We start from the raw sequence: 121,896 nt of genomic DNA on the forward strand, positions 1-121,896 counted from the left end.
AATAATTTTTTTAATTTTTAAAAAATTAAACAAAAGAAAGAGAATGACTGTTACACTGTCAATGAATCTCCTGAGGGGACAAGCTGTGAGATATGTTGAATGACCTCATTTAAAAAAAAAAAAAAAGCAGACTTGGCCAATGGATAGGGCGTCCGCCTACCACATGGGAGGTCCAAGGTTCAAACCCCGGGCCTCCTTGACCCATGTGGAGCTGGCCCATACGCAGTGCTGATGCACGCAAGGAGTGCCCTGCCACATAGGGGTGTCCCCCGCATAGGGGAGCCCCACGCGCAAGGAGTGCACCCCGTAAGGAGAGCCACCCAGCGCAAAAGAAAGTACAGCCTGCCCAGGAATGGTGCCACACACATGGAGAGCTGACACAGCAAGATGACGCAACAAAGAGAAATACAGATTCCCATGCTGCTGATAAGGATAGAAGCAGTCACAGAAGAACACACAGCGAATGGACACAGAGAGCTGAAACTGGGGCGGGAATAAATAAAAGATAAATCCTTAAAAAAAAAAAAAGTTCTGCCCTTATTGTGAGGATCCTGAAACAGACCTGCATGTCAACCCAAAGAAGCAAACAATAGACAATTCTTGTGAAGCCTGTGGCTATGGAGGCATACTTGACAAAACCATAAACTCTGTACATTTGTTCTCAAAAACCCACCTGAGACTTGTATCCATGGTATAAAAAAGAAAGAAAAAGAGATGACAAATGAAAAATAGGAAGGGCACAGACAAGGAAAATAGCCCCAAATCCAGCAGGGAGTCATGCACCTGCCCCAGGCAACCAGCCCTCCTCCCCTGCTGTAGACCCGGAGGAGGGTCCTGGGGAAGATGCAGCCAAGAAAACCCGAAGGCTCAGGAACATGCAAAAGTTTTGACACTCAGTGATTATTTGGAAAGGACTGGGGAAGGGCAGTCAACACCCTGTTTGATTTTGATAAGATAAAGAAAAAAGAGGGTATTATTGATTGTTTGTCAAGAAATGGTTGCTAAAGCAAAAAGACAGGATGTAAAAGCCATGGGCCCTCTTGTTTAGATTGCATTTCTTTTTAACGAGACTATAAGGGAGCAAATTAAGAAATACAGGTACCGTTTCCTACCATTTGTCATAGCAACAAAAAGGCTCAGGGGTACTGTCTTCGTGGTTTAGAGAGTGTAGTAGCCATGCACCAAGCTCAGCTCAAGACTCCACGTACCTTAAAGGAGAGGTATGACGCAGACTTTCTGGAAGAAGAGGTCGTCATCAGACTCTAAGAAATATGGTTCAGAAGAATTTGCCAAAGAGATTCATGTCAAAGAAGAACCACATTTATGTAAAATGGGTGAAGGAAGTGGAGGAGGAATCTTTGGTGGTAAAGAGGAAGAGGAAGATGAGAGCAGTGAGGTGGTGTCTTCGAAGACTGCCAGTGTACCTGAAGTTGAAACTGTGAAGTCTGACAAGGATGATGACACTGATACTGATCCCATTTAAAGTGATGGAACTTGACCTAGCTTTACAGTATAATACTGTAAATTTTTCTGCATCATCAGCCAGAAGTACAACATGTATGTGCAAAAGCTAAAACAATTTAGCACCATGTTACACTTTATACTAAAAATGTTTTACCATGAGTGGTTTGTAATTAAGCCCAATGAGATATATCAGGAGTCTATACACATCAGTGGGCAAATGTGGTTTGCTTATTCATACCATGTTTCTTTTTGAGAAACTAGCCGTGGACACATATAGATCACATTTAAACAGTTATGAAAAATAAAACTTGTTTTCGGTCATTCTTCAGATTTGGGGCTCTGAATGACTTAGGCTGAAATAATTGGCTCCTTTCTCATCTGTTGAACCATCACTGAGCCGGACAGGACTCTTGGAGCCCATTAGACAGGGTATTGTGAGATGCTGCCTGAGATTGTAGAAAGGGCTTCAGCAGAATGTAGACCTAAACTTATTTGTAATTACCTTTTTCAGCATTCAGAAACACAGTTCGTTTAAGTTTTCTCTCTAGTCCCTCCAAATGGCATAGGTAAAGTACATTCTCCCTACGCCAGGGTGGACTGTGCAAATGATCAAATGGAAGTGCAGTGCCTTTACCTTACCAAGAAGTAAAAGCGACCCGAGTGTCCTATTAAGAATAGCAAGAGCAGGTTTGGAAACTTGAAAATTTTTGCTTTGGTTTTGTTTTTCAGTGTGTATACTCTTGCTCCATTTTGCAGTCTTGGAAGTCATGTGATCACACCTTGGAAGATCCAGGAAGTTGTTATGCCAACAAATAAGCATTTTATATGTATGCAGCAATTGCTTTGTACCCAGAGAAAACTCTCAATTTTGAGAGTATGATTAAATAGCAAGCTCTATGATTTTGTTTGGGGGAAGCAGGAAGAGGGATTATCTAGCAAAAACCAAGCATAATTTTTCACTTTTTGCCTTTATGATTTTGATGACAATTTCAAGATGTTTCCACCAACTGCATCTTTTGTTCACTGTGTTTTTTCTCTTGGTATTACGGTTTGTCCTTTACTGCCTTTGACATTTGGACATACAATTTATGCCTTTTAGATTTTGGTTGCTATCTTGCCAAAATAAGTGTTACTATGTCTCAAACTTGATTTTTTGTTTTTTGAAAATGTCTTATTAAAAAAAAATAATGCTAAAAGCGTACTTCTAAGGCAGAGTCTATGTTTTGGTGTAAGACTTGGAATATTTTTTACTTTACGCTGAATATAGCCAGATACCAAAGAAATCTGTGATGATGGCCACTGGGTACAGGTGACCAGGCCTGACCCAGCCTCTCCAGGGCTTCTTATTTGGACATGTGTAAGTTGATAACTTCTTGTGAATTTCTTGCCCAATCAGCTAAACTCACTTGATATGGGTTCTCACTATATCTTAGTAATCATCATGATTATTGCCATTTATCCCTTTCCATAAAAAGTGCATTGTGGGCGGCGGACTTGGCCCAGGGGTTAGGGCGTCTGTCTACCACATGGGAGGTCCGCGGTTCAAACCCCGGGCCTCCGTGACCCATGTGGAGCTGGCCCACGCGCAGTGCTGATGCGTGCAAGGAATGTCCTGCCACGAAGGGGTGCCCCCCGCATAGGGGAGCCCCAAGCGCAAGGAGTGTGCCCTGTAAGGAGAGCTGCCTAGTGCGAAAGAAATTGCAGCCTGCCCAGGAATGGTGCCGCATACACGGAGAGCTGACACAACAAGATGACACAACAAGATAACGCAACAAAAAGAAACACAGATTCCCGTTCTGCTCACAACAACAGAAGCAGACAAAGATGAAGACGCAGCAAATAGACACAGAGAACAGACAACTGGGGTGGAGGGGGGGGAAGGGAAGATAAATAAATAAATAAATAAATTTTTAAAAATATATATCTTTTAAAAAAGTGCATTGTGGGGGAAGCAGATGTGGCTTAAGCAGTTGGACACCTGCCTACCACATGGGAGGTCCCAGATTTGGTTTCCAGTGCCTGCTAAAGAAGATAAGCAAGACAGAAAGCTGACATGATGGGCTGGTGTGGTGAGCTGATGCAACAAGATGACATAACGAGGAGACACAATGACAGACACAACAAGCCGGGAGCGGAGGTGGATCAAGTGATTGGGCGCCTCCCTCCCACATGGGAGGTCCCTGGTTAGGTTCCTGGTACCTCCTAAAAAGAGAACTAGCAGACACAGAGAGCCCACAATGAACAGACGCGGAGAGCAAAGCAGTGAGCGAAACAATGATGGAGGAGGAGAGAAATAAATGAATAAAATAAATCTTTTTTAAAAAAGTGCATTGTGGGGGACGTGGACTTGGCCCAGTGGTTAGGGCGTCCGTCTACCACATGGAGGTCTTCGGTTCAAACCCTGGGCCTCCTTGACCCGTGTGGAGCTGGCCCATGCGCAGTGCTGATGCGCTCAAGGAGTGCCCTGCCACGCAGGGGTGTCCCCCGCATAGGGGAGCCCCATGCGCAAGAAGTGTGCCCCATAAGGAGAGCCACCCAGCACGAAAAAAAGTGCAGCCTGCCCAGGAATGGCACCACACACATGGAGAGCTGATGTAGCAAGATGATGCAACAAAAAGAAACACAGATTCCCAGTGTCGCTGACAACAACAGAAGTGGACAAAAAGAAGAACACACAGCAAATGGACACAGAGAACAGACAACTGGGGTGGGGGTGGGGGGGAAAGGGAGAAAAATAAATAAAAATAAATCTTAAAAAAAATAAAAAATAAAAAGTGCTTTGTGGAAATCAAAAATCCATAAGGCTAATCCTATTGTCTGGAGCACTAGTTTCTATCATTCACCTCTCTTCACTCTTAATCCTTTGTGACCCATCTCACAGATTTTAATGAGACCCTATGGCAGTTTTAAGATTATTTTTATGAATCCAAAAGGAGAAAGATGATGTTTGTAAGCTAATATATTCCTCTGGATGTGATACCCTTTAATTACATTAATTTCATTTGAGGGTCCTTTGATTAGATTACTCAATAAGATTGCTTTAGGACTTTTGATTGGGCTACATCAGTGACACATGATTCAAGTTGAGTCTCTGTCCCCTTTCTGGGACTTATATAAATGGACACACAGAGAGAGACAGACAGACACAGGAAAATGGAGCCACCACGTCAGAGAGGTTTCTGAGCTGCGAGGAGGGAAGCCCCCGAGAGGCTCAAGGAGCTGAGGCCCGGAAAGGACCGTCGCCGGCCAGGTTTGCCAACCGCTGCAGGAGGCGGAGACCTCGGCAGGGATCAGCAGCCCCCAGCTCTGGCCCAGGCCGCACCACAGAATCAACAGCAGCTGACTGGTGAGAAAGCATCTCTGACGGTGCCTGCGTTTGGACTTTTCATGGCCTTGAAACTGTAAGCTTTTACCCTGAGTAAATCCTCTTTATAACAGCCAACCCATTTCTGATACTTTGCATCGGCAGCCCTTTGGCAAACTAAAATAGACCCTAATAACATGTATGTAAAAAGTTTTCACACTGAAGTTATACAAATATTTGGTAGAACAATACCTTGTTAGTTTGCTATTGTAAGGAATTGAAACCTAGCAATCTTACTGGAGAAGTTAAGAATGGGTCTCCCGGAGGCAGATGTGGCTCAGGCGATTGGGCTCCCATCTACGATATGGGGGGCCCTAGGTTCAATTCCCAGGGCCTCCTGGTGAAGGCGGGCTGGCCGACGCCGACACGGAGAGCTGACGGCACAAACAAGGTGGGGGGGAGGGGGAGAACAAATAAAATAAATCTTTTTTAAAAAGTTTTGTTAAAAATATATATATAGGGAAGCAGCTGTGGCTCACTCAGTTGGGCTCCTGTCTACCATATGGGAGGCCCTGGGTTCGCAGCCCGGGGCCTCCTTGTGAAGGCGGGCTCGCCCACACGCTGAGGAGAGCTGCAGGCCCCGGGCGCCGTGCTCATGGCCCGCAAGCGCCACAGAGAGCCGACTCAGCAAGGTGACGCAACAAAGAAAGCAAGACAGGCAAAAACACAGAAGAGCACTCAGCAAATGGACACAGAGAGCAGACAGCAAGCAAGCCGCCAGTGGGGGGGAATAAATAAAAATATATACAGACACAGAAGAATGCACAGCGAATGGACTCAGCAGACAGCATGCAAAAAGCTGCAAGGGGGGGGGGTAAAAAAATACATATATATTAAAAAAAAAAAGAGTGGGTCTCCAGCTACCTTTTGAGAAAATCTGTGAGGCTGGAGTAGGGGCTGAATCCCAGAGAAAATGTGAGTTGTCACACCAGAGATAAGTTTTTGCAAATTCGCATCTAACCTAGGTTTCAAATTCTTTGCTGCAATGCTAGTTTCTTTCACTACCTAAAATTCTGTAGGAGATACTGGTGGCCTAAACTAAGTTGCATTCAAGATACCCAGGGTCAAGCTAATGAGGTTCTGTTAAAGAACTTTTTCTTTAGCCTCAAGAAAAAATGTCCAGGGCTTCTAAACGTTGAAGAGAAAACATTAGCTTAGACCAGTGTTCCTTTAGTCTGGTGTCAAACATCCAGTGAAATTCAATTCTTACAACCTGAATTTTATCCACAGAGAATATCCTAGTAGAATAATCCTTTGCTTTGCTCTATTCAACTTTCTTTAAAATATACTGTTTTCTCGAACAGCTACATTATTTGATTAGAGCAATGTTAGAATTATATTTTGTCTCTGCTTTGATAGTAAAACTTAAAATTTTAAATTAAAAAAAGAAACACAATGAGATACCACTTCTCACCCACAGGGATGGCTATTTTTTTTAATGGAAAATAACTGGTGGCAAGGATACAGAGAAATTGGAACTCTAGTGTATTGTTGGTTGGAATGTGAAATAGTGCAGCCACTGTGGAAAATAACATGATAGATCCTCAAAATTTTAAGTATAGCATTACCATATGAGCCAGCAATTCCACATCTAGGTATATATCCGTAGAGAGTGAAAAGAAGGCCTCAGACAGATACTTGTACGTCTGTTTAGAGCAGCATTATTCACAACAGCCAAAGGCTGGACACACCCAAGTGTCAATCAACAAATGAATGGATAAACAAAATGTGGTATATACACACACATGGCTAAAGTACTGCTACATACTACAACATGGATGAACCTTAAAAACATTATGTTTAGTGAAAGAAGTCAGGCACAAAGTATCACAGACTGTGTGATTCTCTGTATATGAAATACCCAGAATAGGCAAATCCATAGAGAGAGAAAGGAGATGAGTGTCTGCCAGGAGTGGGAGGATGGGAGAATGGGAAGTGGCCACCAGTGGATCCTGAGTTTCTTTTTGGTTAGATGAAAATGGTATAAAATTGAGGGTGGAATAACTTAATAACCAGTGAACTGTACCATTTGAATTGATAAGTTGAGTGGAATGTGAATTATATCTCAGTAAAACTGTTTTTTTTTAAGTATAAGGCAGTCCAGTTAGCAGCACAATTATGAGTTCCTTCTCTCTGTGGGTGCCTGTGAAAAATGAATAGTTAGATTTAACCAGGATTGGAGTTGCCCAAGATGCCATGGAGAGAGAAAGGAGCAGAGCCATGGGTGTTTTCGGGGGAATGGCTATAAAAATGGACCACGGAAGGAAAATGGCACATGGAGGGGACGAGGGGCAGTAAAATAGCTGTAGGGTCACGGGGTTGGGGTCCCCGTGAGCTTGAAGAATTGCTAGAGTGGGAGTATCGTGCATGGTAAGTGAGCCAAAACAGTGGGAGGAGGGGAGGCCGAAGAACAGAGGCTTAAAAAGAGGGGCAAATGGTGGTGCAGTCGCTAGTAATTCTCAAGTCCAGGATACAGCAATGTGAATGGATGGCTGGGGTAGCGTAGAAGCTGAGAATTCAAGGAACTGAGGGACTGGATCATCTGCATGGATTTTGAAGTCGCCAAGAATGATGACAGAGGAGGTGGAGGAAAGCAGAGTTGGATGCTGAAGGTGTCAATGAATGCACGCAGGGAAATGATTGGAACATTGCTAGATGACAACAACAAGAAAAACTGACCGGGGCATAGTAGGTGATCGGTAAATGCTGAATGAATGAATGAATGAATGAATGAATGAATGAATGAATGAATGAATGAATATCTTTCCTAGCTGTTTTTTTGGGTATCTCTTGCTGAATAACCACTCCAAAACATCTGGCTTAAAACAACTACATCCTTATTCCTCATGATTCTGCAGTTCCCTAGAGCTCAGAGTAACCGCTGGCTGCCCGGCGGGTCTCCCTCGGGTTTTCTCGCGCAGCTGCAGTCAGAGGCATCAGGGCCCGACACATCCCAGATGGCTTTATTCGCGTGCCTGGGCCTTGGCAGGGACAACTGAAAGGCTGGGCCCAGCTAGGGTTCGCTCTCTCTGGTAGCCTCAGGGCTGCTCACTCTCCGCGTGGCCTCCCCGCATGGTCTCTCCAGCAGGGTGGCTGGACTTCTTACGTGGCAACTCAAGGATCCCCGAAATGCCAACGGCTTTCTGAAGGCATGGGCTCAGAGTTGGCCCAGCACCCCTTGGGCCCCATTTTGTTGACTAACGTGAGTTGCAGGATCAAGTTGGGAGGGGACGTGACAAAGCCATGAACACCACGTGGTGGGTCGTTGGACCCCTCATGAGACAAGCTACCAGCTGGTTTTCAATGCCGGTGCCCCAGGTCCTGGCTCGGACCACACCCCATCCCAAGCTCATCAGTCTCCTTCTTTTGCTACTTCTATCATGAGCTTAAGCAAAAACAAACATATTCCCATAGCTGAGGACACATCACCCACAAAAAAAAAACTGCAGGAACCTCACGCTTGTCATGATAGACGCAAAGCCAGGAACCGTGAACCTGGGTTCTGACTGTGGTTCTGCAGCTGGGCCACCGAGTCGTCCTTTGAACCGTAGTTTCCCCATTGGTAGGAGAAAGAAAAGAGGAATAGAGTGTTTGCCTACCTCGTAGTGGTGTTATAAGAGTTTCAGTAAAACGACATGTGTGGAGGGACTTTTGAAAAGCTCAGAGCACTGCAAAGGTACATAATATTTTAAAAGTAAACGTATAAATATTTTAGCTCTGCATCTTCCGTTGTGCAAGCCCATTTCTTTGGAGCGTCTGGGCTTCTAGGACAATGCTGATTTACACTATCATGTTACTGTAAATATGTGACACTACAAGCTCAATGAGGTTATTCTGGGCTGAGAGCTGTTTCTTTTTCTCAGCTCTCTTTGCCTCCATCATATCCCCCATTCTTGGGGTTGGTTATCATAATTTAATAGGAACCATGGGTAGACTTTGTCTCCAAAGGGAGATTTTTTTCACAGCCCTCCAGTGGTTACTGAGATAATAACTTAAGGAGCATCCTATTTACAAGGTAATCAGAACTGTACTTCCGGCCACACTCTGAGGCAAAAAAAAGAAATGCTTACTTTTTCAGGACACTGTCATTACAGGGCTTAACAGGTCAACATTGCAGGTTACACACAATAGGCTTTTTAAAAAAATTTTTAAACTTTTTTTTGTACATTTAATAATTGAAAATATAAACAAAACTTTAAAAAGAAAAAGAGGGAAACGGACTTGGCCCAGTGGTTAGGGCGTCCGTCTACCACATGGGAGGTTGCGGTTCAAACCCTGGGCCTCCTTGACCCGTGTGGAGCTGGCCCATGTGCAGTGCTGATGCACGCAAGGAGTGCCCTGCCACGCAGGGGTGTCCTCCACGTAGGGGAGCCCCACGTGCAAGGAGTGCACCTGTAAGGAGAGCCGCCCAGCACGAAAGAAAGTGCAGCCTGCCCAGGAATGGCGCCGCCCACACTTCCCGTGCCGCTGACAACAGAAGCGGACAAAGAAACAAGATGCAGCAAATAGACACAGAGAACAGACAACCGGGGGGTGGGGATTAAATAAATAAATAAATCTTTAAGAAAAAAAATAAAAAGAAAACTGAGTTGAATAAAAACATACATTTCTCAATTAAATGTTCTGGATACATATAAATTTTTAAAATTCATACATGCTACACAACATATTTGGATCATAGTAACACGATCATACAGTATTTGTCCTTTTGTGTCTGGCTTGCTTTGCTCAACATAATGTCCTCCAGGTTCATCCAGGTTGTCGTATGCTTTACGACTTCATGTCTGGTTACAGCTGCATAATATTCCATCGTGTGCCTATACCACAGTTTGTTTATCCATTCATCTGTTGATGGACACCTGGGTTGTTTCCAACTTTTGGCAATCATGAATAATGCCGCTGTGAACATGGTGAGCAGATGTCTATTTATGTCACTGCTCTCAGTTCTTCTGGGTATATTCCCAATAGTGGTATTGTAGGGTCTTGTGGCAAGTCGATTTAGTTTCTTTAGGGACTGCCAAACAGTCCTCCACAGTGGCTTTAGCATTCTACATTCCCACCAATAGTGAATAAGTGTTCCTGTCTCTCCATGTCCTTCCCAACACTTGTAGTTCTCTGCATTTTTAATAGTGGCCATTCTGACAGGTGTGAAATGATATCTCATTGTAGTTTTGATTTGCATTCCCCTAATTGTTAGTGATGTTGAGCATTTTTTCATGTTTTGTTTTGTTTTGTTTTGCCACTTGTGTTTCTTCTTTGGATAAGTATCTATTCAAGTCTATTGCCCATTTTTTAATTGAGTCATTTGTCTTTTTATTGTTGAGCTGTAAACTCTCTTTATATATCCCGGATATTAAATTCTTATCAAATATGTGATTTCCAAGTATTTTCTCCCATTGAGTTGGCTTCCTTTTCATCCTATTGACAAAGTCCTGTGAGGTGCAAAGGCCTTAAATTTTGAGGTCTCGTTTAACTATGTTTTCTTTTGTTCACATGCTTTGGGTGTAAGGTCCAAGAAACCACCACCTACTACAAGGTCTTGACGATGTTTCCCTACATTTTCTTCTAGCAGTTTTATGGTCCTGGCTTTTACATGTAGGTCTTTGATCCAATTTGAGTTGATTCTTGTATAGGGAGGGGAGTGAGATAGGGGTCCTCTTTCATTATTTTGGTTATAGATATCCAGTTCTCCCAGCACCATTTGTTCAAGAGAAGGTTTTGTCCTGTTAACATGGACTTGCTAGGTTTGTCAAAAACCAGTTGACTATATAAGTGAGGGTTTATTTCTGGATTCTCAAGTCTATTCCACTGATTGAGGTGTCTATCTTTATGCCAGTACCATGCTGTTCTGACCACTGTAGCTTTGTAATATGTTTCAAGGTCAGGCAGTGAAATTCCTCCCATGTCGCTCTTCTTTTTTAGAATGCTTTTGGCTATTCAGGTGCACTTTCCCTCCCAGATGAATTTGGTAATTGCCTTTTCTAATTTTGTAAAGTAGGCTGTTGGAATTTTGATTGGTATTGCATGGAATCTATAAATCAGTTTGGGTAAGGTTGACATCTTCATGATATTTATTCTTCCAATCTATGAACATGAAATGTCTTTTCATTTGTTTAGGTCTTTTTTTATTTCATTTAGCATTGTTTTGTAGTTTTCTGCATATAGGTCTTGTACTTCTTTGGTTAAATTAATTCCTAGGTATTTGAGTCTTCTTTGCTATTATAAATGGAATTTTCCTGCTGATTTCCTTCTCAGATTGTTCAGTACTAGTGTACAAAAACATTACTGATTTTTGCTTGTCAATCTTATATCCTGCCACTTTGCTGAACTCATTTTTAACTCAAGTAGCTTTGTCATGAATACTTCAGAATTTTCCGTATACAGGATCATGTCATCCATAAACAGTGAGAGTTTTACTTCCTCTTTTCCTATTTGGATGTCTTTAATTTTTTTTCTTGTCTAATTGCCCTAGCTAGAAATTCTAGTACAATATTGAATAACAATAGTGACAGTGGGCATCCTTGTCTTGTTCTGGATCTTAGAGGGAAAGCTTTCAAACTTTCCCCATTGAATATAATGTTGGCTGTAGGTTTTTCATATAAGCCTTTTATCAGATTGAGGAATTTTCCTTCTAATCCTATGTTTTTAAGTGTTTTTATCAAAAAAGGATACTGGATTTTGTTGAGTGCCTTTTCCGCATCAGTCGAGATGATCATATGGTTTTTTCCTTTCAATTTGTTAATGTGGTATATTACATTGATTGATTTTCTTATGTTGAACCACCCTCACATACCAGGAATAAATCCCACTTGGTCTTTTGATATGCTGTTGGATTCAATTTGCAAGTGTTTTGTTGGGGATTTTTGCATCTATGTTCATTAGAGAGATTGGTCTATAAATTTCTTCTCATGTAGTACCTTTATCTGACTTTGGCACTAGGGTGGTTTTGGCTTCATAAAATGTGTTGGGTAATTGTCCCTTCTCTTCAATTTTTTGGAAGAGCTTAAATGGGATTGGTGATAATTCTTCTCAAAATGCTTGGTAGAATTCACCTGTGAAGCCATCTGGTCCTGGAATTTTCTTTGCTGGGAGATTTTCGATGACAGATTCCATCTCTTTAAATGTGATTGGTTTGTTAAATTCTTGAATTTCTTGTAGCGCCAGTGTAGGTTGTTTGTGTATTTCTAGGAATTTGTCCATTTCATCTAGTTTGTCTAGTTTGTTGGCATGTAGTTTCTCATAATATCCTCTCATGATGCTTTTTATTTCTGTGGGGTCAGTCATAATGTTCCCCCTTTCATTTCCGATTGTATTTAATTGCATCTTCTCTCTTTTTCTTTTTCATTCTAGCTAGGGGTTTGTCAATTTTATTGATCTTCTCAAAGAACCAGCTTTCAGTTTTGTTGATTTTCTCCGTTGTTTTTACATTGTTGTTGTTGTTCTCAATTTCATTGATTTCTGCTCTGATTTTTATTATTTCTTTCCTTCTGCTTGCTTTGGGATTGGTTTGCTGTTTCTTTTCTAATTTCTCTAGTTGTTCAGTTAAATCTTAGAGTTCACTCTCTTTCTTCTTTTTTGATATAAGCGTTTAGGGTTATAAATTTCCCTCTCAAGTCTGCCTTCACTATATCCTATAAGTTTTTTTTCTCTCCCCTTCCCCCCCGCCCCACCCCAGTTATTTATTCTCTGTGTCCATTTGTTGTGTATTCTTCTTTGTCCACTTCTGTTGCTGTCAGCAGCACAGGAATCTGTGTTTCTTTTTGTTGCATCTCTTGCTGCGTCAGCTCTCCGTGTGCGGCGCCATTCCTGGGCAGGCTGCACTTCCTTTTGCGCTGGGCGGCTCTCCTTACAGGGCTCACTGCTTGTGCAAGGGGTTCCCCTACGCGGCGACACCCCTGCATGGCACGGCACTCCTTGCGCGCATCAGCACTATGCATGGACCAGCTCCACACAGGTCAAGGAGGCCTGGGGTTTGAACCGCAGACTTCCCATGTGGTAGACAGACTCCCTATTCACTGGGCCAAGTCCGCTTCCCTCCTATAAGTTTTGATAACGTGTGTTCTCATTTTCATTTGTCTCAATATATTTACTGATTTCACTTACAATTTCTTCTTTAACCCACTGATTATTTAGGAGTGTGTTGTTCAGTTGTGAATTTACTTTTTTCCTAATATTGATTTCCAGTTTCATTCCATTATGATCTGAGAAGGTGCTTTGTATAATTTTAGTATTTTTATATTTATTGAGAGCTGCATTGTGACGTAACATGTGGTCTATCTTGGAGAAAGATACACGGGCACTTGAGAAGAATGTATAACCCCCTGTGTTTTGATGCAATGTTCCGTATATGTCTGTTAGGTCTAACTAGTTTATCATATTGTTCAAGTTCTCTGTTTCCTCGTTAGTCTTCTGCCTAGTTATTCTATCTAATGATGTGAGCAGGGTATTAAAGTCTCCAATGATTATTGTAGAGATGTCTATTTCTCCCCTCAGTTTTGCCAGTTATTCTCATGTATTTTGTGGTACCTGGTTTGGTGCATAGATATTTATGACTGTTATGTCTTCCTGGTAGATTGTCCCTTTTATTAACATATAATGTATCTCTTACAACTTCTTTGCTCTTTTGTCCAGTATTAATATAGCTACCCCTGCTCTTTTTTAGTTACTATTTATATAGAGTATCTTTTTCCAACCTTTCACTTTCAGCCAGTGTGTATCCCTGGGTCTAAGGTGAGTTTCTTATAAGCAGCATATGGATGGCTCATGCTTTTTTATCCATTCTGTCAGCCTGTATCTTTTGATTGGGGAGTTTAATTCATTCACATTCAATGATATTACTGCAAATGTATTATTTACTTCCACCATTTTATTCTTTGGTTTTCATATGTCATATCTTATTTTTGTCTGTCCTTTTACTCTTTTGGTTATCCTTTCCCTATTCTTTCTCCTATATGCTCCTCCAGGCCTCTCTCTCCTGTCTTTTTATTTCAGGTTCTAAGGCTTCCTTTAATATTTCCTGTAAAGGTGGATTCTTTTTTAACAAACTCTCTTAGTTTCTGTTTATTTGTCAATATTTTATATGCACTGTAGTTGTTCAGTATTATTTATGAATTCCAAAATAGATATTGGATTATGTTTGTAAACTGGTCTGTTCCTCTGGGCATATTATATTATATAGGATTCAGAGATCTCACTTGATTAAATTATGACTAAGGCTTTGATTGGGCCATCAGTAGGACATTGAGTGGTGGGCAGGAACTCACAGGAAAAATGACAAGGCAGGGGAGTTAGTTTGAGTTTTAATACTGGAGTTCCAGGAAGCAAACTTGGCCCAGGGGTTAAGGCATCTGTCTACCACATGGGAGGTCCGCAGTTCAAACCCCGGGCCTCCTTCACCCGTGTGGAGCTGGCCCATTCGCAGTGCTGATGCGCACAAGGAGTGCCCTGCCACGCAGGGGTGTCCCCGCATAGGGGAGCCCCATGTGTAAGGAGTGCGCCCCGTAAGGAGGGCCGCCCAGCACGAAAGAAAGTTCAGCCTGCCTAAGAATGGCGCCGCACACAAGGAGAGCTGACACAAGATGATGCAACAAAAAGAAACACAGATTCCCGTGCTACTGACAACAACAGAAGCGAACAAAGAAGAACATGCAGCAAATAGACACAGAGAACAGACAACCGGGGGGCGGGGGGCAGGGAAGGGGAGAGAAGGAAAGAAATCTTTAAAAAAAAAAGTATTTTGGAAACTGTTAAATCACAGAAATTTTAGGGGAATCCTCAAATACTTTCTGACAAAGTGGGATACAAAGTAACTCAAGCAAAATTTTTAAAACACATTTCCCCTCATTTTTTCTGAGCAAGGAAATAGAAAGAAATGAGTTGTTTTTTTAAAAGCACACAGTATGACAGAATGTTCTAGACCTATAATTTGTTAACGATACGTGCTCTCACAGTAAACCTTAGAGGTAGACAGCAGGGACCCACTTAACAGATGGAAAAATAATAATAAAGGTCCCTGGAAGATTAAGCAACCTCACAGCTAAGTAATAAAGTTGGAATTGAGTTCAGCTCTGTCTGATTTTTCCAAGTACATTGGACTTTTCCCACTCTTGGGAAAATTCCTGAGCTCCAGATTCCAGGTAGACTGTGGTTAATGAATGTCATGTCACAGAAAGGCCAACCCAAGTCACCATTAGGAAAGCAAGGATTTTTGTTACATCAATCTTACCTTCTCAGCCCCAGGCTTCAAAAAGCAGAAGGTTTGATATGAGCTCTCTTATTCATCTAGAGCTGTTCTATGTGAATGCCAGAAAAGGAAGGATGGTCCTTCATCTATCTGGTATAACACAATCTTCAATTTTCTCTGCCCCATCCTACTTAACCTCTTCCTTGAGGGAGAAAAAAGACCAAATAATTTTGGTCTGGCATGACTTTGGTGGTCAAAAGTATAGAAGGAAGGGGAGGATGTCACTCAAGTGGCCGAGTGCCTGTTTCCCTTGTATGAAGTCCTGGGTTCAATCCCCAGTACCTCCACACACACAAAAAAAAGTGTAGGAGGAACTACTTAGATTAGGCTCTTAATGAGCTAACTCACAACAATAACTCTATTAGGGTAAAGTTCGAGCTGCTGAAACAGAAAGACTCCAATATACAGTGCTTAAAGAAAAGCCTATCCTTTATCATGTATCAGTCCAAGGTCCAGGACAGCAAGATGGCTCGTGAAGTCCTTCGTGGGCCCTGACCCTTTCTATCTGTTGGCTCTGGGGTCCCCTAAGGCACCGTCTTTGGCATGGTCAAAGCTGGGGGGTGGGCATATTCCAGCATGTGGAAAGGAAAGAGGTCCATTCAAGGAAAGAGGCCCATTCAGGACCTGAGCTAGGCTGATCCAGGACAGGACTAGCAGTGGCTCCCGCTGTTTCTGCACACACCTGAAGCTCTGCGCTTGGGCACAAGGCCACTTGAGCACTAAAGAGACGGAAAACATTGCCTCTTACTGATCAACCGTGACCCCAGGGACATCTGCTTTTCACTTTTAAGGTTAACCAAGTGCTTTCATAGCCAACTGTTCATTTAATCTTACAACACACCTTTGAGTAGGTACCGTTTCTCTCATGTGATGCCTGAGAAAATGGGCTGAAGAGATTAAGGAAATGTGTGGTGAGTTTTAAATGCATGGACTCCCTATGGTGATAAAATATTGGTAGAACCAAAAAGAAAAGTCCCTTCAATTTGTTCCAACCAAACATTTATTAAGCAGTTACTAAGAACCTAGGAATTGAGAAAACAGGAACAATAATTATGCAGGGTCCTTGTCCTCAAAGACTTCACAGTGGTTGGGTAAAGCAAAATGATTTTTGTAGATAGGTGTGATGCTAAGGGCTACAAGAGATGACCAAGAAATGAGCACGACAATGGCAATGAACAGAGAAGGATTCTTAGAGTTAGAGAAGACTGATGATTATTTTAAATGGAAACAATGTTTCCCACCAGGAGTGGAAAAAACAGTAACTCTAAAATTCCTCAGTAGAAAATGGAAAAGTAGAGTATTTACTGGAGGAAAAAATAAGGTAATTAGAAGCAATCAGGGGAAGTGGATTTGGCTCAATGGATAGAGCGTCTGCCTACCACATGGGAGGTCCATGGTTCAAACCCAGGGCCTCCTGACCCATGTGATGACCTGGCCCATGCGCAGTGCTGATGTGCGCAAGGAGTGCAGTGCCACGCAGGGATGCCCTCCATGTAGGGGAGCCCCTCGCGCAAGGAGTGCACCCTGTAAAGAGAGCTGCCCAGTGTGAAAAAAGTGCAGCCTGCCCAGGAGTGGTGCCGCACACACTGAGAGCTGACGCAGCAAGATGACGCAACAAAAAGAGACACAGATTCCCAGTGCCACTGACAAGAATATAAGTGGACACAGAAGAACACACAGCAAATGGACACAGAGAGCAGACAACTGGGGGGGGGGGAGGTGGGTAAGGGGAGAGAAATAAATAAATAATAAATCTTTAAAATAATAATAATAATAATTTTTTTTAAAAAGAAGGAATCAGGCATCTCTTGTGCACCATCTGATGTCCTCTTACCCTACCCTGAAATTTGTGGTAACCATTTCCTGCAAGTTGCACTGGTCCAGGGTTTCTGACAGGTATAGGCCACCTGTAGAAACTGCAAACTGGAACTGAAAACGTTAACATCCCTTAGGACAAGCCTGGTGGGAGATGGCATCTGCCCTTGGATGGGCTCCTCCTGTCCCTGGGGTGGCCCATTCCGAGGCGGAGTCTATATTCCCCTCAGGGGCAGCATCGGGATAGCACCTCGGTTGTCTCCACGGTGACCCACCTGAGAGTGAACCCTCGTACTGGCTTTCTTCCCTCCCTGCTACACTTTCCCAGCCCCTGAAGCACTCACTTCCCAAAGGAAACTCACCGCCTGCAAAGACTTGCTTTCCAGGGGATCTCCAGCCAGGATGGAATGTGTGTGACTGTAACACTGAGGGCTGTGTACAGGTAAACGCATGGCTCAAGGCATTTTCTATTTCTATTTCTGAGCAGTATTGAAAGCAGGCTAGCAAGATAGGGAATTAATAGACGTATCTGGAACCTGGTAGAGAGTCCACGTGGACATCAGTAACCCCCAAGATGGCTGCTGGAAGACCCCCACCCCCAAGATTCTGCTCTCCATAACAAAGACAAAGCAAGGAAAAGCCCCGGATATTCCCCAAGGACTTTATCATTGGGTCCTCACTGGGGGATTGATGGGTGGGGTGATCAATCAGAACAGCAAATATCAGGAACCCCCCTGCCATTAGCAAAGGGGTGGAAAAATTAATAGTTTATAAAGCAGACCACAAGGCCTGAGCGCATACATGCCCCACTCTCTTGCCTCTGGACCCATTCCTGCCCTCTGCATGCCACTCTCACCATTTTTCCTCTGCCATGTGGCCACGCAAGTAAACCTGGGGATTTATAACCTATAATGGGGAATTGTAGTCTATAAATCAACCCTCTTTATCCCTTTCCACCCCCTTCCTCTCTACCTGGGACCCCAGCTCTGTTATTTTCTCCCAATTCTCTTCCCTCCCTACCTGAATAAATTACTGGCCTAACTCACCCAGCGTGCTCTTGAAATTCATTTCTGTAGCATAGCCAAGAACCTAAATAAAATCCAGTAACATATTTGGTGAGCCAGCCAGGAGTTTATTAGTGAGTGAAACTATGGCCTACAGCTTGTTTAATGCCTTCCTTTGGTTCTCTATTTTAAATGGTTTCACCAATGAGCCCCCAAAGGTCATAATCCTGGGAGGGAAGGGGCTGCAGCTTGGAAATTCTCCATGTCTGTGCCACACACCCAGTCTTAAGAAATCTGACCCCAGTCAGGATGGCTGGGTCATAGGGCAGTGGCTTAAATTATGGCCCTGCCAAGACAGAGGTTCCACAGGAGAGCACCGGGCCCTGAGAAGCTTCTTCAAGCCATTTTAACAGCTGGAGTCTTTGTCCTTGGGCTTGCCTGCCATTGCCTTCTCTTGCCTTCTCCCTTAGGGGGTGCATGGCAAAGATGGAGAGCCAAGGGCTTACCCCTCCCACTGGGTCCACGCCTTTGCAAGCAGCTTTCCTATCTGACCACACCCAGCTACCTGGGGGAATGAAGGAAGAAGGTAGCTGGCAGAGTCAGATGGATGCCATGGGAGTTCCTTTCTCCAGGAGTGTCACAGGTCAGGATACACTCGCAATTTCTAACCTTTACCCATGTTTTACCTTTCTACTTCTTGCTACAGAATTTCTCTTTGCAGGTTTGTGTTAGAATGCTTTGGATTGTTTTAAAAACTGTGAAACTGGGAAAGTGCCTTTGTCTAGCAAGGAAGCTATTGCCTCAGAACCCCAAAACCTGTTAGCTAGAACAATTAACCTCTAATCACTTAATGGCCTTTTGATGGCTGGTTTAGCTGGGAAACTCCTAGGCAGTAAAGTCATAGAACTAAGACTGTGTCTAAGAATTCTGGAAGGATAGGAGGAAGGAGCACTATTTGGCTTGGCAGTTTCAGGTTGAAATCTGTTCAGGTTGTCTCCCAAGTCCAGGACTGCCCCAGAAATGCCCAGCAGTGGGGGCTCTATGATTCCCTGGGGTGGCTCTTTGATACTCAAAGAGTAGCCAAATGTTTCCTGAAATTTATCTCAGGAACTTCTGTTTGGGTCATTCGGTCTCAGATCCTGGAAAGTAGGGGTGCCAAAAACCAGAGTGGGAAACTGAATGGCCCCCATTCCTTGTGCCCATCCACTCAGAAAACAGCCAAATATTCCCTGGAAAAAATATTTCAGGTGCTTTGATTTAGGGCCACTGCTCAGGCCTCCCACAAAGTCAGCTTGGGCTCATTGATCTGATATCTGAAAGCAAATACCCCCAAGACCGAGGCACCCACAAAAAATGTTTTTGGGCCAGTTAAGCTCTGAATTGAAATTCTCAGAACTGTGAGACATGGCTTCAGCTCCAAATTATGAGGAGCGGTGAACTTTAGTCAAACTAGGACTCTGGAATGCCAGAACGATCGACTAAAGAGTGCTTCTTCATTCTTCCTAAAATAATGGGTGCAGTCTCTAGTCTACCAGCAAACTCTCCATCCATAGGAGTCTCTTAGGAATCAAGAAATTCTGCCTACTGCTGATCCACATGGTCACAGTATAGCCAAGAGCGGCCTCTGTATAGGACCCTGAATTCCAGTTAAACCAGTGTAAGAAAAGAAAACAGAACAATCTGTGGCCCAGAAACCTCATGTCATGTCTCCTTAAAGAAATAAGGAAATAAACCTCAAAATTCTCAGTTTAAACTCAATTGTACCTATAAAAGGTGTGAATAGTGAGCAAGATAAAGAAACCTCATGTGCCATCAATTAAGGTCAAAGAGTTCCTTGAAAAGCTAAAGGTATAAAATTCTCTCTTCTGTTTTAATTTGTGCATAACATTGTGTTCAACTTTAAAATCTGTTTAACTTTGTCAGTTTGCTTGTGCTTAGAAAATCAGATTTGGGGTTCACTTGTTACAAATTAGATAATGGTGAAAGGTAATCTGAAAATAAGTCTTTAAAGGTCAATATTGTCTTGCTAGTTAATTTAATGTATAAATCACAAGTGAAATTTATTTAACTGCTAGAAAAGGTGGAAAAATTCACAAAGTTGCTCAAGAGATAGACTTCAGCATTGTCAAACTCTCTTATGCATTCAAACCATGCTTTCAATACATTGTAGATTGCCTCTCCATTTGTGTTATTGGCTAGGCTGGTCACTGACTCCTAAAACAATAAAGGTATCTACTACATCCCTGATTGTGCTCCTGAAGTCAATGGAAACTGCATTGCAGTTTCAAACCCCTGCAGCAACCAATGATGGCTCAATACAGCCAAATGTACAATGGATATCACCTCCAGATTGGCACTATTTCATAGTGCCAAAGAGCACCATGCACCAGGCTGGTGGAATACTGGAAACTACTTTCCTGGCCTCTCTCTAGGGTCAACAGTACTGCGACTTGCTGATGGTGTGAAGGACATACCAAGTGGAGTAATGATCACCGAGTACTGTGAGTAGAACTTGAATGCAATTGGCACTATGGCCTGCTCCCATGGAGAGATAACATGTAAAGTATTACAAACCTGAAACTTAAATCTATTAATTGCAGCCCAAAAAGAAACTTATGCATTGAGTAGTATATTAATTAGTAATAGGCACTGTACCTATATCCTATTCTAGATATATGTCTGATGATTATAGTGATATTTCTATTATATCATATATAAAAGGACATTGAACATGTTAACAGTCCTAGCAAACTTCATTTTCTGAGCAGTTAATGAACATGTCTATAAGATAAAGAAATGACCATCTTGCCTGAGAGCAGTGGGGCCAACAGTGCTTTTAATCTAACTTGTAGGCAACCTCTCATAGTCTTTACCCATACCAGGGGCCACCGTAGCTTACAGGTAGCTGGGTAATTAATACCAGGCTCAATTACTTGAAACCCCCGAGGTGCAAATAAGGGTGTGTCAAATTCTCAACCCAACCACCTTACTACTGGTAGAGGGCCCAAAGTCAGGTCCTGAGGGACCGCTTCTCCACTCCTGCCTTGAAACTCTTAACCAAAACTACTTAAGCAGGTCCAATTTTAAAAATGAGCTTCTTGTGAACCCAAACATTAAATGGTGCACAAATGGAACCAGTTTTATTAAAGAAGGAATTAAAAGGGCAGGCTATGCAGTGATTTCTCAGTTTGAAACCATAGAGGCCAAAGCTCCTTCCCCTGAAACTTCAGCCCAGAAGGCAGAGCTGATTGCCCATACCCAAAATTTAAAGCTAGAAGCTGAAAAACTAGCTAATATTTACACAGACTCTAAGTATGCTTTCCTTGTTCTTCACACTCACTCTGCTGTGTGGCAAAAACGAGGTTTCTTACTAAAAGTAGGTCACCTAATAAGCACAGGCAAGAAATCCTAAATTTACTGAAAGCTGTACCGTTATCTCAAGAGACAGCAGTTATGCATCATCCAATGACATCAGAAGACAAACACTGCTATAGCAAAGAGAAATGCTCAAGCTAACACAGCTGCTAAAGTGACAGCACAAACCAAGGTTTCCCTCCTACACTTTATTCCAGCAACTGTACCAGTACTTGAAATTCTACAGTATACCCAGAATGAACCAACCTGGGCAGCTAGCCTGGGATTCACCCTGGAGGCTGATGAGTAGCTTGTCAAGGAAACTCAAGTCTACCTGCCAGGAGCAATGCAGTGGAAAGTCCTTCGTGAATTTCACCAAGCCACTCATCTGGGAAAGGATGCCCTAACCAACTTAGCCAAATGGGTTTTTAAAAAACAAAACCTGGTGAAAAACAGTAAAAAATTTACCAAAATTTGCTCAATTAGAGTCAAAATGTAAGAAACTTTACTCTGTAGTTCTGATCACTCCCACAGCTTTTAAAGTTAAAGGAATTTCCAGCGTGGTGCACTACGCTGAGTGAAGCCAGCTGCCCAAGCTGCTCACCAGAAGCAACTGATGGAATGTAAGAATACCAGTCATTGAATGGCCTGAAAATCCCCTGCAAGAAAAAAAGCTAAGTAGCGTCTGTGTCAAAGTCAGCTGTTCCCTCTAACTCCAACCCAAATGCCTATTTCTAGGGAGAGGGCAAACCAAATATCCCTTTAAGAAACCTTGACTATTTTCATCTCCTGAAGCTTAACTAAAAAGGGCAATGCTTCTTCACATTCTACTGAAGAAAGAATATTCTTTCCCATCAACTTTGGAAAAATGTAGCTTTTATAGACACCTGGCCGTTTCTACTCCTGTGGTTCAGTGTCCTCTTAGTGGGACCATATATTCTCAAAATTCTAATTAAGTTTATTTCTTCCAGTATCAACATCTTGTTAGCCATATGGGGACTTCATCCAGCTTCATATAGGATGCCAGATCCATGTTCTTCCAATCAAGATCGAATAGCAAGAGAGTTCTACACCTTCTTAGGTAGGGCCTACAGCCCCTAACCAGCGGGAAGTAGCTACAAAATCTCCCTTCATCACCCCTTTAAGATTAAAGGTGTAAAGTCTCTGACGTGGGAATGAAGCAGGCTAGTAAGATAGGGAATTAATAGACGTATCTGGAAACTGGCAGAGTCCACGTGGACATCAGTAACCCCCAAGATGGCTGCTGGAAGACCCCCACCCCCAAGATTCTGCTCTCCGCAACAAAGACAAAGCAAGGAAAAGCCCCAGATATTCCCCAAGGACTTTATCATTGGGTCCTCACTGGGGGATTGATGGGTGGGGTAACCAATCAAAACAGCAAACAGCTGGAACCCCTCCCCTGCCATTAGCAAAGGGGTGGAATAATTAATAGCTTATAAAGTAAACCACAAGGCCTGAGCGCATACACGCCCTGCTCTCTTGCCTCTGGCCCCATTCCTGCCCTCTGCATGCCGCTCTCACCATTTTTCCTCTGCCATGTGGCCATGCGAGTAAACCTGGGGATTTATAACCTGTAATGGGGAACTGTCATCTGTAAATCAGCCTTCTTTATCCCTTTTCACCCCCTTCCTTTCTACCTGGAACCCCAACTCTGTTATTTTCTCCCAATTCTCTTCTCTCCCTACCTGAATAAATTACTGGCTTAACTCACCTGGCGTGCTCTTGAAATTCATCTCTGTAGTATAGCCAAGAACCTAAATAAAATCTGGTAACAGTGTCAGAGCTACAGCACTAGCCAGGATGCTAGAGAGTACTAGAATAAATACTTGTTGGGATACCTCCCACTTCCTAAAAGCGATGTCAGCTTTCTCAAAGAGCAAAATATCCTTTTGTATGTCCTCTGCTGCTTAGCATACAGGAAGTATGCAAAAATGCTTGCTGCTTGCTCAACTGAATTAAATATCATATTTTTAAAATTTGCCTATGTGTTATCATAAGGTAAATATTCTGCAGACTTTGTAATTGTTCAAATTGCTCTCCATTATTTGGTGAATCCAAATACAAAGAATTTGGTTAAGAACTTCAGTTCTGGTATAAGACGGGTCTGGGTCTGAACCACAGCTCCTCCGCTAGCTGGCTGTGGCACAAAGCAATCATTCTAAAAATGGCTGATAATTAGATTTATCAATGGCAACAAGAGAAACCAAAAAAAAAAAAAAAGGGAATAATATCAGCAAAGTGATAAGAGAAAAGTAAATGTCCACTTATAATTCTTTTCCCTGATGGATGTCAATACAAGAATGAGAGAGAGAAGAGGTTTTCTTTCTTAAAAGTTTCTCACTAAAAGAAATACTACAGGATTTATTTCAAAAAGAAAACATTAAAACCCAAAGGAAAAAAAAATAGATAAAAGAAACAATGGTGAACCAAGAATTGGTAACTACGTGGACAAATCTAAATATAAACAATAATAATAAAAACAATAGTGACATATAAGATGGGAGGGGTGTTTTGATATTCAAGATTAGAGGAAAGATACTGATTAATTTCAGATAAACCATAAGTGTGACTGTTAAATATGGAAATAGAATGAAACTTCAAACTTGTGAGGTCAGGTGGAAGTGGAGGAATGAGTGTAACGAAAACTCACTCAATCCCATAGAAGACTGGAAGAGTTTTAAAAATCAGGCAAACACAAACTCAGATGGTAGAAATCAGTGTATCTGTATCTGTAGTCACAATGATTGCCAGCAGATTAAAGTTACCATTGGAAGGCAGAGAATCACAGACTGGATACAGATGGGGAAAATTTGTCTTTATATTTACATGAAACACACCTCAAACTGAAGTACTAGAAAGACTGGGATTAAAGAGAGAAAATTGAAAGTTTGCCAGACAACTATTAACTAAAAAGAAAGTTGAAATAGCTATTTTAAATGAGAAAGAAACTAAAAGGTAGAAAGTAATATTAAGGATAAGAGGCATCTTTGTTTGCCAAAGGGCTGCCCATGCAAAGTACTAGGAATGGGTCGGCTTTTACAACGGGAATTTTACTTGGCGTAAAAGCTTACAGTTCCGAGGCTGTGAAATGTCCAGGTCAAGGCACCATCAGAGATGCTTTCTCACAAGGTCGGCTGCTGGCGTCCTGGTGTCCTGCCACGCGGGACAGGCGGACAGCAGGGCTGGGCCCAGCCCCTCAGGGCCTCTGAGCTCAACTGGTTCCAGACTCTGGGACCTCTCTCCGCCCTGGGGCTTCTCTGCCTTCCTGCAGCTACAGGCGAGCCTGGGTCCTGTCTCTCACATGGCCAGGCCAAAATAGCAGGGCTCCCTTTCCCTGTGTGTCTCTCTTTCTGGGTCTCCATTTATGTAAGACCCAGCAAGAGGGTGGAGACTCAACCTGAGTCATGCCTCACTCACCTGGTGCATATGCCAGTCTGTTCCTATGCCAGGTGAGCCCTGAATCTCAGCAGAGTTGCAGCCAGCACCTACTCTCCAGATTAGCAGAATGACCCAGGACAACTAACGAAATGATGATGGCCAACCCCCATCCCCAAAAGCAGAGAGTGTCTACAACTGTAAGCAAAATAGTTCCTTCCATCTGCCCCTTAAGACCTAAGCCCCTCTCAGTCTGAGGCAGAGCAGGCATCACCATCCCCAGATCCTCAAGGTTGAGGAATTAACCAACATAAGGAGGAATGCAGCCATGGAGAAAGTAGACTTACTAAAATTATGGTAAGGGAAGAACATGTAGCATTGTTATCAAGATCGTGGTTGCCAGAGGTTCTGAGGGACGGGGAAGGAATAATAGGTGGAGCATAGGGCACTGGACTTAAGTGTAAACCACAGTGTAAACTCTAGACCTTGGGTAGTCGCAATGCTTCAATATGTATTCATCAAGTATAACAAATGCACCCCACAATGATGGGGGGTGGGGGACACATGAGAATCTGTATTAGTCAGCCAAAGGGGTACTGATGCAATATATCAGAAATCGGCTGGTTTTTATAAAGGGTATTATTTGGGGTAGAAGCTTTCAGTTACAAAGCCTTAAAAATTATGAGGAAATTATGAGGAAGCAGATTTGGCCCAATGGATAGGGCAACTGCCTACCATATTGGAGGTCCAAGGTTCAAACCCAAGGCCTCCTGGCCCATGTGGCGAGCTGGCCCACACGCAGTGCTGATGCACGTAAGGAGAGCTGTGCCATGCAGAGTGTCCCCCATGTAGGGGAGCCCCACGCGCAAGAAGTACACCCCATAAGGAGAGCTGCTCAGTGCGAAAGAAGTGCAGCCTGCCCAGGAATGGGGCTGCACACACGGAGAGCTGACACAGCAAGATGATGCAACAAAAAGAGACACAGATTCCCCTTGCCACTGATAAGAATACACGTGGACAAAGAACACACAGTGAATAGACCCAGAGAACAGACAACTGAGGGGGGGGCGGTGGAGAGTACAGGGAAGGGGAGAGAAATAAACAAAAAAATTTAAAAAGTAAATTATGTTCCTTACACAAAGTCTCTTGCCCCATGTTGGAGCAAGATGGCTGCTGGTCTCGGGGAGGGTTCAGCCTTCCTCTTCAGGCTCCATGGTTCCAGCTTCTGTTCTCAGCTATAGGCTGGTATAAGGCTCTTCTCTCTTCCCGGGGCCCATTTCTTCCTGGGCTCAGCTGCTCTGTGCTTGCCACAAGGTCAGCGGTAGACTCTCAGGCTCTCTCTCTCCCCGGGGCCTCTGCCATGTCTGTGGAGCGTCTCTATTCCTCTGTGTTCTTCTCCTGTGTATTTACTTTGTGGGGCTCCAGAGTCAAAACTCAAGCTCTCTTCTCTGCCATGTCATTTTCTCTGTGAGTCCTCCCCCACCAAGGAGGCAGGAACTCAACCTCCTACTGACATGACTGAATCAAAACTCCAATCTCAATTCAATCAAGTAAAAGTGAAACCTCTGGCTCTAATACAATCAATACACCCAGAGGAACAGACAAGTTTACAAACATAATCCAATATCTATTTTTGAAATTCATAAACAATGCCAAACTGACACAGAATCCCTTATACTTTTGATGTAACTTTTCTGTAATCTAAACCCTCTTCAAAAATAAAGTTTATTAGATATAAAAAAAGGGGTCTCACACCCATAGGAATGGATTAGTTCAAGAGCATAATCCTTTTCTTTTTGGGATTTATAAAAGAACTTCAAACTGTCACAAGAGACTATGAAAAAGGAACATTTTCTCACAAAGATAAAAAAGTGCTGAACCTGTTTTAAACCTGCAAACAAAATCTCAAAACATATAAACCACAGAGCAAGGGGAGTGGAGAGAGTACCAGGAGCAGGAGAAAAATTAGAAGAAAAACAAAACAAAACATATAAACCAACAGTTGATAGAAATACAAGGAGAAATTGACAACCCCCCCAAGGCAAGAGAACGTACAATTTTTCCAAGGACATATTGAACATTTACAAATATTGGTCATAAACTAAGCTTCAAGACTCAACAAATACCAAAAGTGAATATAATATGGTGGTGGACTTGGCCCAGTGGTTAGGGCGTCCATCTACCACATGGGAGGTCCACGGTTCAAACCCCGGGCCTCCTTGACCCGTGTAGAGCTGGCCCATGCGCAGTGCTGATGCGCGCAAGAAGTGCCGTGCCACGCAGGGGTGTCCCTGCATAGGGGAGCCCCACGTGCAAGGAGTGCGCCCCATAAGGAGAGCCGCCCAGCGCGAAAGAAAGTGCAGCCTGCCTAAGAATGGTGCCGCCCACATGGAGAAATGACACAACAAGATGATGCAGCAGGGAAACGGACTTGGCCCAGTGGTTAGGGCGTCCGTCTACCACATGGGAGGCCCGCGGTTCAAACCCCGGGCCTCCTTGACCCGTATGGAGCTGGCCCATGCGCAGTGCTGATGCACGCAAGGAGTGCCGCGCCACACAGGGGTGACCCCCGCGTAGGGGAGCCCCACGCGCAAGGAGTGCACCCATGAGGAGGGCCGCCCAGCGCGAAGGAGAGTGCAGCCTGCCCAGGAATGGGGCCGCCCACACTTCCCGTGCCGCTGACAACAACAGAAGCGGACAAAGAAACAAGACGCAGCAAACAGACACAGAGAACAGACAACCAGGGGAGGGGGGGGACTTAAATAAATAAATAAATCTTAAAAAAAAAAAAAGATGATGCAGCAAAAAGAAAACACAGATTCCCATGCCGCTGACAAAAACAGAAGCGGACAAAGAAGACACAGTAAATAGACACAGAGAACAGACAACTGGGGTGGGGGGCGGGGGGGCAGGGGAGAGAAATTTTTTAAAAAAATTTAAAAAAAAAATTTATAAAAGTGGATATAATAAAGATCAATTTCCTGAACTCAATTTAATAAAAATAGGAATCCATAATAAAAATACATCAAAAAATGTCCTTATAATTGGAAATTTTAAAAATAAGCTTCTAAATAAATGACGGATCAAAAAAGAACTTATAAGAGAAACAATGATAATTTAGAACTAAGCAATAGAAATACTTCACATCTGAACTTGTAGGATGCTTAGAAAGAATGCATAGTCCTAACTACAAATATTAGAAAAAAGGATGAAAAGTTAATAAACTAAACATCCAATTCAAGAAATAAAAAAAAGAACAATATGATTCTCCAGAGAAAGAAGACAGAGGAAATAATAACAGAAGTTAATGAAATAGAAAACAAAGAACACATATAGTAGAGCAATAAAACCAAAAGGTGATTCTTTAAAAAGATTAATAAAATAGATAAAACTCTAGTAAGACTGAAACAAAGCAGGAAAAAGTACAAACAATACTGTTTTAAAATATAATAACTACAGATAAAGTTTTTTAAAATAGTGAAACTTTTTCTATTACCAACTTTAGGTCAATAATATTGTGCACTTGGTTGGGAAGGACAATTTGCTAGAAATATATAACTTCAAAAGCTGACTCGGGGAAGCAGATGTGTGGTTCAGGCAACTGGACTCCTGCCTACCACATGGGAGGCCGGTCGCTGGTTTGGATCCCGGTGCCTCCTAAAGAAGACAGTGAGCTGGCATGATGGGCAGGTGCAGTGAGTTGACGCAACAAAAGACACAAGAAGAAAAAATATAATGAGAGACACAGCAAAACAGGGAGCAGAGGTTCCCAGTGCCTCCTAAAGAAGACAGTGTGCTGACACGACAGCAGGCATGGCAAGATGACACCACAAGATGACACAAAGAGAGACGTGGAGAGGACAAACAGAATGAGAGACACAACAAAGCAGGGAGCAGAGGTGGCTCAAGCCATTAGGCACCTCCCTCCCACATCAGAGGTCTCCCATTTGGCTCCTGGTGCCTCCTAAAGAAATAAGGAGAGGGCGGGGCAAGATGGCATTAGAGTAGAGCACCCATATCATCGCTCCTACAAAAAAACGGGTGAATGGGGCCAAAACCCTGCCTGAGTGAGCTGTTTAGGGAACCCACAAAGCAGGAGGCTGCTGGACATCAATCCAGAGTGAGCATGACAAGAAGAGTGACAGCTCAAGGTAAAACTGTGGGTTTCTGTCCATCCCCCAGGGCAAGAAGCCACGGCTTTCCCCGAACCTCCTGGTCCCACGGCCGAGGAGAAAAACTCTGAGAGTGGGAGGGTTCTGGTGAAGGATGGACAGGGATCCTATGGGTGCAGGTTCAATTGTCTGAACCCCCCTTTTTGAGCTTTCAGGAGCATTCCAGCTGGCTTGAGGAGAAACCAGGAAGAGAGGAGAGACGACTCTTCGGAGGCAGCCCCATTTACCTAACCTCTGTGGATTACGTCTGGGCGAAGGTGGAGCCAGGCAGTTAACTGATCCTGCGCAACACACCTAAGGCGGGGGGGGGGGGGGAGGGGGGGGGAGTAGGAAGTAGGAAGGGGACAGTAGGCTTCCAAGAGCATATTTAGGGTTCCAGCAAGGTGTGGGTGCTCTCTCAGAGACTGAGTCATTATTTTTTGTGGTGGTTTGGTTCACCAGTGTCAGTTTGAATTTCGGAGGGGAGCTCACATGGGCTTCCTGCTGCCCTGGGAGAAAGGGAAGTGAGAAAGGAAGAAAGAGGGGAGAATGGATTCCTAATCAGTTCATTCAATTGCAAAGAGTCGATCCTGCCCCTGGAAGGGGACTTCTTTTGAGGAGCAGGTTGACCCTGAAGGAGGTTTGGCTCAATGGAGTAGTTTCAGCCTTGAATGTGTAAGATCTCTGGCTCAGTTCACAGCTCCTCTTAAAAAGTGACCCCCTGGGCTATTAGTTGATACTTTGAGACAGAGAAAACATAGATAATATCCTTGCATTAGCTTCCCTTGCGTCTCTTATTTTCCCTAAATAAGAACTTAAGAGGGAAGTCTGTCTTTTTATTGTTTGGTTGACTCCCCTGTCTTAGGGCTTGTGTTGTTTTTGTTTTTTTCTTTTTTCTTTTCCTTGTTACCTTGCCTTTCCTTCCTCTTTATCCCCACCTTCTTTTTTTTTTCTTTCTTTCTTTCTTTCTTTCTTTTTCTTTCTTTCCTTCCTTCTTTCTTTCTTTCCTTCTTTCCTTCCTTCCTTCCTTCCTTCCTTCTTTCTCTTTTCAATTAGGTGTTGTCAGTTTGTTTATTGTTTGCTGTGCTTCCTCATCCTCAAACTCCTCTTTTCTGTGTGTACTGATTTTGGCTACCAGCACCTTCATCTTTCTATATCCCATCTTTTGTTGTTGCTCTTACATTCCCTCTCTGTTTAACCTCCAATTTTTCTGGCTTTTTATTTCTAACACTTCTATGCTGATTTCTATCTTTTATTAACTGTTTATCTTATTGTCCTTTCTTTTTTCTTTCTCTCTCTCCTCATCATGCTGGCCTTTTAATTCACACTATATTCTTCTACATATTCAGTTTCCCATTTCATTGTAGGTACTCCACTTTCTTTTCCTATAACTCTACACTGCTTACATGAGTTTAATATTTATTCTCCTGGGTCTTATACAGTTCTTCTGCTAACATTGACTACCAATACTACCATTCTACTTTTTCTTTTCTTACCTCTTTTGCTTTCCCTGGCCTTAATCTTTTTCCTTCTAGGTAACTCAGACAACAACAAGGTAATAGAATAAGAAGAACAAAGTGTCAAAGAGAAAAATTAACACACACACAAAAACAGCACCTAAAAAAACCCAAGACTAGAGGGAGAAGCTAATCAACTGAACAAACCCACCAAGATAAAATGATGACGAGACAGCAAAAAAAAGTACAAACCAAACCAATAATCAGGAAGACATGACCCAGTCCAATGAACAAATTGAAAACCAGTAAGAGGAGCAGAGCATTGAACAATTAATCAAAGCTCTCCAATCAAATATCATGACCCACTAAATGAAGTGAAGGAAGAGATTAAGGATATTAAGAAAACACTTGGAGAGCATAGTGAAGAAATTGTAAACATACACAAAAAGATAATGGATATGATGCTGATGAATGGCACCATTCAAGAAATCAAAAATACACTCCCAGCAAATAGCAGCAGATTTGAAGAAGCAGAGGAAAGAATTAGTGATGTGGAAGACAGTACATCTGAAATCAAACATATAGAAGAACTGATCAATAAAAAGGTAGAAAAAGTCCAGCAGGGACTCAGGGATCTGAATAACAACACAAAATGCACAAACACATATTTTAGGTATACCAGAAGGAGAGGAAAAGGGAAAGGGGACAGAAGGAGTGTTGAGGAAATAATGACTGAAAACTTCCCAAACCTACTGAGGGAGATGGATGTACACGTCCAGGAAGCGCAATGCACCCCGAACAGCATAAATCCCAACGGGCCTACCCCAAGACATATACTTGTCAAATTATCTAATGTTCAAAACAAAGAGAAAATACTGAAGACAGCAAGAGAAAAGAGAAAAGAGAACCATCACATACAAGGGAAGCTCAATAAGATTAAGTGGTCACTTCTCATCTGAAACCATGGAGGCAAGACGGCAGTGGTATGACATGGTCAAGATACTAAAAGAAAAAAATTTCCAGCCAAGAATATGCCATCCAGCAGAGCTGGCATTCAAATGATGGAAAGCTCAAAATATTCATGGATAAACAGAAACTAAGAGAGTATGCCAATAAGAAACCTGCCCTTCAAGAAATACTAGAGGGAGTTCTGCAGGAGGAAAGAAAGAAAAAAAAAACAGGAGAGACAGAGTTGGAGGAAAGTGTAAGAACAACTAAAAAGACAAAAAGAGAAATAAAAACAACATATGACATACACAGATCCAAAGAAAATATGGCTAATGTAAGCAATTCCTTGAAAGTAATAACACTGAATGTTAATGGATTAAACTCATCAGTCAGGAGACACAGATTGGAAGAATGGATAAGGAAATGTGACCCATCTATATGCTGTCTACAAGAAACTCACCTTAGACTCAGGGATTCCAGGAGGTTGAAAGTGAACAGCTAGAAAACAATCTTACAATCAATGTTGCTCAAATGTGGCCACTCTATAAGCCAAACTCAGCATGTAAAATACACTACCTTCCCCCCAGTGTGGGGCATGGTCCCAGGGATGAGCCTCTCTGGCGCGGAGGGATTACTACCATCACCAGCCAGTGATGCAACTAGAAAAAGACCTTGGAAAAAAGGGGGAAATGGTAAAGACATTATATGATTAAGAGACTTCAAAATGAGTCGGGAGGTCATCAGAGGGGTTGTGCTTACACATGTCTCAGCAGGATCCAAGAGACAGCCAAAGTAGATACAACCCCAGGTACTGATGTTCCTGAGGGCTATGGAGACACACAAGTTCTATGGTCATGACAGATGGCTCTGGAGTTCATTGCCTGGCCGGTGGGTTCTACTTTGGAACTTGTGCTCCTGAGTGTGATGGAGTCGGACTCAGATGTGACCTCTCTACACATGCCTCTTCCGTCACTTTTACTGAAACTGTGATTGGCACTGGGGTTTGCGTATGCTCGGGAGACTTGAATCTCTGGACTGTCCATGTGCCAGCTGGGCCCTGAACCTCAGCAGAGTTGCAACACCTACTCTCCAGATCATTGGACGTACCCAGGTCAACTGATGGGGAGGTGAGAATAGTCAACCACCACACCAGGGAACCGAGTGTGTCTATAACTTCAAGCAGGAGAATCACATCCATCAGCCACGTGGGATCTAAGCCCCCTCTTGATTTAGAGGTGGAGTTGACATCATCATCCCAGGGTCTACAAGATGGAGGAATATAATATGGATTGGAGTGGACTTGCTGGTATTCTACTATAGAACTGTTGTGACTCTAGCAATGAAAGAAATTTTATCATTGATGTGGAGATGGTGGCCACAGGAGTTGCTGAGGGCAGGGAAAGGGAGGAAGAGTTGTGATGTGGGGGCATTTTCGGGACTTAGAGCTGTCCTGAATAATATTGCAGGTACAGATGCAGGACATTGTATATCCTGCCATAACCCACTGGATGGATTGGGGGAGAGTGTGAACTACAATGTAAACTATGGTCCATGTGGTGTTGCAATGCTCCAGGATGCATTCACCAAATGCAATGAATGTGCCTTACTGATGAAAAGGGATGTTGATGTGGGAGGAGCAGGATGGGGTGGGGAGTGGGGTATATGGAAATCTCTTCTATTTTGTTTTTTTTTTTAATCATCGCCCCTTGTGGCTTTTCTTGTGTGCTGCCTGCTCTCTGTCTCCATTCACTGTGCATTCTTTCTGTATCTGTATTTTCATTTTTTAATTTTTTTTATTTCCCCTCCCCACTTGTGGCTTGCTTGCTGTCTGCTCTCTCTGTCCATTCTCTGTGCACTCCTCTGTTGTTTTTTTGCTTGTCTCCATTTTTTGTTGTTGTTGTTGCATCACCTTGCTGAGTCAGAGCTCTGCAATGCTTGCACGCCGGGTGGCTCTCCCCAGCATGCAGACAGGCCTGCCTTCACAAAGAGGCCCCAGGACACGAACCCAGGACCTCCCATATGGTAGACAGGACCCAACTGATTGAGCCACAGCCACTTCCCTCTTATGTTTTTTAATGTAACGTTTTGTGTGATCTATTTATCTTTAAAAGAAAAGACAATAAAAAATAAATATATAAATAAGAAAAAAGCTTAAAAAATTAGTCTAAAATAAAATGAAAAAGAAAAAGAAAAAAAATAAGGAAGACGAACAGATACAAGAAGTGAGAAACAACAAGGGGGTGGGGAAAAATAAATAAATATTTTTCTAAAAAGCAGACTCAAGGATAAGTTTTAAAACCTGAAATGTTGGAACTAATTTATTTAAAGAAATTAATCAGTTATTAAAATTTTAACCATAAAACAAAATACAAAATTTTAACCATAAAAAAAAACCATAAAACAAAATGGTTTACAGGCAAATCTTACAAACAGTCCGAACATCTTATATTCATTCATTCCATTCTTACATAAAGTATTCCAGAGAATATGAAAAAGACAAAATGCTTTCCAATTCACTTTATTTTTTTTAGGAAGGTACCAGGGATTGAACTCGCTTCTCCAATTCACTTTATAAGGCTACTATAATATGAAAACCAGACACAGGGAGGATAAGAAAGGAAAATTTGATTCCCATCTGCCTTGTAAACATGAATACTAAAGTTATAAATAAAATACTACAAATTTGGTATAAAAATATACAATGTATATATGCATAAATACACAAAATATATCAATGTGTATGTGCATAGATAAATACATAAATATACACATACATAAATATATTACACATACATATTGAAAGACATCACGACCAAGTAGAGTTAACCCTTGAAAAGTACAGATGGTTTAACTTAGGAAATACCCTTAACAAACTCAGGATATTAATAGATTAAAGAAGAAAGGTATATGATCATTTCAACACTTGCAGAAGGGAAGTTATATAAAATTCAATACACACTCATGATTTTAAAAGAAAAAGAAAGAAAAAGAGAAAGAAAGAAAGAGAGGAAGAGCAGTAGGGAATGTCAACCTGACAAAGGCCAGCTACCAAAAACCTGAAGCCAACAGCATTCCTAATGGTGACACATTAGAAGCACACCCACTGAAATCAGGGCCCAAGGAGGACTACTCAGCACTGCAGGGCTGATATGACACAGCTATGCTCCCATATGCCAGTATCCCTTTTTTTGTTCAAGCAACTGTTTCAACTGATGGGTGCCCATGCCATTTCAGTTGTTAATGAAGGATTTTGAACATCCCTTCCACTCTGTCACCCGCCCCATTCTGGCCAATTCTTTAGATAAAATACACACACGTAATACACACACACAAGGTATATTGGAAACAAAGAAACAAAGCTGTCATTATTTGCAGAAGATGGCCAATACTGAATACCAAGGAAGATCAAAGATACTCATTGGTAGGAGATGGTTCAATAGGTTATCAATTTAAGATGAATATCCAAAAGTTAATCATGTGCCCACATGCCTGAAACAAATGGTTGGAACTATAATTCTTATAGGAGTACTGTTTACAATCCATACAAAGTATATAAGGTACCAAGGAATAAACCAAACAAAAGGTATCTAACTTCTTTACAAAAATCTTTACAAAAAATATGTGAAAAGTTTCTGAAATACATAAATGGATGAGACATTTTAAAGATGGAAATTCTCCCAAATTATTAATAAATGTCAATACTAAACTGCAAAACAAAATCCCAATAGGGTCTTAGGAAGGACTTGTAAACCGATTCCAAAATGTATATGGAAGGCAAAGAGTCAAATACAGCCAAGAACACTTTGAATAAGGTAGGGAGATTTGCTTTGACAGTTATCAAGACTTACTAGGAAGCTATTACAGTTAAGATATTGGCACTGAGATAAATATTCCATGACTCAAGATAGCACCAAAACTCATGCATCTATGGAAACACAGCATATAACAAGAAGGCATCACAGGGAGCAGGTATGGCTCAGTGGTTGAGCGCCTGCTTCCCATGTATGAGGTCCTGGGCTCAATTCCTGGTGCCTCCTTAAAAAAATAAAAGAGATGGCATCACAAAAGGAAAAGGACTTGGCAAATTAAATGGGGCTTGGGGTGATCCGTTTTCTATATGAAAAAATTAAAATTGAATTCCTTGCCAACACCATTCGCAAAACTAATTTCCAGGTGGATCAAAGACATAAAGGGGAAGGGCAAAACCTGAAAATTTTTTGAAGAAAAAAATGGAGAATATTCTTCTGATATTGGAGTAAGAAAGACTTCAACATGCAAAATCACAAACCATAAAGGAAAATGTTGACAAGTTTGACTGTACAAAAAAATTAAAATTTTGTTACACAAAAGTCATCAAAAACAGGAGAAAAGTCAGGTCACAGAGTAGAGAAGGCATTTGCAATTTCTATAATTGAAAAAGGATTAATTTGGAAAACATATAAAGAATTTCTGTAAGGAATAAGAAAAAAGATGCTGACTCCATTAGAAAAATGGGAAAACAATGCCTACGTAATTGACAAAAGACGAAACAAAAGGCCAGAAAAAGGTATTCAATCTCACTTGTAATCAGGGAAATACAAATGAAAATAAAGAAGTTCCCTTCCATACCCATCAGATTAGAAAATAACTTAGACTGAACAGAATTAAATTTTGGTGAAAACATGGAGCAAAGGAGCCTCTCCTACACTGCTGAAGGGATGGTGCAAACACTTGGGGGAAACAATCTGCCATCACTGAGTAAAGCTGGAGATGCCGGCACCATATAACACAGCAGTTCCATCCCCAGGTATAGACCCAAACCCTTCCACAAGGACATGCACTACTGTGTTAATAAAAGTGAAAGTTTTGAAAATGGATTAACTGTGATGCATTGATCCAACAGATGCAATATAATAGTTACAATGAAGGAATTCTGTAACAATTCCCAGGATATCACAAGCACTATGTTGCCAGCATGCATAAACATCAAAGGCATAATGTTAAGTGAAAAAAGCAAGCAATAGCAGGGTGTGTGGAACATTTTGTTTAAATAAAGTCTGGAAACATGCATGGGAATGATAAACCTGAAATTCTGGATAATAGCTACCCACAAGGGAATAGAGAATGGAATCAGAGAGGAGTGCAGAGAGAGCTTCATTTATATTTACAAAATTCTATTTCTTAAGCTGGGTAGACAGTACATGGAGACTTTTTATCTCATTCTTCATAAATCTTTTTTTTACTCCCCCCCTCCTCCCTCATTTGTGCTTGCTGCTGTCTGCTCTCTGTGCCCATTCACTGTGTTCTTCCATATCTGCTTGCCTTTTCTTCTCATCTTTCTCATTAGGAGGCACCGGGAACCGATCCTGGGACCTATGGTGTGGGAAAGAAACACTTAACTGCTTTAGCCACTTCATCTCCCTGGTCTGCTGTGTCTCTCCCTCTCTTCTCTGCATCTCCCTTTGTTGCATCATCGTGCTCCACCAGCTCTCTGAAGCGTGGGCCACCAGCTCTCCACAGCACAGGCCAGCTCACCTTCACCAGGAGGCCCCAGGAAATGAACACGGGGGCCTCCCATATGGTAGACGGGAGCCCAATTGCTTGAGCCACATCCACTTTACCATATATCTTTATATATACATCTTTATATACCAGAAGTATTTCATGTTTTAAAACATGTTTTCCATGTTTGAAAAAGTATTCAAATGTGAAACTTTCAAATGCATAATATATTAGATATTGTGGTGGCTACAAACATGTGCCTTAACAGCAAATAAACCTGATAGGAGAGAAGTTTGGAGAGCCCAATTATGCTGCAATTACCCTGGGAACAAATTCTCTGAGGAAGGAGAGAGGAGAACAGGATGGAAGGGGGAATGGGGCTTTGAACTGCATCATTATGTTTCTAAAAAAGAAAAAACATCTGAACCAAATACACCAAAATGTTAACATTTGCTCACGCTGGATAGTGAATACATGGGTGCCTTTAACCTTTGATATTTTTCTATATGTTTGAAACATTTTACAATTGGTTAAAAGAAATGGTTCAGACCATGGTCCCTGAAAAATAATAGAACAAGAATCATGATGAAGGTTAGTCTCAAACACTAACCTCTTAGAAATGAGAAACCCCACCTCGAAATGATTCTTTGATTACAAAGGGAAGCAAGGTGGCTGATTTCCAGGAATGGCAGGCAAACTGGAATCAACCCTTCCACTGAAAACATCTAAAAAGCTGGATTAAATAAACAGCCCACCACTTTCCATTTGCTAGAAGCAAGTCTACAGGATCCAGGGGATGAATAGCAGGAATCAGGGGTCACTGGAACCATTTCAGAGTCCGCCCACCTCCCAGCCCTCCAAAATAATAACACTGGGAAAGCCTCTATCAGAGCACACAGTCATTCAGGCACTGACAACTTTTCCAACACCACAGCCCTATGGCCCTGTTCCATGGCCTTGGATGCGTCAGACGACAGAGATCAGAGCCCAGGGCTCACCTATCTCAGGATGTTTCGTAGAAGCCCCTATCCACATTGATCTGGAACTGCAGAAATGCAAACCAGCTCTTGTTTACCCACACACTCCCAACACACACATTCCTACACATACACAATGCCGGTAATACAGAAACCATAGCCTTGACACTAAAGAATGAAACCATACAGAGAGAATAGAAACTGGGACTTGAAAACGAAAAGCGGCTCTCTTTTGAAGAGTGTGGTCTTGGGCCAGTCCTCCGTGGAATGGCTTGCAGGTACGTGGAGCCTCACTGAGCTCCCAAAACATTGCACTGGTTTGAGGTGACCCCACCTGGTGGTGCTCCTAGTGTCTGACAATAGACACAAAGGCTGTCAGGGAAAGGGCAGGGTTCCTCTTAGGTCTCACGGAACTCCCACAATTGTTCTGGGGTAATGACAAAGCCATCTAAGATTATGTGTATATGAACAAAAGCCAAGCAAAACCACAAGCAGGAGAAGCAGAACTGCACAGACTTGAAATTGGAATTATCAAACCTAGATTTTAAAACAATTGTGCTAACCATTTTTTAAAAAATAAATGCAGAGAACTTGAAAATATTTGCAGGGTAAAAGAAACTAAAGAGTGACAGATTTGAAAAAAGAGCCAAAGAGAACTCCTAGAAATGGAAAATATGATACCCGAAATTTAAAATCCAGTGGACTACTAGTGGCCGATTGGACACAGCAAAACAAAGAATCAGTGAACTGAAAGGTAACACAGAAGAAGTTATCCAGAATGAAACTCAGAGAAGACAGAGAATGCAGAATGAAGGAGTAAGAGATGCATGAGACATAATAAGAAGGTCTAATATTTGCTAAAAGACCCAAAAAAGATAGGAGAGGCCCATAAATGAGGCAGAAGAAACATTTGAAGGTAACACTGAGAATTTAACAAACCTGATGAAAGACATTTATCCACAGATTCAAGAAGCCCAGTGAATGCCTGACAAATGAATAAGAAGAAACTCCACCTAATACATCATAGTGAAATTGCAAAAATTAGAACAAATGTATGTTAATGTATAAGATGCTAATAACAGGGTGATATTTGGGCAAAAATACAACCAAAGCAAACTATGGACTGTAGGGTATAGTAATATATTAATATTCTTCCATCAGTGGTTAAAAAAAATGAGGGAAACGGACTTGGCCTAGTGGTTACGGCATCCGTCTACCACATGGGAGGTCCGCGGTTCAAACCCCGGGCCTCCTTGACCCGTGTGGAGCTGGCCCATGTGCAGTGCTGATCTGTGCAAGGAGTCCCGCTCCACGCAGGGGTGTCCCCCGCGTAGGGGAGCCCCACGTGCAAGGAGTGCACCCGTAAGGAGAGCTGCCCAGCGCGAAAGACGGTGCAGCCTGCCCAAGAATGGCGCCGCCCACACTTCCCGTGCCGCTGACGACAACAGAAGCGGACAAAGACACAAGACGCAGCAAATAGACACAGAGAACAGACAACCAGAGGTGGGGGGGCGGGACTAAATAAATAAATAAATCTTAAAAAAAAAAAATAAGGAAGTATGCCAAGCAAAAGACACTAGACACAAATTACTACATATTGTTTGACTCCATCTATACAAAATGTAAATACAAATAAATTTATAGAGATAGAAATAGATTAGCAGTTATGTATGGCAGGGGAAGGATAGAGGGTTGAGAGGTGATTGTAAGGAGTGGGGGATTTTTCTTTGTGGAGTAATGAAAATGCTCTTTTATTGCAGTGATTGATGCACAGCTCTGGGATTATACCAAATGCTACTGACTGTACACTTTAGATGAATTATAAGGTTTATGAATAGGTTTCAATAAAATGGATTTTTTTTTAAGTTATAAAATTAGGGGGGTGACTTTCAAAGGAGTGACAATTAGGCTGACTTTTCCCACAAACAATAGAAATCAAAAGACAGTATTTCAAAAGAATATAACTGCCAAAAAGACTTCCAAGAATTAAAGTAAATAAAAAATATTTTCAACAAGCAAAATTGAGAGGCCAAACCAGCAGACTCTCAGTAAAAAAGATTCTAAAGATTATACTTCAGGCAGAAGGAAAGTCATCCCAATTGGAAATTCTAAGATGAAAAAAAAGTGATGAACATTGATCATATAAAAATAATCACATCTTCAGTAAGAAAGATGGTAACAACATACCAGACAATACTAACATATACGACTAATAACATAAGGAATGATGGAGAGAATTTTAACAGGTAGAGATGTCAGAGAAAGATTCTGGGCAGAAACAGAAGCCTGAACGAAGAAATAAAGGTCACGGCAAATCAGGGAATAAGTTGTCCAGTTTCACTGAACAGGGCAAACAAAAAGAACCTGGAGAGCAAGGCTCTATTAGGAAGGAATTGAATCGAGGATGCAGTCTTTAATTTCTCGTGCATCTGGGGCATGTAGGGTAACTGCAAACTCTTGGTCAATGTCACGGGTCTCCAAGATCTTGGAATACAGAGATAAAACTGCTATGTTCCTGTCCACCTCCATGAGTTTTAGGAGCCAACATGAAGGGGTACCAGATCGCCACTGCCTTCCCCCAACACAACTGGTAATTCTGAATGAACTTATATAACAGCATGATGGGAATGAAACACAATACACATTACCTCAACAATCTTATTTTGAGCTCCTTGACATCTTTTTAAAATAACATCTTTATTGAGAAATAATTCATACATTAAATTTCCCCTTTAAGTGTATAATTTAGTGGTTTAGTATATTTATAAAATTGTGCAACCATCAACCACTATCTAAATTTAGAGTATTTTCATCAACCCAGAAAGAAACCCCATCTCCATTAGCAGTCACTACTCCCTCCAGCTCCTGACAACCACTACTCTTTATGAATTTGCCTATATTGGACATTTCCTATACATGGAATCCTACAATATGTGGTCTTTTGAGACTGGCTGCTTTCACTTAACATTAGGTTTTCAAATTCATCCATGTTGTAGAATAGATCAATATTTCATTTTTTGTTGTTGTTGCCAAATAATATTCTATTGCATGGATGTGCCACATTTTGTTTATCCATTCATTGGTTGATGCATATTTGGGTTGTTTCCATCTTTTAGCTATTATGGATAATGTTGCTATGAACATTTGGGTAAAAGGTTTTGTAGGGACATATATTTTCATTTCTCTTGAGAATTGAATATTGGGAATTCTATTTCACTTCTAGGAGTGGAATTGCTGGGTCATGCAGTATTCTATGTTTAACATTTTGAGGAACTGCCAACCTGTTTTCCAAAGTGGCTGCATTATTTTACATTCCCACCTACAATGTATGAAATTTACTATTTCTTCACGTTTTTCCAACACTTGTTAATGTCTGTCTTTTTTATTATAGCCATTTTAGTGGGTGTGAAATGGTAGCTATTTGTCGTTCTGATTAATAATGTTGAACATCTTTTCACGTACATACTGGTAATTTTTAAGTCTTTTGTGGAGAAATATCTATTCAAATCCTGCACTACTTTTTAAGTTGAAGTATTTTTCTGTTTCTTGCTGAATTGTAAGAGTTCTACATATATTCTGAACATAAGTTCCTTATCAGATAAACGATTTGTAAATATTTTCTCCCCTTTTGTCGGTTGTCTTTTATTATCTTGATGGTGCCATTTGAAGCACAAAAGTTTGAAATTTTGATGAAGACCAATTTATCTATTTGCTATTTTGTTATTTGTTTTTGCTATCATGCCTAAGAAACCCTTGCCCAATCCAAGGACTTGAAGATTTACACCTATATTTCCTTCTAGAGTTTTATCATTTTTGCTCTTATATTTACTTCTAGGATCCCTTTTGGTTTCATTTCTTTGTATATGGTGTGAGGTAAGAACCCAACTTCATTCGTTGGTGCTACCAGTTACTCTAATACCTCTTGTTGAAAAGATTATTCTTTCTCCCATTAAATGGTCTTGGCAACTGTCTTAGTTTTCTTGAGTTGCAATGACAAATACCACACAATGGAGTGGCTTAAAAAATGGAAATTTATTGGTTTACAGTTTTGAGGCTAGGATAAGTCCAAAAATGGGCATCAGCAAGGTGATGCTTTCTCCCCAAAGTCTGAAATATTCTGGGTGCTGGCTGCCCGTGATCCTCGGGGTTCCTTGGCTTGTATCCCTGCCTTGAGACACATGGCAGTGTCTTCTCTTTCTCTTCTGTGTTCCTTTGACTTCAGGCTTCCTACTGCCCGGTGACTTTCTCCAGCTGCGTATCTTCTGCTTACAAAGAACTCCAATTATCCATATCAAGGCTACCTTCATTCAGATGGGTCACACCTTAACTAATATCTTCAAATGTCCTATTTACAAATGGATTCACACCCACAGAACCGGGGTTTAGATCATGAACATGTCTTTTGTAGGGGACATGAATCAATGCCCAACTTGCTGAACTTATTTATTGGTTATAACAGGGTATCGTGTCTGGATTCCTTAAGATTATATTTATTTTTCTAAAATTTTTTATACAACTTCATGTCATCTGTAAATAGAAAATTTTCCTTTTTCCTTTCCAATCTTGATGTTTTTTCTTTTTCTTGCCTAATTGCCCTGGCTGAAAATTCCAGACAATGTTGCATAGAAACAGCAAGAATGAATATCCTTGTCTTGTACCTCATTTTAGGGGGAACACATTCACTGCGATGTTAGTTGTGGGGTTTTTCATATACACCCTTTTACAGGTTCCCTTTTATTCCTAGTTTGTTGAGGGTTGTTTGTTTTTTATCACAAAAGGGCATTGGATTTTATTAAGTGCTTTTCATCAATTGAAATGATCATGTCATTTTTGTCCTTTATTATACTAATAGTAACATAGTATATTACATTGATTTTCATACAGGTCATGGTCTATAAACCTTTTATATCCTAGATTTGGTTTGGTAGTATTTTGTTGAGGAGTTTTGTTTTCTAGGCATGTGCGCAGCCCTGCACATATGCATGGCTTTCAAGATTCTCAGGAATATATAGGCATTTTTCAAAGCCACCTACAAACATCTCACTCCCTAGATTTTTAAGATTTCGATCAGCCTCCTGCTAGACATAATTGGTATCCCTGCCCCAGGCAGATGCAATGTTAAACAACTGCTGCTGATTATTTTCAACAAATGACCTGGAAAAGTAATGTTTGCACTCAGCAAGCTCTGCATCAGGCCAAATAAGACAAGCCCTGAGAATAGAGCTATTTCAGGCAGCTGCCAGACAGGTCAAATAGTGACAATTCTCCGGGTAATGGGACTTGTGGGAGAATTCCAGCTCTGTTCTGTGCCTCCTGAGGCAGCTAGGCTGCTGGTTTTCAGTTACTGGAGTTGCAAGGCTTTGGTTTTCAAGGCTAAAACTGTGAAGCTGGGAAGAGGGAATGAGGACAGGACAATTTAAAACATGAAAAATTTCACTGTTCTGGGAGCGAATGTGGCTCAAGCAGTTGAGCTCCCACCTTCCACATGGAGGTCCCAGGTTCAGTTCCCAGTGCCTCCTGAAAAAACAAAAGCAATCAAAAAACAAAACAAAACAACTCAGGGGAGCCAATGTGGCCAGGTGGTTGAGTGCCAGCTTCCCACATGAGGTCCTGGGTTCAATCCCTGGGTCTCAGTACCTCAAAACAAACAAAATACCTCACTGTTCCTACCAAGATGCAGTCATTTTTCTTGAATAAATGCTTCTGAGATTGTTGTAAGCCTTTGGTTAACATCCAGAGTTCTGAAAATAAGTTGAGTTTGACAATTTTTTTCAGTGGCCTCATTGCTTTTTTGGAAGTCAGTTTTAGGGGGTACTTACTCCACCATTCTGGAAGTACTTCCATCCTCGATATCTTATTTGGAGCTAAGAGTGTGAGACAAATTTTGCTCTGCAAGTAGCTTCTAGGGTACAATATCAGGGTTCATATCTTATAATGTACAATGGTATTTTCTCCAGTCACAGTTATCATTTAACAGATCTCACCATCTGGTGACAGATATATGAGAGTTATGACAAACTTGAAGATAAAAACTAGCGTACCAGGAAGTGGATGTGGCTCAACCAGTTGGGTGCCTGTCGACAACATGGGAGGTCCTGTGTTTGAGTCCCAGTGTCTCCTAAAGAAGACAAGCAAATGCCATCCCTGCTGCAAATAAGCAGATGCCTAAACAAGCAGATGCTACAAGCCAGCAGATACTCAGGCCATTAGGCACATTCCATGTGGGAGGTCCCAGGTTCAGTTCCCAGTGCCTCCTGGAGAAGGCAGGACAGATGAGATAATCATCTGGAGGAGGGGAAGGATAAAAAAACTAAACTAAATAAATAAATCTTAAAAAAAAAAAAAAATTAATGTACCAGGGGAATGATGTGGCTCAAGCAGTTAAGCGTCCACCTCCCACATGGGAGGTCCCAGGTTTGGTTCCCAGTGTCTCCTGAAAAAACAAAAACAAACAAGCAAAACAACAAAAAAAACAATTCAGGGAAGCTAATGTGGCTTAGTGGTTGAGCACCAGCTTCCCACATACAAGGTCCCAGGTTCAATCCCTGGCAACCAGTACCTCAAAAACAAACAAACAGACAGAGTACCAATCCCTAATGCCCTCTTCAGTTTTCTCATAGGTAATAATTGTATGTGCCATTTCTCTGATATCCTTAATCTTGACTTTATATTTCACCCAGGTATATATTTCATCTGAGAATCATAATCATCAAACTATACAGCTGTTGGGATTTTACTCCATCTAGAATCTATGTAGCCTGCAACCTAGTTTATATCAGTAATCTCAAATTCTCTCAATTCTCAGAATATGGCCTTATGTATCATACTTAGATTATTTTACTTCCTTAACTGGTCATCTCTCCATTACTCCCACCTCACAATGTTTGAATTTTACTACAAATCAAAGTGAGATACTAAATTAGAATCTCATTGGTCTCTGTAATGTAGAACCTTATCCAGCAGCTTATCCTCTTTGGTTTTTGTCTTTGTAACATACTCTGAAATGTTCTTTTGCTATCAGGTTTATCCAACTGTAAACATTAAAAATCTAATTTGCATTTGGCAGTCTATACCAAATGTGAATTTTGCTGGCAAAAAGAAATGAGCCCAAAGCTCAAAACAATTATGGAAATAATTAAGCTGAATCATATTGGGTGGCTTATTGCTACTATAGATATCTAGAATGCAACATGTTCTTCTGGAAAATATTCCAATTATTGTGATTGTGATATCCTTGCCTAACACAACTCAATACAAGTATTCTGCACACATAATTATGTAGATATATAATCCCAGATTGTCTTATTCCATGTGTTCATGGTTTTCAATATTGTATTTCAACTTTTTATTCAAAATATTCTTTTTGTTCAAAAAGTATTGGCCTATAGCTCATGTTAGAAAGAGACTAGTGTTCACACTAATAACCCTTAGAGCCTTAATGTTTACCAAATCAGTTTAAGCCCTGATTGACCATGTGTGGCTCAGGAGATATGACGAGTCAGATATAAGCCCCTACCCTTTAGGGCCTCATAATTCAGTAGAGAAGAAGGACATTTCATGAAAATGCATGTAATAAGTGCCCCTAACTTGGCTGGTTCTAGAGAGCACACCTTTAAGTGAGGCATTAGAGGCCCACCCAAGAGAAGAAACTGCAATCTGGGCAGAGAGAACCCCCAGTAGGGACTTGGAGACATGAAAAGGCAAGTGCCTCTGATGAACTGAGAGGCTGGAGGGTACAGGGGCATGGGAGGCAGGTCAGAGGAGGCGGCTACTGAGACGGACTGGTCCAAATCATGAAGGTCCCTGTGTGCCAATTACCAAAGAGGGTACATTTTAATGTAAGAGAATATTTATTGAACTACCACACACAAATAAGTTTAAGACAGGGCTCTCTAGGTAAGAGATTCCTTTCATGCTACTTCTTCACTTCCGCCAATAGACTCCCAGGTCCTGAAAGATTTCATTTGCCAAACTGCATTTAATTTGTAACTACCTCGTTTTTCCATTTTTTAAAAATCAAAGACAACAGTGATCAAATATGATCAGCAGGCAACACATACAATTGCCAGTATGAGTTGATAAAATCCCAACCAACAGAAAACCCTGGCATTTTAATTAAACAGTGAAGACTCGTTGTGGGGTATATATGAAAGTACTGATACACTCTGAAATATTAAGATTTGCTGGGAAACGGACTTTGGCCCAGTGGTTACGGCATCCGTCTACCACATGGGAGGTCCGCGGTTCAAGCCCCGGGCCTCCTTGACCCGTGTGGAGCTGGCCCGTGCGCAGTGCTGATACGCGCAAGGAGTGCCGTGCCACGCAGGGGTGTCCCCCGCGTAGGGGAGCCCCACGCGCAAGGAGTGCGCCCGTGAGGAAAGCCGCCCAGCGTGAAAGAAAGAGCAGCCTGCCCAGGAATGGCGCCGCCCACACTTCCCATGCCGCTGACAACAGAAGCGGACAAAGAAACAAGACGCAGCAAAAAGACAGAAAACAGACAACCGGGGGAGGGGAGGGGAATTAAATAAATAAAAATAAATCTTTAAAAAAAAAAAAGATTTGAAGTGTATGCTCCTATGGGAGCACCCTGTTCACACCTCTCAGTAATTTTCAGTACTGAAATTGTGTTTACATGCTGTGTCTCCCTCTATGCTCTGAATTGCCTGTAAACAGAGGCCATGTCTTATTTTCGTCCCTAGCAATGCCTCTGTTAAATTGTACTGAGCATATTACCGTGCCTTTATGATCCCTAGAAAGCAGAGAACCATAAGGTTATAAACCATTTCTGTTCAATGTAAATGGGAAGACCATATACTCATACACACACACACACACTCACATGCACAAACTCCTACTTAAAATTCCAACACAATGCAGATAAAGATGCCGTGGACACATACTGACAGTGCTGTGGGATTCTGAAGAGAGGTTAATTAAAGTTAGAGCACTGGGAGTGGATGTGAGCGCCTGCCTCCCATATACATGGTCCAGGGTTCAAGCTCTGGTATCTCCTTTAAAAAAAAAAATCAAAATGTAAAAGTACTCAGTAAAGACTTTTTGTTTCCTAGTCTTCTTAAAGCAGATACCATGAAATGGTTCGGGTTTAAACAATGGGAATATATTGGCTTACAGTTTGAGGCCAGGAAAATGTCCAAATCAAGTCATCATCAAGGCAATGTTTTCCTCCAAACACCAGCTGCAGGCGGCCCTGGGCGCCTCTGCTACTTGGCAAGGCACATGGCGGCACTTGCCCGTCTCTTCCTTCTCTTCTGGGTTTTGCTGACTTCAGCTTGCTTCCGTGGCTTTTTTCCCTCTCTCTCTGTATTCATTCCATTTATGAAGTCCTCCAGCAGGAGGATTAAGACCAATCCTGGATGAGGTGGGTCACACCTTCACTCTAGTAGCGTCCTCAGGTCCTTTTCACAACGGGTGCACACCCACAGGCATGGATTAAATTAAGAACCTGTCTTTCTGGGTACAACAGCTTCAAACTACATAACTAACTAAAGAGAGAAAGCGAAATGGGCTTCAAAAGGAAAGCAGAATTTGAATAAGCAAAGAGGGGGGAAGCATGCAGGTGAGGAAATAAGATGAGAAAATCCAGGTGGAAAAAAGAGGCTCTTTATGGTTTTCAGTAATAAAGCTTTTTTAATTAAAGTTTAATATACACAGAAAAAAGTATACACAAGGGCACAGCTTGATGATTTATCAAAAAGTAAACATACCACTGTTATAAACTGAACTACGACTGCCAAAAACACATTTTTCAAGTCCTAACCCCTGGTTGTGTGAATGTGATCTTATCTGGAAACACCATCTTTGAAGATGATATTAGTTAAGATGAGGCAAAACTGGATTAGGATGGACCACAATCCAATATGACCAGTGTAACATTTGATATGGTTATGAATTCCAAAATAGATATTGGATTGTGTTTGTAATCTGGTCTGTACCTGGGTGTGATTAAATTATGATTAGGGCTTTGATTGGGCCACGTCATTAGGGCGTTGAATCCCCACCCCTTGGTGGGTGGAGACTTACAGATAAAAGCCATGGCAAAGGACAGAGGTGAGGGTTTTTGATGTTGGAGTTTGATGCAACCTGGGAAGTAAGCTCATAGAGGAAGAGAAGCAAGCCCCAGAAAGAGAGGAACCCTGAGCCCAGGAAGAAGCAAGCCCTGGGAAGAGAGGAATCCTAAACCCAGAGAGAAGCAAGACCCAGGAAGGGAGGAACTCAGGAAGCCTGAACCCTGGCAGACAGTGGTAGCCATCTTGCTCCAACACGTGCAAATAGACTTTGGTGAGGGAAGTAACTTATGCTTTATGGCCTGGTATCTGTAAGCTTCTACCCCAAATAAATACCCTTTGTACAAGCCAATCAATTTCTGGTATTTTTCATCAGCACCCCTTTGGCTGACTAATATAACTGGTATCTTTTTTTTTTTTTTTTTACTTCATTTATTTTATTCCTGCCCCCTTGTTGTTTGCCTGTGAATCCATCTCTGTCCAGGTGAAAAAGATGAGAAACCCGGGGGCTGCAAGCATTCTGGTTACTACCAAAGTGCTCTGCTCGGTGGGCCAGAGATATGCCGTCTTTAGGACACTTCCTGGTCTGAGAGAAATCTCTCTCAGAACTATCCTTCTTTCTCTCCTGCAATTCAGCATTTACGGAAGAAAAGCCAGTGGAATATCAATGCTGAGAAATGCTCTTTAAAGTAATAGAATTTTGTCATTAAGTAAAAGGTGAGCTCCCTTAACACTGGAGCTTTACAAGCACATTAGCCTATTAAAAGTGCTGACAAGGTTCTGATATAAAGTTGCTTTAAACTATTTAACCAAAAAATTCACCGATTTATTTGAACACAAAACATTTTGCTTTTCATACAAGATCATACTGCATAGAAAACATTATTAAGCTTCCCAGGAGCCTCAACACTGGGAAACAGAGTGCCCTGGTAAAGGAATTTAAGTCAAATTAACAAGAAATTCCAAACAATTATAAAAAATTGGCATTCTTTTTATGCATAACCCTTGTACTCATTTTCTAGGGCTGGTGTAACAAATTACCACAAACTTGGTGGCTTCAAACTACAGAAATTTATTTTCGCAGTTCTGGAAGCTGGAAGTCAGAAACCAGGTGCGGGCAGGGCTGCGCTCCCTCCACAGGCTACGGGAGGGTGTTTTATTGCCACTTCAAGAATCTGGTGACTCCAGGTATTCCTTTCTTAACTCCAATCTCTGCCTGTCTTCACCCAGCCGCCTTCTCCTTCTCCCTCTTATATGGAGAATTCAGCCCAGGCGGATAACCCAGGATAATCTCATCTCAAGGTCTTTAACTGCATCTGCAAAGACCCTTTTTCCAAATGGAATCACATTAACAGGGTCCAGGGGTTGGGATGTGGACATAGCTTTTAGAGGGCCACTATTCACCCTCTACAACACTGAAGAGATGGGAGTGTCAGTCTATCACCAAGATCACCTCGGGGTAAATTAGTAAGAAACCCTCCAACCTGCAAAGTTGAAGGCCAGCCCCTGGAAGATAAAGTCGTTTGGTGCTATACTTGTGCCTCCCCTTGCCTCGTCCCCACCACCTTATTCAGGCAAAACATCAACAGATGGCATGATTATTTCCATTTTAGAGATACATAAACTGAGGTTCAAATAATTTGAGTAAACCCCCAGTCATAGAGTTAGCAAGTGATAGAACTGGCATTCCAACTGTGGGCTTTAGGATATGAAACTATTTTCTCCCAACTCTATCCTACCGCCTTCCTCCCTGAGCACAGCACTCCTTTTTATTACAAAGTCCTACTTCTGAGCCATCCGGAATACTGCCTAGGACGAACATGAAATAAGACTTCTCCAAATATGCGAGAAGTTTTCTAAATTCTCTGAGTTTTCTCTTTTCTCATCTTAACTTCCCTTCACTCTTCATTTATATGGCATGTTTGCCCCCTTACTCTTATAGCTATCCCCTCAACCTGTTGTCTTTTGCCTGTGTGCTTCTTTATAGAACCACCCAGAGCTGACTAACCATAAAAACCTATTTTTATTGAGTACTTATGTGCCAGGCCACATTGTAAGCCCTAATTGTATTAGCTCAATTTAATCTTCAACAACCCCATAAGACAGGTAACTCATTCCCCATTTTGCCCTTGCAGAAACAGACACAGCTAGGTTAAGCAGCTTGCTCATGGTCACAAAGTCAGGAAGCGAAAGGTGACATTAAAGTGCACGCAGCCTGACTCCAGGGCCCTGCATTTTTTAACTTATACCCTCTGTGCTGCCTCCCCATGTGCCTACTCCAAGTGTGTCTCAACTGCTGGGCGCAGGAAGAGACCGCTTCCCTGTTCTAAATATTATACTCCAATTAATGCAACCTAAGAGCATGTGGTGGTCACTTCATGTATATACTCGTCTGGATACTACTAAATGAGTTCCCAGCATCAGTTCACCCCCTCCCTACCAAAAGCAGGCCAATTTTGTTCAGGTATATATCCTTCCCCCAGTGACATCATCCCCAGCACAGGGGAAGAGTTTGAAAGGCCTAACCCCAAAGCCATCCCCTTAATGACTGTTATTGGTCCAATTTTTGCCTTGCCACCACTGGTCCCTGCTTCTCATTCGCTGACCATGTCTCTCAGTGTTTTTCTTTCACTATTTAATTCTTCTTATCAGCTAATTTTGTTCCCAGAAAAATGATACAATATGCTTTGTATAAAATTCACAGTATCTTGAAGAGGTTTCTTCCCCACATACACATAATATTATTGCTTTAAGGGACTATAAACATCTATAGAATAACAGCCCTACAAAATTTAGCCATTCATCTTTTTGCACTGAACACTGAAATATGAAAAACACAGGTTGTGACAGGTTGCGAGGCTATCAAGAATTGGAATCTCTAGGACAAAAGAAGCTATGATCTGCCCAGAGTCTTCAGAGACTCTAGCCGAACCTCAATGTAATCATTAGTCCTTTGTTATGGAGCCAAATGTGTTCAGTTTGAGAAAGATCCAGTCTCAAATCTATGAAGGGGAACCAGGGTCCCTGACCCCAGGGCAATATTTCAAAAAGCCCACTGGAAGCCATAAATTTAACTCACAATAAAACTGCTCCTGCTAAAACACCACAGATTTTGCTTTTAGTCAGAATTACGGAATTCGTATGACCATACTAGTTTCAGTACAGAGGCCAAAACCTCATCAGTTAAATTTCCATCAGTAAAAAAAGGAAAACAATTATCATTTCCTAAATAAAACCTTTTATAACAACTCTTTTAAACCAAGACACCCATTTGAAAAAAGAATTATAAAAATATTTTGTGGTGTTTAGAGGGGAAAGCTCCTAGGAACTTAAAAATAGAGGCCACTGTCTTAATAATGCCTTACTGTGTGAATCCTCAGACCCCAGGGAGCAGCTCTCACCCTCATTTTACAGATGAGGAAACTAAGCTCAGAGAGTTAAATTACTTGTCTAAGGCAGCCCAGCGAAGTAAGCCCAGGTGGTGAGTTTGAGTAAGAATCAAACTCAAGGAGACTGACTCTAAAACTCATGTTCTTCATCACATTATATGATTTTATTCATCCTCCTTCCCTCATTCAGTTTTGATAACCTCTGCTGTCCCAACAGCTAGCGGAGGCCTTTCCACTCTAGTTTCAAGCTTAGGCGAGAAGAATCCTGCAAGGAAACGAGTCTCTCCAAGAACATCTGTCCTTTGTTGTACACTCATCATCCACTGGACTTCTGGTTCTGAAGCTTTCAGACCAGGTCTGGGTTTATGTGCATGTTCCAAGGACTTGAGTTCCTGCAGCACAACTAGTTAGGAATCTCTTGCCCTGTGCTTGGTTGATAGGAACTCCAAACCCTGCGTGCTGGCTGCCTTCAATATCTATTCTTTTTTGCCCACTGAGGTCATTTGATCAGTATTCAAAGCCAAACTCCTGGAAAACCAAGAACGGAAGGAGAAAGGTGGTAAAAGACATCCTTTTTAGCACTGCATGCTGACTGCTCATTTGTCCTTTTTTCCTTTCCTACAGGCACAAGACACCTTAGGATAGGGCACAGATATCTGCCAACAAACGACACAAAATAAGGAGAAAAGTGCAAGTGCATTGCAGGATTTAAAGAGGTTGTTCCAGACACAACAGAGCTGTCAACTTCTATCCAGCTTGGGAGCTTCAGCAGTACTCTGACCGGCTAATGCTAGATTCCTTTGGTTTTCAATTCCTTAGTATTAGAAGTTCAGTGAGGTCTGCAGTATCGTTGGGTGCTTCCTGGTTAAATTCAAACAGAGAATGACCATCATTCATGGTTCAAGCCTCTTCCAAAGACACTTAAAGGCTAAAGCACCATTATCTTGCAATTTTCTTTACTAGGTTAAACTAGGCTTGAATTTTCTGACACATTTATGACTTGAGCACATGGATAAACTACACAATGGTGATTCCTGCCACGGAAGGCACGTTTACATCACTGTAAACTCACTATGAATGAGGTAAACTAACATGCCTGCATATTTATTTACTGAACATGTATATGAAAGTGACCCAGCTTGACAACCATAAAAAGCCTTTAATTCTCAGGAGTTAACAAATTGGAAGGAATTTTTGAAAGGTGGATTTCAGAAAAAAGTGACTAAGAACTTTGGAGGCTTATTTCATAAAATGAGAGAGAAAAAGCCTCACTAAATGGAAGGAACCAAATTCAAAAGATGTCTGCATGCAACCTGCTGCCATTTTCCTCAGGTACAGCCAGTTTAAAGCTGTTGTTCTGGTAAGCACTGAAATCCATCCTATAACATGCAAGTGAGCTAAAGTGCTATTTTATGTATAAATGTTTATTTACCTTAGAAAGGCATCAATTACAGCATGTTACAATGTGTAAAGAAGTAAATGTGCTATTTCCCTTAGCCTTACAAGGTATTTTATTATCGCCAGAATAAAAGTTGCGATTTTACCTAAGCCACATTTCAATGTCAAATACAATAAAGTATATCACAATCTCAGCTGTCAATGTATGTCCCCTATACTGTAACAACCTAGAGTTCATATGAGCGGACTAGAAATTATACTTTGCAGTGAATAACAAAAATCACTCAATTTATAAGAAAGCACTATAAACAGTATGGAATGAAAGACTTTCATGCAGACAGAACCAAATATGAAGATTCACAAGCTATTAGCCAGAAAAGAACTCAGAATGTCTGGTAGAATGTTTCTCACAAAGAAAACAAAGAGTTCCTTCATTTGGTGAATATTCTAGTGAGTACCTATGGTGTACTAAGAACTGTACTAGGTTCTTGGGATCTCAGTGGTTGAAAATGAAATTGTGTGAGGATGAAGATAAATTGACAGGTTTGGGGTTAAAGATGCTGAAGTCTGTGACTGCCTTTTTGTGGGGAGACTGCCTGCTGTGTGGGTCTGGGGGACTAAGGTTGCTGGAAAGGTTCAAGTGAGGTTTTACAGTAGTCTCCAAGGGGTGACATGTGCAAAAGCTGACCTGGGAAACCTGCTGAAAGAGATGCCTACACACTATCAGCCTGTGGGGACACCACAGCAGGCACCCAATGTCTGCTGAAAGGATACATGGAGCAGACACTGGGCTGGAAGTGAGTGCTGGGCTCTGTCACTCACCATTCAGATGGCTCTGGGAAGTCATGTCCTATTTTCATGAATGGTCTGTACTCTAAGTTGTTTTTGTTCATGAAAGTAAAAACACTGACAGTATTAAAAAAGCATGCCACTAAAGACCTCTCCCTTCACCATATGCTGTTAGTCAACAGAGTCTGGTTATAGTTTTTCTAATAGTTTTGCAAATAGTTCATATTATCCCACCCAATTCATAAGGATGGTGTGAAAGATTTTTGAAATTAAAATATACAAAATCTCATACAATTCCCTGGCTAGGTATTTTTCACATCTCTCCACAGAAAAAGAACATATATCTAGCAAAATGTGTTTTAGATTTCTTGTCTTTGGGGGTAGTAAACATTTGGCAGGGAACTAATTTGACTTTATCCTTAAATGTCAAAAGTAGACGCCTTTTTAATTTCTCACCCTTATATGTATAATTTAGTTCTTTAAAAAAAATATATATTTTTTTTAGTTCTTAACCCAGGGTCCAAGGATGAGCTATCAGGAAAGGTTCATAAACACTCTGAAATTATATGGAAATTTGCTTTCTACATGTGTATATGTGTGAACCTTCTTTAGCTTTTCAATATATCCATAAACTTCCCCTCCCCCCAAAAAAGGTTAAAAACCAGTTTTAAGAGTAAATATGCTTCAGAAAAGAAGTGAGTTTCCCAATTAATAATGGGTCTCATTTCCCACAGTGGCATATGGTTAATATCCTGTTAAGACAAGGAGAGTTCAAAATTAGTTTGTGTGTCTTAACCTATTACTGTTTGAAAATGAAGTTTTCCAACAGAAGCACAATAACAGAAACTGGACAGTTTAAAAGCCAGCCAATATATTTCATCTTCCTTGTATTGATAAATAAAATTCAGTGGGCCCAACACGAAGGTGCTCATGTGAAGTGTCACATTGGCACAACCAAAACCTTACCTGGCTAGCCCAGCAAATCAAATTTAAATACAGCCCATCAGTTATGTTGGCTAAATTCCTTCTTCATTCCTGAGCAACCATCGGCTCTCCACTCTGTAAGACAGCTCCCCACACACCCCCAAGTAAAATGGAACTTAATGTGAGCCAATCAGAACTTTTCCTCAGTTGCCTCCACCTTTGCCTTACACAATTTTCTCCCTCCCACCCTCTCCGGGGATACTTTCTGAATGGGATGTTGCCCGATTCATGAATCCCTCAAGAAAGCTGAGATCCTAAATTGCATTAATAATTTTTAAATCAATCTTAACTAGTTGTGCAATTTTGGGCAAGTGACTTGACGTCTAGAGCACCTAAAGCAGAAAGCAAAAACTGTTAACTGATGAATAGGTGGGTCCGTTTTTTCTCCATGAAGAAGGCGGTTGAAGGAGGTGATACAGGCCCGCCTTACTCCGAAATTCCCGGCCTTTAGGATTCACTTAACATCCCCGCAAGGTGAGCAACTTCCAAGTTCCAGATAATCGCAGCAGGACCACCTCTGCTCTGTTCCAGAGGGAAATCGATGGTGGAGCGGAGGCTGCCTGACATGGAATCCTCCTGATTCAGACGGCCTATGCTCATTAGCCCTCCAGCACCCCTCAAGGAAACGCCACGCGTCTCGATCACGCTCTTGGACTGACCATCCTCTCCCGAGCTCCACAGAAGACCCCAGTCGCGCGGATCCAACCGCAACTACTCGCGCCTGAAACACCACAAACGCCAACAGCAGTCATCAAACAACTAAACGCGAAGACGCCGGCTGCGGACAGTGCGCATGCGCACGCATGCGTACGGCGGATAGGCTCCTCCCAGCGACGGTTTCCGAGCGGTTAGGCGCAGGCGCTGAGTGACGTCACTGCCCCTATAAGAAGGAGCTGCGGGCCAAGGTGCCGGCACGCTTGCGCAGTAGCTGGACGCGGGCGTTTCTTTCCTCCTTGTCTTTTCGAATTGGTTTTGAGGGGTAGATTCGAGCTACAAAATGGCGGCCCAGAGTGTGTTCGCTGCTGTTTCTCCAGCGATCTCTGGTTAAGCCGACAGCTTTTCCCCCTCACACCCGCGCGCGCAGAGACGAGGTCCCCGGAGTATAAGGTGTTTGAGAGTCCGGACTTGCTGATCACGAAGTTCTTGGAGGCTCTCAGCACACCGGAAGCGACCAGGAGCTCTCCGCGGAGCGACCGGCCGCCGCCTTGACCCGAGCGCAGCAACCGGGACAGCGACGTCGGACCTTCTGGCCTTCACCGCGCCCACAGCCGAGCGAGTGCTGCGGCGGCCGCCCGGGAGGTGAGAAGCCGGCTTGGGAGGGAGAGGGCGCCGAGGGCGGGAGCCGGGGTGCGGGCCCAGGGGCCAGGACCCGGGCCTGGGGTAGGGGAACCCGGGCCAGCGGAGTGTCGCCGGCGGGGCGAGGCGGGGAAGCCGGGCCGGGTGGGGCGGGATGACAGCAGCGACGCCCCCGGGGGCTGTTTGTGAAGCCGGGCCCGGGCCCGACCTGCCGGGGCCGCGGTGTCCGGCTCGGGAAGGCTCGCCCGGGCGCGGGGCCCCTGCGGCCCAGCGGGGAGGTAGGAGGCCGGAGCGGGCCTCGGTGGTCCTGGCGTGGCCTTCTCGAATTAGCCCTTGGCTGTGCTCTTGGTCCTTCTTTCCCTCTTTTTCATCTCACCTCTCTCCTTGTCCCGGTTCCTCTTTGGCCTGGCCCCACTTTCTTGTCGCTCCAGGCCACCGCTTTACTCTGTTCCCTTTAAAAGCAGTCCCGAGATGGTAGTTTTTCCCCTGCTGTTTGTCTCCGTTGTCCGCCCCTAAGGAGTTGAACTGATGGTTTATTTTTGAAAGGCTGTATATTCTCAAAATGTTGGCACCTCCATGTTAATCATATTTTGGGCATTTAAAAGATGTCTTTACTTAACACTATACTATTTGGAGGGGTTAAATGTTCAGTTCTGGGAAACATGTATTTTTTATCGGCTCTCTCGAGCCTAAAGAAGAGTACTAGTGTTGTGAAGGTATTCCCAGTGCCTTATTAAAATTCTTACCTAAGGATGAACTTCTTTAATGGATCATTTAAAGAGAAATTTAAATATTAAAAATGTTTTGCTTGGAGGAGGGGTGTAGCTCAGTGGTTGAGTGCCTGCTTCCAGTGTATGAGGTCCTGGGTTCAATCGCCAGCACTTCCCTTAAAAAAATTTTTGCCTGTGGCAAGACTGTAAGTGTAATTTGCCTAAAATGAATTAGGTGAAGCACTTGTTGATCATATGTAGTACTTATATTCCAGGCTTTTAAAAATCATTGTTTCCTTTTAATTTTTCCAAATGGATTTGATTCTTTTAGTGTTGCTCCGAAAGAATGCCTGTTTCTTAAAGACTTCTGCTGCCTCCTAGCAAAACCCTCTACTGGGTTGCAATACCTGGATCCTAACAATACTGGCCCTGTAAAGTTCTCACTGAAGTATTTCCCACTGGTATTGGGACTGTTTTTATCTTGTTTCATGCTGGAGTGCATTTTAAAAATTATTTCTTAAGAGTTATATATTCATCTAGAAAAAAATAGCTTTTTCTTCCTGTTTTTTACAACTTAGGTTTGGAAAAAATGGCAAAAAGAATTGCTGAGAAGGAATTGACGGATAGGAATTGGGATCAAGAAGATGAAGCAGAAGAGGTAAAAAGTGTTTTCTCTAAGAATGAGTTCCTGCTTTGCTAAATCTAAATTCATTTTGAGGTTCCTGGTAAGTCTTTGGATAACATAAAAGACCTTTTGAAGAGCCGTCCCCGGGAAGCGGACTTGGCCCAGTGGTTAGGGCGTCCGTCTACCACATGGGAGGTCCGCGGTTCAAACCCGGGCCTCCTTGACCCGTGTGGAGCTGGCCCATGCACAGTCTTGATGGGCGTAAGAAGTGCCCTGCCACGCAGGGGTGTCTCCCACATAAGGGAGCCCCACGTGCAAGGAGTGTGCCCCGTAAGGAGAGCTGCCCAGCGCGAAAGAAATTTCAGACTGCCTAGGAGTGGTGCCGCACACACGGAGAGCTGACACAACAAGATGACGCAACAAAAAGAAACACAGATTCCAGTGCCGCTGACAACAACAGAAGCGGACAAAAGAATATACAGCAAATAGAGAACAGACAACTGGCGGGGGGCAGGAGGGGGAGAGAAAGAAATAAATCTTTAAAAAAATAAAGAGCCATCCCTAATATAAACTGTGGGATCAAGTTAATAGTACATTTATAATATGATTTCATCAATTGTAAGAAAAGTACCATACTAATGCAAAGTGTTAATAACAAGACTGTGTATGAGAGACAGGGGTGGGTATATGGGAACTCTACTTTCTACATGATTTTTCTGTGAATCTACAACTACTTTTTTTTTAAGACCTTTTTTTAAACAGATTTTATTGATACATATTAATAAAACATAAATCCATCCATAAAGTACAATCAGTGATATTTGGTATAAAAAAAAGGCATTTTAAATATATCCTGAATAGGAACTAATATGTTCTTTATGACCTATACTTCATTTAGAAATGTACTGATGACGTTTGAGTGTGCTTTTCACCTATTTCTTAAATATGCTGCTCCTTTATATTAGGACCTTCCCCCTCAATTTCATATACTTGCAGCATTCTAAATCCATGGTTTTGAGAAAGTCATTTCAGTCATGACTGTTGTGACTTAAGTGATCTAGTCATGAACTTGGCACTCGAACTTGAAAAGCAGTGCCACACCACCATCCCAGTCTGCCATACCTTAGTTTTAGATTTCAGAAAGTTGAAGTTGCCTGCCTTCTTCTGATGTCTGCTTTATTTCATGCTCTTTTAGTGGCTCTGAGACCCCCTCCAACAATTGGGTTAATAGGAATAGAGGTTGGATGTTGTGCCTCCTGGGTTGGCCTAGGTGCTTTCCCAGCAAGATAAAAGTGCTCTTCCCTAAGGAACTGTGTGTTTTTTCTCTTCCGAAGACTAGAACATAACTGCCTTTCTAGTGCCTTATCAGCAGTTTGATACTCCCAGGCCAGTTCACTAAGGAAATCTGTAACCCAGTTAGCCTCTCAAGTTAGTAGACTAGTGCTAAGTAAAACAAAAGTTTTAAAAACCTGTAAGAGTGTTTTCAAGCTTATTCTTAGGCTGTTGTGTTTTTGCTTTCTGAATCTTTCTAGTGCTAATATTTTTTCCTTTGCAAATATATTCATTCATATTTCCAAGTAAAGCAGAATCACAGGTGCACTAATGCATCAGCGGGTCTTTTTAGCACTTCTGACTGACTGACTTAGTGCTTTTTTACTAAGACTTTGGCTTTTGTTTTTTTCCCTAGGTCTCAGGCATTGTTGTGTTCAGGGTTACACTTGCTTTGCTTCACTTTGATTTGACCTTAAAATATTTCAAGAATGAAAGAGCTCACGTTTAGATGGGTTCTCGTGAAATAACTGTGGAAGGGCACTAACTTTAAGGGGCAAGTGCCACCGGACAGCTGCCCTCTATGGGAATAGGGATCCTTTTGTAAGTTCAATATGATCTGAAGTAACTACAGGTGGAAATCATTGATACATATTAATAAAGCATACAATCAAGTCTAACATTTTTGTACCAAAGTTCTGGTGCTCTTGGTCTTAAATCACTATGTACATATGTTTCCCTCTTTGGATTGTGATTTGTAGCCTGGTGTCCTAGATTCTTGAAGATTACTGTTTCGCCTAGTTAGAATTGGCACTCACAAGATAAATAATAGTTATAAACATTTTTTAAACTTACCCTTTCCATAATTTGTGTTTTTGATATTAACAGTATTTAAAAACTAGCAGATATTACATAAGTTTGCTCTAACATTTTTGTCCAACTTTTTCTCCTTTTTGCCCTTATTTTACTGCGTTTTAATCTGTATCCTGCTCCAGGTGGGAACATTCTCTGTGGCCAGTGAGGAAGTTTTGAAGAATAGACCCATCAAGAAGGCAAAGCGAAGAAATGTTGGCTTTGAAGTGAGTGTTTCCTTATAGCTTTTGGTTTTAAACCCTGATTGGGTTTCTGAGTTAGAGAGCAGTCCCACCTTGGGGATCCATCAGAACAAATGCTTCTTTTTTTTTTTGGCAGGCTGTCCCCAACAAATGGTTTTTTAAAATGTTTTTTCCTTGTGAAAATCCTTGATGTGGGCCAGGGGAGACTTAAAAAAAAAAATTAAAATTAGTAAGTATGAGGTCTGTACCATAAAGGAGGCTTATCTAGATGAGGAAATAAGATATAGTCAAATTCAAGTTGAGTGACAATATAAAGAAGAAAAACTAAGCAACAGCACAGAAGGCAGGAGAACAGGAGAAGTGGTATTAGATAGGAGTCAAAAAGGGAACTGTAGGTCTGTTTTCAGAGTCACATCTACTCCCTGGGATTGAGGTGTGGGTGGGAGAGTCCTTTAAGATAGAAGCATTTCAAGTGTTGGTGTCCCCCCACCCCCAGCCCCGTGCCCAGAAGAATAAAAGATAACTCTTGAATTGAAATGTATGTTTAACAGTCCCTGCCCCTCACCTCTATTCCAACAAGTAAGTGCTTTCTTTGTGGCCTGGACATCTGTTATCAGGCAACAGAGGCCAGTTTGCACTTCTTGGGTGGCAACTTTGGAAGTGAACCTTCTCAAATGCACATTCTGTGGTGGCTCTATTAAGGTTTTCTATTCCAGGTGTTTCTCTGGTCTGATTTCATTCTTGCCTTAGGACTGGTGACTAGGTGGGTTCAAGTGTTGAGGGAGGGAGAGGAAATTGAGTGACTGAATGGAGGACTGTTTCGTGGCTCATTCACTGAAAATACTGGGGCTCATAAATATATAGTAGTAATTTTTCTCCATAAGTGCCATGGAGAAAAACAATCCAGTTAAGTGTGTTCTTGGTCAATAAACACCTGAGATCCTGTAAATGTGACTGAGACTTTTGTTTTGGAAAAAAGAGGCAGTAATATTAGGCTAATATTTTTAAAATGGTGAGGTTCAAGTTTAATTTTTAGATAAGATTATGGTTATAATTCCATTTATTTAGAAACTTAAGATTTGTGCTCTTTCTACAATACTCCAAAAACATCTTAGAAATGTTAAAAAGGTAGACATTGGGAAAGGTCTACTAGACCTTGCTAAAGGAATGTTTTTTTAAAATTTTAAAATATACATTTCAGTGTAAATTATGACTATCCTATTTCAGCAGTGCAGTTTTGGATTATAGAACTGTCATTGTAACTAAAACGTTTCTTTTTTCTTTCCTACTTCTTTCTGCCTCTGCCAGCAGTTTCCTTATACTGCCGGTTGCATAAGGATTTGAGGTGCTCTTTAGCCAAGGTATTGTCACATGCTTGCTTATTTGTTGATAGAAAGGAAACTCACCTAATGCTCTTTTTTTTTGTTTCAGTCTGATAGTGGAGGTGCCTTTAAAGGTTTTAAAGGTTTGGTTGTACCTTCTGGAGGAGGAGGAGGAGGATTTTCCGGATTTGGTAATGGTGCTGGAGTGAAGCCTTTAGAAGGACTGTCAAATGGAACTAGCCTAAGTAGTGCCCCTTCCTTTTCTGGTACCAAGACAGCAGCAGAGACTAAAGCACTCTTTGGTAAGTTCTCCTCCCCTGGCCATGTGTCTAAATATAATCTGTGAAAAAGAACTTTGTAAAGATATTTTTCTTGTATTTATCCTGGGTCATGGGACTGTGTAAGCAAAAACCAGGGTAATAATGAAATGGATGGAAAAATCACTAGATTTAAACCATTTATAGAATAAGTGGGTATATCACAGTCTTTTTAGCCAGAATGGACATAGGTCCTGTTCTCAGTTCTACCAGTTAACCAGCTCTGACTTGGATGTAAAAGTCCCTAAACTCTGAGCCTCAGAATCCTCAGCTACGAAATGAGAAAGATCCTTCTAAGAGTCAAGGGGAAAAGGAAGCTCTTAGACCCTCTCTCCAGGCTTTCCTTCCCTCTCATTCATGCATGATACGCATACCCAGGGCTTACCCTATGCGCCAAAATGGCTGTGGAGGGCCCAGGTCACATGGCCCCTGGTCGCGCGCTCCTCCTGGTCCATCTGTGTCCTACATGGGGTGTGTTGATTGCCTGATCCCATTTTCAGGGAGTTAATCGAGAACTCTTGGGATTAGCAAGTGAGAATGGGATTGTGGTTTAAACTCTGAGTTCTTTGAAATGATCCTGATTGATTGGCTTACATTTAGCAAGTACTAAGCGTTTATTGCTTAATTTTAAATAGGTAGAATGTTTAGTGTGATTAAAATAATTGATTTTCTATTACGATTTAACTACTTTATATTCTTCCCTACAACCTTGAAAGTTTAAGTTTAATGATAACCTGATATTCTGACAGTTCTGTTTGAAATGTGCATCCTTTTGGAAGGAAAATATTGTTTTACAATTGTAGAGGCTTAATGCAAGCATATAATGGATGCTTTTCTTGTGTAAAGGTTGCTTTGATTTTTGTGATAAACAGCTTTACTGAAAACTAATTTCTAAATATTAGATGTGCATATACTTCTTGAAGTGTCACTAAAATATTAAGATACGCTAAAAAAAAAATAAGAGGTCAGTATGTTAACTTCTAAATAAATTCTTTAAACCTGTGATCTCCTGTAGGTTCAGTTACTGCAAATGGCCCAACCTCAGTGGTTGAGAAAAAGGTTTCAAATCCCAAAACTAATGGTGACAATCAGCAGCCCTCCTGCTCTGCCTTTGCTTCAGATAAGGTGTACCATGGGAACGCCTATCATAAGCAGTTAGCTGCGCTGAACTGCTCTGTGCGGGACTGGATAGTGAAGCACGTGAACACAAACCCACTCTGTGATCTGACGCCTATCTTTAAAGACTACGAGAAATATTTAGCAAATATTGAACAGCAATATGGGAACAGTGGGAGCAGTCATTCTGAAAGCGAAACTAACAAAATGTTGGTTGAAACACAGTCTCCTTCCCTATATGGTTCAACAAAATTACAGCAAGAATCAACTTTTTTGTTTCATGGCAACAAAACTGAGGATACATCTGAAAAGAAGACGGAGGCTGTGTACGAAAAGAAAATGGACCCATCATTAGGAGCAACAAGTGCCTCATTTAATTTTGGCAAGAAAATTGATAGTTCTGTTTTGGGCTCACTAAGCTCTGGCTCCCTGACTGGATTTTCCTTTTCCCATGGAAACACCGGTTTATTTGGCAAAGATGTCACCCAGAATAAACCAGTTTCTTCTCCATTTTCCACTAAAACAGAGAACCAAGAAGAAGGTGGCAATAATGAATGCAAAGGTAAATAGAAAGTTTATACCTAAAAGTTTAATTTATTCCAGAGTTATGTTTCATGATTAGTGGGAAAAATGGAAGCTTTTTATTTACACAGACCTGGATTCAAGTTATATGACTTCCATCATTTCTTAGATGGACAGTTTATTAGCCTTTCTGAACCTCACTTTCCTTATTCATAAAATGAAAATAAGATCTATTTTGTAGGGTTGTTATAAAGACTAGCAATATAAAAATATGTAAGAATGACTTTGAAACATATAAAATTAAGTAAATTTTTTTTTTTTTTTTTTTTGGAAATTGGGTTTTATTGAAAAAGTTTGATCAGTATTTACTGAATTTATTTGTATTTGGGAGATTTGACTAAAGTCACTTGGAAAAATACTTTGACTATAATTGGTCCCTTTAAAATGAAAAAAGTAGGGTTGGTTTGTTTATAGCCATGGGAAACAGTTAAATTGACAGTGTTTTTCCAAAACGTGGCTTGATTGCAGCCGCTTTTCCACATGGCAGCAATGGTGTCTAAGTGGCAAGTCTGTCTTGGGGAGTCTCATACTGCACCCAGGCAGGTGGGAAACCTGGGCCTTGGTCCCGGCACTTTGCTCAGGCCCTCACCTCCTTCCCTTGCACTTAGCTCTGTAAAAAGTAGGGTAGCATAATAATACACCTTCGTTACATGATCGTTCTGAACAAATGTTGTCTAAACATGCTTGTGAGCAGTAAAATGTACATTAACATACTGACTGCTGAGAAAACTGCAGTTGCCAGTTTACCACGGAACATAATTCTGTCTGGAGCTAGACTTGCATTACTGTTCTCTCTTGCCCTTACCTTCAGATGTGTCCTTGGGGCAAGGGCCTTCAAAGACCAAGGATGGAACTAGGGTCTTCCGTTGGGTTTTGTCTCTGCCTCTGCCCTAAATAAGGCAGTGTAGTCTTTCCTAGTTCTTTAGCCTTGCTGGAATATGGATGCTGTAGCTTGTAGAAGGGCTGTTGAACTTGGATTAAGTTGCCTACATGCTGCAGGATGCCCCTCAGGCAGGTCGTGTGCATCAGAAAGACCTAGGATATGTGGTAAAAATAACAAATGCCTGGGCCCCACCCTGGAGAGTCTAACTCGGGAGTCCTGGAATCTTTAAACAGAATAAAACAAATGAAACTTCTGGGGAGAGAGTAAGGCACACCAGTGTGAGAACCATGGCCTTACACAGTACCTTTTTAAAGTTTAAACCTTGTGATCTAGGATCATTTGAGCACCAGAATTGTGTTTTCTAGACAACTGTGTTTTTTAGTTCAGTGAATTTTATGCTGTTTCCTTTTTTGGAGAGCACCGGTCGGGTCTGTGCCTAGTGCCTAGTGGCGTAGCTCACGTGCCTTGGCTGCTGTCCTTAGTAGCAAGCCTATTCCGACGTAGTCACCGTGAGAACTGTCAGAAGAGCAGGGGGGGTGTGGCAGTTCAAACAGACCTTTGGTTGCTCGTGTTTGGCTTTGGAAAGATTACTCCAACAACTGTAAAAACTTATTTTTCCCCATTTTGGTCATTGCTAGTATTGGTTATTATGTGAGTATGGTTTCAGTAACATTTGGGGATGAAGGTTTTAGAGGCCTATCTGAGATTTAAATTTCCCAGTGAATATTCTGAACATTAACTGAGTGTTGACTGCTTATTTTTCTGCAAATGTTTGTTGCCTGTTCACTGAATCATAAGCATGGATTTTTTTTTCATTCCAGAGCCTTCTACAAATTGGAATTTATTTCAGAATTTAAAAGTGCGAAGCCATTAAAAGTGATACCAGGAGTGGGTGTAGCTCAGTGGTTGACACAGCTTTGCATGTACGAGGTCTCAGTTCAATCCCAATATCGCCTTAAAAAAAAAAAGCGATACTTATTTTCCACAGAATAAAGTCCAGCATGGCCAACCCCACCCCCAAAAAATTAGGTTGTGTTTTAAGGTTACAGTATGGGGTGACAGATAAATTTCTATCACTTTTTCAAGCTCTTGATGACTTGGTATGATTCTTACTGAGTTAGTGTTATCTTTCTTAAAGGTGGAGATGAAGAAGAGACTGATGAACCACCCAAAGTAGTAGTTACTGAAGTAAAAGAAGAAGATGCTTTTTACTCCAAAAAGTAAGAATCCACTCAGCAAACATGTTTTAGAGATACAAGGTGCTTCTGGCATGGAAGCTTTGAAAACGGCATCTTGCGGACTTTTACTGAGAGGGTCAAGATGGCTGGGCCTCCTCTTTAACCTGGAACATGGAAGAATTCTTGGTCTTTTTTTTTTTTTTTTAAGGTTTATTTTATTTATTTATTTCTCCCCATCCCTCGTTGTTTGCGCTTGCTGTGTGCTGTAGCTTTAGGAGGCACCAGGAACTGAAGTCGGGACCTCCGATGTGGGAAGGATGCTGATTGCTTGAGCCACCTCTGTTTCCTGCTTTGTTGTGTCTCTCATGTTTTTTTCCTCTTGTGTCTCTTGTTGCATCAGCTTGCTGTCTGACTTGTTTTTTCTTTATGACACACTGGGAACCTCAGCTCCCTGCTTTATTGGGTCTTTCATTAAAACATAATGGTTTTTCTTGTGTCACCTGTTGTGTCATCTTGTGTCAGCTTGCCTTGCCTGCCCATCATGCTAGTTCTCTTCTTTAAGAGGCACTAGGAACCAAACCATGGACCTCCCATGATAGGCGGGAGCTCAGTCGCCTGAGCCCCATCCACTTCCTGGTCTATTTATTTTTTAAAAACCAATTCTAGAAATTCCGTACTGGGCATATCTTCTTTCCTGTTAGATTTTGCTCTTTCCCTGCTTTTAAAGCACTTTACAAAGAGACAGGCTTTTCCCTATCTTGTTCCCTGCCCCTGTCCCTTCTCCTTATACTTCTCAACCTCTTTTTCTCCTTTCTCCTTCTAAAAAGAAAATCACCTAGTCACTAATTTCAGGTTTGGTTTTACTTCTGGTCTGAATTTGAAGGCACTTCTGATTGCTTCCTGTTGTGGTCAGTTTGGAGAGGGAGTTAACTGTTCTGGAATTTTCTCACAGCCCAGTAACCTTCCCGTTAAGAATGTAACCTTGACTTCCCTCCAGTAATGATAGCTGTTGTTTTGTTTTTATTAAATGAAGCTGCTTCTTTTAAAAAGTAATCTCATCTACCTCTCAACCAAATGAGATTAATTGGTACTATTTGCCAATATATTTACTGAGAAATATTCATGCTTTTTGAGAAACTTCCCAAGATACATTTTTCTAATACAGAAATTTCAGAATAATGAATCAGCAATTTCCCATACGACACAAATCACCATATGCTGTGGAATTTCCATGTTGTTTTATTTTTGAGATCTTTTAAAAGCGTTAACAATGCTTTTTGCTTGTTTTGAAACTTCATTACATAGGTGACATGAGGAAATGACCCTGACTTAATCAGAATGAGCCAAAGGAGCCAACTGGTTGGGTTCAGTTTGGTTGGGTGTGATCAGTAACCTAAGGAGATGTCTGACATGGGATACCCAAAAGGTGTTTGGTTATGTTATCATTAAGTCTTGCCGAAGAATGCTTTCCCAGCTTGTTTCAGTATCTTGGGAGATCAGTACTAGAAGGAATCCTTGATCTCCCTTGAAGAAATAGAAGGGGGGAAGGGAATGGGAAGGACAGGTCATGTTTGTCCTTCAAGGACCAGCCCATCCTCTTGAGCTCAGGGCCAAATAGCAGATCAGGGAAGGATGAGGTGTTTATCCCTGCTTTGCCTAACCACAGATCACCTCAGAAAGCTGCTGAAAAGTTTTGTAGGAATGATACTTAATTTGGCAAAATAGGGAAGGTTCTAGAATATCTAAACAGATTTTCTTCCTTGGTTTGCTCTTAGACCCAGTCACTCAGGAAGAAAAGATTTGTCCTGAGGCTCCCTCTGCTCTCCTTTAGTACAGGTTTTCCCACCCAAGAGTGAATAGTGGCTGTTAGGAAACTTGAGACCTGACTTGTCACCAAGTGTCTGATGGTTCCTACTGGTTTTTCTCCATAGGTGTAAATTGTTCTACAAGAAAGACAATGAATTTAAAGAGAAGGGTGTAGGCACTCTGCACTTAAAACCTACAGCCAATCAGAAGACACAGCTTTTAGTGCGGGCAGACACCAACTTAGGTGGGTATAAAGTCATCATCATCACGTAGTTGATTGCTGATCTCAGTCAGTGAGAGCCTTTCAAATACGTGACTTTTTTAGAATGGAAGAGATCATTCAGGCCAAATTAATCATTTGTTTATCGATTATTTATGGAGTTAGTTTCAGTATTGGGATAATAGTAAAAAAATATAGATGTGTTCGTTCAAAGCTGTAATAACCAAAACAGATTTCCTTTTCTTCTGTGTTAAAATTGGGATTAAGAAGCTAAAGGTAAACTGGATGGTTTCGACTACACTGGGCATTTTGCTTTCCCATGGGCTTGACTGACTACTTTATGGTAACATCATAGTAATGTCCCTCTTAGCCACTGAGCTGTACTGGTGCTTGGTTGACAGGGGCCTCTTCCTTGCAGACCATTCATTCTTCCTTTGTCCCATGTGACATGGTGAAGACTCCAGATTGTGCCCACTTGCTTTTCCTCAAATGCACCAGTGTGCAGTGTTCAGTGGGGGCCGAACTCTCAGGGAGAGGCTATTGCCTCTGTTAGAGCTCTGGGCAAGGAGGGTGGGCAGAAGGCGGCCCCGCAGGCCTCGGGCTCCTCTCCCTGGTACACTGGGCCAGCATCCGTGTTGGAGACCCAGTGACCATTTTAATAATGTCTCTGATGGCTCCCAGTTTTCAACACATTCCGTGTAAGTTGTTTTTGTTTCAGTATTTAATGTTTAGCATATTAAAGACACATTTCGTGAAGCTAGAGTTTTATTGTTTTAATTTTTCTTTTGTTTAAATGCAGGCAACATATTGCTGAACGTTCTCATTTCACCCAATATGCCATGTACCCGGACAGGGAAAAACAATGTGCTTATTGTCTGTGTTCCTAATCCACCCATCGATGAGAAGAATGCCACTGCCCCAGTTACCATGCTGGTCCGGGTGAAAACAAGTGAGGATGCAGAGGAGTTGCACAAAATTTTACTGGAGAAAAAGGGTGTCTGAAAACATGAGGTCTTTGGAGAAATCATTGCCAAGTTGCTGCTCCCCCACACACACACACTGCCCCCTTAGACTTTAGGAGTTTTTTTTCTTCTCTTCTACTTTGACATTCTAAGAACGTAAAGATAACTTGAAAACTTTTGTGAGGAAAATTAATATGGCCAATAAAACCTTTAAATGTTAAGTGTCAAGAAACTATTCTCCCTTCTTAAGAACTGTCAACTGTGAAAAATACATTTGAATGAAACTTTTTGGAAGATTTTTAACGTACATCTGTTTATTAAACTAACCGTAAGTGATTTCTTAATGGACTGAAATCAGGGTATCACTGAGGTTTCCCAAAGGCTTTTATGATCCGTGGGTTTTAGGTCTGCTGCCCACTGTCAAGGCTGCAGAACCACCAAGTCGACGTGTGGTCCAAAAAGAACCTGGCCTGCGGCCTCTCTCCTGTGCACCCAGCTCGCTGTGGGGCAGCACCCTTCACCACATGGACTGTGCTGCCCCCCTGTGACACGTTTTGTCTTTGGTTTTCTTTTAAAGCTAAAATGTGAGTACTAAATGGCCACCTTCGGCAATAGAGTAATTACTGTTAGCCTGTTATTTGCAAACATTGGCCTTTGACTCCTTTGACTCTGTAAGCTGCTTTACTGATTCAGGAACTACTTTTTCATTTTAAAAAGGAAATGAGTAGCTTATAGAGGTGCAGATGTATTTCAGAAGTTCTTTAATTTTGTAGTTTTATTCTTGAGGTTCTGTTACTTCTCTGTCCCAGTAAAGGCAATTGGGATGGAGAGGGACGGCCAGGAATTGGTTTTAAAAGCACAAATTTGGCAGTTTATAGTTTGTAGATTAAGGAAAGTAAGCCCGTACAAAAAGAAGAAGATGTGATGCTCTTAGTCATTTGTACCGTGATGAATCGTGTGGCTTTAAAAGCTTACTAAATGAAGCACATGGTGCATTCATTAGACATGAGCCCTGTGGATTAACTAGGAAAGCATGTAATAAGGTAAGCGAAGCAAAAATTGCATAAATTTTGCCTTTAACTTTAGAGAGCAGTTTATTCTACATTTAATATCTGAAATATCCTTTTACCTTTTTTAAGAGTAAGATGTTTACCTTTTGTGTTTGCAAGAAAGCACAGTCATGCACAGAAGACTGCTGTGGGGTAGGGCCCCCTCTTCCTGTAACTAGTTAGAGACTCATACTAGCATTCTTTGAAGACTCTGGGCACGTGAGTTAGATGCCAAATCTGATGTTTGTTTCATTTCCATTTTCATTCCTCCCGAATTATTTAATACTGATACCAGGATGATCTTTTAAAATAGAGGCTCAGGGTCCGTGCCCAAGGGCTCACATATACGTTCTGATCTTCAGTACGTTTGCATTTTGATGTAATTGTATATGGTACAGTAGCTTTTCATAAAAAAAGCTATTATAATTTTTAGGTGCGGGGGAAAGAGGCATTTTTATGGTCAAAAACATAAATACTTGAGCAAAGTAATTGGGCCACCGTTTAAGATGTATGTACTACTCTGTTTTCTGATTGCACAAGGAGAATGGGGCCTGGTATGTGACTTTGGATGTACACATATTGAGAGAAGGTGCTTGCACTATTATGGGATGCAGTCACAAACCTAGCCACATTGTTCAACCTAGAGAAGATGTGGCAATTGAAGTATTTATTTTCTAGAGTTGAAATAACCATGAGTCTTTGCTATATAGTGTGTGTGAAGCATAGTAAACAAGTGGTTAATACTGTTAGAGTACCACTGACTCTGCCCTTTCACATCGGGCTTATTCTACCTTTAAATGACTAATGAGGAAATACAAAAGGAGAACAAGTCCCAGAGGTTTACAGCTTAGCCACACACACTGTCATGGTCTCAAGCAGAATAATCACGCTCACAGGGCATCTTTTAGGAGCACCTGGGTGGTTGTGCAGAACTTTTCAACGTTCAGCATGTGTAGTGGAATGTCTGTTCAGGAGAACACAACATGAAAAGAGTGATTGGATTATCTCTTAGACTCCTCCCCCACACTACTGTGCAAAACTAATTTTTTATTTTTAAATTGGCAGATAGGTGTTTGTTTTTCCTCCCACTCCCACCCCAACATTCCTAGCAAATTTTTGCTGCTAAAGATGGCCACTGTTAACATGAGAATTACAGGGGAAAACGTGGTATGTGTACACAACTCAAAATGTGATATTTTCTTCACTTCAGTCTTTTTATGCTTTAGGGACTTGTTCTCTAGCTGTATGTATTAGTAAAATAGGGCCTATAAGTATGTGTGGACTTTATTGTAAAATATGAAATCCTTGTATGTTACTTGGGGGAATGGGCTGCCATGGAAATTGTTTTGCCCCTCAAAAAATGCTGAGTATCCCAGTGGCCTTTTTTTTTTTTTAATACTGCTGTGTGTCTGTTTCATCCTTTTGAGCATTCCTAGTAAGCAAAAAATTATTGAGTTCTTATTAGAATTACAGAATGAGAACATGTCCAGTTTTAACTTTAGATTGTGTTTTCTATGGGAGGACAAGTCTTGACTATGTACTGATTTTAAGTGGATTATTCTGTTTTACAATTGCAATTGTAAATCATTTTTTATATGCTACATGCCAAAACAAACAAAAAAGTCTACCTGTTGTGGGATAGAGAAAAAGAGAAATGCTCCAATATTCCACCTTGACTATTAGAATTCAAAACAAGTTTTCACTGAGAAGGCCTTTTTGTTATAGTTTTAAGAGTAAACAGGTTGTGTTTGGTGCTTGTTTTAATTTGAGCATTTGTCATTCTAATGTTCAGAAGAGTCAAAATGCAAGCATGATGCATTTAAAAGCCTTGCAGAGTAAACTCCCAAGCCCCTGTGTATTCTCATTCTGGAAATGGGAATTTTAAGTAGACATTGATTTGTCCTGTGGTACTGGGAGATGAAAACTCTGGTCTTTTCTTCCAGTCCCGCCCTCCAAGCACAGGGCCATACCCCATCCATTCTAGGCCATTATATAATCATGGGAAGGACTAAGGACTGCGTTTGATGCAGACATGATTGTAACATGTAAAACGTTTTAGCAATCAAATGGGTTAAGAATGTTTGCTTTTTATTTTAAATAGGAAGTAAAACTAAAATACTTGAATTGTCAAACAGTGTAATCTCAGTTTGTATTAGTTTTTGAATGCTCCTGTTAAGGAAGTATAACAATCCATGAAATGTGAATAAATGGAAAGTAAACAAAATGGAAATGTTTGACACTTTGATGTTCCTCTGTGGTACACTAGGCCTTATGCAAGTCAGGGTGACAAGAGGGAAAAGAATCTAGCAGAAGCAGCACCCAGAAACCTCCCTAAATGGTTAACAGGAAGTACCACTTGAAAGCAAGGGAGAGACCAACTTACTCCACTCCTTGTGTATAAACTGAGGCCACTTTCAAATGATTCAAGCCAAGGCTTTCTGTTGGATCAGTGTCTTACAAATTAAAATGGGAATAGCAGCTCCTTAATTGGCTGCAGTGCAGAGCATTGTGCTAGGGGTCTCTGCCTAGCTGAGTCCTCACAGCACACCTCTGAAACCATGGGCGCCGTGACAGGTTTTCTGAAGAAACAAGCTTGGGGAGGGTAAATGGGGTTGGGAGCTCTACAAGAGGACATTTTTAAGACTAAGGATCAAAAAAAAAAAATTGAATTTATATAATTTAAAACTTCAGGTGATTTAGAAAATCACTAAGGCATGAACAAAATCGTAATTCAGGTATACTTGTATTTTGGAGTCATTTGTGTTTTTTAAAGCTTTGTAAGTTATTCAGCACTTAACTGGTGTATAAGAGGAGTCTCCTAATGAAGAAAATTTTGCAAAGACTTATCCATCAAAGTATTTTTCTTGAAGCATTAACAACTAGTGGAAAGTACTTAAGTGACATAAAGAGGGTGCTATCTAAAGAGGATTATACCGATGCTGCACCGGCCCTATTTCAGGTACTCAGCTGGGTGAGGTCATCACTGGGCCAGAGCCGTGGTCCTGAGTGTGGGTCCAGGACTGCCAGCATCAGCAACAAAAACAGCAACACTTGGGACCTGTGAGGAATGCACACTCCTACTTTGGGTTGGGCTCCAGTCATGTCTGTTTTGTTTTACTTAATATAAGCCACATACCATACAATTCACCCTTTCAAAGTGTACAATTCAGGGCTTTTTTAGTAAGTGATTCTAAGGCACGCTCAAGGCTGAGAGCCACTGGGCTCAGTCTGGGTCCCTTCTGGCTCAAGGAGAACCTATGGAGAACCTTTGGGCACATTTTGGGGGAGAACCCTGATAGTTATGAATTACCAGGAACAGTGCCAGCCTCCGCACCCAACCTTGTTTCACTTCCACCTCCCTGCTCCTGGGAAGGAAGGTGGGGCTCTACTGTACAGTTAAAACTCAGGCCTGGGGTTTAAGAGACCAGCTCCCTGCATGCTGTCTCCAGCAGACCACCAGAAAATACGTGCTAGGTAAATGATTAAACTGATTTCTGGAATTGGCTAAAATCTTTTGAACAAACTTGTTTATTCAAAATATAAAGTTCACTAAACACCGTGGTTATTTCAAACTTAGCAATCGAATTGCTTTATTAAAGTCAAATTCCAAGATGAAAGATCCTTAGTCCACATATAGGAAAGAAATATCTTGTTAAACCTGGTGGCTTATGTAGAGGCTAAAGTAGGCAATTCAGTGAAGCGGTAAGGACAAGACACCACAATCCTTTAGTTTGCGTTACCATCCCCAGAAACAAATGCTTTCCCTTCCTTGTTTAAGTGTTCCAGCTCTTCTGTCAGTCTAACAATGGAGCACAAAGTACAGCATGTTTACACGTCCAGCATGTATATATACAATGAACTTACTGTATGGGTCAAGTTAGTTTTTATACATCCCCTCCTCCCAGGGAAAATTTCCAGTTTCCCGCCCAGTCAGTATTCTTGCTAGGGCATGACAGTAGTTCCTACAAGATCATCTAGGTCATGACAAAAGAGGAACTGAAACATTGTAAATACAAGACTGTAAACCGTAAATTAATAGGAACGAGCTCACTGCGGCGTACCTGCAGGGGTAGGGACTTTCTCCCCCGAAGTCTATTAAGTACCTGTTCTCAGGTGACCGCAAAGGACGTTTATGAGTGGCAAGGAAGGCTTTGACTATTATTTACCTTATACACCTCCTTGAGCACTCCCACCTTGCAGTTTGCCCCTTCATGGCACCGCTTCAGAACGTTCTAGCAGTTTACAAGTTTCTAGTGCCATGGCTATCGCCAAGGGGTGTCATCTGTGTGAAGTATCTTACTTAATTTCTGCACTTGCGTGTGTTCCTTCATACCCTGCTTTTCTTTCCCTTGTTTTCAGTTCTACAGCTTTCTACATCTTAGCTCTTATACTCATCACCTTGCAACAAAGAGTTCATTTGAGCATGTCCATTGCTTGAGAGGTGACTTCTGAAGCTGCTGCCATCTATGATGAACTTAAATAGCAAGCTCTGGTAGAACTAGTCAGAAAAAAAGCAGTGAGCCTGCTCGACATCAACTAAGATTAACAAAAGAGCTGCAAGGCAAGAGAGCACCCAGTCTAAACACCTCACCTTCCCAACAAGGCAGCTTGTCAGGAACCAGGCCAAACTTGAACTCAAGACTACTGACTTCTGAGCCAGGCATTCCTCAGCCCTGGGAAGGCCTTTCAAAGGATTCGGGCAATTGCACAGTACAACTGAAAGGCTGTACACTACTTTGTGGGGGGCTGAGGGCCAAACCTCAAACACATCTCTGGTGACAAGTTTGCAAATATGGCATCTCTGAGAAAACAGTGCAACTGAGGTCCACCAGTTCACACCTCTCATGGAGCTAAGGGCTGCCAAATCTCAAACTCATTCCATTTTTTAAAAAGTAATTCACATTAGCTCCAAAAGAAGTTTAAGAAATCTTGGGGGCAAATCAAGACTCGGTCATTGAATTATTGCATTACTGTAACATTCCTGTGGAGTATTTAATCTGACGTGCTGATTAGAGGAAAAATAACAAGGTACAGATTCATTAGAGGAAAACGAGAAAAATAAATTTAATATCTAACATGCAAATCAACTTTCCCAAGAAACGGCTTCATAAAGCAAAGCTAAAAGATGACCGCAAATCCTGCTGAGAAATGATTTCTACTGTATATGGAGGACGAGTCGAGAAGCTGCTGCTGTTGGAGACACCACTGACAGTGGGCACACCCACAGTCCACATGTGCCATCACAGGTTTGTGCTAACATATACTTTGTAAAAACCACTAGTTAAGCTTCAAAGTTGTGAAAAAATCTCAACAGGTTTTCTTTGCAGGTTTAATGATTTTTATCCACAGATTTAGTTTGAAAACCTTAAAAGACTATTTATACCGAAACCACCCCAGCCTTTTAGGAAGGTAAGAAAGATTGTGTCGAGCTGCTCAGCAGAGCTGGAGGAACACTAATTTTTTATCTACTCAACTCAAGGACTTGAGCTGCAACAATTAAAATGCCTGCTTGGAGCAGGTGTAGCTCAGTGGTTGAGCACCTGCTTCCCATGTACAAGATCCCGGGGTCAATCCCCGGGAGCTCCTTAAAAAAAAAAAAAAAGGCTTGCTTTGGAAACAGAAAACTGTAAACACAAACTCCTTCCATGGCCTTGGTCCCCGAAGAGGCCGTACCTGTAGAACTCAGAACCCAGCGCCAACCACGCGATCTGCCAGGAACGGGCTCTGGTAGTGTTCCTAGGCTCTCTCCCGTGCTGTTCGTCCCAGGGGCTCAGTCAAGGGCTGGAGGACTCCTTTTGCAAGCCGCCAGTGAAAAGGGGAGGGGAACAGGGCAGCTCATGCCTGGCACTTGACTCAAAATGTCACCTCCAAAGAAAAAACAAAAAAAAGTCATCTCCGTCTGGGAGTGGGGCCTGCTGCCCAGAGCTTCCTGGACGCCAGGGGCTGAGCTGACACCTCCAGAGACTGCTTCGCTTTAAACTCAAGGCCACGGACATCACCGGCACTTGGACTTTCCTGCTTCTCAAGTTTTGGTCCTAATAGGGTGGCTACATTTTAAAGCAAAATATTTCTGCCTTCAGACACAGAGGTGAGGGGATGCCTGAACAGGAAGGAGCGGACATTACGGCAAAAGATACTTGGTTTCTGAGACTGGATCTGAAACCAAATTCCAGCTCAAGTGGAAAATTGAAGAGAACATGCATCAGTTTCTGAATGCTTTTATTCAAAAGATGGCCGATTTTAAGTGTTGAAGGAACTTGGGCCAATGATTTAAAACCACCATTTTAGGACACTGGCAAAATATATATTTTTCAAAAATCACTCATCAGAACATACCAACTGCATACAGGGACTCCCTTCTGGACTGTCTTTTAATTTTAAAAGTTTTTATTTAATTTTAAAAGTTTTTATTTTTTTTAAAGTCTTCTACCTTTAGAAGTTTGTGGTTAAACAACATAACTAGATCATGGTTTGATTCTAGCGAAGATGCTTGAAAAAAGAAATCACACCAGCAATGTGCCTTTAGGCCTTCACTATCTACTCTCTATGTACAAAGAAACCAGATTGCTTTCTGATGCTTTTGTTCATAGTTCTTAAAAATCCATATATTAAGTTATCCGACTCATCAGTCTGTCTACAAGTTGACAGGCTACAGAATATTTTCTTTTTGTTGTCATTTGACTACCTCTGTTACTCATGTAAATAATACTCTTTGTTGGAAATAATGAGCCTTAGTTGTTTTTATAGAAGTTCCGTAAGCTACCAGAACGTAAGGATAAGGGCAGCCTGAACTTTGAAGGGCTGGGAAAAAAGCTGCAAATGGAAGGGCGTGTAACCTATCAGTCAAGGACCGCGACATTTCTTCCAAAGAAACAAACACATTAACTTTTTTGTTAATGTCCTACAAGTGACACGTCGGTTTCCTCAAAGGAAAGCTGTACTTGAATTCCAGTTCCACTTTAAGAAATGCCTGTGTGCCCTGGTCAGCTGACCCTGTGAAGGACAGGCATACTCTCAGAACAATTGGAGGTGGCCTCGCGAGGAGGAAGAATCTGGCAACACCAGGGCATCGCGTGCTAACTCTGAAAAGCCAGCCTAGGAGTGACAGCAGCTCACGGCCTAGTTACCAAGTTCCTCTAGTCATGTTTTAAACACAATATGAGAAGGACCCTTCGGAGGAGTTAAATACCGAGAAAGGTAGGTGCCACTAAATGCGTTTGTCCGTTTGTCCTGGGGCAGCCTAGTGTTGGGGAGCAGTGTAGACTGAGCCTGGGTTTGACTTGGTTTGTCATTCTGTGCTGGTCAACCTTGGGTGGCTCACTTAGCCTCTCTGTTCTTGTTTCCTCTGCTGTAAAATGGGGATAACAATAGCACCTACATGTTTGCGACAGTCCTAGATGAACTACCAGACCCTCCTGTGCCATCTGCAGGCCTTAAAACTTCAGGTGCACCCTCTAATATACCCGTTTAGGGCACATTACAGGACGCGCAGAGCACTTCCCATGGCACCCCGGCTGATCCTGGCTACCACGCTGCGGCGGCAGGCGGCCCTGGAGGGTCCCTCCCACGCTCCCCTCTCCGAGCACGGAGGGCTGGGATCCGGCTTTCCTGCCCGTCGTGAACTTCCTTCCATTTCCAAGATCCCTGGGGACCTGGAGTCCCGGAGCCTGCAGACCCCAGAAAGGCCAACCGGGAAATCCTGAAGCAGCAGCTGCTCTTCGTGCCCTCTGGGGCACCTGGGGGGCGGTGTAGCGCCCCAGGAGCATCCGAGGGTGTCCCAGATGCCGGGCCCTGCTCCCAGGGAAGGGGGGCGGTCCTGCTCCAACACCTGGGGGCGCGACCCGACCCCGTGCCGCCCCAAGACACTGCTTTGGAAAGGGGCCCCAGGCAGAGAGAGACGTAGCCCAGCCCACCCGGGCAGAGGGCGAGGCCAACCCGTGCCAGGACCACGTGACCTCCTGGACTTGGTTCTTAGAGGGGACGGGGCAGGAGGCACAGGGGACGAACCCCACAGCGGAACGCCCAGCCAGGGCTGGGCGAGAGGCCTGGCGACCCTGTCACCACCTGGCCGCGCCACTCGGGCCCCGGGGACCCTCGGTGAGGTAGGTGGTACAGCCCCATTTTACAGGCGGGCAGACTGAGGCAGAAGAAGACGCAAGAGCGTGCTTTTAATCACAGCAGGCGACGCCTCGAGAGCCCGGGTGGCCTCCCGTTCCCGGGGCTGGGTGCCAGCACTTAGAGACCAGGGTGAAAACACCAGACACCAGCGCCCTTCCTCCCCGTCCCCTGAGGCTCCACGCACAGAAACACAGCAGCAGGGGCCCGCCTGCAGTTTGTTCCCCGGCGGGCAGGGGGCGCGCCTCTGGCCTTGGGGGACTCCATCGTGCTGGGTGAGGCCCCAGGCGGGCCCCACGGGCCTCGGCCAGCTGCTCTGGGGCTGGCACGCGCCGTCCAAGGCGCGCTGTGGGAACCCGGGGGTCGGGAGCACCCACCTGCCCCTGCTCCGCGCTCTACAGCTCGGGGTCCGGCCCAGAACCCAGCTGGGGGGACGCCAGCCCCACCTGCCCTCGGAGTCCTGCGGGTCACGCCGGCCGAGGCCCAGAGAGGGCGGACTCCGGGGGCAGGTGGGTGAGCGGTGTTCTTTGGCTGGAAGCAAAAGGCCATTCTGGCGGGGCGGGGGGCTGTCTGCTCAGCTCGGGGCCTTTCTGGAACTGGGCGTGGGGTGAGGTATTTCCCAGCCCAGGGCAGAACCGTCAAGCAGCTCGTTCCCACCTCCCCGTGGCCACCCATTTACAACAAAGGGGTAAACTCTGGGGAGGACGCGTCAGGATGAACTTGGATGCCGAAGTTCACTGGCACAGCGTGAGAGAAGCTCGAAGCTGGCTTTCCTTCGAAAGAGTGGCAAGTCGGGCACTGCGCTGGCGCTCCCGGCGGGGCGCTCCCCGCCTGTGGTCTGGTGGGACGTCAACGCTGGGGGGCCATCTGGACTCAGCCCGGCCCCGGCTGCCACCCCGTGCGCTCTCCTGCGGCCTCCCGGAGCCCCTGGTCCTCCCTGGGTGCAGGGGGCTCTCCAGAGCCGGGCGGGGGTGTGGGGCGGGGGTGTGGGGGCGGGAGCAGAGCCAGCCGGGAGGAGGAAGAGGCACTTCAGTTTGGGCTGGTGTTCGTGGAGGCGGCCCTGGCCCCGGAGACGAGGCCGCCCGGCCCCGGCCTGGCCGCGGCGCTGGTTGTCACAGCAGAGCCCGGTGGTGGCGGCACAGGTAGGCACTTGGCAGCACTCCCAGGGCAGGGCTGGGGGCTCCGCTCGGTCTCCGCGCACTGCTAGGTCATCAGGATGGGCTTCTGCCGGACTTCCAGGATGTCTGGGCGGGCAGCAGGGAGCGGAGGAAAGGGAGGTTGGAGGCGCCGAGGGCGAGAGCCACGGGGCCGGCGTTGGCACAGGAAGCCCTGCTCCGGGGTTCTCGCGCCTTCCCCGCTGACCCGCAGGGAACTGCAGGTGCGCCCACCACCCTACTTTACAGACGGGAAACAGACTTGGGGCCATTACAGTGCCCGGTCAAGGCCAAGTGGACATGGAGCTCAGCACTGCTGCCGTCGCGCCCACCTGGGAGTCCTGCCTGACCCACCAGGGGGTCCCCAATCACTCAGGAGGGGACCCCCAAGGGCCTCCAGAGATGTGCAAAGGGAGACCTTTAGGGGCCCCAGCTGAAGTCTGAAACAGGGAGCCAAGACGCCTCCGTGGAAACACAGGCTGACTGGAAACGACGGCGCGGGCTGAGCCGATGCCCCCAGTGTCCTGGGGTCCAGGGCCCAGGAAGCAGCTGGCTACAAAGGTTACTGTTCCCACATCGCCCAGCCTTACCTGTCAGAATCCGATGCAGCGGCAAGGTGACGTAGGTCAAGTGTGCATAGAGAAGGAAATTTCCGTCTGCTCTGTTCAGCTTCAGCCACGACCCGACCAGGGACCGCCCCGTGCCAGACAGGGACCGAGACCGCAGATTGGTCGCGTTGTGCAGATTGGCTGCGGGGAGAGAGCCAGGTCAGCGCCCCCGGGGCGGGGGGGAGTCACTGGGGTGGAGGAAGCTGGGGAGCCCCGGCCGTCCCAGCCCTGGTGCCACCCTCTGCTGCCGCCCGGACCCCGGGCACCCCTTACCCACAACTCCACCGGCACCGCGGCCCTGCCTGCCCGCCCAGCCTCCCCCCGCGCCCGGGGCTGCTGGCCAGGGCACACCCTGCTCGTGCTGCCACGCAGCTGCCCCGTGGCTCCGTGTCTGCAGCGCAGGGGTCAGCAAGGTGTGGGGACCTCACACCACAGTGGCGGGCTGGGACAGGGACCAGCACTTTCCGACCGCTTGGGAAACGAGCCCCGAGTGGGGCACGACAGTGCTGGGGGGGAGGCCTGCTGCCCCGGGGAGAGGGTCTTGCCAGTGGCGCCCACAGCCCCACGGGTCAAAGGCTGCCGTCCTTTCCTTCCCCGTCACTCCCCAGCTCCCTGCACAGGGCCCGGCCCAGGGAAGGGGGCAGGGAGCTTGCCGGGGCCCTCCGGCCCCTGCCTTCGCTCGTCACTGCGTGGAGCTGTCCCCGGGCCGGGTCCAGAGCCCAGAGCTGAGGACACGGCGGTGTCCACCCCTCCTCCAGGGGGGCCTCCGAGCAGAGCCTGAGCGTTCCCGTCTGACCGTCGCCCCCTTGCTTACAACCCTCCCGTGGCTCCCGACCCCCGAGGAGCCCCGCCATCCGCCCCGCGAGCTGGACAGGCAGAGGCACCGTCCGCGGACAGGGAAGGGTGACGAGAGCGGGCTTGCCGGGAGCGAGCAGACACGAGCAGGCGGCCGCCAGAGGCGGCGGGGCCCGGCGCAGCCCGGCACGAGGGCGTGTGCGCCCACGACCGCTGGAGGACGAGCAGCGCCCGAGGCGGCCCGGCGAGGCCCGAGGAGCACCAGCAACTGAAGGTTCTAGAGTGGAGGGCGAGCTGGCCAAGAAGACACCAGGACTTGCACCAGGGGGCCTGGAGCGGGCAGAGCTCCCCTCTCCCTTGGCAGTGACCCCTCACACCGGCTGAGTGACCATCAGCTCTTCTCACACAATTCGGGGGAACCCCAGAAGCCGGAGAGCCCCTGGGCTGTCCACAGAAGGCTGCGGGGACAGGCTCCCGCGCCCTCTCCCAGGGAGGGGTCCGCGGCGGCCCAGATTCTGAACGCCGGGGCCCCGGGGGTGGACGTGCCCGGGCAGGGGGCCCGCCCGCCTGCCCCCAGCCCCACCCCCAGCGCCCTGCACGCTGGAGGGGACGGCCGGGCAGCCAGTCTTGACCGAGGGGAGGACGGAGAGCGGGCACGGGCAGGGTCACCTCCGCCGTCGTCCTCCCGGAAGAACTCCTCGCTGTCGTTGGCCGAGTGCGACTTCTTCATCTCGGCCATGTGGTGCCGCGGCACCTTCCTCTTGAGGGACGGGGAGAAGAAGGTGGGCCGGGTGCTCCGCTCGGGGGTGGGGGGCGTGCTGAAGGAGGTCACCTGGAACGGGGGGCCGCAGTCGCGAGGCAGCAGGGGCACCCCGGGGCGCCCCAAGCCCGCCCGTGCCCTGCCCAGCGCGGGGCCCCCTGCGGGGGAAGAGGCACCGGCCTCAGGCTCCGGCCGCGGTGGCGGGCGGCTGAGCGGCCTGGGCCACTGGGGGACAGTCCTGCCCAGGAGGCGGCGCCGAGGCGGGGGCAGGCAGGAGGCCCGGCGCGTGCAGCCAGCCCCCGACACTGCCCCAAGCGTGACCCCCGATGCGAATTCCCCGGATCCTCCCGCCCGCGAGCCGCCGAGGGCAGAAACCCGGGCAGGGACCCCGACCTGCCACCTGCCGAGGCCACCCGGCAAGACGGGGCCAAGCCGGCAGCGCCAGCCCACCACGCCTCCCCAGCTCCCCCTTCTCCAGCCTCTCCCTGACCGCAGCCTCCTCTCCACCAGGCCTGCGGCTGAGGAGCTCTAGGCCCCGCCTCCCCTTCTCCTCCCTGCCCGGCCGCTCCCTTCACCACTGCACAGGGCCAGGAGGCACACGGCACAGGTCCCTGCCCTCAAGGAGCTCACAGTCTGCTGGGGAGACAGACTGGGAATGGGACAACACACACAGCACGTCGGCCACTGAGGCTTCGAGGGGAAGGCACAGGACATGGGGAGCACAGAGGCGAGAGCGTTCAGGGATCAGGGAAGGCTTCCTGGAGGAGGTGCCGCTCGAGCTGGGTCTTGAAGGACGAGTAGGAGTTCGCCAGGTGAAGAAGGGGGGGAAGGGCGTTCCAGGCAGCGGGAACTTGGCCCCTCTCCTCCCTCCTCCCCATGCAAACAAGCATCTGAGGAACAGGATGAGCTGGGCTGGGGCTTCCGGGGGCCCCGGCAGCCTCCTGGTCGCCGCTGCAGCATCCACCGAGTCCTGGCGGCCGCTGGGCTCCGGACGCTCCTCCCATAAGCCAGGAAGGTTTTCAAAAGACACAAGAACACACACCAGAAACCACAACACACAGTCTGCGGCGGCCTAGCCCCAGCCCCCAGCGGCCCTCTGTCAAGGGGCCCGAGTGACAGGGCACAGAGGTGGCGGGGCCTGGGCTGCGCTGGGAGGGCAGCTGCAGGGTCCGGCCCAGGCCCCCCCAGGGGCTCACGGGTGCCTCACAGCACTGGATCGGGGAGGCCGCCACTGCCCGCGACAGAGCGAGAGCAAGACTCAGGCGGGCCCGGGACACGTCCTCTGTCACCCGGCCAACGCGGGGCTGCAGCCAGCACCCAGCCCTGTCCAGCCTGGAAGCTGGGCCACGTTGACGGGACGACTTGGACGCACGAGTCAGGCTAGGGGCACGGGGCCCTTGTCTACAGTCCGTGGGCCCCGGGGTCCCCGTCCCAGCAAGGAACCAAACATCAACAGTTTCTATTCCAAAGACAAGAGCGGGCCCTGCCTGCCTGAAATTCTCAGCCATCTGCGCTAAAAAAAAAAAAAAAATCGAATGGCATTTATTGTCTCGGCTCTGCTTTGCACATTCACTGTGAAAAATCTAAAAATAAAACAGGTATAAAGAGGAGAAGAAAAACTGCTGCCCAAGCACCTGCGGACGCCCGGCTGAGAGCGCGGCACACGCTCTCCTCGGGCCAGCGTTCCCAGCGGGCCTCTCGCCCAGCAGCCGGGCAGCCAACAGGAAGCGCAGCAGCTGCGGCCCGGGGAGCCCCGCTGCGGGCGGGCCCCTGCGGGTGCTTGAGGAACCGCGGCTCCTCCGAGCCTCTCGACACCTCGGCAAGGGGGTCTTTCCATCCCATTTCCAGATGGGAAAACCGAGGCTCAGAGAGGAAGGCCTTGTCCGAGGCAATGGGATTCCAGCTCGGCCTGCCTCCCGGCCAGCGGCACTCGCACCCCTGCCCTCCCCAGGGCTGGACTCTGCCCTAGAAGACCCCGGAGGGCGCAGCAGCCCGGGGCCGGGAACTGGGGGCCGCGGCGGGCTCTGGGGATGAAGCTGCCCCCACACGGCGCCCCACCTGAGGGAAGGCGGGTGCCGGGGAGCCAGGAGGCCTTGGGTGGCAGGCGAACCAGTGCTGTGCCCACCCTACCCGCGGGGCAGCTGATAGCGTATTAACACAGGAGCTGGGAGGAGGGGAGCCGCGTGGCCCAGGAGGGCAGCTCCTCATCACCCCCGCCCGGCTCAGAAGCCGTGGGCCCGGCCGCCCACGGGCCTGCCTCGGGGAGCCCGTGGGGGCCGGTGGGGGCCGGTGGGAGCCCGTGGCTCTCCTGCGGGCCTTCAGGCTGGTGCGGTGGCAGCTCAGGAAGCAGAGACCTCTGGCCCTGGTGCTGTGTGACCTTGGGCAAGCCACGCCCCTCTCTGAACGTCCACCTCCTCCCAGGTGGAATGGGAGGCTGACATCCACCTCTGGGGGTGCTGTGAGGAGCAGGGGGATGGTGGGTGTGCCTCCGAGAGGCAGGGGGCCCCGCCCCGCTGTGCAGCCCTTACCCGCTCGTGCATGGGCGAAGCTGGGCTGGAGTCCTCTTCGGTCCCACAGGGGGACGTGTCCCCTGTGGACACGCGGCTGACCGCCATCTCAGCGTGGCCCTTGCCCTGCGGCCCTTTCATGCGCACAAACTCCATATTGTTGTACTTGTAGAAGCCAAATGACATCTTCTGCGCCATGCGCGCAGCCACGCTCACCTGTGGGCAGATGGGAGATGGCAGGAGGACTGGGCAGGGACGGCGCCACAGGGTCTCCCCTGGGACGCAGGCGGCCAGGACGACCAGCCCTCACCTGGGGGCTTCCGGGGGAGGGTCTCGGGCTCTGCCTGCAGCCCCGCCAGGCCCACAGGCAGGGCAGTGCCGGGCATTCCTGCTTTCCTCGCTACCGGGTGACCCAGGAGCCACAGCCACGCCTGGCGCCAGGCAAGGACCCCCGCTCCAGGAGGGCTGGGCGGCCTCAGGACGGCCGCGGGCCGGCGGCCCACCCCTGGCTCCCCCAGCTTCCAGCTTAGTCTGTCAGTGGCCAGTCTGGCTCTGCAGGCCCAAGGCCAGTCAGCGCAGGCCAGTGACTCAAGGCTGTGAGGGAGTCGGGGGTGGCTGTGGTTCAGGCAGTTGAGCGCCTGCCTCCCACACGCGAGGCCCAGGGTTCCATCCCCGGTGCCTCCTAAAAACAGAAGCAAACAACAAGCAAACGAGTCAGCGGATGCAGGGGAGCCAATGTGGCTCAGTGCTTAAGCGCCGGCTCCCCACATACGAGGTTCCAGTTCCACCCCCAGGCCCAGCACCTCAACGTCAGCGGTCGGTCCCCCGGGAACTACAGAGCAGGAGGAAGCCCCACCCACACTGCCACGGAGGCAAGAGGCCCGAGGGAACGGAGACGCACCGCGACAAGTGCCCCACAAGGTGGCCAGGAACAACTTGGCGGGGGGAGGGGGGTGTCGAAGGGGGCTCAGGGCTATGGTGGGGCAGTTAGAGCACACGGGGGACCGCGGGGCCTGAGGGGGGCAGTTAGAGCACACGGGGGACCGCAGGGCCTGAGGGGGGCAGTTAGAGCACACGGGGGACCGCAGGGCCTGAGGGGGGCAGTTAGAGCACACGGGGGACCGCAGGGCCTGAGGGGGGCAGTTAGAGCACACGGGGGACCGCAGGGCCTGAGGGGGACAGTTAGAGCACATGGGGGGCCGCGGGGCCTGAGGGGGGGCGTTACAGCAGCGGGGGGAGGACTACAGAGGCTCCGAGTGGGGCGGTGAGAGCACAGAGCAGAGCCGGGCGTTTCCAAGCGTCCAGGACAAAGGGCGGCGGCAGCAGCGCCCGTCTGCGGGCGGCCGGGACCGTGCCCAGGACTCACGCGGTTGTCGTACACCTTCTTGAGCGCCTCGTAGCGGATTGAGCCCTGGAAGATGACGCCCTGGAAGGTGTTGGTCTTGTCGCTGGCCACCAGCTCCACGCAGACCATCTCCCCTTCCCCCACGGTCATGTCGCTGAACACCTGGGGGCGCCGAGAGGAGACGCAAGTCGGCGGGTCCACGACCCGAGCCCCCGCCCCACTGCTCGCCCCCGGGGCTCGGGGAAGCCCTGCTTTGCAGGGGAGAATGGAGCCGAGCTGCTGAGACACTTGTCCGCGGCCACCCGGCTCCTCTACTGCTTCAGACCCTGGGGAAAGGGGGTGGGGACTGGAGGGGGCTGCCGGCCCAGCTCAGGGGCCTGAGCCCATGTTTGCCGGCCCAGCAGGTCCCGGGGCCCTGCGGCCCATGTCCCAGGCTCTCCCTCGCACCAGCCGGGGCAGCCCAGCCCCAGGCCCCCGCTGCGCTGGCAGAGGGCAGCTGCCCAGGAGGCGGCCTGCAGGGAGCCCCGCCACTTGGACGCAAAGGCCAGGGGCGGTGCGACCCCGTCCTGCCTTGCCCAGGGGCCTGTGCACAGGTCACGGCGTCCACGGCCCCCCGGCCGGACTCGAGTCTCAGCTGTGCCGCGCGGGGTGAGGGCGGGGGTGCTTGGCCTCCCTGAACCCCGGCTGCGGTGCGTGAGCTCCTGGCCAATCCCAGACACCCTCAAACTCAGAGGAGGCCAGAGAAACGCGCGCCCGGCCGCTGCAGGGCGAGGGTAAGGGCTGGCGCTCGGGGGCTCACGGGAGAACCACTGGGCAGGTTCCTTCCCAGCACCCTGCTCCCCCGCACAGGTCACTTTCTGCCCTGGGTCCCGCGTCCCCGACCTTAAGAAAAAGGCCCCCCCGGGTAACTGCTGAAGCCCCCCTCCCTGACGCCCCGGGGCCCCAGGCTGGGGCAGGCGTGGCGGCGCCTACTTAGGTGTAGGGAGGGAGGAGCAGGGCTCCTGGCGCAGGCGGCGCACCCCCCGCTTGTTGGTTCATCTGTGGTTTAACCCTGAGAGGTAAGTAGGACAACCGTCGTTGTGTCCATTTGACAGATGAGGAAACTGAGGCTGTGGGTACGAGCCACGTCTGCATGAGTCGGGAGCCCCCCCACGCCCGAGCTGCCCCGTGGCCCGTGAAAGGTGCTCCCCGATGAAGGGCAACCTGAGGGAGAAACCGCTGGCCACAGCTGGCCACAATGGCTCACCTCCTCGAAGCTGTCAATCATGAAGAAGATGTTGGGGTAACTGATCTTGGACTCCTCCCCTTTGCTGTCCATGGGGTGTTTACTGGGCGACGCAAACACTTGCTGGAAGAAAGGCGATTTCAAGGAGCACGTGAGGCCCCAGCCTGAGGCGGGCCGGGAGCCCCTGAGCTGGGTGGCCGTGTCCCCCAGGGCAGGGCTGCTGGGGCCGCTCAGGGCCAGGGCGAGCCGAGAGCACCGCACTGGGGAGAGGGGCGCTGGACACCGGAGGACCTCAGGACCCGGAGGGCCTTCTGGAGCCAGACCCCTTGCCCCGGGGCCCGTGGGCTGGCTGGAGAGCGGCCGACGCTGCGGTCGGGGGCCCCGGGGGCTCACCTGGGACTTCTTCCTATGGATGTGGATGTCCCCGCCGTCGGAGCGGGTGCACACAGCACAGGTCACCATGTAGTCCAGCTGCAAAGGAGGGCGGCACAGCGTGAGCCTCGGCCCAGGCCCGCGGCGGCCCTGCTCCCGGGGCGCGGCCTGCCCGCCCCTCACCTTCTGCAGGATGAGGTTCAGGCAGACGCTCTCCTCCCAGTCGATGTCGGGGTCGCCGAGGCCCGGCAGCTTCTTGGAGTCGCGCCGGTACACCTCCACCTCCACCTCGGGCTCGGCCTCGGCCAGCTGCAAGGCGCGGGGCAGCGTGAGCGCCGGGGCCGCCCCCCCCACGCCCCCGGGCCACGGCACCAAGGGCCTGGCCTCTGACCCCTGAGCCTCAGGTTTGCACCGTGTGCCCTGGGGCTCATCGGCCCTCCCGAGTCTCACCTGCGTCTCCTCACCTGCACTGTGGGCTGTGCTATATACCGTGAAAATGAACAGAGACGGTACTTCTGACGTGTCGAGAGTAACAGCAACAGTGACACTGACTGAGCACAGGGTGGGCGCCAGGGTGGGCCAACCATTTCAATTAACAAATTCTAATTATTAATTATTACACAATTTTTTTTTAGTGAGAGCTGACAGCAGACAGAGCCAAAACTAAACAACACAGAACCCGTTAACAACCACAAACCACGGAACGGTCTAGATGTGGTTACGGATGCTAAGTTATTAGCCCTGACCACCGCCCCGCAGGGCAGCAGCCTTAGCCCATTTTAGCAGATGATGATCAAAGTTGCTGAAGACCAAATAGTAAATGCAAACTGCAGAGCAAGCAGAGCAGCGCTCTCGCCTCCCAGGAGGGGAAGGGACGCAGCCTGCCCTGGCCCGCAGTCCTGGGTTCCGAGGCCCTGGCCTCCTCCCTGCAGGACACAGGCTCCGAGAGACACCTGCACACGCCCTGCCAGCCAGCGCTGGGCCACTCGCAGGGCACAGGTTGCCCGCCCCAGGGGTCGGTGAGAGGAGGAGGGAGCCAGCCTCGCCGCGCCGAGGACCTGTCCCACGGTGAGCACTGGGGACTTGCCCTGCCTGGGTGTCTTCTGGAAAGCCCCCCCAAGTGTCCGCTGGGCTCCCTGGGCTGCTCTGACTCTCGATCCCATCCCATCGCCCCGCTTTCGTTCTCTCCTCCCAGCACGGATCACTCTGAAACCTCCTGCCTCGCTCTCCTCCAAGAGCACGGGAGCTCTCCGCGCAGCGCAGCTGCTCAAACCTTCGCCAGTTCAGCGGGTGAAGGGAAGCCACACGGACCTCAGCCCACAGCCGGGTGACCGCAGGGCGCCAGAGGCACACCGGACAATCGGAAGCCCGGGATCCAGGGGTGCGCCCAGTCCCCCACTGTGGGAGTCACGGCTGCTCAGGGCCCCCATCCACGGAAGAACGGACCCCCACCGTGGTATGTCCCTACGGGGATTATGCGGCGACGAGGAGACGCGGCCCACGGCTGCTGGTCAACAGAGGCGAGCCCCCCAAAAGGATGCGGGTGGGAAGCCAGGCAGACAGAGAGCGCGTGCTGCCCCTCGGGGGGTGGGAGCCACAAGACTGGGCGACCCCGCGCCACGGGCCGGTGGCCAGGGCGGTGGGCACCCCTGGGAGGTGCAGGCACCCGGGTTCCGTGCCTGGATCTGGGAGCTGGGTACAGCAGGTGTTCACTCAGCACACCTCCAGGCTGTGCCGTGGTGGTGCACTTCCTGTTTGTACTTTACACCAAAAAGAAGCTGCGCGGGCTACACAGGCTGGAGGGAGCGCCTCGCGGCTCTGGGCTTTGGCTCTCTGCGGGGTGGGGGCTAGGAAAATCCGCGGGCGGCCAGCCCAGAGCAGGCCCTGGACCCAGCAGAGCCAGCTCCCCTCGCTGCCACAGACAACAGGCGCACAGCGGGGCGGAGAAGGCGGGAGACACAGGCAGGCCTCCCCGCTGGGAGCGGCCGGGCCGGGATCCCCGAGGCATCCCCCAGGCATCCCCGGCGCCCAGCGGCCTGCGCCCTCCCAGCCACCCTGCTCCTCGGGCGAGGGAAGGGGGGAGCTGGTTGCTATGACGACCGGGTACCAGCTCGGCCACAGGAGGCGGGGAGGCATCTGGGCCTGCCGCAGAGGCCCCGCAGTGCGCAGGTGCACAAGGCCCCCCGGCGTCTGGTCTGCGAGAGGCTTTCTTTTCTCTCCGTCCTTTTGGGGGGTGGGGGCGGAGCGTCTGGGAACGACTGTCCAGCCTCCCCACCCCGCTGCGCTGGCCCTCAGTGGGGGTGCAGGGAAGGGTTTTCCTTTCATCACCGTCTCCAGCGCACCACCACCTCCAGGCAGCCCTCCACCCTGCGGCCGGGTGATACCCAAAAGGGGAGGGGGAAAGCCAGCTTCCCCGCGGCCAGGGCCGCGCCTCGCCCCTTCCCTCAGAACCAGCAGACTAGACTCGCGCGTGGGTCCCCACCCTCGCCGGTGGGGTGCTGCGCCTGCATCTGCACAGGACTCAGACGGGCTTTTGGTGGAACATCCCAGCCCAAGCACAGCTGGGTTAGCGGGCCCGTGGGGCTTAGGGCCTCCCTCGCCGACCTCACACCCCCAAACCCCAGGAGAGTGGGGCACGGCCCGGCCCTCCTGCCCTGGCCACCAGTCCTTTCCTCTCCAGCAGAAACGTGCTGCGCTCTCCTGCCCCTTGCTGCCCTGGAGAGCTCCACGCAAGGAGGCCGCCCCAGCCGGGGCTGTGGTCTGCTGGGCTGTACCTGCCCGCCCCGCGGGGGCCTCTGGCTCAACTGCCTGTCCCCGGGGACAGGGGGAGCTTCTGCAGGGACCTCCTCCCGAGGAGCTGGGGAGCGGGGCACTGACGGGTCGGCGGGGTGGGGGCACGGCCTGCCGCCTCCCTCGGGCAGGGACCTACTCTCTCTGGGGTCTGGCTTCCTCCTCTAGACCGTGGGTGCCCCGGCCCGAGACAAGCCTTCACGTGGTGGGGTCGGCTCGCTGTACCCACGGAGGCTCTAGAGACACGCACCATCTTACTGCCAGGGGACCCCAAACTGGCGTCCACGGGGGAGGCCCTGACTCCCAGCTCCTTCGCAGGGCAGAGGCGGGCACCCACGGAGGAAGTGTCCCGACAATCTCACGGTAAAGCAGGGGTAGGCAGGGCTGCGTGGAAAGCGGGGCTCCCAGGCCCCACGCAGGCGGGGAGGGTGTGGCCACCAGGGCAGGGCCCTGCCGGCTCCCACCACTGCCTGCCGAGACCCCTCCTCCTCCCTCGGCAGGGCACCCCACGTCCCCCAAGAGCGGCGCCAGCCCCTGCCCACTACCGAGGCTGCTGTGCCCAGGCCCCCTCCGTCCCCAAGCCCCAGGGCCCTTCTCCCTCTCCTCCTGCAGGACTCAGCCTGCGCCCCACCGCAGGCCCACGGCCCCCGGGCTCCCCTCGCCTGCCTGGCTCTTCCCTCACCTCTCCAGAAGTCGCTCATGGTCCCCACTGGACCCTCCAGGGTTGAGGTCACTCAGGGCTCTGTCCTGGGTTTCGTCAACTCACTCCTCAAAGTCTCCTTCTCCTCATTCAGGACTAGGGTTCTAGTAAATGCTAGTAAATTCCACTTCTAGAACCTTCTTTGGATCTAGCTGAGCAGTCCTCTCCCTCCCCAGCCCGTCCCTTGGGCTTTGTCAGCCGCTCCTGACCAGTCTCCTTGCTTCTACTCTCACCCCTCCGGTCCCTCCACCACCCCACTGACACGGAGCTTGACAAATGTGACTGACCATGCCACCTTGCTCCGTTTATGAGGGTCAGTGGCTTCCCAGGGCTTTGGGGACAAATTCCAAACTCCTAGGCATGACCCTCAGATGCATTGTGACGTGCCCCTCGCCCGCCCTCCAGCCTTATCTTCCTGTGCTCCTCTCCTTACTCTTCTCCCACCAAACTTGACTCAGCAACTGCTGAGGCTCTGGGCCATCGTCCCCTCCCTGCAGAAGGCCTTTTCCCCGTCCTTTAAGACTCGCCTCCCCGAGAAGCCTCTGCTGCCCGCCCCATCCCTTCCCGGCCACTGTGGGGCTCTCTGTGATCATCCTGGATCCCCAAGGAGGCACCCAGTCTCCTGGAGCCACAGCTGCTGCGTATGCCGGGTGAACTCTGGGGGACCACGGACCAACCCTTGGGTCTTCTGGAGGGCCCCGCAGTCCAGCCATCTGGCCGCTGGACACGCAGAGGTCACGGCAGGAAGTCACTAGATAGAGCCTCCTCTGCAGCAGGCAGCCAGGTCTGACCACTTCCGGCTCAGAGAACAGGCACCTGCAGGGAAGGGGCTCCGGGCGCCCCCTGCCCAGGCCACAGCGAAAGGCCTCAGTCTCGGGGTGCGGGGCGCTGGCTGGGAGCCAGACACACTGAAAGCTCCAGACCAGGCTCTGTGCCCCTCCCATCTTTTGTTTTTAAAGGAGAACAATGCGTTTGCATGTCTGACACACAGGTTGCTTAAACAATGTATAAACTAGGAAAGCTTCTGGAAAACAGAGAAGGGAGCATGCCAGGTTTGCTGCAGGAAACCCCACCCACTTAAAGACCTCAGCGCGTTGCTGGGTGCTGAGGTGTGAATCGGGGATGAGGCCACCAACCCTGTCGAGCCGCTGGGAGGACAAAAGGAAATCAAGTAAAGTTTAGCCCTGGGACTGGTACGAGCTCTATACAGAGAAGGCACTGGTGCCATCGTCACCATCCTTGTCCCGCTGGCTCTCCCTGCCCGTGGCCAGGGGAGGACGTGGGACGCTGGTTAGACCTCTGCTCTGCCATTTAGAATTCTGAGATGTGGCCTCGGTCTCTCAAAGCCACAGCAGCGGTGGCTGCCACGCCTCAGGGTCACAGTGCGGATTAACGACAGCAGGGCCAGCCCAGGCACCTCAGCACGTGTGCCTGGCACGCAGTAGGTGCTCGGTAAGTCTCGCTCCTTTTTTGACACGCACGACGCTGCAGGTAGTCCGCCTTCTGCCAACGTGGGGAGCAGACCCGCGGGCGGCCTGGCTGGCCGAGGTGGGGGGCCTGAACCTGGGGGGACTCACCTTCCTCCCCTCCATGCCGCCCTCGCTGCCCACGAAGGCCAGCTTCCGGCGCACGTAGAAGAGCATGTCGTCCTGGCGCGGGGCCCCCTTCTCCATGAAGTAGGTGGAGAACGTCCAGGTCCAGAAGGCGATGCGGTCCTCCTTGAAGACCCCTGCGCAGGGGCAGAGGGGAGTGAGGGGGGCCTCCCGAGTCGGGGCTCTGGCCAGACGTCAGGGGGCCTGGGGGATGTCGCCTGCACAGGCCGCCCCTCCTCCCCAGTCTCCCCTCCTTAACCCCCAGGGGTGTGGGGAGCCTGGAGGACACCCCTGGGAGGCCCAATTCCTCCACCCAGCGGCCGCCCAGGTGCCGCAGCGCGCGTCGGCTCCAGGCTGTGCATGAATCAGCAGCTCCGGCGAGGGGAAGCCGAGTAAGAGGAGCTGGAGCCGAGTGCGTCACCGTCGCTGCACCGCGGGAGATGCGTCCCGGGATCCCCAGCCAGCGCCCCGCGCCCCCCGAACCCCACGCACTCTGCCCCCACCGCATCCCCGGCCGGCGCCCTGCGCCCCCCGCCCCCACCGCGTCCACCGTCCGCCGCCCGCAGCCCGCGCAGCCCGCGCCCCCTGCCTCGCCCCTAGCGCCCGGGCTGCAGCTGTCCCCCAGAGAATCCGACCTAAAGGACAGTCGCCTCGGACCCAGCCCCCACCCTCCATCCCTTGCACCACAGGGGTCCTTGAGCGCTGCATTTTAAAGTCGGCTCCACCAGGGATTGCCGCTACAGAACAGCAGGGCTTCCCGCCAGGACCTGCCCCCTGCAGCACAGGGCAGCAGGCCCGCGGCCCTGGAGGGAGCTGGGCTGCTGGGCTGCGCCAGGAGCCCGGGGGGGGGGGGGGGCCGGTTAGCTACACCCAGCGCTGCTGGGGAGCTGCGGGGAGCTCCCTGCCCTGCACCCAGCAGGCCCAGAAAGGGGCGCTGCCTCCTCTTTTGAGCAGACCCAGTGCTTCAAGATACGCTGCGGCGCTCTCTCCTAAAAACTCGAAGGCGCCAGTGCTCTTGGTTTCTCTCCCTCCCTCCCCTGCCCCTTTCCCAGAAAGTACTTGACAGTGTGACCTGGTCCCAGGCCCGGGTGCTGGAGGCACCCCTGCCCCGGCTCGCAGGGGACACCGGCCAGCCCTCACCCTGGTGGGGGCTTCTCCTGCCTCCCAGGCCAGGCCCCCCACCCCGGGCATCACGGGAAAAGCTCACCTCCTCCGTCTACCTGCACCATTCCACCAATGCCCCGGGGCTGGAAACCAACCCTCTGCCAGCAGCTGGCAGCCCACCCGTGCAGCGCCCACCTGCCCACCCGCCCTCCTGGCTCCCCGCCACTCGACGGCGAGGGGAGGAGCCCATCAAGGGGCTCTGTCAGCCGGCGGGTGCTGGTCAGTGGGCTGGGAAAGGCAGGTCACGCTCAGGGACAAAGGAGGACGTGCAGGGCAGACTCTGCCTGGGCTCACGGGCCTCGCAGGACACCTGCACCCGCCGACAGTCACCTTGAAAACTCCCCCAGGCCCCGTTCCGCTGCTCCTGGTCCTCCGCGGAGTGGAGCAGAGGTGCTGCGGCTCCCCCTGGCTAGAACTCGAGCCCTTTCTCGCTTGCCCTTGACACCGTTTTCCTCTAAGCGTCCCCTTGGCCTAGAGTCCAGCAGAAGCCCCTTGGGCGAAAAGGCTCCAGGAGTGCGTGGCCCCGCGAGGCTACGGGGCCTCCTTGGCCAGGAGGACGGCGTCGGGGCTCACCTCCCATCCCTGCCACGGCGAGGCGGAGGCTCAGGCCGAGCCTTTCCTCGGCTTACTCTGTTCCGGAAGCAGCCTGGCCGGTGCTGCCGAGCAAGAGGAGCCACGCTGCTAACGCCATCCGCTCGGCTCCGCAGGGGCCACTGCTGGGCACGAGGCAAGCACAGGTGGTCTCGGCAGACTCCCAACCACGCTGTCAGCATTGCCCCACTTCACAGACTGACTCCCGCAAGGCTAACGACCCTGTCCAAGTGCGCGGAGCCTGAACCGATCAAGGGCCCTGGTCTGCCAGGCTCCCACCCTCAGGCTCTTGAAAAATCTCCATGCTATAGCCTGCTCCTTGGCACCCCTTTGGCCACCTGTTGGAAACCAGATCATAAAGGTGAACTGCTTGGTGAGCAGCTGGCAGCCCCCGGGAGCACCACATGCTAAAGGAAGGCTCTTGGTCAGTCTGGGTAGGCAAGGGAGGAGGCGGCCTGGTTTCAGTGTGATGTGTTGGAGATGGCAGACTACGTGCAGCACTTTGTGTCCTCTTATTCCAAGATGTGCAGGCCAGGACCCTGGGCCAGGAGGGTCCAGGCAGGGGTTCTCACTTCCCGCTTTCAAATGGTAAAAAGCACTCCTTCACAGCTCACCTACTCCTTCACAGCTCTTCTACCTGGTTAGGGAGTAATGGCTCCAGGCCCCAGGGATCTGGCCATCGAGCCCACCTACCTGTCAATATTGACGCTGATCAAGAAGGCTGAGGGAAGCGCAGTGGTTCAAGTGATTGGGCTCCCGTCTATCATACGGGGGATTCTGGGTTTGGTTCCTGGGGCCTCCTAGTGAAGGCAAGTGGGCCATGCCGCAGTGAGCTGCCCATGCAATGAACCGGCACAAGATGACACAACAAAAAAAAGACACAGAGGGAAGCTGATTTGGCTCAACTGATAGAGCGTCCACCTACCACATGGGAGGTCCAGGGTTCAAACCCCAGGCCTCCTGACCCATGTGGAGCTTGCCCATGCACAGTGCTGATGCGCGCAAGGAGTGCCGTGCCATGCAGGGGTGTCCCCCGCACAGGGGAGCCCCACATGCAAGGAGTGCACCCCGCAAGGAGAGCTGCCCTGCGCGAAAAAAACACAGCCTGCTCAGGAGTGGCACCGCACACACACACGGCCAACGAGCAAGATGATGCAACAAAGAGACACAGATTCCCAGTGCTGCTGACAAGAATCCAAGTGGACATGGAAGAACACATGGCCAGTGGACACACAGAGCAGACAACGGGGTGGTGGGGGGAAGGGGAGAGAAATAGAAATAAATAAAAAATAAATCTTAAAAAAAAAAAAAGACACCGAGGAAAGACAATGAGAGACAACAAACCAGGGAGCTGAGGTGGCTCAAGCAATGAAGTACCTCTTCCACACTGGAGGTCCCAGGATCAGTTCCCGGTGCCTCCTAAAGAGAAGATGAGAAGGGAAGACAAGGAGACACAGAAGAAGGCACAGCGAATGGACACAGAGAGCAGACAGCAGGCACAGGAGGCAAGGGGGGCGATAAATAAAAATAAAATAAATCCTTAAAAAAAAAAGAAGGCAGCTGAGCGTGCACAGGGCTCGCAGGTGGTCCTCCTGGCGGTCACTTGCACACACACTCACACGCACGCCCGTGCCACAGGCCTGACAGCACACTCTGGAGGCCGAACAGCCAAACGCCATCTCGGCAGGGGGAGGTGACGGGGCACCCGCAGCCTGCCAGGCCTAACGCAGCTCCTGCCGCACATCCTCGGTCGAGAGTCACAGCAGTTACGTGGCGGCCGCCGCCCGGCCCAGGCCAGTGTCAGGCCTCACTGCAGGCAGTGGCCGCCGGCCGCACCCTTACCCACATCCACTCCCGGGGCAGCCGGAGGGACCGTATTAAAGCAGCAGTGGGAGCGCCCCCGGCCCCCGAGCCCTCCCAGGGCAGAGAAGAAAACCCACGGTGCTTACTAAGCGTGCGCGGCTGCGCCCTCGGCCCGCACCCTCCTCTCCTCCACGCCCTGGCACCGCTCCCCACTCAGGGCGATTCTGCACCTGCTGCTTCCCGAGCCCCAGTTCTCTTCCCTGGGGTCCCCACAGAGGCGGCGCCTCCTCGTCCTTCCAGGGTCCGTTCGGCTGTCACCCCCCCCGAGCGCCGAGCTGCCTTCCTGACGGTTCAGAACTCCAAGAGCGGCACGCCCAGGTCACAGCAGCACGGAAGGCGGGGGCAGTCCCCGCATGGGCACCTGGCTCCGCTGCCACACACCCCGCAGGCTCTGGACTCAGACTTCGCCTGGTCGGGGAGGCCTCCCCAAAGCACCGTCGTGGAAACCGCAAACCCTACGCCCCACATGCCCCCACCCCACTTCCCGCTTTCTTCTTCTCCATAGCACTTGTCATCTACCGTGATCTCTTCACATGTTTTACCCTAGTTATTTTGCTTACCTACAGGCCATGCCTACTACAGGGGCTGGCAAACGTTTCCTGTAAAAGGCCAGACAGTATATATTTTAGGAACCATACGGTCGGGTCACAACCATGAAACCAGCCAAAGCCATACGTGAAGAGGCGGGCGTGGCTGCGTTCAGCGCAGGTCAGCGCCAGGTAAACCTACAGCCACGGTTTACCTACCTCCACCTGACTGGAGCCTAAGCTCCACGAAGGTCTGAATTATGTCTTTACTCTTGGATCATTTTGTTCACTGCTGAACACTCAGTCCCATAATAGTGTTTGGTATACAAGAAACAATAAACATTGGCTAATTGAATGAATAAATGAAATGAATTGTTAATGAAAGTAGGGGAATACCAGTACATCAACAGCCAGCTCGAGCAGAAGAGAAAGTACAAAAAAGAGCCAAAACCTCAGCTAATAGAGTTTATATAAAGACAATGCTTCAGATTTGTAGGATGAGGCTGGATTGTTCGATAACGGGTCTTGGGACAACTAGCTAGCTGTGCAAAAAGGAATAAAGCTCCTCGCAAAATAAATTCCAAAATGTCAAAAACGTAAATGTTAAAAATAAAGCCATAAATAACTAAAATAAACCATAAGAGAATTTTGTATTCTTTCAGGGATCAAAAAGGCTTTATAAGTAAGAACACAAAAGCTATCAAAGAAAAGAATGATAAATCAAAAAATATTAAGATTAAACATGTCTGCAGGGCAACACACACAACCGTAAACAAAGCAAAAACCATATTGGAAAAAATCACTGGCACTCAAATAAGGGTTAATTGTCTGTTAAGTAAAAAGTTCATTATAATCCAGAAGGAAAAAATGGAATGGGCTCAGGGTACAAAGACATGGAACAAAGGGGAATGCAAGTGGCTTTTGAAACACTTGAAAAGATACCCAACTTCACACAATGCGAGAGCTACAAATTAAAGCTGCAGGATCTGGTGCGACCCATCAGATTCCCAGACCAGAACACCTGACAGCACTCCAGGTGGGAGGGCACAGTGCTAAGAAGGTACACAGATCACAGGGCCACGGAGCCATGTGACACTTGTGACATCGTGAGCCCAAAGGCTCATGCCTATGACCCAGCAATTCCACTTTTTTCCTACGCTCTTATTCCCATACTTGCTCGATTACGTAATTACTACAGGACTGTGTGCAAACTTGGAATCATCCCATGGGTAGGGAAGTAACTAAATAAATCAGAAAGCATTCATAGAATGGAATACCACAGAGCGGTTAAAAAAGTACTGAAGCAGCTCTATCTGTCCTGATAAGGCAGATCTCTAGGCGAATGTAAGGGGAAAAACTGAGGGGCAGAAAGACATTCCGGTTGTTTTTGTTTTTTAATATTTATAAGAGTAGCTCGAAATGACGGAAATGCTTGTTAGGCACGAAATGTCCCTGAAAGGACAGAACCGGGACTGGGCAGCTGAGAGCACAGAAGCTTCCAGAAGAGGCACGGGGGCCGGAGGGCTGGGGGCCCACCCCCGCTCGCGCAGTGCGGGCTGCGCAGCCTGGGGGGATCCCATGCAGCCTGGGGGGATCCCACGCCTCTTGGCCTGGCGCTGGCCCGTGAGCCGGTGGGAAGAAGGGACCGAAGCTCAGGCCGAGGCCCTAAGTCAGCTGCCCCGAGGCGCCCCTCCCAGCCTGGCGCCAGGCAAGCCCACGGGTCAGCCGTCGGCACCACAGCCTCACCCGTGCCGCCTGGAGCGGAAAGAGACTCGGGTTTTCATCACCAACCTTCTCATGCCTTCTGAATTCTGGACCCTGAGCATGTTGACCAGCCAAAAAGTAACAAAACTGTGCTCAATAACGATGCACCACTTGGAAAAATGCTTACGAGTTAAAAAAAGAGAGATAACAAAACTGTACACACAGAAATACTTGAAGGACCTACAGTGTTGAAGAAAAAAAATGCCTAGGAAAAAAAGAGTGAAGGGAAACCCACCAAACTGCCCATCATTAGTGTCGAGCGGTGGAATCACAAATTTTTTCCAGTTTTTCAAATATCTTGTAGTGCATTTATGAATGCCTTTCATTAAAGTACATGTAAATAATATATAAAACACATTACTAACCATTTATAAGCACACCGCCCTTTCCACAGCTGAACAACGTGACAGGCTCACTGTGCCGGCAGGACGCCCGGCCTCGCACGTCCAGGAAACAGGATGACCCTGAGAACGGGGGAAGCTGCAGTGTGGACGGGGCGCCCGAGGCCGCCCGGCGGGGACTTGAGTGTGTTCGTCCCTGTTCGTCATCGGTGAGGCCTGAGCAAATGTCCACTGGCCCAGCACGCGCTGGTGGGGAAGGGCGGGCGAATCGAGCCCCATTCCTGCCCTCCTGAGCTGACAGGAGGCCGACCCGCTGGACAAGTGACACGGGGAAAGCAGACGGCTGTGCTCTGAGGGCACCCCGGGCTGGGGCGCTGGCCCAAACCAAGGGCTGAGTGGAGGCTCCCTGGAGGAGGTGAGCGTCGGCTGAGGTCTCAGTGAAAACGAAGGGCTGAGTAGCCCGGGGTGGGGGCAGCATTTGAGGCAGCGAGGACAGGACAGCTGGAGAGAGCGAGAGCGAGTCCAGGCCCCGGGAGAAGGCGACGGCTGCTGGAGCCGGAGAGGCCCGGAAGCCCGGGGCCTCCTCCTGGGATTGGGCTCGGTGTGTATCCTGAGAAGACCGAGATCCCCGTGGACAGGGTGGAAGGTCAGCTGGGCCTCTTTGAGGAGCACCCAAGCAGGTCCTTGGGAAACTTCCACCGGCCACCAGGACCCGATGAATGGGCTTCTGTGGCCTCAAAAGGCCTTTTCATCAGCTCGTGCCTCTCAGTGCCTCCCGCCAGGCTGGCCGCGGGCCCCAGGGGTCACAGGACAGAGGAGCTGCCCTGGCGAGGTACTCAAGGGAGCCGGTCAGACGGGTCCCTGTGGGAGCCAGCCCAAAGGGGAGGGGGCACCAGGGCCCTGGCCACACATGCCCCCGGCCATCAGAAAGTGTGGGGTCCCGCGGCGCCAGGACCCCTGGAACCCTGCCGCCCCCCTCCACAGGGTGCCTCGTGGCTTGTGAAGCCAGCGTCCCGACAACCCTGCACGGGAGGCCTGGGCCAGCCGCAGAGGCCAGGATCCCACAGACTGCGGGGCTGGTGGCCTGCGCGGGTTCCCCGAGCCTGCCCGGCGCCCGGGCCAGCGCCCCCGCCCAGGCTGTCGGGGCACCCTCGGTTTACGGCTTCAATGAAGCGAGGTGGCTGGATCAGGCCGAGCCTGCAGCCCCGGGCTGGCTCCACCAGGCCCTGAGCTGGTCCCTAGGGGCCGGCAGGCGCCTCCCCCCGCGTCCAGCCCTGCTTCCCTGAACTAGACGCCTGCGGCGCCCTCTCACCTGCCCGCTCTGCCCGGGCCCCACCTGGGGTCCCAGCTCATTCCTCCGGGGAGCCGGCCCCCCACCTGACCTGGCCCAGGCCTGCCCTGAGGGAGCGAGGGGGCTCGGGCGGTGCCCCCCGCTCCTGCCCGGCACCCACCCTGCGCAGCTCCACCTCACCTGCTGCTCACAGGTGAGGGGTACTACTGCCACTTAACGGTGAGGATCAGGCTCTGCCTGGAACCGAGGCCCGGAACCGAGGCCCAGACCCCCTCAACGCGCTGCTCTCAGCCCTGCGCCGGTGCCTCGCCACCTGCCCCGATTATGTCTGCGACTCCCGTCCCCACCCAGGCAGGGGCGCCCTGCTGACGGGGTGTCCTGCTATCCAGCACAGGGCAGGGCGCCCCATGAGTGGGCCACAGGAACCCCAGTTATTAGTGCGCCACAGCAGCCTTTAAACTCACCCCAGAGCAGCCGTCAGCAAGGGAAGGATTTCCCTCACCACCGCGTCCTTTGCTGACCCCCTGCTGTAAAATCTTCCGAGTGCCTTTACCTCTGTGGCCGCCCGAACAACCCCTCTTATGGAAAAGGAAACCAACGTTCGTAACGGGAGCTGGGGCCGGTCCAGCTGGGGTTCACTCACCCCCCGCTCTCGGGCGCCTGCTCGCGGCCAGGCCTGTGCTGGCCCCTGACCTCCAAGCCCCTCTCGGGAGGGACGGCAGGTTCCTGCCAGGGTGGCCTGCTGGGCCGCGGTCCCCAGGACAGTGCTCCTTTATCCTCTCTCCAAAGCGGCTCTTCCTGCAAAGCCACCCACTCAAACCCGTGACCGGCACCAAAAAGGCCTGCCGCTTCACCCCCCCACAGATCACTTCCAGACGGTTTCGATCTTCTCTGAGCAAAATCATCAGGCAAAAACAGTAGTCCAGAGTCAAAGGCTCATCTCCCGTGAGCTCGTGTTCACTGTGGCCTTATTAAAGCTCGTAACTCTTCGCTCTTCCTTGACACGGAAAATGGCCTGCAAGAGCAGCTGCCAATCGCCTCAGGCTTCCGCGGACGCCCCCACGAGGTGCCCAACGAGCCACCAGCCAGGGCCGGGCCGGAAGAGCACACGTTCACGGCCTGGCCACTGCCCTGCGCAATGGCCAGTCACTATCCCACCTCCTTTGCCATGCTGCCCTTTTCTTCTTTTAAGGGTGAAAATTCAAATGCATAAAAACAGGCATAAATCTATGTCCCTGGGTGCACAAGGCATCAAGAAGCAACCCAGGGAAGCAGATGTGGCTCAAGCGATTGAGCTCCTGCCTACCCCATGGGAGGTCCCAATGTAGCAGTTTGATATTATTGATGAATTCCAAAAAGAAATATTGGATTATGTTTGTAAACTGATCTTTTCCTCTGGGCATATTAAATTATATTGGAGTCATAGGTTTATTTGATTAATTATGTAAATCTCTTATGCCAGTAGTGTGTACACAGTTATGGGCTTTTAATGTTGGAGTTTTGATGTTGGAATTTGATACTGAAGCTGGAGCTCCAGGGAGAGAGACAGAGCTATTTGACCGATAGTCTTACCGTTGACCTTGGGGAGAGAGGCAAAGCCTAAAGAGCCTCATAGGCTGACCTTGTGGAGGAAACAGAGGAGCTGAGCCCAGAGGAACCCAGGAAGCCTGAGCCCTCGCAGACGTCGGCAGACATCGTGCTCCAACACGTGGCAACAGACTTTGGTGAGGGAAGTAACTTATGCTTTATGGCCTGGTATCTGTAAGCTCCTACCCAAATAAATACCCTTTATAGAAACCAACCAATTTCTGGTATTTTTTATCAGCATCCCCTTTGGCTGACAAATACACCCAGGTTCAGTTCCTTGTGCCTCCTAGAGAAGATGAGCAAGAGAGCAAGGTGACAGAACAGGCAGGTGCAACAAGATGATGCAACAAGAGACACGGGGAGGAAAACATAATGAGAGACATAACAAAGCAGGGCATGGAGGTGGCTCAAGCAATCAGGCACCTCACTCCCACATGGGAGGCCCAGTGGGTTCAGTTTCTGGTGCCTCCTGAAAGGAAGATGAACAGACAATGGGCGCAAAGCAACAAGGGCGTGGGGAGAAATATATTAAAAAAATAAAATTTTTTAAAAAGATGCGATCTGTGTCATGAACAATATGGGGGGGGGAGATACAGGTCCTGTGTCTGTGCAGCCTACTGAAGTCAAGTCTGAATCCATACCAACTAAATCCTAATAGATTAAGTATATTAAATTAAACGAAATACCCACAGCAACCATAGAGAGAATATCTAAAAAATCTACACACAAAAAAAGAATAAGTCATTCAAAATGGCTAACTATGAAAGATCATCTAAGCATAATGGAGGGAAAAATAGCAAAATGGCAGAAGTAAATCTTGCCTCATCAGTAATTTCCCTAAATGTACATGGATTAAACTCCCCAGTCAAAAGGCAGAGATGGGCAGAAGGGCAGAATATACAAGGAAACATGCCCCAACTACATGCTGTTTACAAGAAATGCATCTTAGATCCACAGATAAAAAGAGGTTGAGGGAAGCGGACTTGGCCCAGTGGTTGGGGCGTCCATCTATCACATGGGAGGTCCGCGGTTCAAACCCTGGGCCTCCTTGACCCGTGTACAGCTGGCCCTTGCGCAGTGCTGATGCGCTCAAGGAGTGCTGTGCCACGCCAAGGTGTCCCCCGCGTAGGGGAGCCCCATGCACAAGGGGTGCACCCCATAAGGAGAGCCGCCCAGCGAGAAAGAAAGTGCAGCCTGCCCAAGAACGGCACCGCACACATGGAGAACTGACGTGGCAGGATGACGCAACAAAAAGAAACACAGGTTCCCATGCTGCTGACAACAACAGCAGCGGACAGAGAAGAATACACAGCAGATGGACACAGAGAACAGACAACTGGGGTGGGGAGGAAGGGGAGAGAAATAAATAAAATGAATAAATCTTATTTTTAAAAAAAGAGGTTGAAAGTAAAAGGATAGAAAAATTATGTCATGTAAATAGTAATCAAAAGCGCAGGGGCAGGAGCAGATGTGACTCAAGCAATTGAGCACCTGTTTCAACATGGGAGGTCCCAGGTTCAGTTCTTGGTGCCTCCTAAAAACAAAAAAACGAAGAACAAACAAATGTAAAAACCAACTCAGGGGAGTCGATGTGGCTCAGTGGTTGAGTGCTGACTTCCCACATACAGGATCCTGAGTTTAATCCCCAGCCCCAGTACATTAAAAGAGAGAGAGAGTGAGCAAGAGCAGGGGTAAGAAGAAAAAAACAAAAAAAGCAAAAAATACAAAAATAAATAAACATATAAATAAAAAAGAGAGCAGGGGCAGCTGTATTATCAGACAAAATAGACTTTAAGTCAACAACTGTTATAAGAGACAAGGAAGGACATTATATATTGATAAAAGGGCCAATTCGACAAGAAAATTTAAGTCATAAACATATATGCACCTAACAGCAGAGCACCAAAAATATATGAAACAAACACTACAGAATTGAAGGGGAAAATAGCTCTACAATAAAAGCTGGAAATTTCAATACGCCACCTTCAACACTGGATTAAACCTCTAAACAGAACGTCAATAAAGAAATAAAGAACCTGAAACACTATAAACCAGTTAGAACTAACATATACAGAACATTCAATCCAGCAACAGAGAAATATACATCCTATCAGAGCGCACATGGCTCATTCCCTAGGGTAGACTATATGTTATGACACAAGAGAAGTCTCAATAACTTTAAATATCCTGATATCATAAAAAGTAACCCCTCTGACCGTGATGGAATGAAGCTAGAAATCAATAACAAAAGGAAAACAGGAAGATTTATAAATATATGGAAATTAAATGGCACACTCTTAAACATCAAATGGGTTAAAGAAGAAACTTCAAGAAAATTAGAAAATACTTAAGAGATGAATGAAAACAAAGACACAGAATATCAAACTTAGGAGATGCAGTAAAGGTAGTGTTTAGAGAGAAATTTGAAGCTATGAATGTCTATACTAAAAAAGAAGATCTCAAATTAATAACCTAATCATCTTGAAGAACTAGAAAAGAGCAAAGTAAACCCAAAGTCAGCAGAAGAAACTAAAGATTAGAGTGGAGATAAATGAAATAGAGACTAGAAAAACAATTGAAAAAAGAAAAGAATAGAATTTAAAAAAGCAAAAAGTTGGTTCTTTTGAAAAAAAAATCAATGAAACTAACAAACCTTTAGCTAGACTGACAAAGAAAAATAGGGAAAGATGCAAATAACTAAAATCAGAGAGGAAAATGGTGTTATCCCTACTGATCTTACAGAAATAAAAGGATTATATTAACAATGGTAAGCCAACAAACTAGATAACCTAGAAGAAATTACATTCATCTAGAATTACACTGACTCCCAAATTGACTCAAGAAGAAATAGAGAACATCAGAAAACCTATAACAAGTACAGAAATTTAATCAATAATCAAAAACCTTCCACCATTGAAAAGCCCAAGATAGATGGCTTCCCCGGGGAACTCTACCAAATACTTAAAGAATTCATTCTATGAGGCCAGCATTACTCTGATACCAAAGCCTGGTAAAGACATCACAAGAAAAGAAAATTACAGACCAATTTCACTTATGAATATAGATGCAAAAATTCTTAACAAAAAACTTGCAAACCAAATCTTATGGCATATTAAAAAGATTATACACCATGACCAAGTGGGATTCATCCCAGGAATGCAAAAGTGGTCCAACGTACAAAAATAAATCAACATGATATACTATATAAATAAAATAAAGGAAAAAGACCACATGATTATCTTAATTGATGCAGAAAACTAGGAATTGACGCAGAAAACTAGGAATTGATGCAGAAAACTAGGAATAGAAGGGAACATTCTCTACATGATAAGAGTCATTTGTGAAAAACCCACACCTAACATAATACTCAATTTTCCTGAAACACTTAAAGCAGAAATGAGACAAGAATGCTTGCTTTCACCACTGCTATTCAATATTGTTCTAGAAGTTCCTACCAAAGCAATTAGGCAAGAAAAAGAAACTAACAGTATCCAAATTGGAAAAGAGAGAATAACTGTCTCTTTTTGCAGACAACATGATCTTACATATAGGAAACTCAAAGGAATCCAAAGGAAAATTATTAGAGCTAATAAATGACCCACACACACATACACACACACACACACACAAATGGTGTTCCTATAAACTAGCAACGAACAATCTGAAAGGAAATTAAGAAAATAATTCCATTTACAATAGCATCTAAGGGAAATGGACTTGGCCCAGTGGTTAGGGCGTCCGTCTACCACATGGGAGGTCCGCGGTTCAAACCCTGGGCCTCCTTGACCCGTGTGCAGCTGGCCCATGCGCAGTGCTGATGCGCGCAAGGAGTGCCCTGCCACACAGGGGTGTCCCCCGTGTAGGGGAGGCCCACGCGCAAGGAGTGCGCCCCTTAAGGAGAGCCGCCCAGCGCGAAAGAAAGTGCAGCCGCTGACGACAACAGAAGCGGACAAAGAAACAAGACGCAGCAAATAGACACAGAGAACAGACAACCAGGGGAGGGGGGGAATTAAATAAATAAATAAATCTTTAAAAAAATAAAAAATAAAAGAATAAACTATCCAGAAATAAATTTAACTAAGGATACAAAAGACTTGAATACTGAAAACTACAAAACACTGCTGAAGGAAATTAAAGAAAACCTAAACAACAGGCAAACCATTCAATGTTCATGGACTGGAAGAGTTTGCATTGTCAATATGTCAATGTTACCCAAAGCAATTTATAAATTCAATACACTCCCTATTTAAATTCCAGCAGCCTTTTTTGCAGGAATGGAAAAACCGATCTTCAAATTCATATGTAACAAGGGACCTTGAACAGCCAAAACAATCTTGAAAAAGAATAACAGGACTGGAGGACTCACATTTCCCAATTTCACATTTTATTACAAAACAGTGTGGTACTGGCACAAAGACAGACAAAAAGATCAGTGGAACAGAATTGAAAGTCCAAAAACAGACACACTAACTTAGGACTAAATGATTTTTAAAGGATGCTAAGTACACACAGTGGGAAAAGACTATTTCTTCAGCAAATGGTGTTAGGAAAACTGGATATTCACACGCAGAAGAATGAAGTTAGGCCCCTACCTCATGCCATTTACAAAAATCAACTTAAAATGGATCTAGGACCTAAATATAACTATAAAACTCTCAGACAGTAAGATAGGAGCAAATCTTTATGACCTAGAATTCAGCAATGGATTTTCAGATATACCAAAGGCACAAGCAACAAAAGAAGCAATAGATAAATTTTATTTCACCAAACTTTAAAACTTTCATGCACCAATGGAAATTATCAACGAAGTGAAAAGACAACCTACAGAATGGTTAAAAATAGTTTCAAACCTCATACATCAGATAAGGGTTTAATATGCGGAGTATATAAAGAATTCCTATGACTCATCAAGATAAAGACAAACAGCCCAATTAAAAAATGAGCAAAGGGCTCCTGAGCAGCCGCTGAAGGGCGAGGCGCCGTGCGTGTGCTGGGTGTGCGCCAAGGGCGGGGACAAGGAGCTGCGGGCAGCCCAGTTAGACGCCCAGCTCCTTGGGACTGTATCATTATCTTTTCATTCATTTCCAAATATCGTTTGTTTGTTTAACTTTATCATGTACATTTAATAATTGAAAATATAAACAATTAAAAACTAAAAAGAAAACAGTTGAATAAAAACATACATCTCTCAATTAAATGTACTGGATAACTACAAATTTTTTTTTAATCATACAATACGTTACACAACATATTTGGATCACAGTAACACAATCATACAGTATTTGTCCTTTTGTGTCTGGCCTGCTTCGCTCAACATAATGTCCTCCTCCAAATATTTTTAAATTCTAGGGTTGGAGGTAGTGGGGAAGACAGTAAAAGGGAAGGAAGGAAAGTAGAGGCAGAAGAGGAGGACATGGAGATGAAGAAGAGGATTAACTGGAGGTAAGGAACAGAGCTCCAGAAGAGGTTAATAGTCAGTCCTTATTAGTTCCCAGTGTGTCGATGGGGAAACTGAGGACCTGAAGGATACCTCTGAAGGACTAGAGTTTCTGAGTACAGCTAATGTGGAACTAAGCTCACTGGCTCAGCCCCCCAGCTTAAATAAACTTCAAAAGCTGGGATCAGTGACAATACAATTTTTGGAGGCTTGGAAGTCCTAACCTAAAAATGTACAAATCTTACCTACCTCAATCTGAGTGGAAACAAAATCAAAGATGTCGGCACAGTTGAAGCTCTGTAAAATCTTGAAAATTTGAAAAGTCTCTACTTGTTTAACTGTGACAACCCAAACCTAGAAAATTATATAGAAAGTATTTCTGAATTACTGCAGCAAATCACATACTTAGATGGATGTGATCAGGAGGCTAAGGAAGCACCAGACTCTGAAGAGGATGAGGATGAGGACGGAGATGAAGATGCTGAAGAGGAAGAGGAAGCTTGTCCACCTGAAGGATATGAAGAAGAGGAGGAGGACGATGAGGACAAAAATGAAGCAGGCTCAGGACTGGGAAAAGGAGAGGGAGAAGTAGGCCTCTCACACTTAATGAAAGAAATTCGGGATGAAGATGATGATATGTTGAAGAAGAGGAAGGTCTTCGAGGGGAGAAGAGGAAACAAGATGCTGAAGACAATGGAGAGGAAGACTAGATCATTCCAAGACTAGATTCCCTAATGTTCCTGGGTTTGCAACAGAGTGATCACATCCTTTGTTCCTCCAAGTACGAGAGCTATCCCTAACGTAACATGTAATTTTCTACAGGAAAAGTCTGGTTTTACTATTTTTGCCATTTTATTACTCCAAATAAAACTTACTCATCTGTTTATGATCCTATTGTGTATAGAGAAAAATTTTCATTGACCCCATTGTGAAATTCACCAGCAATAATTTGGAATCTTAATTTTTCCAATTCAAGTTCACTGTATCAGTTATTTTTAGCCCATAATTAAAACATGTTAGCCTTTACACAGGTTTGGTAAGGTGCGTTTTTTTCTTTAAGTTTTAAAGTCATTTATAAACTAATTGAAATCACAGTAGGCTCTAGCATAAATGGCAATAATCTCTTGAATGATAAGTTGTTTCTTTTCTTAGAGGTGACCCAGAAACCTTTAGTTGAAAGAAAATGACTTGTTTTTGGCTAACAGTATTTGGGTACTTTTGTCACATGTGTAACTTGGTAAGTAGAAGCAGAACTATAAAGATTCTATTCAGCAACAGAGTCCATGGATTTTATGGAGGCTTCTGAAACCCCTGTTAAACCCGATAACTGGAAAGATTTTATTTTTGAAGGAAAAGCTGCTCACATTAAGCCCAGAGGCAAGCAGGCAAGTAAGCCCTTCTTCAGGCTGTGGTCATGACACGTCAGGGTTTTCTTTCACTTCCCTCCCCCATCTCAAAAAAAAAAAAAAAAAAAGGGAAAATTTGTGGGTACCCAGGAAAACCTTCAGTCTTATACCAAAACCACCTTTTGACTCAGCAGAGCTGCGATTCCTGCTCTCCGGTTCATTGGACTTACCCTGGACAGCTAACAGGGCGGTGAAGATGGTCAAACACCACACCAGGGACTCAAGAGTGCCTACAACTGCAAGCAGAATTACCCCCACCATCCCTGTGGAATCTGAGCCCCTCCTGATCTAGAGGTGGCGGGGACGTCACCATCCCAGGGTCCACAGGATGGAGGAATAAAATAGGGACTAGAGTGGACTTACTGATACTCTACTACAAAACTATTGTGACTAGTAATAGAAGAAATTGTAGCATTGAGGTGGAGAAAATGGCCACAGTAGCTGCTGAGGGCAGGGAGAGGCAAGAAGAGATGTGATTGATGTGGGGACATGTTTGGGACTTGGAGTTGTCCTAAATGATATTGCAGGGTCAGATGCTGGACATTATATATCCTGCCATAACCCACTGAGTGTACTGGGGGAGAGTGTGAGCTACAGGGTAAACTATTATCCATGTGGTGCAGCAGTGCCCCAAAATGTGTTCACCGAGTGCAAAGAGTGTGCCACAATGATGGGGGAGGTTGTTGGTGTGGGAGGAGTGGGGGGGGGATGGGGGGTATACAGGAACCTCCTACTTTTTTTTATGTTTTTTAATGTAACATTCTTTGTGATCTATAAACTTTAATGAAAGAAGTGTAAAAAAACCAAAAACCACTTTTTCAGATGTATCTCAGTTTTAAACAATCAGGTGAAAGAAATTGAGAATTTTCTCAGATACTAGCATTATTATCCATACAGTTTTGTACAACAGGGTCTGCTTAACATAAATCTCTCCTGGTTGTCACATGTGTAGACTGTACGGGTAGGATGAAGAAAAAGAAGCAGGAAGGCTTGTGCAAGTAGCTTCATTGCTCTTCAAGTCAGAACAATTGCCTGTTCATAATTAATGAGACATTCAAATCAATATTTAAAATTGGCTTCCCAAATGATTTAGATACCATTTTGCAAAGATTTTTAAATTTTCAGTTATTCTTCCTGTAATTTTAAACCATTACCAGAGATTACAGCATTCTATTGGAATATAGTAGGCAGTTGGAAGATTATTTGAAACCAAATCGATATTAAAATTAAGATTTGTTTTCAACTGGATGTCCAGTAAAAATAGAGAAAATATTTGGGACTAAATGTGAGTGTGCATGTCTATGTTCCTTGTACAGCTACTAAATAAAGTATAATGAGGGAAGCAGACTTGGCCCAATGGATAGGGTACCCGCCTACCACATGGGAGGTCCGCAGTTCAAACCCCGGGCCTCCTTGACCCGTGTGGAGCTGGCCCGTGTGCAGGGCTGATGTGTGCAAGGAGTGCCCTGCCACACAGGGGTGTCCCCGCATAGGAGAGCCCCACGCACAAGGAGTGCGCCCCGTAAGGAGAGTCGCCCAGTGCGAAAGAAAGTGCAGCCTGCCCAGGAATGGCGCCGCACACATGGAGAGCTGACGCAGCAAGATGACGCAACAAAAAGAGACACAGATTCCCGTGCCGCCAAAAGGATAGAAGTGGTCGCAGAAGAACACACAGCAAATGGACACAGAGAGCAGACAACTGGGGCGGGGAGAGAAAAATAAATTTAAAAATCTTTAAAAAAATAAAATAAAATAAAATATAATGAATAGACAAGTACATCTTTTTGTCACATAGGCTCCACTCAGTTCCTACTTCCTCTTTGTTTTGCTATTTGTAATTTTTTTTCACTTTTTTTTTAAAGATACATAGATGACACAAAATGTAAATATTTTTTACGTTAGTGTCAGCAAACTAAAGTTATGTTTAAATACTGGGACACATTTAAATTGAGTATAGTACTACTTTCTATTTTATTTTAAAATGTAACTCTTTAGGGATTTAAAGTAAAAAATACGAAGTTATATGCAGAGAAACTGAAAAAGTTGCACATCTGACCGAAATTAAATTCTTCGGATAAGCTCAGTAGAGGCAATGGAATACCCAAGACTTAACATCTTCCTCCTTTTTAACAACCGAAATGCCCCATTTTAGTCCATAAGAGTTTTCATCACATAGTATGCCAGATTATAAAATACTTATTTTTTAAATTAAATCTATATATTGACTTTATCAGTCATCTTACTGTGCAATCAAAAACAAAGTTCTTCGGTTTGAAAACAATACTTACGGCCTCTAGACAACTTTCAAAATTTATTTAGCTTTGTGAATGGTATTTTCAGGCAAAAAGTAAGGGTGGGTTTTATATTTTGTAGAGGTTTTTGGTCCTATTTTAATGCTGTTTGTATGGCAGTATGTACATAGTGTGTTAAGTTGCTAAAAAATCTCTCCTTACAAAACCTAGAAGTTACTACTTCTGTGCAACTGTGTCTTGAATAAAGCATGACGGTGCTAAAAACAAGCGAAATCAGGCAGCAGTCCTCCTCATTCTGTTAACTGTTTCTGATCCCTGTTTTTTCCTGTGACTGCTGTAAGTTAAAATTTTTGAAACCGAATTCCTTAGAATAAATCAAATTTTTGTTACAATTCGTTTCAGTGTATGACGTTAACTTTTCAACACCACCATTGGGTGTTGCTTTGAAGGTCTTTAAAAACTGAGAAACAGCTTAAAAGTTAACTCATTCAGACACTTGGGTATGACAAGAGGCATCGCAATTTAACAGTTTCACTTGTCATCTGCCTTATTACTTTTTTCCAAGAAGAAGAAAAAGTTCTGGATTTCCTTAATTTTTCTGTTAAAGCTACAAATTGAGCCAATACTTTTTATATTTTGATTTGAATACTTTTTTACCTATAGTTAAGTAAAGTGATTACAAAATTACTGTACACCAGTAGTTTACTAAAATGAGTTCAAAGTCTCCATTTATACTATATGCTTGTTTTCAGAATTTTTAATGGTATAAATACAAATATACATGATTCTTCTATGTTTACCTTGAATAAAGCAAAGTTGACACAAACATGTTTTCTTCCTTCTTTTTTGGTTTTCCTATGGTGAATGATTTTTTAAATGTTTAATTTGTAAACAACTCTGGAATGTATTTCGTAAATTCAAAGCAGATGTGTAATATTAAATAATATTTTAATGATTGCTTTATGGTTTAATATTGAAAAGGCATTTTTTTTTTAAAGATTTATTTATTTATTTAATTCCCCCCCCTCCCCTGGTTGTCTGTTCTCTGTGTCTATTTGCTGCGTCTTGTTTCTTTGTCCGCTTCTGTTGTCGTCAGCGGCACGGGAAGTGTGGGCGGCGCCATTCCTGGGCAGGCTGCTCCTTCTTTTCACGCTGGGCGGCTCTCCTTATGGGGCGCACTCCTTGCGCGTGGGGCTCCCCCACACGGGGGACACCCTTGCGTGGCACAGCACTCCTTGCGCGCATCAGCACTGTGCATGGCCAGCTCCACACGGGTCAAGGAGGCCCCGGGTTTGAACCGCAGACCTCCCATGTGGTAGACGGACGCCCTAACCACTGGGCCAAAGTCCGTTTCCCTGAAAAGGCATTTTAATTATAGAACTCTACTATTTGAGAAAGAAAATATTTGAAGTACATTTTAACTACAGGTATTGATCATTAAAATTAATGTCTTTTGGTGTTCAAAAAAAATGGACAAAGGACTTGAACAGACATTTCTCCAAAGAAGATACACACATAGCCAATAAATACATGAAAAGATGTCAAAATAATTAGCCATTAGGTAAATGCAAGTTAAAACCACAATGAAATACTACTTCATGACCACAAGGAGGGCTATTATTTTTAAAATACCCAGTGCTGGAGAGGATGCAGAGAAACTGGAACTCTGGAGTATTATTGGTAGGAATGTAAAATGACGCAGCCACTGTGGAAAGCAACATGGCAGCTCCTCAAAACGTTAAATACAGAACTACTATCTGACCCAGCACTCCCACTTTTAGGTTTATACCCTAAGAGGGTGAAAACGGTCTCAGGCACTTGTACAGCGATGTTTAGAGCAGCAGTAGGTCCACTAGCCCAAAGCTGGAAACAACCCAAGGGTCATCAACCCATGAGTGGATTAAAAAAAAGTGTGGGAGCGGATGTGGCTCAGCAGCTGAACGCCGGCTCCCCACGTAAAAGGTCAAGGGTTCGATCCCCAGCCCCGGTACCTCAAAAAAAAAACACCAAAAAAGTGGTACACACACAAATGAGAATTCAGCCATAAGAAAAAGAGAAGTCATGAGACTTGTTGCAAGATAGAAGAACCTTGAAAACATTACAGTCTGTGAAATCAGCAAGTCACATAGGGACACTGAGATGACTAGAAAGAGCAGAGTCGCAGACATAAGATCAGCGGTTAGGGGGGTGGGGGAAGGGGACAGGGAGAGAATTTTAAAAAAGACTGCGTAAGTGACTGGGACTAAATCTACAGAGACTTTTCAAAATGAAAAACAAAAACCTGTAAGGTAGTTACTGGAATGGAAAGAAAACCCCCGCCTCCCCCTCCGTCCGCCCCGCTGTGCCCCCCACACAGGCAGCCGCTCGCAGGGCCCCGCAGGGCCAGGAGAGGGGCTCGGGCCCACCATCCCCACCAATGAGAGGGTCCCCCAGGCCCCCTGGTTCACCCAGCAGCTCTTCGCTCCACTTCCCACTCGTGAGCCGGGCTGAGCTGGGACCCCGGCGCCCGCCACGCCAGCCCGCCCGCCGCGAGCCCATGCCCAGGGCTGCCCGTCTCATCCACGGCCGCGCCCAGTGCCCAGTGCCCAGTGGCACCCCCCGCACCAGCCCGCCCGCCGCGAGCCCGTGCCCAAGGCTGCCCGTCTCATCCACAGCCACGCCCAGCGCCCGGCACCCAGCAGCGCCCGCTCCAAGCCCATGCCCAGGGCTGCCCGTCTCATCCACGGCCGCGCCCAGCGCCCGGCACCCAGCAGCGCCCGCCGCGAGCCCGTACCCAGGGCTGCCCGTCTCATCCACAGCCGCGCCCAGCACCCGGCACCCAGCAGCGCCCGCCGCGAGCCCATGCCCAGGGCTGCCCGTCTCATCCACGGCCACGCCCAGCGCCCAGCGGCGCCCCCCGCGCCAGCCCGCCCGCCGCGAGCCCGAGCCCAGGGCTGCCCGTCTCATCCACGGCCGCGCCCAGCACCCAGCGCCCAGCGGCGCCCCCCGCGCCAGCCCGCCCGCCGCGAGCCCGAGCCCAGGGCTGCCCGTCTCATCCACGGCCGCGCCCAGCACCCAGCGCCCAGCGGCGCCCACCGCGAGCCCATGCCCAGGGCTGCCCGTCTCATCCACGGCCGCGCCCAGCACCCGGCGCCCAGCGGCACCCCCGGACGGTTCGGGCCCCTCCCCTCGTCTACCTCCCAGGCCGCCTAGCCCCCTGCCCTCTGGAGAGCAAACCCGCGGCCTACCCCAGGGGGTCCTTCTCTCACGACCCTCACCGGGGGTCTCGGCTCCCCGGCCTGAGTCTGCGCCTTCTGCTGGGCGCCCCCCTCCTCGAGGCGCTCCTCTCCCGTGGCCCTCTCCTCTCCCCCATCCCTCCCTTGCTGCCACTTCTGCTAAGGCTCTTCACTGCGAAAACCAGCGGGGGTGGGAGGGCGGCTAGGCGAAGCCACAGGTGCCAGCGCCTCACCTTGAAGACGGCCATGCCCGTGCAGGAGAATGGGCCCAGCGCGACCACAGGGCCCTGCCGTCCCAGCTGCCTCACTTGCCACCAGGGTCAATATACCCTCCATCAGAGGCTGCTCTGGCAACTAAAGGAAACCCCCTCCCAGCCAGCAAGGCCCCGCCACAACCCTGGGGCCCTCGGCTCCCAGCCCTCGGGGAGGCTCCTGGACGCAAGTGAGGTGTCACAGCCCAGGCAGGGGTGACCTCACGGCCAGCACCGCAGAGAGCAGCAGCCCTGGCAGGAGTGCGTCCTGCAGGCCCAGAAGCTGCAACAGTGGAGCACAGCCGTGGGCGGGCGGCTGCCTCGGCCCAGGAGGCCAGGCCCTGGACTCAAGAGGAAGCCTGGAGTGCCCTGGACCCGCCTCCCCAGCAGGTGCGGCTGCCACAGGTGGGGCTGGCACAGGTGGGGCCTGGCACAGGTGGGGCTGGCACAGGTGGGGCCTGGCACAGGTGGGGCTGGTGCAGGTGGGGCTGGCACAGGTGCAGCTGGTGCAGGTGGGGCTGCCGCAGGTGAGGCCTGGCACAGGTGCAGGTGGCGCAGGTGGGGCTGGTGCAGGTGGGGCTGGCACAGGTGGGGCTGGCGCAGGTGGGGCTGGTGCAGGTGGGGCTGGTGCAGGTGGGGCCTGGCACAGGTGCAGGTGGCGCAGGTGGGGCTGGCACAGGTGGGCCTGGCACAGGTGGGGCTGGTGCAGGTGGGGCTGGTGCAGGTGCAGCTGGTGCAGGTGGGGCTGGCGCAGGTGGGGCTGGCACAGGTGCAGCTGGTGCAGGTGGGGCTGCCGCAGGTGAGGCCTGGCACAGGTGCAGGTGGCGCAGGTGGGGCTGGTGCAGGTGGGGCTGGCGCAGGTGGGGCTGGTGCAGGTGGGGCCTGGCACAGGTGCAGGTGGCGCAGGTGGGGCTGGCACAGGTGGGCCTGGCACAGGTGGGGCTGGTGCAGGTGGGGCTGGTGCAGGTGCAGCTGGTGCAGGTGGGGCTGCCGCAGGTGAGGCCTGGCACAGGGCTAGCCAACCACGCCATCCTCAGTGTGCGAGCCAGTGGCCCCAAGTGGGAAGTGGCAGCAGGGGCGGGTGAGGGGCTCCTCTTCCCGCTCGGGCAGCCGAGGCCATGTGAGTCTTGCCTTGCTCCCCTCCTCCGCGGCCGCTGTCCCTCCTGGAGGTTTGGGGTATGGGCCCTCTCATGGGGGCTGGGCACTTGCTGTTAGAAGTATGGACCGAGCACTGCACCCCAAAACTGCACGCTGGGAACAGCAATCTAGGTCAACCTTCCTCTCCCAGTTTCACAGAAAAAAGGAACCAGAGAGCCACAGAGGGGAAGGCCTTGCAGGGCACTGCCAGACTTCTGCTCCCGGTGGCCTCAGGGACACCCGATGCTCCCCAGGAGACTTGGCCTCAGTCCTCCTCGCCTAGGGAGCCGTGGTGACCGCCCGAAGCACCACAGCCGAGGCCTCTGCGCCACTGTCCCCCCACCCCGCCACCCTGAGCAGCAGCCCACCCAAGGCCCACCATGTGAGCGTGCCTGTTCGCCTAGCACACTCTCCCCCGCCCCACCCAGCGGCACAAGGGACAGGGGTGGGGGGTCCTGGGCTCAGCTGAGAGAGAAGGTCACAGCCAGAGAGGGGTACACAGTGCCAGGGCTGTGAGTCCCAGGGCTGGGGTGCAGGCTGCCAGCAGGCCTGGCCACGGAGCCATAAGCCAAAGAGCCTGAACTGCACGGCATCAAGAGGCCCTACAGGTGCCAGCAGCAGGGGAGTGCAGGTGTGGGCACTGGTGTGCGTGGGGGGACCGACCTCCATGGAGGTGAGATGACAAGGCACAGGTGCACGTGGGCGGGAGGCTGAGTGCTAACTCGGGGCTTCCGGTTAGGTGTCTGGAAACTACTCACAGTTCACTGGTTTTCTGCACCAATATTTTTTACACACCTCAGCGCAAGGCTCATCAGCTAACCCTACTGTATGTATCAGTGAAATAACCCAAATTACATTTTAAACCTACCACAATCGCACTTTGACAAGATGGTCGGTGACCAACGTCTTCCGCGGTGAGACGGCCCATGCAGGAGATCTACCCCTCCGGGTCTGCCTCAGTTTCTCCCCAGGCAAACCCCAAGTTCCTAGGGCTCCGTGTCCCGGCACTTCCTAGGAGCTCGGGTGTGCCCTGCACGAGTGAGGCAGCAGCCACCAGACTCAGAAGTGTGTCCTCAGAGAGGCGCAGAGATCACAGAGAAGGCGAGAAACTGCTGGGCCCGAGAGTCTCGTGGGTGGTGGTTGCTGTGAAGCTGCCCCCAAAGCAAAGCAGCAGCCCCGGGCCTCCTGCTGGGGCCACCTGTCGCTCCTGGGGCGCATTCGCTCTCCCACGCACCCCAACATTCACGTCGACGGTGTGAGGAGTGGCGCTGTGGGGGGTGGGCGCCAGCCCACTGGGCCCAAGAGCTGGCCGCCGGGAGTGAAGCCCGGGCAGCGCCACAGCCGGGCCAAGGGGGGGCGGCTGTGGGGGCACCAGCAGCGACCCCTCCCCCTCAGAGCCTCCCTGGGCCATCCACAAATGGGGGGCCGGTCCCTGGACAGAGCGGAGGCCGGCAACCCTGGAGGGGCCCCCGGTGGGGCAGAGAGCGTGGTGACAGCAGGCACGCTGGGCGGGAAGGAAGAACGGGCACTAGGTTTTAAAGTTCCCGGATGGCACGGGTGGGCAGAGCAAGGCGGGGCGGGCAGGGAGAGGACTGAGGTCCGAAGTGCAAGAAGGGCGGTGGCCCCGACACAGCCCGGCGCTCAGGACACGGGCCAGCGCTCAGGCAGACAGGCCTTCCCGCGTGCTTCCCGGGGGCCCGCAGGGCGGAGGATGCTGCCGCGCAGGGAGCGGCGGGCCGGGGCCAGGGGCAGGACCCGCCTGCTGTCCTGGGGACACTCACATTTTGAGGCGTTTGTTTGCCTGAAGGGTCTTTTGAGGCACCAAGAATTAGGGGCGTAAAACGCTAACCCGCTCCCGTGGGGCCTGCGAGGCCGCCCTTGTGGAGAGTGCGCGCGCCCAGCGCCAAGCCGGCAGCAGCCGATGGCCAGCGCCCTCGTCCCGAGCCCCTGGGACCTCACTCTGTAAAATATGGGCGTGGTGGTTCGAGCCTTTGTGAGCCCCAGAAAACGATGTTCTTAAACTGGTCCATTCCTGCAAGTGTGGCCCGAAGTGACCCTTTGATTAATTAGATCCAGTTCGGGGGCATTCGCTGGATCACTGCAGGGTGGGCATTCATCCTCTTACTGGAGTTCTTATAAACTGGAATCGGGGGAGCCACAGACACACAGAGAGACCCCCAGAAGCTGAGAGGAGGCCCCGGGAGCCAGAGCTAAAAGGGACTGGGCCCGAGGAGAAGGCACGAGCGGACACCACCACGGGCCTGATGGCCACTGCAGCAGCTCGGGGAGGAGGCAGCTCCTGAGGACGTCTTCCCGTGGATGCTTCCAGAGCCTCAGACCAGAAGCTTCTAAGCTAATAAGTGCCCACTGTAGAAGCCATCCCACTCCTGGCACACCGCCACGGCGGCCTGGCAGCCCGACCCACTGGGCTAAGGACGCCTCCTCACTGGGGGATAAGAGACTTCAAACGAGGTACAGCTGACACGGCAGAGGTGCGGCCTGAGGCCTGCGGGGAAGGGCGCCCCAAGCCTGGGGCAGGGCTAGGCTGGCACCAGGGCCGCCGACGCGCGCCTGAGAGTCCCCTCAGTTCTTGACGGTAAGGGCAGGGGGCAAGCTGCCATGCGCCCAGAGGGCCTGAGCGCACGTGCCGCCAGGGGCAGGCATCTCTGTCACCCCCAGGCCCAGGCCGCCAGGGGCAGCCCCGAGGTAACAGGGCCGCCCCGGAGCGGCGGGGGAGGCAGGCTTCCTTTCTGCACTGACCAACTGTTGAAGCTTCTCCTCCGGTTTAGCAAACATCTGTGCGCCACCTGCCACGTCCACCGTGCGTGGTCTCGGCCCGGCCCTGTGGGCAGACAGCAGCCTGGAGAGTCTAAGAAAGCGCCCCCCAGGTTGCCGGAAGAAATAATCCTTCTGGTCGTGAAGAAGTGGAACCCCGCTAAGTTTCCAACAAGAAAGGACCAAGGAAGTAAACCATGACACATCCATTCAAATAAACTGCTGTCACTTCAGGAATGTTGAAACAACATGGAAAATGGCTTAGAAACTGTTAGGGAAAAAAGCATGACTAGGAAATTTTTTGTACAGAATATGGAGTATCCTTTAAAAAAAATGCTTTAAAAAGACTGGAAGACAAGACTTTACAAAATGAACAGAGGTATCCCTGGGTAGTTTTCTTCCTCCCATATATTTTTTTAAGACTTATTTTTTCTCCACCCCTCCCCATCCCCCGTTGTTTGCGCTGTCTTCTCTCTGTGTCTGTTCACTATGTGCTCGTCTTTTTTTTCTTTTTTAGGAGGCACCTGGAACAGAAACTAGGACCTCCCGTTGGTAGGCGGGTGCCCAACTTGTGAGCCACATTTGCTTCCCTCTTATATTTTCTAGTTCTCTATAATCAGCACGTAGCATTTTTTAATTAGAAAAAAAAAGGTTGGGGATTTTGTGGCTGTTTTTTCTCTTCGGCAGCATCATTGCTTAGCTCGGATTCACAAGCCCTGCCTGCCTCGGGGAAGGAGGCAGATGAAAGTAAGGACAGCAAGTGCCTCTCACCCCTCTTCCGCAGCCGAGGCTGGGAAGCAGGCGTCAGTGCAAACACGCTGATGACAGTGGTCTCAGGTCAGAAGCCCCGATTCCTCAGGCTCCTGAAAAAGGAGAGCCATGCCCACAGCCCAAATGGGCCCGAACCGCCAGGGGGCGGCCCCGCAGGGCTTAAAAATAGGATTAGGAACCGAAAGAGCCATGGCCACCACTCAAACGGTCGCACTTCCTCCAACCGCACTGGCCCGGAACCAGCTCAGACGCCCAGGGGAAGGGACCGCACGGGGCCCCAGGGAGCCCGGGAGCCCATGCCCGACGGCAAAGCAGTCTCAACAGGGACGCGATCCTAATTCCACCTGCCGGGCGCGGAGCCGGGTGCTGCGTACCCTTTACGACAGTAAGTCACAACAGTGGTGGCCGCGGGGCGGAGCCCGCCCAGGCCAGGACCCAGGCTGGGGCCCCATGCCCACTCGGGCCGCCGGCAGCCCTGGGACATGTCCACTGCTTCCTCCCACCCGCTGGTCTCCACTTCACAGATGAGGGCGCAGAGGTGCTGAGGGGGCAGCGCTCAGCCAGGGCCCACCGCCTCCTGTCCAGCGGCCAGCGCAGCCCAGGGCCCCCTCCAGCCCACCTCGCTTCCGCCCCAGCCGCTCCGGGCCAAAGGGTGAAGGGCTGAGCCCCGGGCCCCCGCTGCTCAGAGGACAGGCTCCCGGGAGGGCAGGTTCCCCTCCGTTCCTTCTGGCTCGCTGCAAGAGCCCCTCCGGGATGGCTGTTTGCATCCGACAGGCCTCAGCTGGAATCCCAGTTCTGCCACCTCCCTGCTGTGTGACTTTGGCCAAGTCGCCTTCCTCTCTAAAGCTCCGTTTCCTCCCCTGTGAAATGGGGCAGCAACAGAACCCACCTCTCCGGAAGGTGGACTTAGGCGACCTGCGCATGTGCAGGGACCGCCGGCCCATCCCTCTCCAAGGCGGGCCCCTCGACAACCCCAATCCCTGCCGAGCTGCCTGGCACTGGCCGTGGCACCACACCCCCTCCAGCCTCAACCCTGCCCAGCCTCATGGCCCTGCTCAGCCATCATGGCCGCCATGGCGCTCCCCCACCAGTGCCAGCAGCGCCCTGCCCGGCGTCCACCCTCCAGCGCGCTCACACCTCCACCGGGCCACCCTGTCCAGGCCCTGTGCATGTGGGTGACCTGCGGGCTACGGAAGCAGGTGAGGCTCGGTCTGACACATCCTGCCACTAACGAGGCATGCAACTGGGGCAAGTTACCTGGAACCCCCAGTTCTTTTGGTCCAGTCGGGACCCAGGAAGAGGAGAACACCGGCTGCAGGCAGTTATTTCAAGGACAAAAGGAACTAGGGGCTGTGAAACACTCTGTCCCCGCAGCACTCCCGATGGACGATGGAGGGGCCTTCCCTGGGCCTCCTAAAAGGCGGGGAGCCCAGGCATGGCCAGCCTTTGACAGCATCGGCTGAGGCAGGCCCAGAAGACAAACCGCCAGACGTGTGCTGCCCCCCCACACACACACACACACATCTGGGCCAACGCCCAGGGCCCACGAGACAGCTCGGTCCACCTTTGCACCGGAGGGCTCTGTGCCAGGGAGGCTGGGCACTGGGCCCTGGGGCCCCAGAAGCCCAGCTGGGTTCACAGGGCACCTGGAATCCCAGCCCTTTCCTGTGGGCAAAACACTCAAATCCCACCCGGAGTGGCCACAGTCGCATCAACCCCGGTCGGCATTTTGACCAGGCACACGATCACCTGTGCACCCGGCTTCTTTCCCAGGCTCCACTGCGCCCACCCCCCCACCCCCAACCAGGCAGGGTGACAGGCCCTCACCCCGCACGCGGCGAGCCCTGGAGCAGGCCTCCACTGCCGGGGCTGCAGGAGACGCCACGCAGAGGGCCCGCGAGGCCCCTTTCGTCCTTCAGCCTGAGGGCCCAGCACCCGCCCCACCCAGACACGCTGTGACTCAGAGGTGACAAGCAGCCTGCCCAAAGCCAAGCTCCTCTACAGGCAGCTCCCCCTACACCTGTGGAACGACCTGAGAGGAGGTGGCACGGTTCTGAGGCACCTAAGCTTAATTACACAGCACCAACAGCCGTCTGAGTGAGTTCAGTTACTTCATAGACCCACCAGGCGTTCAGGCACAGCTGGTACAAGTGCCCGGGGCTGGTGGCCTGTTCTGGGTGCTCGGCCACATGTCCAGCTCTAACCTACTGGGGCTCTAAGGGCTCTAAGCTGGGCCCTCTCCAAACATCACACTTCAAGTCCTTCTAAGAATTCACGACTCCAATATCCTTGGCCTCCAAGAGCTTGTGGCCGTAAGTTCATTTTTTTAATCCAGTGTTGACTAGGCACCCGCTGTGTACATTCCCAGGGTGAGACAGTGAGAGAACTCATATTGGACGGTTCCCTCTCGGGGACACGGAGACAGCCTCGCTAACCGTGACGATGCCACAATCACCATAACCAACAGAGAGCGCACAAGGAGAGCAAGGCGCACTGGCCGCAGGGCAGGCAAGTCTACCTGGAGGCGTCAAAGGAAGGCTGCCCAGGGTGGCAGCGCTTGAGCTGAGACCTGAAGGCAGACTTGTGGGTGCTTGGGGGGCAGGGGATGTCTTTCCAGGTGTGCGAGGGGAGGCCTGGAGGCCAGGTGAGAAGACACCGAGGACGAGTGTGGCCGCCGGGTTCTGATCTCAGCTACTGTGGGTGCTCTCCTCCCCGGAAGCAGCCTGGCCTTGCTGGGACATTCAGGGGCAAGCTCTGGGGTCAGAGCAAATGGGGGTCAATCCCGGCTCTGCCACTTGCCCACTGGCTGTCCCCGGGCAAGTCACTTGCTTCTCTGAACCGCAGGTTCCTCATCAGTGAAGTGGAAATAATATTCCCACCTCCCACGATCTTATCAGGATGATCAGGATTAAGTGGAAGCAGCACCCTAAGGCACCTGGCACATAGTAAGTGCTCAGTAAGCATGCACTGTTCTTTGGGGATGGCCTCCAGGCCTTTGGCGTCCAGGTGGGGCAGAGGACAGGAGGAGGGGCAGGGGAGAGGGGTGGCTGCCTGGAGAGGCTGAGCAACAGGCTGAGGCTGGAGCAGATGGCCCCGCAGACCCCTCCCATTCCAGACCCTCGGAGCCTGTGCCAGGTGGGCCTGCAGGGCTGGCATGCTCCGTGAATGTGTGCTGAATGCGTTACTGGGGAGCCTGCAATTTTGGCTCAAAACTGTCATGACACCTTTTCAGAAAAGAAACCCAGGAAGACTATGACCTCTTCCCTCCACAGGGGGAAAGCCTGCCCACCCACCACCCTTCCGGAAAGCTCCATTCCAGGCAAGCAGGGCGGGCAGCTGCTCACTCGGGGGGAAAGTGCCCTGTGCAAATCCTGCCTTCTACAAAAAAGGATTCAAATTTACTTCCTTCACTCAGCTCCAGGGCATGGCCTGCTCAGGGGCCTGGAAATCCCAGGGCTGCCCTGTGACTGGGAGAGATGCACTGGCTCTTTGGGACTCAGTTTCCCCAAATGTGAATGAAGGAGGTACTGGTGGAATCCCGAAGGCTGGCATTCCCACGCAGCAAGGCGGTAGCCCCCTGAAATCCCCAGCCCATACTGGAGGGGCTGACTGCTGAGAACGCGGGATGAAGTCATTCCCGCATGGAGAAGGGAGGGGTCTTTGCAGGGAGAAAATGACAAACCCGGGAAGGAAGAGGAGGGGGTTCCCCCTGCTTCCATCTGGACAGGATCCATCAGCAACAGATTACCTCACACCAGGGGTGGGGAGAACCCACCCACACCTGCAGCCAAGCCCTTTCAAACAATCCGAAGCACCCCACCCAGCCCAGCCCGCGGAGCTCTGACAGGGGTCCCACAGGGGTCCTCGGGAGAGGCAGTGGCCCGCCTCCCTCTGCCCAGCGGATGGTCCCAGGCCACCACCCAACAGGTCCCTGCGGGCGTGAAAGGACCCGAGGGTGGGGGCGGGGAGGTGAGGGAAGACAAAGGCTTGAGGAACCCTGTCTCCCGGGGAGCCGCGGGCAGGCAGGAAGGTCCCCCCGAGCCGCGGAGGCTGGGCCTGCAGTGCCGGGCCGGGGGGCTCCCCACACCCCGCGCCCACGCTCCCTGCGACGGCCTGAGGCCCCGGGGACCTTCCAGGAGAAGGACGGGGACTAACCGGCCACGGAAAGGAAGGCAGGAAGAAGAGAGGGAGACAGACACAATACAGACCGCCGGACAGAGGGAGGGAGACAGGAATGCCACCAGGACGCAAGCGAGTGGCGCGGCTCCAGGGGCCAAACCCGGAGACCGAGACTCGGGGGCTCACGAAAGCCCCGGACGCGGGCGCTCGGGGAGCCGGGGGCGGCGAGGGGAGGACGCAGGCCCGAGGGAGCCCCGAAGACAGGGACAGACGGACACGCAGCCGGGGCGGACACACACGCGAGCCGCGGAGGCGCGCCCCGCCGCCCGGCGCACTCACCCAGGCCGCAGACCTCGCGGCGCAGGCTCAGGCGGCCGCGCTCCTCGGCGATGGCGCGCAGCATGTGCTGCAGCGAGCGCTCCTCCGCCTCGGCGCCGCCCGCAGGCTCGGCGGAGGCGGCGGCGGGCAGCGCGGGCGGCCCGGCCCGGAGCCCCGCGGGCGCAGAGGCGCAGGCCCGGCCCGGCGGCCGCGCGGAGGCCATGCCGGGCCCCGGCTCATCGCCCGCGCCGCGCCCGCGGGCTCCCCGGCGCGCCCCGCCGCCCCCGCCCCGGCGCCGCCCGCCGCCGACACCCGTGAAGCCACAATCCGCCTTTGTGCGCGTGGCCGCCGCCGCCGCCGCCGCCGCCCGCCGAGCGCAGCCGAGCCGAGCGCACCGACGCCGCCCGCGCCTTCCCGGCCGCCGCCGCCCGGAGGCCCGGCCCCGCCCCGGCCCCGCCCCGGCCCCGCCCCCAGGGCCGCCTTGCCCCGCCCCGG

The 121,896-nt window shown here is 48.0% G+C and overlaps 2 protein-coding genes, 1 long non-coding RNA gene and 2 pseudogenes across 5 annotated transcripts; 3 read left to right on the forward strand and 2 right to left on the reverse strand.

Annotated features, from left to right (window-relative positions):
- The window catches only part of LOC101426659 (eukaryotic translation initiation factor 5 pseudogene), a 1,949-nt pseudogene extending 466 nt beyond the window's left edge, over nucleotides 1-1,483 (forward strand).
- Nucleotides 1,484-48,087: 46,604 nt separating this feature from the next.
- On the reverse strand, nucleotides 48,088-55,010 carry LOC131280668 (uncharacterized). The gene is made up of 2 exons (XR_009188385.1): nucleotides 54,899-55,010; nucleotides 48,088-51,929 (listed from the first exon to the last, which is right to left on the reverse strand). It is a non-coding gene; the product is annotated as an uncharacterized lncRNA (long non-coding RNA).
- Nucleotides 55,011-55,106: 96 nt separating this feature from the next.
- Nucleotides 55,107-70,853, forward strand: NUP50 (nucleoporin 50). Its single transcript, XM_004453430.4, has 8 exons — nucleotides 55,107-55,538; nucleotides 56,824-56,903; nucleotides 59,135-59,218; nucleotides 60,626-60,818; nucleotides 61,849-62,511; nucleotides 64,553-64,634; nucleotides 66,524-66,642; nucleotides 67,418-70,853. The coding sequence occupies exons 2-8, from the start codon at nucleotides 56,835-56,837 to the stop codon at nucleotides 67,618-67,620; spliced, it is 1,413 nt and encodes a 470-aa protein (XP_004453487.2). The 5' UTR covers nucleotides 55,107-55,538; nucleotides 56,824-56,834; the 3' UTR covers nucleotides 67,621-70,853.
- A 1,338-nt stretch (nucleotides 70,854-72,191) lies between these two features.
- On the reverse strand, nucleotides 72,192-121,639 carry KIAA0930 (KIAA0930 ortholog). Of its 3 annotated transcripts, XM_071219105.1 has the most exons (11): nucleotides 98,598-99,026; nucleotides 96,867-96,965; nucleotides 90,578-90,729; nucleotides 85,694-85,819; nucleotides 85,532-85,609; nucleotides 85,160-85,261; nucleotides 83,935-84,075; nucleotides 82,590-82,784; nucleotides 79,971-80,133; nucleotides 78,489-78,647; nucleotides 72,192-77,988 (listed from the first exon to the last, which is right to left on the reverse strand). In XM_071219105.1, exons 3-11 carry the CDS (start codon nucleotides 90,671-90,673, stop codon nucleotides 77,948-77,950), a joined length of 1,101 nt encoding a protein of 366 aa, XP_071075206.1. In that variant the 5' UTR covers nucleotides 90,674-90,729; nucleotides 96,867-96,965; nucleotides 98,598-99,026; the 3' UTR covers nucleotides 72,192-77,947. The 3 variants fall into 3 exon arrangements, with proteins under 3 accessions (XP_071075206.1, XP_058164908.1, XP_058164907.1); XM_058308925.1 differs by lacking the exons at nucleotides 96,867-96,965; nucleotides 98,598-99,026 and adding an exon at nucleotides 121,423-121,639; XM_058308924.2 differs by lacking the exon at nucleotides 98,598-99,026 and having other exon boundaries at nucleotides 96,867-97,503.
- LOC101423964 (acidic leucine-rich nuclear phosphoprotein 32 family member E pseudogene) lies at nucleotides 105,134-105,867 on the forward strand (annotated as a pseudogene).
- Nucleotides 121,640-121,896: the final 257 nt, after the last annotated feature.

The sequence above is a fragment of the Dasypus novemcinctus genome, chromosome 12, assembly GCF_030445035.2.
Source record: "Dasypus novemcinctus isolate mDasNov1 chromosome 12, mDasNov1.1.hap2, whole genome shotgun sequence".
In the NCBI taxonomy this organism is placed as follows: Eukaryota; Metazoa; Chordata; class Mammalia; order Cingulata; family Dasypodidae; genus Dasypus; species Dasypus novemcinctus.

Coding starts and splice junctions, on each gene's coding strand:
- NUP50 (XM_004453430.4), top strand. CDS start 56,835: ATGGCAAAAAGAATTGCTGAGAAGGAATTGACGGATAGGAATTGGGAT. Junction 59,219..60,625: donor GAAGAAATGTTGGCTTTGAA/GTGAGTGTTTCC, acceptor TTTTTGTTTCAG/TCTGATAGTGGAGGTGCCTT. Junction 60,819..61,848: donor AGAGACTAAAGCACTCTTTG/GTAAGTTCTCCT, acceptor GATCTCCTGTAG/GTTCAGTTACTGCAAATGGC.
- KIAA0930 (XM_058308924.2), bottom strand. CDS start 97,320: ATGCTGCCCCCACCCCGGGCTACTCAGCCCTTCGTTTTCACTGAGACC. Junction 84,076..85,159: donor TGATTGACAGCTTCGAGGAG/GTGAGCCATTGT, acceptor CGGCGCCCCCAG/GTGTTCAGCGACATGACCGT. Junction 80,134..82,589: donor CTTCGCCCATGCACGAGCGG/GTAAGGGCTGCA, acceptor CCCCCGTTCCAG/GTGACCTCCTTCAGCACGCC.